Source organism: Mytilus galloprovincialis, chromosome 4 (assembly GCF_965363235.1).
Source record: "Mytilus galloprovincialis chromosome 4, xbMytGall1.hap1.1, whole genome shotgun sequence".
NCBI classification, from domain to species: domain Eukaryota; kingdom Metazoa; phylum Mollusca; class Bivalvia; order Mytilida; family Mytilidae; genus Mytilus; species Mytilus galloprovincialis.
This window is the reverse complement of record NC_134841.1, coordinates 103,877,580-104,008,827: the sequence shown is the minus strand read 5'-3', so window position 1 is coordinate 104,008,827 and position 131,248 is coordinate 103,877,580. Positions and strand designations below refer to the sequence as shown.

The window sequence follows — 131,248 nt, the reverse complement described above, 5'->3', positions numbered from 1 at the left end:
TACTGCGAACGCGAGAAAAGCAATCGAGTTGAGATGACCAATGGTAATCTGTTTATTGCTATTTTACCTATGACGGCGTTGTCAATTTCATGTCAATTTCATTAGCAACGCCACGGGCCTCCTTAGTTTCTAGCGATAATTTTCCAACTCAAGCATGATGTGAAAAATTATCACAAAAAAAGATCATAGGAAAAATGCACAAAATAGCGATAATAGGTCTTTACTTTCGTAGAAAATATATTCAGCTAAATCGATGTATGAATAAGACACTCAAAATACTTTAAGGTCAAGGAACAGTAAATGGGCTATGTCGCAGATTTTGCTAAAAATTTGCATACAACCTTGGCTCGTTGAACTACAACTAAAAATCGAAAAAATAATACACTTATCTCTTTTATTATCAGAAAAATTGCAGATTGATTTCTTTTAATATGGGTGAATATTTGTATATATAGAAAGCACATAAAATCGAAGAAAATTCTTCTAAAATTTGTCTTAAAATCGCCAAATCTCTAATTCCACTCCATAGATTTTTCTTAAAAAACTATATATTGTTGACACATACATTTCTGTTTTAAAGATATAAAATAATCATAGGGTCACTGACTTCGTTTTTTGTCTAATAATCAATTTGTTACATTGTTGGTAGTGAAAAACGTCAAAAATCAACGTTTTACGGCCTGCAACGCGATAACCTTACGATTATTTCGACGTTTTGTTGGATTTTTTCACAAAGAACGTAACTTTTAATGAAGTATACCGAAATAACGAAGTCGGTGACCCTATCTTTATTTTGCATCATTATAACGAAAATTTATATATCAACAACATATAGTTTTTCTAAGAAAAATCTATGGAGTAGAATTAGAGATTTGGCGATTTTAAGACAAATTTTAGAAGGGTTTTCGCCGATTTTATGTGCTTTCTATACAAATGTTCACCTATTTTGTAAGAATTCAATCAGTAATATTTCAAATGATAATTGAGATAAATGCATTATTTTTTCGATTTTCAGTTGAAGTTCTTTGAGCCAGAGTTGTATGCCAAAATTTACTGAAATCTGTGACATAGCCCATTTACTGTAACTTGACCTCAATACTTGTCCTTAGATGATAGTGAAGCAGTTCTTCTCATATATGTTATGATGGTATGATACTGAACCCCTAACGGGAAGGAGTGTGCCTGATGTTCATATGATGAAATCATAATCTTTCAGTCAGTTTACTTGAAGTCTGGAGCTGGCATGTCAGTTAACTGCTAGTAGTCTGTTGTTATTTATGTACTAATGTCATTTTGTTTATTTTCTTTGGTTACATCTTCTGACATCAGACTCGGACTTCTCTTGAATTGAATTTGAATGTGCGATTTGTTATGCGTTTACTTTTCTACATTGGCTAGAGGTATAGGGTGAGGGTTGAGATCTCACAAACATGTTTAACCCCGCTGCATTTTTGCGCCTGTCCCAAGTCAGGAGCCTCTGGCCTTTGCTAGTCTTGTATTATTTTAATTTTAGTTTCTTGTGTACAAATTGGAAATTAGTATGGCGTTCATTATCACTGAACTAGTATATATTTGTTTAGGGACCAGCTGAAGGACGACTCCGGGTGCGGGAATTTCTCGCTACATTGAAGACCTGTTGGTGACCTTCTGCTGTTGTTTTTTTCTACGGTCGGGTTGTTGTCTCTTTGACACATTCCCCATTTCCATTCTCAATTTTATTTATATTATATATAAATATATGTATTGATATTTTCAAAACAAGGATTTACCCAAGGGATAGTTTTACCTCCGTCTACGATCATTTGATGCCAACAGTTGTTTTCTTGCTTTCCATTTGAGACCATCATACAGAGAGGAACTGAGTATGCGAGAAATCTTCTAAAAACTATTCATGAATCACCCGTCATACCAAAAAGGATTCAATCAAAATTAAGGTGTTTGACATAAAGGATAATAAAACTGAGAATGGAAACGGGGAATTTGTCAAAGAGACAACCACCCGACCATGGAACAAACAACAACAGACGGTCCCTTATAGGTCTTCAATGCAGCGAGAAAACCCGCACCCGGAGGCATCCTTTAACTGGCCCCTAAACAAATATATATATATATATAATAGTTCAGTGACTTGATCAGACTATATCGTTGGTATCTGCAGATCTAAGACCGCTGGAACACGTTTTTTTTTTAATTCATCCTTGACTTTTCAATGTTCGGATTTGAGAGTTCCTGGTGGAGATTAATGTAAAAAAAAAGCGATTCGGACGCATGGAGTTTATAACGCGTTGTTTTAATATGGAAGTACAATAAGTTTAAACAATGCACTCTTAAGACGTTCCCATTCGGAAATTTATGATTTGCTTGACATATCACAGTGTCATAATTGATAAATAACAAAAAGAAAAAAAAACTAATTTATATGGTCCGAGGCGCTATTCGGGAATTATCTTCACGAGAACTCTGATAGCCAAATATGTCAAGGTCAGGGATGTAAAATACCCGAAACATGTGAAACGCTCTATGACCAAAAATGACCATAAGAAATAGCTGAATCTATTCGAGATAAGTTCTGCCTCAGGGATTTGGAACCTTGGGTCTCTCATATTTTCTCTACTGTACTGATTTGCACCTGACCTTTTAATTTATCTTTGTCATTGATAATAATGTGAACTATTATTCGTCCAGTCTGAAACAGTTTTAAGCCATTCTCGATCTGTACTCGGCCTATTTGTTCAGTTTACACCACACTCGACAAAAGGTCTGAACGACCAGTCATAACCATACTTTACCAAATAATCTTTACATGTTTTAAAATTTTTCAACTGTTAAAATAAATTAACTTTTTACTGATATGACAACAGCCACAATATAATAAAGATATATATAAACACACATTTTTACATCCTTTCATGAGTCTCAGATCTTGTATAGTAATTTAATTATATTCATTTAAAAGTTTTAGAGTTTTGTTAGAAAGATTTTGTTTACCTAAAACCACACGTCTACTGAGGGTAATAAAACCGTTTTCATTTTATTCTTGTTTGACATGTGTTTTTTTAAACTAAGTTTTCCTGTATTGAATCATTTTTTGATGCTGGAATTTGAAGAGAAACACAGTGTTCATTTAAAAAAAACCCATCTGAATGTGATAAGAAGGTCAATCTAACAGCTTAATTTGATTCCTTCTGAACTATCAGTTTTCAATATAATGGACTTTGATGTGACTGTCATACAAGTGAGAGGTTTGTCAAGCTTTTAAACCAGGTTCAATCCACCATTTTCTATGTAAGAAAATGCCTGTACCAAGTTAGGAATATGACAGTTGTTATCACCCGGTCGTTTGATGAGTTTCTGGTTTTGATTTTGTCATTTGTATAGGGACAGTCCGATTTGAATTTTCCTCGGGGTTCTGTATTTTTGTGATTTTACTTTTTAGCATAATGTCATGTTTTGTAGTCACACATTATATTATGATTTAGGTTCTAGCCTCCTCCAAAATCGTGTCAAATCACTGGTCATTTTCAGGGATTTTATATAATCACTATTAATTTTGGCGATTCTACGTTATGACTGTAACATATATATATACACTGCTTGTTTATTTGTATGTGCAATATATCATTATGTACTTACCTAACGAGGGTCTCAAATGAGATTAAAACTCATTAAGTTACTGTTTTTAAATAAAGGATATTATTTATATAAATTTCAGCAAGAGGTTTTAATAGCAGCTAAAAATAGTTTTTGTGATAACCCCTCTCAATAAGAAATAAAGATATACGTGGGTTGGAAAGGGGGCCGTTTTTGCCTCATAAAAGTTGCCAACTCTATTATAACCTTAACTGACATTCAGTACCTATAGTTATATTGATATTTAAGATCGAATGACTTATATTTATATACAATATTTAACTAAATTAAGACATCACCTAAGCTTTTAAATGAATTGATTTAATGCTTTGATATAATTATTTATCATTAACAATGTAAGATTTGGTAAATTCTACCACAAATAAATATACGGACATTTATCAAACGTCAATGCATCATAACATAGCATGCTATTAAAAAGAGGTTCATTTTTATATAAAATCATTTTTTGGCAAATATCCACGTGTTAATCTGAAGATCCCCAGTTATTCATATATATTCATTATATAATAAAACTTCATTCATGTAACAATATGTAATACAGGAAAACACTTGAGACGAGGTTACATGTCCTCAACCAAGGTAAATAAGTTTATACATCCTTTCATATAGTCTGAGAACTAAAGGACAAGGAAATATTTACTTTCATAATATATATATAGATCATCTAGTTAATACAGTTTGTTTTTATGTTTTGTGATGTTGTGTCACATGCTATAAACGTAGATGACATTAAAGATTTGAAATGAATTGTAATAGGAATAATCAATACCTTTCACTTTCACTTTTAAATTTTTGGAAAGCATTAAAAAACATGTCATGCATGTGATAGCAACATCTGTTGACAACCATAATATTGTGGTGGGAAAATGTTCTCCATGTATTTAGAGAGGTAATTATCATTAACTTAATATAAAAAAGATTGAACAAAAAAATCGAACTGCTGGTAATTTCAAAAAGGAGGAAGCCATAAACCCTGAAAACAAATCCTATACTTTTTCAGTATATTACACGCATCGTTAAAAATATAATGGAATTTGATGCGACTGTAATACAAGTGAAAGGTTTAGCGCTATAAAACCAGGTTCAATCCACCATTTTCTACATCAAAAATGCCTGTACCATGTCAGGAATAGGAATATGACAGTTGTTATATATTCATATGCTGTGTTTGAGCTTTTGATTTTGCCATTTGGTTGGGCCTTATATCTAAAATTTTACTATGAGGGTCGGTTGAAAACAAAACTTTAGAATAAAAGGGATGATTTTAGCTTTGCAGTTGTGACCTTTGCTTCATTTTGGAACCAAGAGTTTCAATAGTGAGCTCGAGGTTACAATAATCACTTACGGATTTTACGGACGACATGACGATTTGGTTGACCGTTATGGAATATCCATTATACAGATGATATCGGATACTTTCCTTATATTGTAACAACAATCCCGTCCACGTTCACGAATGTGACCTACTGAATAAGACTATTTTAATACCGGCTATGTAATAACATGAGCAATACGACGGATGCCACATCTAATGCAGGATTTGCTTGCCCTTAAGCTTCCTGGAATCAACCCCAGTTTTTGGTGGGATTCGTGTTGTTGTTGTACCCCTATTTGTGACATTTTGTTCATGCATCGTTGTCAATATAATGGAATTTGATTCGACTGTAATACAACTGAGAGGTTTAGCGCTATAAAACCAGTTCAATCCATCATTTTCTACATTTGAAAATGCCTGTACCCGGTCAGGAATATGACAATTATTGTCCATTCGTTTGATGAGTTTTGTCATTTGATTATGCCTTGATTAGGGACTTTCCGTTTTAAAACTTTCCACTGATTTCAGTATTTTTGTGATTTTACTTTTTTTTTTATATATATATTTAAAAAAAAAACCATACACTCATATATTAAATGTATATTTTTAAACAATATACATATAATATATGAGTGTATGTTTTTTTTTCAGTTTGTCACATACATGTTTTTTTTTTATCTGTTTATAATATGAACTTAAATATTATTTATCTATTAGTATACTAATATTGATAGTGTAATGCACATTGCTGGAAAAAAACCTACAAAGAAACGTTGATTCTATCATAAAATATGCTAATAAATTAATCGACAGGACATACATTTTAATTTTAGAACATTGATTTACAAAATGTTAACAGAGGCCCTGCTGTCATCTTTCCTTTGATAAATCAATAAAATATTTTGAACATAATGAAATAAAATGTAAAATTAAAAAAATTAAAAAGCAGAAGACATTGAAAAATCCCACATCCAATCTTTAAAAATAATTCAATAGAAATTACTTTCACTTTCACTTTCAATATTTTGGAAATAATTTTTCTAAAGCATGTAAATACCCACTTCTGATGACAATTGACAAAGTTGTGTTTTGGTGAATAGAGGTTATTCAAAAATTTTAAACTTGGCAATGTGCGTGCTGAGTTTGGCACACACGCATAGTATATAATTCCTCGTATAATTCTGCAGTTAACATGTCGACAGGTGAGAGCACATGCACTGGTTTCTATCTGGGAACAGTATAAGTTCCTGTTTTTATTTATTGGGGGCACATTGGAGTCGTTTATCCATATAGTCAAACTGTTTATCCCTCGAGGTTTATCCATATATATACATGATGACTTGGATCATACCACATCTTCTTATATATATACATAAACTCAGTTTGGCATTGTACAAGATTATGTCTAGTCATGCACGTATTGTTCAATATATTCTGTATGAAATCCAAGCTATTAAAGGGCCGTATGAAGCCCGCCATTGGGTGCCCTTGGGCTTGTTCTGCAGTTGTTGTTTATTTGACACATACCCCATTGCCGTTTCCATTCTCAATTTTATTATTATGCTGACATTATTTTTTCACAGATTATTAAAGTGTAATGTGGGGGCCGTATAACTTTATTCACACTGTAGGATTTTGATATGAGTTTGTCGGACAATGGGTTCACTTTTTACACGATCATAGGTACTGGGGACAGGATATTTGTTTTGCCCTCCCCCTTTTTTCTCTCTCAAAAATTCGTTATTTTTTCGTTTCTTCTATTTACAACTATTTTCGAGTTTTTCTGAATTATAAGAACAAACATACATTAGAAATACCTTGTATTTGCTATTTACTATCAATTCCAAGTATACTATCCACAGCGGTTACTGCTATAATATATTAAGAGTGCCAGTGACCATTGTCACAGTGAGGATAATAAACTTGGAGTTGATAGTAGATAGTAAATACAAGTTATTTCTATAAAAAAAATAAGAATGGAAATAGGGAATGTGTCCAACAGACAACAACCCGACCAAAAATTAAAAATAAAAGTGTAAGACAAGGGTAATATCTTTACGGATCAATATCATTCAAGTTTTTATAGATATCTGCATAAAGAGATTTATACATCCATATAAATTCTTCACAAAATTGAATTGCAGAAATTGAGAACCAGTGACAATTAATGAATGGTAGGCCTAACAAAAGAACGAAGACTAAAAAGTCGTCTGTTAATGTACCCAAGAAACGACGGTTACATGACAGTTTTGTTAATGAGTTGAAGGAGGTGACAGACAGGGACAACAAAACATCTTTGGAAAGGGAGGAGAAAGAACCACCTACAATGGCACACCCCAATAAGGAGGATCCTTCCAAAGGTTCCGGTAAACAAATATTTAAATATATCAGTAAAACGTATGATTAAACTTTTAAAAGTAAGATGTGGTATATATACAAACTGACTTCAACTATTCCCCAGAGACCAAACAATGCAGACGTAAGCAACTAATTTGTCATCCTGCAGCCTCTGACAATGAGCAAAATACATACTGCAAGCTGCTAATAAAAAGGGCCAGACTTTATAAAAATTAGGCTACATTGAAAAACAACAGATTAATACAGATAAATAAAATATGATTGACAGCGGCAGAGTTTTGGACATATTGTAATCATAAAAAAGATGCGGTATGATTGCCAATTAGACAACTCTTCACAAGAAACCAAATCACACAGAAGTTAACAGAAGTTACTACCACAGTCTCAGAAATTTTTTTTCCTATATACCTTAATATAACATGTTATATTAAGGTATATAGGGGAAAAAATTCTGAGACAAGTGCCTGTGATTACTACAGGTCATCGTACGAGCTACACCAATGGAAAGAAACCCATTTCACATAGTCAGCTATAAAAGGTCCAAACATGAAAAAGGTAAAACAATTAAAAAAAAAACTAATGGCCTAATTTATGTGAAAAAATATAATAATGAACAATAAACAAATGTGTAACACAGCAAGCCAACACATGACAACCACTGAATTACAGACTCCTGACTTGAGACAGGCACATACATACAGAATGTGGCGGGTTTATCATGCCAGCGGGATCCAAACAATCCCCTGACCTGGATTAACTCATCAGATGGATACAAATAGAATTACATCTAACAAAAACACAGAGTGGACATGGATGGGTACTTGTACATCCTAACAACAAAAGGCCACTAAGTACAGATCGGACAATACCCACAGTACTTACAGCTAGACAAAAGTCAATAACAACTAATAACAAAATCATGCATCTAAGACTAAATTATCAATCAGTACACATTCAACATCGAATGGATTTAGTGGAAGTCTTGTATCAAAAGCCTGAGTGATTAGATCTATCATGATTACAAATCTGGTGGTCCAAGTAAAAACTTGATGGCCCCGTCTTAGCAGTTCCTTTTTTTTTCTATCAGGCTTGTAAAAATGGAAAATCACAAAAAAAACGAACTCAGAGGAGAATCCAATCTGAAAGTCCATAATCACATGGCAAAATCAAATCACAAAACACATCAAACACGAATGGACAAGAACTGTCATATTCCTGACTTGGTTCAGGCATTTTCAAATGTAGAAAATGGTGGATTAAACCTGGTTTTAAAGCGCTAAACCTTTCACTTTGATGACAGTCTCATCAAATTACATTATATTTATTGTTAAATATCAAATATTGATATACTAGTACATCATGTACATTGTGATCAGGAGCTCACTAAATACCAGATAGCATAAAATAAAGAATAAAACCCTCAGTTGTAAGAATCAAAGTTGGTGGAGCTATCTATAAATGATTTGATGTCTAATGTTTTGATGATTAATGTTTTGATGTCTTATGTTTTGATGTCTTATGTATTGATGATTAATGTTTTGATGTCTCATGGTTTGATGTCTAATGCTTTGATGTCTAATGTTTTGATGTCTAATGTTTTGATGTCTTGTGTTTTGATGTCTCATGGTTTGATGTCTAATGCTTTGATGTCTAATGTTTTGATGTCTAATGTTTTGATGTCTTGTGTTTTGATGTCTCATGGTTTGATGTCTAATGCTTTGATGTCTAATGTTTTGATGTCTAATGTTTTGATGATTAATGTTTTGATGTCTTATGTTTTGATGTCTTATGTTTTGATGTCTTATGTTTTGATGATTAATGTTTTGATGTCTAATGTTTTGATGTCTCATGGTTTGATGTCTAATGCTTTGATGTCTAATGTTTTGGTGTCTTATGTTTTGATGTCTAATGTTTGATGTCTCATGTTTTGATGTCTTATGTTTTGGTGTCTCATGTTTTGATGTCTAATGTTTTGATGTCTCATGTTTTGATGTCTTATGATTTGATGTCTAATGATTTGATGTCTAATGTTTTGATGTCTTGTGTTATGATGTCTAATGTTTTGGTGTCTCATGTTTTGATGTCTAATGTTTTGATGTCTTATGTTTTGATGTCTAATGTTTTGGTGTCTCATGTTTTGATGTCTAATGTTTTGTCTAATGTTTTGATGTCTAATGTTTTGTCTAATGTTTTGGTGTCTAATGTTTTGATGTCTAATGTTTTGATATGTCTAATGTTTTGATGTCTAATGTTTTGATGATTAATGTTTTCATGTCTTATGTTTTGATGTCTAATGTTTTGATGTCTTATGTTTTGATGTCTAATGTTTTGATGTCTAATGATTTGATGTCTTGTGTTTTGATGTCTAATGTTTTGGTGTCTCATGTTTTGATGTCTTATGATTTGATGTCTAATGATTTGATGTCTAATGTTTTGATGTCTTGTGTTTTGATGTCTAATGTTTTGGTGTCTCATGTTTTGATGTCTAATGTTTTGATGTCTTATGTTTTGATGTCTAATGTTTTGATGTCTTATGTTTTGATGTCTAATGTTTTGATGTCTAATGTTTTGATGTCTAATGCTTTGATGTCTTATGTTTTGATGTCTAATGTTTTGATGTCTCATATTTTGATGTCTTACGTTTTGATGTCTAATGCTTTGATGTCTAATGGTTTGATGTCTAATGTTTTGATGTCTCATGTTTTAATGTCTAATGCTTTGATGTCTGATGCTTTGATGTCTAATGTTTTGATGTCTCATATTTTGATGTCTCATGTTTTGATGTCTTATGTTTTGATGTCTTATGATTTGATGATTAATGTTTTGATGTCTCATATTTTGATGGCTTATGTTTTGATGTCTCATGTTTTGATGTCTAATGTTTTGGTGTGTAATGCTTTGATGTCTAATGTTTTGATGTCTAATGTTTTGTTGTCTCATGTTTTGATGTCTATTGTTTTGATGTCTCGTGATTTGATGTCTCATGTTTTGATGTCTAATGATTTGATGTCTCATGTTTTGATGTTCAATGATTTGATGTCTAATGTTTTGATGTCTAATGCTTTGATGTCTAATGTTTTGATGTCTAATGTTTTGATGTCTGATGTTTTGATGTCTAATGATTTGATGTCTAATGATTTGATGTCTTATGATTTTATGTCTAATGTTTTGATGTCTCATGTTTTGATGTCTAATGATTTGATGTCTATTGTTTTGATGTCTCGTGATTTGATGTCTCATGATTTGATGTCTAATGATTTGATGTCTAATGTTTTGATGTCTGATGTTTTGATGTCTAATGATTTGATGTCTAATGATTTGATGTCTTATGATTTTATGTCTAATGTTTTGATGTCTCATGTTTTGATGTCTAATGATTTGATGTCTATTGTTTTGATGTCTCATGTTTTGATGTCTAATGTTTTGTGATAAAACCAACAGTTCTGTCAGTTGTCTCGAACACTGGACAGTAACAAACTACAACCATTGAATTACAGACTCCTGACAGGATGGGGTGACAGGCACTTGAAGAATGGAGTACACAACCTTCACCTTATCTGGGTCAATGTTGTAATATTCAACACAACGTAAGAACAAACCGTGAAAATAGTTATAAAAAGACTTCATCAGATCGCAATAAACTACAGAAAATAAATTCCAAAATTATTTTTGTCTCGCACCGATGAAAAAACAAGATTTAGGCATGCTGTTCCTTGAATTGGAGGTAGTGGTGGCGATGTTAACAATGTATTAATAAGTTTGTGATTAGGTCAGTTTATGGTGAATAAGTAGTAGCAGGTCAATGATATTTGGTATGCAGTTGTATCAGCACTGGCACATCTAGTTTCTATGGATATTATTTTGTCAGACCCCTTAGTCATGACTTTGGAACTTAGTAAACATGTATTAGTTTTGGATAAGGTCAGTTTTAGGGGACCTATTATTTGTAGGTCAATGATATAAACTTTATCATTTACAAAATCATATTATATTTTTTTCTCTTCTAGGCAATACAAATGTGTTGTTTAAAAAAATCTATCATCAAATATTAAGACACTAAAGCTAACCATAACATTAATATAAGTTTTTTATTTAGATCCCCCCTTTGAAATTTGAAACTGAGAAAGTATTATAAATCTCCCAAATAACTTCCAGCAGGTGTTCTGATATATATCAGTATTCATAGTTCTGAATTTTGTCTCCATAATTGCGTTAAAACTTCTTGAAATAAGTGCAACACTCAATTTAAAGCCAATATAGCCTCACAATTAAGAGCTAAGGCTTCACTCAATATGATATTTTATTACACAATGTATTTTATAGTGTTTGTAAAATACCTTTTGTAAGACTGTAAGCCTTTCATCATTTATATTGTCTTAATTCTATTTTGTAAAATTGATGCAAAAGCGAGACATAGCAATTCTACATTTCGTCGTCGTAAGCGTCCACAAATAGTCATTCTGTAGTTTTAAAGTGTTTGCAATTATAATTACTTCATTAAAGGGGTACTAGGTGTCAAATTCATGTTTAAAGATTTGACACAAATTCTCATACTAGATTTATAACTAAGTAAAACATTTATTCAAATTTTAAAAAAGTCTATTGATGCGTTCACACGTAATTCAAATTCAATTTGCATTATCTAATTCAAAAAAATTTAATTCGACATTCGAACGTTTTACGTCCCAACGTCAACTCTAAAACGAATGATAATTTAATTCGAATTACAATTTAGAACGTGTCCACACCACATTTTAATTCGAAGTAAATCGAATTCACTAATTCGTATTGACGACAACGCATTTCTAATGCGAATTGGATAATGCGAATTAAACTTATTCGAGTTCCATTCGATTAAAAAAAATAGGAGCGTGTGAACGCGATTAGCGAATTCGATTCGCATTCGAGTTAAATGAACGTGTGAACAAATTAACAAGGCATGGCATCAATAATATGTAGCTTCGTTTCGTGTTTATTTTATTCTAGACGCCATCTAATTAACTATCGATAAACCTTACTGGAATTTTACCGAACTTGGATAGAAGCTTATATATATCGAAAAATAGTATCTATAGACGAAAATGTTTAATACTTTTTGCCCCATTTTTGTTGAGTCTGCGACTAACAGCAAAAGTATGCGAGACACCATGGGTTCCACAAAACCCTTACGATTTTTTGTCAAATGTGTCAATTTTTACATAAATCTCCAGACAGTGATCCCAAATGAGGTTTTATATACATGTAAAAAATTTGAAATATGGAATATATATTTTTTTTTTCAATTTCAGTGGGCTTCCAAAGGCACTATTTATATCTCCTTCTTTTTCATATTTCATTTACAGACCATGAAGATTCAGATGGTGAGACAACCTATGAAATGAATCGACCTACTTTACTTCGACAATTGCAGACTATTCTAGGGGAATATCCAGACGATGACGGAATATTACGTGTAAGACTTATATATATGAAGGCAGTTTGTACATGGATTATTTTCTATTCAATGGAATTAATCAATTTATAAAGTTAATATTCAATTTAGATATTGCAAGGAGAGAACTGTGAACGTATACTTTGTGCCTTTTTAAAAAAATCTAGTTAAGTAGTTATTTGATGGGCTTTCTATGTGTAATAATTTCTACAATATGTTTCTATGATATCAAACTACTAAATAAACTAAAAAAAGACATCATAGATAACAGGATTGAAATTTCCTATTTACGCCAGACGCGTGTTTCGTCTACATAAGTCTCATCAGTGACGCTAGAAAAAAATATGTTAAAAAGGCCAAATAAAGTACGAAGATGAAGAGCGTTGAGGACCGAAAATTCCTAAAGGTTTTGCCAAATACAGCTAAGGTAATCTATTCCTGAGGTAGAAAAGCCTTAGTACTAAGTGGTTTAAGCTAAAATTTGTAGAACTTTAATCATTGTAATATGTTAATCAGTAAATCGCTTTCCTGTTTGTTTGGTCTGCATGCATGCATATGTCTTTGAGTAAAATAACAAGAAGGATCTTTTTTTAAGTGGATTGCATCATAGTTGATACTTTGGAGAAGATGAATTTAGTGTAAAATTAAATTTTTGAGAAAACATATCTTCTAGGGTTTATCACTACATCTGATAGTTAGAACAACACTCTTCTCAATCTTTGATCTAGGCAATTTTATTCAATATATAAGTAATATATTATACTCAGATATTATAGATTACAAAATGAATCGATGATTGATAGAATAACCATCTTACTCACAAACTAACAATGAGTAGAACAGCCAATGGGTCTTTATCACAGTTAGAGAGAAAATCCCACACATAGAGGTTGGCTTCTGTTTGCCCCTATACTATATTGTATGGTATTTCATCGAAAATGGACCCAATGCACACATATAAATTCACCAAATTTAAAAAAAAAAAAGACACACACAAGACTCACACAAGCCAGATGTTCCCGAATTTGACTGGTGCAAAAATTCTATGTTTAATTTAAAGTTTACATTGAAAAATGGAAGCAATCTTTACCCTGCAGTGCTCAAAAGCTCTTTGATTTATTTTATTTACAGGAAATGGTTCAGAATGCAGAGGATGCTGGGGCTAATTGTATGAAAATCATGTACGACAGCAGAACTAGAGATCCCGGAGGAAATTCTAAAATTAAACAGTATTTTAGAGTAAATAAACATATCTGTAAAAATAAAAAATAATTTTTTTTAAACATTCTTCACCCAAATAGGTATAATATAAGTTTTTCCCAATAATTTTACATCTGCTGACCATTCATTGAAAAATCTCAAAATATTAGCTATCATTCCACTGTATGTAATTATAGATTATCGTTGACCATCTCAACGAGATTGATTTTCTTGCTTGAGCCGGTATGACGAAAGTGAGAAAAGCAATCGAGGTGAGATGACCAATGATAATCTGTTTATCGTTCATTTACCTATAACGACGTTGTCACTTCATGTCAATTTCATTAGCAACATCACGTGCCAGCCCCTTAGTTTCCAGGGATAATTTTCATATCACTCGACTTCGCTGAGAAAGGAAATTATAAGTCAGCAAGATCATAATTTCATAAAATAGCGATAAAATTTATTGCGAAATCAACATTTGATTGTTTGAGACTATCCCATGTGAAGTCGAACAAAACTTCATACCCCACCCCCTTATCGTCTGGAACTTCCTTGTGGCGACGCTACGCACAGTTAATGTACATAACATTATGAATGTTTATTTTCAAATAGCGAGAGTAAAAGAAAGGTAAACAAAAATTGTATGGGCAGTGGAATAAAACATTCATTTCCCGTGGCTTATGGGGATATGAAGATTTGTTCACTCTCGAAAAGTCACTCCGGCGATTCCCTTGTGTAATATGAATTTTTTCAGGTAAACAAATCTTCACATCTCTTTCAGGCACGGGAAATAAATGTAGTAAAATTTTCCACTATAAACCTTAGAATATGCACATATCAAGGACGGATACCCCACATCCAATGTTTTTCCTCTAACATAGACACAGGCTCTTTACAGCGTCTAGTTCTATGTTAGTATTGTATTAAAAATGATTTGTATTGTGTCCATGGGACATGCAGCTTAAAGTTGACATAAAATTGAGAATGGAAATGGAGAATGTGTCAACGAGACAACAACCCGACAAAACAGCAGGAAACAGCATGAGGCCACCAATTGGGTTTTAACACAACGAGAACACCCGTTTTCTGAATATGTTGATTAAAAGCTCATGTTATGTCTTTGTTTTCTCTTCCGACACTATAAATAAGACTCACTTATTTATTATTATAGTGGTTAGTACCTTTATTTGTTTCAAAAGTTATACAGATTTATTTTCATTTGTGGAAACAATACTGAAGACATAGTGGATAGCTGTAATTTGTTTGTAGACTCCTTTGTGTACAATGTGAACCTTTTGTTTGTAGACTCTTGGTATATATATTCGCAGAACTGTAATTGTTGTGAACCTTTTGTTTGTAGACTCCGGGTATATGTGTGTACAATGATGCCATGTTCTCAGATGATGACTGGAAGGGAATCATCAGCATTTATAACAGTGTGAAAGAGAAAGAAACTTTGAAAGTTGGTCGATTTGGTCTTGGATTCAAATCAGTATTTCATATGACAGGTATGTACACCCATGCCTCTTAGAGGAATGCAAATATTGCCTGTTCATCCTTTATCTGTTTGTCAGTTTAATGTTGGATATCTAAATACCGCATGACAAAATCTTTTGAATTTTTTCACAGGTCACCATAAAAAAACAGGTCAGCTTTGATTTTAATATATCATGCAAAAGTTAAGCCTCTTACATACCTTATAACTTTGGTGTTCTCAATGGAGTCATAATAAACACTATGCCATTGACCATTAAATACAGGTCGACTATAATTTAAAATGATGGTTTTGACATTTATTAAATATAGAATGAATAAAACAGCAGGAATGATCCTGATTAGTACTTCAAATAAATCAACTTTATAAAAAAAATGTCAATAATTAAACTCATTATCCTTATTGTCCTTGAATGACAGTTTTACTAATTATTCGGAGATGTTTTTGCTCCCTATGCCATCGCAGCAAGTTTGCCAACTACTTAAGAATGCATAGGTATAATTGTCCTTACCCAAAGAGCTGGTGTTTAGTATCATCTAAAAAAACAAATTGTACTGTTTGTTCATAAACATGTATTAAATACAATGCCAGTTATGTATTATTATTATGTGTTTGGTCCTAATAATTGTTTGAATAACTAGCTTTGGTGATTTAAATTTGAAAATAAAAGGTTTATTAAGCAAACTTAGAGCTTAAAATAAGTTAAAATAGTAAATGTACTGATTGAAAAACAAAAATGAAATTAATAATCACAGCATAATTCCGTTGATCTCAGACGTCTGTGATTTCTTGAATATGATATACACTTGGTGGTTTAGTATGGAATGAATATGCTCACTCATATAGAACCTCACAACATATGCATTTCATGTGACAGAGTTGTCCAATTATTTTAAAGTAATTCCCCCTTAGATGTGACTTTTTTCTCCTAATTGCCAGTGTTTAGAGAGCCTGTCGGATCAAGTAAGCTTTTTTCATAAAATACCATCTGATGTCTGTTAACTTTTACAAAAATCTTTTCTCCCTGAAACTTCTTGGCCTAATGGAACCAAAATCATCACTTGGGCATTAAAAGTATAAAAATGTCTTCAGCGGTCCTAGTCCTGCCTTCCAACCAAGGATCTGAAAATAGTGTCAACTTTTACGTAAGAAATTATCAGCAAAAAAAACCAAACAAGTATGTACAATTAAAGATTCACAGTAGCAGACTGAAACTTTTTTACTATGTGAGCGATACAGGGATAGGTTAGCTTCTTGTGTCAGATAAAATAAGAAATTGGTAAACTATGATTTGAATATACTAGTAAAATGAAAATAGGGTGTTCATGTCTCTTAAAGATTTCGTCTGACATTGACCTCATTATCAAGCATAAACATTTGTCATTTATATACTGTAATATTGAAGAAAAAAACATGGATTAATTATTTTGAATAAAATTCCTTTAAAGTTACATTTTGTGGACATTTAAAAGGTTTGAGTGACCCATTATTTATTTGATGTGCTATTTGGCCTTTCCAATACATAATGCTTGCTTCATTTATTCATAATCAGGAATGCAGAAAACAGGGTAGTTTGTCCACATTTGTGATAAATGATTAAATAGCATGATACGAGTAATAAGTTAGTAACTTTTCCCCTTTATTTATTTTGTAGACAGTCCTGTTATAATAAGTGGCAGCAAACTGTTGGTCATAGATCCGTTAAGATCAGTAGAAAAAGAAGAGGAATGTAGAGAGTTCAAACTGAAAGCTATAGGAAGAAAACATCAACCAGAAACAACACTTGCCTGTTTGATGAATAAGTTTGGCTTTGATACAGATGTTCTGAGAGAAGGCACTTATGAAGGAACAATATTCTGGTTCCCACTTCGTCAAAAAGAATCTAAACTGTCACCAACTATTTATTCAGTAGAAAAAGCACATAATCTGTTTAAATCCTTTATGAAAAAGTCAACGTATAACCTGCTGTTCCTGAAAAGTTTGGAGAAAATTGAAATTTATAATGAACATAATGATTGTCCCTACTTTCAACTTGCGATGACAGGAACTAATAAAAAAGAATTTAGTAAGGCAAGGAGAATTTTCAAAGATGATTTGAACAATCTCAAGAATGAGTTACCAAGGAAATCTATAATGTCACAGTATGAAGCTGTTATCAAGACTAATACCACAGAAGAACAAGCTGTTATCAAGACTAATACCACAGAAGAACAAGCTGTTATCAAGACTTATACCACAGAAGAACAAGCTGTTATCAAGACTAATACCACAGAAGAACACTATGCTGTAGTTAATATGTTAACTGGTGCAGACTACTTGTCCGAGCAGATGAACCATTTAGTTAGTGATTCAAGTCTTCATTATAGTCCATATACAGGAGTAGCTTATTGTATGAAGTCCAGTATGGGAGAGAAGCCACCAGGACATATATTTTGTTTCTTACCACTGCCTGTAACAGAAAAGAGTATGTCTGGCCTCCCTGTGCATGTTAATGGCTTCTTTGACCTTGAACACAACAGACGACACATTAAGGAGGCTGCTGCCAATAGCGAGTCAAAACAAACTGACCAATCGTTGATGTGGAATTCTGGTATGATTGGGGAGTTACTAGCAGATACCTACTACACCCTCATTGAGATGATGAAGACAAGGTGCATCAAAGGAAATAACTCTCAAGACATGGTTGATCAGGTGTATGATGCAATTCCAAATCCAGATGCTGTTGAGTCTAGCTGGAAATTGGTCTTAGAAGAATTACTTGAGAAGGTATTGCATAATGAAACTTTCTTTACCAGACAGAATGAAGGAAAATGGATAAAGTTTTCTGAAGCATTGTTCGGTGTATTTGACCCTGTAAAAAATATAAACCAGGAGACTAAGACAACTGTGAAGAAACTACTATTAGACTGTGATGAGAATTTAGTGGAGTTACCAGATCATATGATCACCATGCTGAAATATACAGGTCATGAACCACAGTCAGTTACACCACAAATAGTAAGGGAGAAACTGAAAAGTTTTGAGTGCTGGAAGACATATCCAAGAGAAGAAAAATTAAGGCTTTTGACCTTTGTTCTGGAAGACTGTAATTATGCAGATTTGAACAATTTAGAATTGTTACCGTTGAACAATCAAGAGTTTGTTCCCTTTAGTACAGGAACTGATGTATATGTGATCTGTGATGAGACAGCTAGTTTGTTTCCTGGCTTAGACGATCAAGTTATATCTAAAGGTTCAGTGACAGAATATTTATGGACTTGTTTATCCAAGATGGCAGAAAAGGGTAATCTTAATCAAAACTATTTTCTACCTATTAGTAATATAGCTTTAGGACTATGAGCCTGAACATATTCAAGCCACAAAGCTAAGCAGTTAAGATAATGATCCATACATCTTATTGGTATTTGCAACGTAACATCGTGTAGTACATGACTTATCACTATATCAAATGATGGATTTATCAAGAAAATAATCTCTGAACGTTAAGGTCATTTAAATAATGAAAATAAAATAAAAAATAAATCTGCATAAGAAGTTATCTAACTCATTCTGATTATTAGAAAACGAGTGCAGTAGTATGTTCTGTAAAATTGAACACGCTAACATAAGAGCATATAGATTACATGACACACTACTTGAACACTGTTCCTGAACTGAATCCTGAAACTTTATTTGATTTCCTATATAGAGCAATGACTTATCCTAGTACCTTTTCATCAAATAAAAGAAAACCAAATAGTGTCCGAGCAAAACCTCGAAAACGCTTTTACAAATTTAGATATGTTGTTTCTGTGACTTAATTAAATCAATTTCGATTTTCACAATTTTAGCTTTTATAGTTGTTGAGTTGTAGACCACCAAGTAGAGAACAGTGATGCTTAAATTGAATTTGGCCTTTTCTTTCGAACACTTCTTCATGCTCTTCAAGGGTCCAAATTTTCAAATATCATTTTCATGCAGGACAATCGAGTTTGTTGTCAATCTGACACCCTCTTGCGTGTTGTGTTGTTACATCCTGTTTAAGGTTGGGGAGATTAGTGCACTCAAAAACATGGTCTACCCTGTCCATGTTCCTTGAAAACACAACTCTTACAAAAACTGTGGTTACTGCAAAACACTACCTGATCATGTGATCAAAGGTTTATAATCCAAGTTCAATGTGTTAAAAGAGAGATAACACAATTTTGGTAATTTAATATACTAATAGTATATAGCTTGGCTGAGGATACCCTTTAATGAGTTCACTTAGAGTTACAGTTTTTAAATTTCCTTATGACTGTTAATTGTTTCTTTTCAGAGTTGTTTCAACTGAGATGTATAACAGATGAATGCTTGCCTGATGTTATTCAGAAAGTTTTTGACATCAATTTTACTAGAAATAAGAATGGCCGCTTTGTTCAATCATCACAAGCAAATCTTGGAATCAATTGGATTCAGAAAGTATGGAAAGAAATATCTAAACGAGAATATGATGATCTCTCAACGTTTGAAAGCATACCTGTAATAGTTGTTGGTCCAGATGAGATAGAAGACATCAACAATATTGCAACTGATGAGAGGCTAGTGTTAGAATATGTTAATTTGAGAGGAAGGTATATGCTATCTAAACTTGACAATCATGAACCATTGTCAGCAGCCTTGGAGAAGGTGGTTATACTAACTAAAGTAGAAGTTTTCCATCCAAACCAAATGATTAAATTTCCACATACAGATGTTATAGGAAAATATATTCAACTCCCAATTATAGATAATATATTGAATTGTTTCAAAATGGCTGCCTTATCAAGCAGATATCAGCAAATTGCCATTGAGATAAACGATCAATGTTCTGACCATGAAAAGAGAGAATTGGTACAGTTCCTTGCAAATCATTGTTCAGATATTCCAAGAGAAGCATACCAATTATTACAGAAATTAGATTTATTCTGTGAACATGACAATGTATCAGTCGCTCAGATGGTATCTTTAGAGGACAACACATACTTACTGAAAGACTTTATGTATCCTGAAGGTATGAGTTATCCCAGAAAATACTTGGAAAATGAACATGCAGAATTGGCTAATCTTCTTGGAGCGACTGGTGTAGAAGAAATTGAATGTGTTGACCAAACACTTGATTTAATGTTAGAAAACAGTATTAAGTATTCTGTTGAAGATTACACAGGATTGATGATATACCTACAGGATAGACCACCAAAGGTTTTGAACAGTGTCCTTGAGAAAGCAAAGTCTTTAAAATTCATGCCGTCAGGAGATGGAACTCTACACTCTGTAAATAACCTGTTCGATCCAACATCAAGCTTTCTTAAGAACTTATTTTATGATCAGGAAGGCTTGTTTCCAAATGAAAACTTTATACAAGAAAATGGACTGAATCAATTGTTTTTGCAAAACATGGGACTAAAAACTGAAGATGACATTTCTTCAGAAGATTTAGTCCAGGTGGCAACCAGTATACAAATACTTGCAAATGGTATGGATGAGAAAAAGTACATCAAAGCTGAAAGTTTAATTTCATATCTGAAGAGGTATGAAGAAAAGACATCAAGTAACAATACATTGCAAAGAATAAAGCTTATAAAATGGATTCCTATTGATTATGAAAAGCCTGACGACTATCCTGAAGGACTTAGATGGTATGGCAGTAAAACCTTCTGTTCACCTGATGAAGTTAAAAGCATGCAATTCAAAAACTTAGTTGGAACAGTTAGTCCATTGGTACGCTTAGATTTTTTCTCAAAACAGATTACTGCTTGTTATAAGTGGTGTGAACAACCAGAGGAAAATGATGTTATTGAACACTACAGAAATGTTATAAACTCATATGAGACCAGACAGAACTCTGAATATCTACATATAACCAAGCATATCATCGGTTACCTCTTTAAACTATGGGAAGCAGGTAGTTTAAATGATGAAACCACCAGAAAGCTAAATCAAATGAAATGTATTCCAACCAGCTGTCAAGGTTTCAAGTCTGCAAATATTGTTGTTCACAAGATTGCAAATAAACACATAAACTACATTCTAGAACCATACATCTTTGAACTAGCTAAAGATGTTGCAGATTTTAGTGAACTATTTCTTGAACTTGGAATAAAAAGAGAGGTAGATTTTGAGGTATTGGAGTCACTTCTACAGCAAATTTCTGAGAAGTATTTGTTAGAAGAAAAGACAGAAGGAGAGGGAAATGAACTTGAAAAAGACCAAACATTAACATATAACATATTGAAATCAATTGTCGCCATGGAGATAGACAAGTCAGAATTGACAGAGTTACTGGTCCCAATTCATTCAACTAGGGAAGTTTGTATTGTATTTGAAAAAGTAGAAAATTGTACTTATACATCTGGGAAAAGTCCATTTTCAACGGCATTATTTCTAGAGGATGACAATGATGACGATGATGATGACGATGAGGAAAAAATCATATATGTTCATCCATCTATCAATGAATTAGCATCATACCTTGGTGTAGCTTCTGTCACCAAGCGATTTATTTACACTCAGAATACAGGAGTGTTGGCATGGGGACAGGAGGAGAAATTAACAACAAGAATTTCTGGTCTACTAGATAGTTATACTGATGGTCTTGCAGTTCCTAAGGAGCTTGTACAAAATGCTGATGATGCGGGTGCCACCAAAGTATGCTTCCTTTATGACGAAAGAGAGAACCTAGAATGGAGAAATGGACTTTTTGATCAAGGAATGGCTGAATGTCAAGGACCTGCATTATGGGTGTATAATGATGCTATATTTGAAGAAAAGGACTTCAAAAATATCATAGAACTTGGTGGGAAAACAAAAATTTTGGATACAGAAAAGATTGGCAAATTTGGACTTGGGTTTTGTTCAGTATACAATATTACTGATGTTCCAAGCTTTGTGAGCAAGAACACATTAGTAATTTTGGACCCTCATTTACATCACCTTGGTGAAGCTGCCATTGGAACAAATCCTGGTTTGAGAGTACCACTAACTAAAAGTTATAGAAAAAACTTGCCTAACCAGTTCAAGCCATACAATGATATTTTTGGATGCAACCTGGAGCCAAACAACAAAGATGACTATAACAAGACTTTGTTTCGTTTACCTTTGAGAACACAGAAACAGGCATCAGAAAGTGAGATAAAAGATCTGCAGTATACAAAGAGAGAAGTTGTGGAGCTCTTGCAAAAGTTTTTAGAATCAGTAGCAAATTTACTTTTGTTTACTCAGAATGTCAAAGAAATATGTGTTTACCATCTGAACTCAAAAAGCCAAAATCCGAATAAAGAGAAGAAATTGATGTTCCGGGCATGGAAAGAAAACACAGGAAAATCACACGAGGAAAATGAATTCAACATTCTGAAGAAAGTTTCATCTGCAATGAAAGTTGAACAACCAAGTGAAATAAAATTTCCAATACAAATAATAGACATTGGCATTGAGGTTTCCAGTGAGGCACAAGAAATTTCCAAGGAATTTCATACTTCAAGAGACATTACTTCATGGATAATTTCATGGGGCACAGGAAATAAAACGTTTGAGCTTGCCGACAAATTAAAACAACAGGGTGCTATTCCAGTGGGAAGTGTTGCTGTACCAATAAGACGGGATGGAGGCAAATTGATATCTTTTATGGATATGAACGATCTCCCAAAAGGATTCTATTCTAAGAGTAGAATGTTCTGCTTTTTGCCCTTGCCAGTAGAAGCACAGGTACCAGTACACCTCAACGGATGTTTTATGGTAGAACAAGACAGAAAGAGTATTACTAGATACAACCAAGATGACAAAACCAACGATACTAGTTACTGGAACGATGCAATGTTAGATGATGTTATACAAAGTGCCTACATTAATTTATTAGCTTCAGTAGCATGCAGATCAAATGACCCAATCGTTGAAACTGATTATTGGAAAGTTTGGCCAAGAATTACTCCAATGATGAATCCGGACATGGTTTTACTGGCCCAGTCATTTTACAGAAGTATTATAATGAAAGATGATATTGTGTTTTACAGAAGAAAAACTGGAACTGGCTCAGGAGTTAAATGTTCCCTTAGTCAGGCAGTTATCCTAGACCCAGAATTCAGACATTCGCGAGAAAATGGCCAAATAGCATTTGATTGCTTGTTGGAATTCTATCAGGACAGCTGTATTATCATAGATATGCCTTTGGACATTTATATAAACTTTGGTGAAATTCCTGGTGTAGATATAAACAAACTGAAAAGCAGAATCATTTCCAAGACTGACTTCTATAACAAATATTTCTTTCCTAACTTGAAAAAAGATTATTGGCAGCAATTACACAGAAGAAAAGAACGTGACAGATTAGTAATTGGAGCAATAGAGGATAAAGAAATGCACGATCTTGTAAAAAGATATGAGTGTATTCCGGTGCGAATGTCAAATAGGCTCAGAAAGCCTTGTGAATTAGTTTTGGAAAAGGGACCAGTCAGTGCTATGTTTACTGTAGAGGATGAAGTGTTTCCTGATGCCTCAGTAGAATGCTACACTTCGATACTTATCAATATGGGAATGATGGAAGATAAAATTCCATCACCTTTATTGAAGGAGAGGGCTAGAACAGTTGTAACTTTATGTAAGGAAACTGCCTTGGCTCGATCAACCGCAATTGTGAAATATTTAAATACGAACATGCACTTACATTCTGATGCAACAGATAATCTGAAAAACATCCCCTTTTTACCAGTTTTGAAAAATCTTGATGGATGGCCACTTCCTTGGAAAGCAGATGATTTAGAACCAGAAGAATATCTCTTTCCACCTTCTCAGTTATTTTCATCTGACGACAAGTTTGTTATTGGATCAGTTGGGTATGTGTTAGATCAACCTGTAGGTGATGTTGAGCAAGTTGTCATGGAGAGCATTGGAATTAAAACTGTTCTCATTGAAAACGTTGTTGAACAGATCAATGTTCTTGCAAATTCAAACTTGCATTCTTCTGTTGGATTGGAGGAAACATGTGAAGCGTTGTACAAAAGACTAAATAATCATTTACTGTATGATTCAAAAAATCTGATGGTTGTCAATAGTTTGAAAGGCTTTCAACAAAAGAGAATTGTCAAAGTAGAGTCTGATATGGTGGAACCTATAAGAGTGGCGTTAAATCTGATAGGATCATGTTCCCCTTTCTTGTATCAGATGCCGAGAAACTTAAAACAGTACACACGTCTATGGGAATATGTTGGGATACCACATTGCTTTGATGAAAATACTTTTATTGGAATGTTGAAAGAACATCTTAAATTAAAAGGCGAAGGGCAAATAACACCAGAGGAGACTCAGGGTATAATGTATATACTCAAAAACTTATCTGCATATCATCCTGCTGGACCAAATGGAATGCCAGAAGAAAAAAAGAAAGTGATAGTCATCCCTGACCAGAACCGTATTTTGCGTTCAATGTGTGATGTGTGTTATGATGACCCAGATTTTTACTACGAAGATGACGATGTTTACATAGTTCATGAAGAGGTTACACAGCAAATTATCAAAGGTCTTGGAATCATGTCAAAACGCCATTTGTATCTATCAAGGTATTCAGATTCCATACCTTTTGGACAAAAGGAGAAACTTGTCGTAAGACTTAAAGGTATTATAGATGCATACCCAAAGGACCATTCCGTCTTAAATGAACTGCTACAAAATGCAGATGATGCCAAAGCAACAGAAATACATTTTGTATTTGACCAGAGACAACTCGGAACTAAGGATATATTTGATAAGAAGTGGACACCTGTTCAAGGTCCAGCATTGTGTGTGTTTAACAATGCCTGCTTCACAGCGAAAGACTTGCAAGGTAACTTAGATTATCAATTAATGGCACAGCAAATTATTAATATGAGTGTATTACAAGTAAAACGCACCAAAGGTATAGCACTTCTTATGCATTTCTTTATCCTACTGTCAAGTGACATTCAACATTAAGATTAATCAAACATTTTGCAAAGTAATTTCTCCTTAAAGGGCACTGAGTTTATAAACAATTTATGTTCGATTTACTTAATATACACAAATGATAATTGCTTGTCAAAAAGCATTAGAAAATCCTTAATATATATCCAAACAAAGAATTCCGTCTTTTTCGTCCAATATCATCAAAAAGTCAAACACGATTTGTTAACCTTTGATACAGATGAACGGATTTATTTATATGTAAACTTTTATCTGGCTTTATATCAAAAGCTGTAATAGAGCACAAATGTTCAGCAAAATGTGATCTACAAATAAGTCAGTAAATGTTAATGTCTAATGAATCCTTAAAAGAATAAGATATACAGAAAATTCAACATAGTAGAAATCACTAATTGACCACTTTTGGGAGTATTTTCCGTTGAAAGATAATGTTTACACAATGTCATGTTTGACTTTTGCTTGCAGTTTTGCAGCAACTGTAATAGAAACATAGAAATTAACGTAAAGTGAAAACGAAATTAGAACTACAAATAAGTAACACATTAATCTGTCTATGAATATATAGTTAGTTAAAAACATATCTGTTTTGCATTGGTCTTTATTAAAGAGCAAATTCAAAGGTTTTCATAGATGTCAGGTTAGCAGAATATGCTCTTGTTTTGTACTAGACGTTATATTTTTATTACAGGTATTCAAGACTTAGGAGAGGGAAGTAAATCTGAAGATCCTTCTAAAACTGGACAATTTGGAGTAGGGTTCAATGCTGTATATCATTTGACTGATGTACCCTCCTTCTTAAGTCGTGGACAGGACACTCCAGATGGTGGAACATTCTGTGTATTTGATCCACATTGTTCATACCTAAATGTTGCCCAACCTGACAGTCCTGGAATGAGACTTAAACTTGACAGATTTCAGTCAAAGTATGGAGACGTCTACAAAGGGTATTTACAGGATGTAGTCAAAGCTAATACTGGGACATGGTTTCGTCTACCTCTTCGTACTCTTGAAATGGCAAGAAAGTCTGAAATTAGCTCGAAATCATTTTCGGAGAGGGATATGAACACTTTATTAGAAAAAATGAAGTCGCAAATGAAGACAAGTCTATTGTTCCTGTCGAACATTAAAAAGATCAGCATTTCTTACATTAAAGAAAACTGCACTGAGCTGTCAGATACGTTTAGTGTTTGCTTGTCTGTGTCAGATTCAGACATTGAAAATGTCAAAGAATTTTCATCTTATGTAAAAACAGAATCAAAAATGATCAAGTCAAAAGACAAAACATTAAACCAGATAAGCCTAAAGGAAGTAAGATATACAGCAACTGTAGAGGACAATAAAAAAAAATCTGACACCTGGCTTATTGTCCAAGCCTTTGGGTTCAAAGAAGGAGATGCAGTAGCTGAATCTATTTTGACAGCTGCTTCGAGTGGAGAGTTAGGATTCTTACCAAGAGGGGGTACAGCAATGAAAGTTGGAAAGAAAATTGAAGATAATCAAAGAGGGTTACCGTTGACATACATTCCAGAAAGTCAGGATGGGAATGCTTTCTGCTTTTTGCCATTGCCTATTAGAACAGGGCTTCCAGTTCATATAAATGGTCATTTTTCTGTTCATGCAAATAGGAATGGACTTTTCGGAGGTACTTCCGCCACACATATAGATGACAATAGAACCAAATGGAACAATTTGCTACTACGGCAAAATGTGGCATTTTCTTATGCAAGCTGCTTAGAATATTCAAAAGAAGTTCTTCCAAACCTGTTGAATAATTTCAAAAACATTGATATATTGAAAATTTTCTTTACCAGTTTCCCCGACCACGATAATGTCACAGGAACCTATTGGAAAGAGCTTGTAAATTGTATTTATGAAGACATACACAAAAGAGCATTACATATATTTCCAATATACCCAAAGTTCACAAATTCTGAACAGAAGATGTCCTTGTGTAACCTACCAGGAGAACTTGAGCAAGACGAAATAGACTGGATTCCTTTAGAGACAGAAGGTCATACATTTAGAGCTTGTTTTGATAATTTGGCCTCTTTTTATCAACTAGATGAACAGGATTACAAATCAAAAAACGTTCTTCAAAAGCAGGAAATTGAAGTCAGACAGATCTTAGTGGATTCAGGAATGAAGTTGATATGCATACCACTATGGATTTTTAGAAGTATTTGTAAAGCATTTCCAGATGAAAAGTTGTCCAGTGGAAATTCTGTATCTGATTTGAAGTGTGCAGTTGCAGATGCTTTAACATGTGAACATGCAGATACATCATCAGGACTAGTAGTCACCTTTTACAGGTCATGGAACACTGGAAACATAGATAAATGTAGGATCAGTAGTGTAAACATTCCACTCAAAGAATCTATATTTAAGTCAGTGGAAAGACTTTCATTTTTCCTTCAGTTTTGTTTGAAGTTGGGAATTGAATGTTCAGAGTTTGAAGGACTTCCATTGATGGTAAACAACTCTGAACAGTTGGTTTGTTTTTCACCCAACACAACTATCATGTCAGAGTTCTGTAACTTGCTCCCTTCATCGAGCTCCATGTTTGTTCATAATAGGTTGGTAGTTATTTTATGCAAATTTAAACAGTTCTTTAAGTGTCTTGATGTAGAAAACTTTTGTTCAGAGCTTCTTCATTCAGTAGATCAACAGTATTACCAGCAACATGGGCCTTTGCCATGGGATAGCTCACAGACATCTCTCCCAAATGATGCATGGATGGTTATGTTTTGGGATTTTTTGAAGACCATACCTTCAATATCAGAGCTTAGTAACTGGTGTCTTTTCCCGGTATTATGGTATCAAGAAAAGCTAGCTCTTATTTCTTTCAATTTAGCATATACAGTTGTAAATTATAACAGCTTTGGTCAGCAGTTGATAGAAGACATGAACATTGTTTCAGTACTGAAAAAGCTGTCAATACCAAGTTTGTCATCATACAACAAATTTTCAAAACATGCCGGTGAAATTGTAGCATCTAAACAGCAACCAGACAAACTTGCTAAGTGTTTAGTGTTCCACAAAAATGTTTTTACTAATGCTCAGTTAGATCAGAATGAATGTAATAGACTTGTTACTTACTTAGCTACAAATGTTAGCAAGATTGGATCAATTGTCAGAGATAATCTCAAACAGCTGACGATATTTACATCAATTTTTGGCGAAATAGTGAGTGTTGAAGGCTTTCGTGTTTTGGTTGTTGACATTGATTATAGCAACATTGTACTTGATGGTTTGGCAGAACTATCAAATCATTCTAACACTCTTCTATTGAAGCACAATGCCTTACATGTAGAAATGTATAGAGTCCTAAAGTTTAGGGTTTGTGAGATACTACAGGATGAGCACAAATTAATAGAGTTTTACAGGATGTTTGTTCTGCCAAATTTTGAAATTTTGCCAAGGAATTTACATCTTTCACATTTGAGTTTTATCAGCGATAAACTTATTAGAAATGATAATCTTATGGAAGCTTTGAGAAATTTGCATTTTATTCCAACCACAAATAGTGATATTCTGAAGAAGGCATGTGAATACTTTAGTCCACATCACAAAGTCTTTTCAAGTCTTTGCAAGCCATCCGAATTGCCACCACACCCATTTAACAGCTTATCATGGAAAAGATTTATGGAATTTGCTGGAATGAAACTAGAATTGACTAAAGTACAATTCTTAGAATTTGCATGCCATATACAGAATCAAGGTCCAACAGAATTATCTGAAAGTCAGTCAGTTGAACTTGTTAAACATTTGTTTTCTCAGCAGAAGCTTGCCAAGGATATGGAGTTCCTGAGAAGAATAAGAGAAATTCAGTTTATCAAGGCATTTGTAGTGCCATTTTATTGTTCTACAATAAGCCCTCAGCTTTCAGCCAACAAACTTATAGCTTTCAGTGGATCTCTTCCTAATAGGCACTTCAGACTTGCTTGGACAATGCAAAACATTTTGCCTCTTTATGCAAGCCCACCAAACTCTGTATTATTAGAAGGTTTGCTGATCCAAAAAGAACCGGAGATAAATACTTTTATTTCACATGTTCACAAGGTGTGTTATTCACTTCAGAAAAGATTGCAAAGTGACAAAACAATGTTCGTCAAAGATTTAATGACCAGCATTTATGATTATATCGAGGCTTTACCAATAAAAACAATAGAACAGATGAAACCACAGCTTGCAGAAACTCCTTTTATACACATTGTGGAACACGACACATTTATGAAAGTTAGAAATGTAATCTTAAAGGAGGGAAAAAACTCTGAAATACCCCCATATTTGCTTGTAGGATCTGAAACCTACGGGAAATATTTTCCAATATTCAGAACACTTGGGGGTAAAGACCATGCAGATTTGGACCATTACTTTCGAGTTCTATCTAGTATCAGAGAGGAAGCAGGTGAGAAAACACTAGTTGCAAGAGAATTGGAATGTACAGAATCCGCTGTTCGTGGTGTTCTTTCAGTGCTTCATCGTCTACCTAATACACCACAAGTTGAAGAATCTGTGTTCTATCTGTTAAGTAGCGAAGATAAACTTTTCCCATCTTGTGAACTTGTTTATGTTGATAGACCTTGGCCATTTCAAAACCGACTTAAAAATCAACGTAAGATTAAGTTTCTTAAACAAATGGATCTTTTCAAAGATATTGGATTAAATGTAGACCGTTGCCTGTCATTGCTTCCAGCTTCCATGCAGCTAAAATGGTTAAGCTCAGTTGTTAGAGAAGAACTTCTCACAGATCAAAACACTGTTCCGTGGGAAGTTGCTGAAACATTACAATCTTTTCTCACCAGTGAATTATTTGTATATGCTATAAAAAGGCTAGTAAAAACAAAGAACAAAACCAAAAGTAAAAAAGACATTGAAGACCTTTTAGAGAAAGTATCCTCAAGTGTAACATCAGTTAGAATTGTTACCCTCCAAGATGTTAAAACAGTTTTAGTCTACAGAAACGAACAAATAGCATCAAGTGTCGAAGACAGAATAGTTTATCATAAGAGGGCTGAAAATATTGTGTATGTGGAAAAATCTAAGTTGGAAATGAGTGCATGGCTTAAAAAAATACTACGTCATGTTGTAAAAGTAATAGTAAGATTGTGTATGGATCAAGTAGAATCAGACAAATTACAAACTGTTTTGTTGCATTATGATAACAATTTTGAAGAGATGGAACAATTGTTAGATGATTTTCAAGCTGTTGCATTAGATTTCAAGCCTGTAAATACATCATGGATTCCATTACCTGGTACCCCTGTTCCACTTGATTGTCTTGATTCATTAGTACAGGACCTGGTTAAATTCTCACCTGGAGATTATGCTGTTCATGAAATATTCGACAATATAGACGATGATGTAGATAGTAAGGACATAGCCAGAATGTACATTTATGTAAAAATTATAGAACAGTTAATGGATGGCCAATTCCCATTGTATAAAGTTGATGTTGGAGAAGGACAAACTAAAGAAGTTTATTCATACTTACTTTATCAGATAGAAAGAAAGAAGAATCTAGAGACGGGATTAGAACTTCATACAGATGGGCATGCAGGGTACAATATTGGGACTAAGGATAAAATAAAACAACAGATCGAGGAGACACTTGTTGATGCATGGAGATTAGGACAAGACAAGTTTAAAAAGGTCTACAGACGATTACTTCTTCAATGGCATCCAGATAAAAATGAAGATTCCGAATTTTGTTGTGAGATAACAAAACATATAATTGATTTTGCAAAACGTTTGAATTCCGACGAGATGGACATTTCAATCATTCCACAATACAGGGAAAGAAGAGGCAATTCATCTGGGGGAAATTGGCAAGCATATAATGATACTTGGAACGATCATGTAAGTAAGGCTAGAGCAGCAGCACATGCACCCACAAGAGAACCACATGAACCCACAAGAGAGCAGTGCTATACATTTGACGTAAACGGATTTGCGGATAGGGTACGACACAGACACAGTCACAGTCAAAGAAATGCTAGCAATACTAATTATCATTACACTGGACACCATCCTAGTAATAGTAATGAATATCACCCAGATCCACAACCTCAGATGGGAAGAGTTTGGTTGAAACAGGCAAAGAACGATATTGCTACTGCTAGATTACTACTGAACACAGCAACAGAACAGTCATTTAACTGGGTGTGCGTGATTAGCCAGCAGGTAAATATTGCTGTATTCATTCCTTTTGGCAACTATGATGATATTTGGACAGTTGTGGAATTTAGTAGTATCCTTCTAGTTAGTTGGTGCTACTCTTGGAATACGTTTTTGGCACTTGTATAGAGTGGTTTAATTTCTTAGACACCAATATCGTTTTCAACATAAGTTAAAAAATGATATTCCCGCAAAGTTTCTTTGAGTTTAATTCTGAATTAGTTCAATACACACCAAAACCGAAAACTGTTACATAAACCCTCTCTTTGATAATTTGTGGTATATTTGAAAATTTGTACTTCACAACAACATATTTATTTTAAGATTATTTGGCCTAATTTGAGATATCTATTCTCATGACTTGCACTTATATCTTGTGATTTGATAACTTTATTGTCAATTAATTCATTCAGATAAAGAATGTATAATGTTGGACTTTTCCGTGTTAAATATTTTGAGATGTCTACTATATTTGAATTATAGCTAGACAATTCCTTCATTAGCCAGCTGTGCTTCAAGAGGGACGAAAGATACCAAAGGGACAGTCAAACTCATAAATCTAAAACAAACTGACAACGCCATGGCTAAAAATGAAAAAGACAACCAGAAAAACAATAGTACACATGACACAACTTAGAAAACTAAAGAATAAAACAACACGAACCCCACCAAAAACTAGGGGTGATCTCAGGTGCTCCGGAAGGGTAAGCAGATCCTGCTCCACATGTGGCACCCGTCGTGTTGCTTATGTGATTACAAATCCGGTAAATAGTCTAATTCGGTAGGTCACATTCATGAAAGGGAAGGGGATTGTAGTTACGACGTAAGGAACATATCCGATATCATTTGTGAAACGGTTATTCCATAACGGTCAACCAACTCGTGATGGCGTCCGTAAAATTTACGAAGGGATGATTTCAACTTCACCATTTGGAACTCTTGGTTTAATAGCTTCCTTGTGAGCAGTAACCCTCTATCAAGAAAATCGTGATAGGAAATGCAAGCACGGGAATGTCGTATCAATTGGGAGATATATACCCCGTATGCAGGTGCTGCTGGAATGTTGCTACTTAGAAATGGAAAGTTCACAATTGGAAAGCTGAAATCATCTCTTTTGTCGTAAAGTTTTGTTTTAAACCGACCCTCATTGTCAATTTCTAGATGACACAACTTTTACCAAAAATACTGTATTTTGATTCTAGTAGGAGTTCGTTTAATTATTGAAGTATGTGTATTAATAAAATTATCATATTCTAGGCAGCAGAAAAAGCTTTAAAGGCAATCCATGTATGTGAAGATGCTAAACGAGTCAGCAACTACCATTCTTTGATAACATCAGTTTGTTTGAAAAATCCAACATTGAAGCAAGCTGCTGAGGAGTTAGAGCGATGTATTGGGGACTACTCTAAAATGAGATATCCAAGACCTGTGTTTTATCCAAATACACCATCAGATTTGTACAGTCATGAAGATGCTACAGAAACAATAAAATGGGCAGAAATTATTGTCAGCACAGTTGATGATATGATGTAACTAGTTTAAATATTGTTTTGCTTTTATGTATAATAATGCTTGACCTTTTTATGAATGTATATCTTGTTTTAGCTCTCCCACCTGTTTATTTTGTATTTGGGTATAACTTGATGTTTGGAGACAAATCTGATGATTCCATTTAACAAAAACTTTGATAATTCACTGAAATAACAAATCTTATTTGTAGGAATGATAAATACTTATTTTGTTTGGATTATACGATCATTGTTTTAATTCGGTTGCATGTAAGAGGGCTGCCAAGCTTAGTGTATTTGATAAATGTTGTTTTCAAACATTGTAGGACGCAACCTTACTTTTGTTTTTCTTAGAGAAATGGACATAACATGATTAATATCCATTTCCAAAATCATAGATTTGCTTATTATATAATTATGAGCACATAAATAAGACAAATTTACAAGACCAGTTTAATAGTTATCCTGAATAGTCTTATATATATTTCCTTTCAAAATTTGCCTCCAATGATGTACTCATATATAGCTGATATGTGTGATTTCTCCTTACTCAGACTGAATCCGCTATATTTGTACTTTTTTTAAGTTTTGGAAAAACTGAAATGTTCATTTTTAATAACTAGATGTTTATAGAAAATATCAAGATGTTTAATGAAAGACATTAGAGTTAAGAGTTTTTGTGATAAAATATTATCATGATGGCAGGCTTAATTATTATTAATTATTATTAATTCATTCATAATTGACATATTTTCCATGTATGAAGTTAATAGTTGTTCTACCAAATAATTGATAATGATTGACAATTGTTTAGAAAAAGTGTTTTATTTTTTTATTGAGAGAACAATTTAATTATTATAATTTAGTATCATAAATATATTTTTGTGCTACTTTGAATGAAATAAGATTGATTACAACATAAGTATTACAAAATGTCTGAAATCCCAATGTGGATTGGTGGTTAAGCCTCTTGTTAATGATTATGTTAATGTGTGATGTTTGTTGTTTTTTTACATTATGTATTTTATATTTTGTATTTGTTTATATTTACTGATATTGTAGTTTTCACAATTGTTTATCAATGTCATTTGTCTGTGACAATGTACTTTATAAAGGAGAATGTCCACAAAGGGGTAACATTGCCTACTTTAGAGCCTATTATGTACTTTATGTACTTGTTTTAGTAGGCGTAACAGGACTTGAAATAGATCCATGAAAGTACTTAATGTGACTATTTTTAATCATTTATGATAAAGTTAAAATTCGTATCATATTAAAGTGAACCTTTGTTTATCAATGTGATAGTAGAACTAGAGTTCGTTTGTTTTGATGACATGTTTTTCCTATTTTTTGGTTCAAAGATGAACATTTTAAAAGGCCCTTTGTATTATCCTCCATTTTTTGTTTTAAATTTAAAATTAACTTAGCTGAGCTCAAGTATTTCTTTCTTTTTTTAATAAAATTAAGATATTAACTTAAAGTTGTTCAAATAGATATATCACAAATTAAACCACCATAATAAACATGTGATCAATATTTTATCCTTTAATTAAATTTATAGTTAGTTACAGAATATTGGTATTTTTTACACTTTGGTTTTGAGTTTAGAATTAAAAAAATGTTTTCCCATACGTCTTATGTAGATTATTGTTATCCAGTGACAACTATTTCATGTATATACAGGAGGAGTACAATTAAGCAATATCTGATTTGGTGTGATGTTAAATGTGACTCGGTTAGAACTGAAGTTAAGTTAAGCAACACTTTATGGTGTCTTGTACTGAAAAAATCAACATAACTTTAATGACATATGAGAGAACTGGTTCCCAGAACTTCGATTTTTGTATTATACGAAATTATAAGTCATATAAAGGCAACATTAGTGTACCGCTGTTCAAAAGTCATACATCGATTGTGAGAAAACAACCTGCTTACAACTAAAACTGAGGGAAAAACATCAAAATATAAAAGGAAAACAACGAACTAACAGAACACTGAAGTGCAACAAAACAACAAAGGTCAATGAAACATACATAAAACTACATTTTAGATGACAACTGCCATATCAAAAAGTGTTCTAAAAGATCAATCATTCAGCTTTAATTTTATATCAATATGACCTAAATATTCTACATATTTTGAAAAAGAGGGACGAAAGATACCAGAGGGACAGTCAAACTCTTAGATTGAAAATAAACTGACAACGCCATGGCTAAAAATAAAAAGACAAACAGACAAATAATAGTACAGAAAACATGACAAGAGTGCACACACTGAAATGTCTCGCCTTTTTTACTAATCATTGATATTATGTTGATAGTCATAAACATAAAGCTTTATTACAACCGTCACATATAAACTAAACATAAACCAAGAAAAGAAAACATTGACCTTTGAACCAAGAAAACGAGGTCAAGGTCAGATGAACCATGCCAGGCAGACATGTACAGCTAACAATTCTTCCATACAACAAATATAGTTGATCTATTACTTATAGTTTAAGAAAAACAGACCAAACCACATAAAAAACTTAACACTGAGCAATGAACCGTGAAAATGAGGTCAAGGTCAAATAAAACCTGCACGACTGACATGTAGATCATAAAATATTTCCATACACCAATATTGTTGACCTATTGCATTTAGTATTAGAAAAAAAGACCAAAACTCAAAAACTTAACTTTGACCACTGAACCATGAAAATGAGATCAAGGTCAGATGACACCTGTCAGCTAGACATGTACACCTTACAAACATTCCATACACCAAATATAGTTGACAAATAAAACCTGCACGACTAACATATAGGTCATAAAATATTCCCATACACCAAATATAGTTGACCTATTGCATATAGTATTAGAAAAAAAGACCAAAATACAAAAACTCAACTATAACCACTGAACCATGAAAATGAGGTCAAGGTCAGATGACACCTGTCAGTTGGACATGTACACCTTACAGTGCATCCATACAACTTATATACTAGACATATTGCTTATAGAATCTTAGATATGGACTTGACCACCAAAACTTCACCTTGTTCACTGATCCATGAAATGAGGTCGAGGTCAAGTGAAAACTGTCTGACAGGCATTAGGACCTTGCAAGGTACGCACATACCAAATATAATTATCCTATTACTTATAATAAGAGAGAATTTAACATTACAAAAAATCTTTTTTTTCAAGTGGTCACTGAAACAATAAAATAAGGTCAAGGACATTGGACATGCGACTGACGGAAACTTTGTAAGATGAGGCATCCATATACAAAGTATGAAGCATCCAGGTCATCCATTTTCTAAAATATAAAGCTTTTAAGAAGTGATCTAACAACGCCGCCGCCGCCGCCGGATCACTATCCCTATGTCGAGCTTTCTGCGACAACAGTCGCAGGCTCGGGAAAAACAAAAGACAAAGCAACACAAACCCCACCAAAAACTAGGGGTGATCTCTGGTGCTCTGGAATGGTAAGCAGATCCTGCTTCACATGTGGCACCCGTCGTGCTGCTTATTTTATTACATATTCGGTAAAAAGTCTAATTCGGTAGGTTACAATCGTGAAAATGGAAGGGTATTGTAGTTACAACATAAGTAACATATTCCATATCATCTGAGAAAGGGTCATTCTATAACGGTCATCCAATACGTAATGGCATCCGTAAAATTTGCGAAGGGATGATTTCAGCTTCACCAATTGGAACTTTTGGTTTAATAGCTTCCTTGTGAGCAGCAATTCTCCATCAAGAAAATGATTATAGGAAATGCAAGCGCGGGAATATCGTATCAATTGGGAGATATATATGCAAGTGCTGCTGGAATGTTGCTACTTAGAAATGGCAGGTTCACAATTGAGAAGCTGAAATCATCACTTTTGTCGTAAAGTTTTGTTTTCAACCGACCCTCATTGTCAATTTCTAGATCAAAGTCAAGATATGAGGTCGACTTAACTGTATCTGTAGTATCCTTTATCTCTAGTTCGATGGGATAGATTCGTTCAACATTGTCACCAAATTTTGTATTATTTAGTGAGTGAATAACATCTATATAGCGGAACGTAAAGTTAAATGATATTGCTTACTTCTTATCTTTCACCTAAGAAGTTCCTGTATGAAGTCAGCCTCATAATAATAAAGAAACAAGTGGGCAAGAAGAGGGCCATAAATGGTTCCCATTGGAATTCCGACAGTCTGTTGAAAAACACGTCCTCCAAACGTAAATAATATGTTGCCAATCAAGAATCTTGAATCTTGATAATGTCAGTTTCAGAGAATTTTTGTTTGAATCAGAGTGAATCTTAACAAAGTAGGATGTATCCCTACCCCAGGTAATTTTTTTAGTTCGGAATGGGGAATACTTGTGTAAAGTGTAGGAAAAAGTCAAATGTTTAATACTATTGCAAGATGAGAGAGTGTTAGATTGAACGTACCCTAAAAGATCTTTGGATTTTTTTTAGTATCCACATCTCATTCACACCACCTCTAGAATAGGCAGTTTCACAATAACTTTGGAGCCAGGCTTTGATTGTTGATAAAATAGATGTTAATAATTTAGAAAGTTTGTCTGTAAAAGTTACTACATTAATTGCTTGATAAACGAATTAGGTATAGACAATTCACTTGGAACCTCAACATATACCCTCACGACACTTACCAAAGAGGAAATCCTGGATAATCATAGGTCTGTTCTTTTTTCCTTTGGTATTTCAACCAAAGATGAAGAACTGGATCTTCCATCACTGTATTGGATACCTAAACTACATAAGTGTCCTTACAAACAACGGTATATTGCTGGGTCTTCCAAGTGCTCCACGAATCCTCTTTCTAAATTATTAACATCTATTTTATCAGCAATCAAAGACAAGCTTCAAAGTTATTGTGAAACTGCCTATTCTAGAGGTGGCGTGAATCAGATGTGGATACTTAAAAATTCCAAAGATCTTTTAGAGTACATACAATCTAACTCTCTTTCATTTGACTTTTCTACTCTTTATACAAGTATTCCACATTCCAAACTAAAAGACAAATTGAAAGAGTTGGTATTACTTTGCTTCATAAAAAGGAATGGCCAACGTAGATACAAGTATCTTGTCTTGGGGAGGGATAAATCATACTTTGTAAAGAATCACTCTGATTCAAACAAAAAATTCTCTGAAACCGATATTATCAAGATGCTTGATTTCTTGATTGACAACATATTTGTAAAGTTCGGAGGACGTGTTCTTCAACAGACTGTCGGCATCCCAATGGGAACAAACTGTGCCCCTCTACTTGCCGACTTGTTTCTTTATTATTATGAGTCTGACTTCATGCAGGAACTGCTTAGGAAGAAAGATAAGAAGTTAGCAATATCCTTTAACTCTACTTTCCGCTATATAGATGACGTTCTTTCACTAAACAATTCAAAATTTGGTGACTATCGCATCTATCCCATCGAATTGGAGATAAAGGATACTACAGATACAGTTAAGTCGGCTTCATATCTTGACTTACATCTAGAAATTGACAATGAGGGTCGGTTGAAAACAAAACTTTACGACAAAAGAGATGATTTCAGCTTTCCAATTGTGAACTTTCCATTTCTAAGTAGCAACATTCCAGCAGCACCTGCATACGGGGTATATATCTCCCAATTGATACGATATTCCCGTGCTTGCATTTCCTATCATGATTTTCTTGATAGAGGGTTACTGCTCACAAGGAAGCTATTAAACCAAGAGTTCCAAATGGTGAAGTTGAAATCATCCCTTCGTAAATTTTACGGACGCCATCACGAGTTGGTTGACCGTTATAGAATAACCGTTTCACAAATGATATCGGATATGTTCCATACGTCGTAACTACAATCCCCTTCCCTTTCATTAATGTGACCTACCGAATTAGACTATTTACCAGATTTGTAATCACATAAGCAACACGACGGGTGCCACATGTGGAGCAGGATCTGCTTACCCTTCCGGAGCACCTGAGATCACCCCTAGTTTTTTGGTGGGGTTCGTGTTGTTTATTCTTTAGTTTTCTATGTTGTGTCATGTGTACTATTGTTTTTCTGTTTGTCTTTTTCATTTTTAGCCATGGCGTTGTCAGTTTGTTTTAGATTTATGAGTTTGACTGTCCCTTTGGTATCTTTCGTCCCTCTTTTACACCCATGCGTAGGAATTATTTTGTGTTAAATGTGTACTACTTTCTGTGTTAAACCTGAAGGATGTATTGTGAATTAGATTAAGTTGCTTACGTTCTTGTCTTTTGGTGTTTGGTGGATATTAGCAATTACTGAACATGGTGATTGATTTATTTTCATGGGTACCAGTTAATATTGTAGTGATTAATTGTACGTTGTTGAACATTTAAATTTGTGATTCATCAGTACCAATGAAATCCATGCAAATTGGTAATCCAGGAATAATAATGAGTTCAGAGTTCATACTTGGAGTGCTGGATATTTTCATTTACAACAGATAACCTACAGAGTCTTCTGAATCTAGTTATAGAGTAGGTGATTTAATAAGATGACTGTGATGAAAGTTTTTAAAAGACACATATTTTCTAACTTTCTCTAATAAAACACAATCAAAGTGCTGGATAGCACCTGTGGAAAGTTTGCAACTGTAGATTGTAATATTTCAAATAGATAGTGTGTAGATTGCATGGTTACCTTTTTTTCCTACTTAAAAAAGAAAAAACTTTATCAAGAAATAATTGTAACAGGATGCTGCTACGAAGTCTCCCAAACAAAGCTCTCAAAATTAGTCATTCCCACGGGTCGCCTGACATTAAGCAAAGTCCAATACAAATTGGTCCGGTCTAGTAAAGTGATATTCATGATTTGGGGGTGGGGATCTAGACAGTTTACAAGTTCTCAAACAGGCAGGAGGTAGGGTAAGAGTGGCCCTAGGGGACTAGCCTTTTATTTCATCTGATTTGTTTTATTATTCCGTACAAGAATATATGTTGTTTCAGTGTGGGGATTTCAACAGTTTTCAAGTTTTCGAAAAGGGGGTGGATCTTGACTGTTTACAAGTTCTCAAAACAGGATGGGGTGGGGTTACACCGAGGGACTTAATTATATTTCACTTTATTCGTTTTATTGTCCAATACAAGAATATTTATGATTAAGGGTTGGGGATCTCAACCGTTTACAAGTTCTCAAACATGAGGGGTTGGGGATGACTCAGAGGTACTCCCACTATATTTCATTGGTTTTGTTTTGTTGCCCCATAAAATAGAATATATATGGTTTAGGGGTGATCATCTCGACCGTATAAGTTTTCCAAAAAAAGTTGGTTGGGTCACCCCTGTGGACTTCTTCTATATTTCATTTTGATTTATTTTATTTTCTCATACAAAAATATATATGGTTTGTGGGTGTGGATCTCAGCCGTTTACAAGTTCTCAAACAACAAGGGGATGGGAGTGACCCCTAGGGACTCGCCTTCTTTTGAATTTGATTTGTTTTATTGTCCAGTACAAGAATATATATGGTTAAGGGGAGGGGATCTTGACCATTTCCAAGTTGTCAAACAACAGGGGGTGGGGCTGACCCAAAGGGACTCCCACTTTATTTCATTGAATTTGTTTTGTTGCCCTATACAAAAATAGATATGGTTTAGGGGTGGGGATCTCGACCGTTTACAAGTTCTCAGACATGAGGGGGTGGGGCTGACCCAAAGGGACTCCCACTTTATTTCATTTGATTTGTTTTGTTGCCCTATACAAAAATATATATGGTTTAGGGGTGGGGATCTCAATCGTTTACAAGTTCTCAGACATGAGGGGGTGGGGCTGACCCAAAGGGACTCCCACTTTATTTCATTGAATTTGTTTTGTTGCCCTATACAAAAATATATATGGTTTAGGGCTGGGGATCTCGACCTTTTACAAGTTCTCAGACATGAGGGGGTGGGGCTGACCCAAAGGGACTCCCACTTTATTTCATTGAATTTGTTTTGTTGCCCTATACAAAAATATATATGGTTTAGGGGTGGGGATCTAGACAGTTTCTAAGTTCCCAGACATGAGGGGTTGGGGCTGACCCAAAGGGACACCCACTTTATTTCATTTGATTTGTTTTGTTGCCACATACAAAAATACATATGGTTTATGGGTGGGGTGACTGACCCCTCTGGAGTTCCTCTATATTTCATTTGATTTATTTCATTGTCCCATACAATAATATATATGGTATATTGGTTGAAGTCTCAACTGTTAATAAGTTCTCAAAAAACCAGGGGGTGAGAGTGACCCCAGGGGACTCGCCTTTTATTTCATCTGATTTGTTTTATTGTAACATATAAAGAACATATAATGTTTAGGAGTGGGGATCTGACTGTTTTTAAGTATTCAAACATGAGGGGTTAGGTGGGGTGACACCATGGACTCAACCTAAATTTAATTAATTTGATTTGTTTTATGGTCCTGTGATCATTACTGAAAACCATGTGTGTCTGTCACTTACTGTTTTCTTCAAGTTTATAATTTATTATTGTTATTGAAAATTAAAAAAAAAATCCCTTAGGGTTCTTTAGTAAATTCCTCCCTTCTGTTGGCCCCTCAAAATACAACTAAATAGACCCCAAGGAGAAAAATAATAAGAAATGAGCAAAAACTTTGTTTAGGAGTCTTAATAGCAATTAGTATAATTACGATTTTTGTTATAGTCCGATTTCTTATGCCGAATATGTAAAAGGCCGAGTTTATTATAGTCCGAGTTTGTTGTGGGCCGAGATCAGATGAGATACCATGATACTTCCGATACTCTCGGGCTTTTACATATTGAATAGAAATTTGTAAAAATCGTAGTATAAAGCGACGAAAAATGTTCATTCATGAAATATTTTAAACACGCTATTAATTTTCTCTTCAACCGGAGGAAGGTAGGAAACCTTTGAAACCGGGATTGTAGTACTCCCGTTTGGAGGCACACATATATAGATCTGACTCATGTCTGAAGAATACCGATAAAATCATAACGTAGAAACTGCTGTCTCGTGTGTGTATTGATTTTACTTTCCGCGTAGCGCAGATCCGCGAAGTAGTTTTTGTTCGTCTTTCAAATGAAGTTGAATTATTTGATTTATCGATGAAAATTCAGTGCATTTTTTATTCAAGCTGTATGCTATTAAAATAGAAGAGCTCAAAATTTCAAAAGCATTTCTATTATTAGTTTTCAAACACCAGTACTACATTATCTAGAAGTAGGACACACTTCCTAAAGTAAGTTAGGCTGTCTCTTTTCCGGTTAGGCCGATGCCTTAAGAAAGTTTATTGCTATAGCAAGCTATAGCAAACTTTCCAAAAACAACCAGCAAAATTTCTATTTAATTGTTAATACTTTATTAAAAATATCATAATAAACATAAGTAGTGTAAATATATTTAATGAGTGATAACATAAACTATGGACGGATACAAATCACAACATTTACACATCAGGACAGACCATAATTGTAAAAATAACTGTTTAAACTGCTAAGGATTTGTGAAATGCCTTGTTAATTTTAATTAATAAAAGTTTAGATATGAAAAACTGGAGGCATAAATATACCAATTAAATATGTAGATTCATATATATTATAGGCCAAAGATTTAGTTTTACATCTGTAATCAAATTATGTCTTGCAATGAAATAATATTGTCAATAAACACTAGTCAATGCAGAGTAAAAAAGATAATTATCGATGCAATAATTGAAGATTACAAGTTTTGAAAATGATGGCAAGGTAGTTACAGAATCTTACTGCTGGACTTAACTTCAAATAAAGGAACATTTGCAAAATAAATCAATTGAATGAAGCAAAATATGAAACAAGGAAAAAGTTATTGCAAAAAACACCAAATTTTAGAAAATCAGTAAAATTAGGTATAAAAATATGTTCATGGTAAAAAGGCATATTTTTCTCCATTGTAAAATAGTCTTATTATGTCTCCTCTTTGTGCATATTCTATCTTAAGTAAATACACAACATACTCCCTGGGTGACATTAAAAATAACTAATAGACAACAAAAAGTACTTTTGGCATGTGAGATGTATATACGGAAGACCATTGTTTGATTTTTATTTCTGTTGAATATTCTTTATTAACCATGAAAGCTAATGATAAAGTGGTTGTGTGTATTGTATCTATAGTTAGAACTTATACCAGTATTATCAACTATCATCGTATGAAGGTTATGCCTAGTGTAGCATGTATAAGACTGTAAAAGATAAAAAAAATTGTCAAATGTCAACATGGAAACGTATGTTAACAGAAAGTGTTGACACAGGTTTCAGCTCTTACACAAAAACACATAAATCATATTCCTATAAATCTACAATTAATTAGAACTATGGTATATCAGTTTAAAAATTTTGGGAAACCTTTTCCCATGGATCACCATGGCTAAATAGCATCCTAATATGACAAATACAGTGAAATTAAAAACCTCTTTATCTTTCCGTTTTATCTCACTTAAACCCCTTTTTCAAATAAGTATTCAGGCTATGTTTAATCTGATTGAAAATATCATGTGAGGAATAACAAACGGAAATTTAGGAAAAATTAGTGACAAAAAAGTTTAAATCTTTTTTCCCTCTTTTTTTTTAATCATTACAAATTCCACTTAAAATTAAGAGAAATCTTGCTATTCTATATAAAATTCATGTGTGATATACAATATTCATTCAGATTTATTTAAATGAATATCTCCTGATGAACATTTAAATACTTGAAATGAATATGGACACAAAAGTTCACTTTGAACATTTCTTTTTTGTAAAGATTTCTGGTTAATTTTTATTCTATTTTCTCAAGACAAAAGTGAAATCTAGTTTAAGTAGAACAAAATAAACCTGCAAAACATCTGCTAACATGCGTTATTGCATGTGTCACTCATGTTTTGCATACAAAAGAAGCTATCAAGAAAAGTGATAACTGTTTAAATAAGAAATAATTGTTTATGTATTAAGTTGATGGTTAAATGCATAGAAATATTACCTGTATCAAAATTTATCATAATTTTAATTTCACTTTCTGATTAAATATCTTCAATAACAATGAAAACAGAATTGACCACTTATAACAAGTAAGGTTATTAAACAGATAATTGGCCTCTATTGTAATTTTTGGCTATTTTTACTGATTCATAATAAAACATGTTAATAAGAAGACCTGTAAAAAATATGAACACATCATCTTTTTTCTATTGCAGCTCGAGTCAAATAAAGGAAACCCACAAAAAATGCACTGAATACTACAATTTAAAGCTGAACATCAATTTTAACAATCTGGTGATGAAGTGATAATGCCTTTTGTGGATGTAAGTGAAAGCACCTAATGGTATATTACAAATGACCATCAGATTCAATATGTTTCTACAATTTTGTGAGACAGACTAAGAAAATGGCAAGATGCAAAGCATGTTTGTTTTCATGGGTTTCTTCTCTAAAATAAAAAGTGCTAGCAATACAGAAAGAATTATGCATCAAGCTAGCAACTATAGAAGAATAGTACAACAGATGTGTGTGTAGTGCAGAAAAACAGCTACTTTTTACTGAGATAAGTCTTGGTAATTCTGACTCATTTCACACTACTATCAGTTACATTTATTGCAAAAAAACCAGAGAAATTCAATTAATAAGTATGCAGATTTTTGTTTGCCTAAACAATATCAGATTGCATTGTGCAGTATCTTAAAAACTTTTTTAATATGATTTCCATCCAAAAAACTAGCTAATCATTACAATTTATATCTATCCTACCTACATGCATATATTCTACCCTTTTTTATCTGTGCTCCACCACATAGAAATCCTAATTATAAAAAATATAAGTTATTCATTTTGTATAAAATTTACCTCCCTCCAGTATGACGAGGAACATTCTGTTTGTTCAAGTAGATCTCAGTATCAATCAAACAATAAAGAAATCTGTATTGCACTTCATTGAATTATACCATATGATTGGTATATTATCTTGTAGTAAGCACTTCATTGAATTATACCACAATTGGTATATTATCTTGTAGTAAGTCCTGTATTCAGATTCAGCACATATAAGTTGTGCATTTATACTGAATTCATTACAATTATGAATTCTCTGCTATAATTTATTACTATAATGATTTCTTTGTTACAATTATAAGTACATCTAAATTGAAAGGATTTTTTTTTTAATTGTAGCCAAATTTACTCAATTAAATATATTATCTGATCACGAATTGTAAATTGTTAAAAAATGACTTCATTTGAGAAATGTTTTTTCTTGTGAATTAAACGGAAAGTATGTTTTGGCATAATTCTGATTTTTATGTGGCTCGGCTCATTTGCTAATTAGTCTATTATTACTGAGGTATTGTATTGCGATAAATACTGATATACATATATTATTATTGGGAGTTATATTTTGATTAGGGTATATAGATTGTCAAATAAATATATGGCACCTATCCTACTGATTACAAGTTATACCACTCATTTGTAAGTAGACTTAATAAATAACAGGATACATAAGGAAAATTTTCAAAATATAAAAAATGATTTTGTTTTCCTATCACAGATAAATAAACTCTATTTTTGGTAACTCCTGATTGTATTGACAGGACTGTCTATATCTAAGCTTTACTGTTGTGTTTAAACTTTCAATAAAAGCATTGCCAGATGTAAATATTACATTTATTACATCTTTTCCCTTTTTTCAATGGAGAGTAATTTGCATGTGCGTATATGTATACATATCTAAAAACAATGAGTAAAAGAAAAGCCAAAAAATATGAGTAAATGCTTAAACAGCTAAATAACTAATAAATATGCAGATAAAAATAGATAAAATAGTGAATAAATAAATCATATCACATTCTTTGTAAAATCACAGTGTAAGAACAGAAGCACTTCACCCCAAGTTATAGCATAATTCATAACTGCTATATTCAAATGTCCTATATGTGAGTTTTTAATGGAGGAAGACTTTTGCAGAGATATTCATCTTTTTGTACAAAAAATAAGCATTTTGACAACCTTGGTTCAGACACCCAACAATTTAACCCAGTTAAACAAATCACACAAACTTTGCTCAAACTTCACTCTATTTTGTAGATGATTATTGCAAATTCTGAGTGTACAACATTTTGAAAACCTTGGATCAATCAGCCAACAATTCCATACAGTGAAAAAAATAACTTCATGTTATATTGTAGATGATTATTGCAAGTTTGATTAATTTGTGTTGAGTAGTCAGAGGGACACATAGGGATACAATGTAATAATAAAACAGACAATAACAGACAACAGAAGACAACTAACGATCTCTATGTTACCACTCTGCTACACACACAAACTGCATTACCATTGAGAAATATAGTCTTAAGTTATAAGTAAGCAAACTGAGTAGATGGGGGTATCTCTCAACCTGTCTTATTCACATGAGAGAGAACAAAAAATAAGTTGTTCACTATTGTAATTAGGGTGAAATGCTTCCTATTTTTGACATGGACTACCAATGTCATGTAATTATATAATGATCACAGACAATATCTATTGTGAAAACAAATTTAACAGACATGATTCCTTGTGACGGAGAGATGAATATATATCTTCTAAACTTACAGACAATATGATTACTGAAACAATGAAAAATATTGACATGTACCATATTAAAACAGATCTGCACCAATTAGTAATGTATTCAAATGTATGATTTAGTATCTAAATGAAAAATGTTCTCTTTAAATGCATACTTTGCTAAAGTAATCAGTGAATTTAACAAAACCATAAAAGGGTGTTTTTTTTCCCTCCAATTTCTCTTCTTTCTTATATAAACCTTCCACCATGCATGAAAAATAATATGTTAAGTAATTTTTGGCACTTAATGTAAATGAAAAACCTGATCCTCATTGACAAAACTAGTACAGGTAATGCTGTAATTTTTGCATGATATTTTTAGTAATAACATTTAAGATTTAAGTTTTCCTGGGCGTTGATTTCATAGTAGGATTGGGTGGTGATGATTCACTGTTTATTGCAATGGTGCTGTTGAAGGACATGTCACTACATACAGAATTGTCTGGTGAAGTCTCAAAGGTAACTCGGGGGCTAGCCAGACTCTTTAATGACTCGTCTAGGTAATTCCCTGAAGCCAACATGGCCTGTGCTTGTGTCTGTGATCGGGCAATGATTTCATTAATGGCTTCCATTCTGGATTTGTATCGTCTAGAAAAACAAGAGGTGAGAAATGCTTGTAAATTCAACCAAATATTATATTACAGATTGTATTCATGTAGCATGAACATCTCCAAAAAGTTCCATCAAATATAACTGATTTCCAACTTTTATAAAAAAAATTTATTTGAATCCGATTCGATCTGAATTCTAAATTTGCTGTGAAGAAAAAATCATCACATAGATTCAAAAAACATAAGATCTTGAAAAAAAGAGTAAAAGATAATTGATGACATTTACTTGTCTGAAGCTGAATTATTGCGTTTCCTCATTGCCTGGCACTGTTGTCTGAGCCTCACACAGTCCTCCTCTAAACTCTGCAATGAAGAGGCTGTGATCTTGTGTAGAGCTCTTTCGGTCTGTAGCTCTGTGTTCAGGTCATGGATATGTTTTTTGTACCGCTGTGCCACCTTTGCGTCCTGATCTTTACTGTCACTGGTCTTTTGTGACTCTAAATGCATTGACATCTGTTGACTCATCTCATGTATCATCTTGTTCATGTCATGCCTGAAATGTCAAATGTACAATTAAGTAAAACTCTTTAAAAGATGTCAATTTTCAAACATGCATATCATTAGTTACAGTGTGCAATTGTCCTTATACGAGATTTTTATTGGGTTAATAAAGCCAAACCCGATATGAATTTTATTGACAAGATAAATTGCGTATTAGGACACTTGCAAACTGTGTAACAAATTTATCCTGATTTAATTATATTACATATTATTATATACAAATTCAATTATTAGGACATAAAAACCAAATTTATTTAGATATTTAATCTAAAACTGTGAAAAATAAAAAAAATAAAGACTATAAAACTCAAAAAAAAAAGGGATGTAATTCTAATAGACGAAATAAAAAATTGTACTGAAATTTATTACAACAATATCAGCCAATCAAATTACGAGAAATAACTCAAAAGGGGGATATAAATAAATATTTCCTTTAATAGCTTTTTAAAAATACTACAAAATAATTTGGCATTTTTTTCTTTACTGCTCATCAAATCTATATAAGTACAGCAGTCATGATGATATTTAAGGAGGTTCAACATGTTAAATGAATTATATTATAAATATTACCATGCCGACTTCTCTGCCTCTCCAGACTCCTCGGCTTTCTTAGTCAAGAAGTTCCTCACTCGTTTTAGTTCATCTTCTTGATCGTCCAATCTAAATAACACAAAATATATCATATAAAAACAATTTACAGCGGATTCCATTGAGTGTGTAGCCAAAGGTAATATCTTTGGTTAGCTTGCTTGTTAGCTGAACCGTGAGGTCTTTATAAGGTAAGGTATTCTACCCTCCTTTCAAAGTAGCATAGTCCAACAGAAGACAGATTGGTTTTCTGTCGGACTAGTCTATTCTTAAAGTAGGGTAATTTACCTAACCTAACAATGACTTCACGGTTCAGCTAACAATCAAGCTAACCAAATATATTACCTGTGGCTTCACACTCAATGGAATCTGCTGTAAATGACAATAAAGTATGCTTCTTTTCAAAAGCTCTTTTCTGGATTTACCAGATAAGGACTCAAAGGCCAAATAAACTTTTTTTAACAAGTGTTTGTTATAAATAGGTGATCAAGATCTGATCTACCTTTTGTCAAAACACAAGTCAATCCCCTGAATTGTTTGATAGGAATAATATAATTCCACTACAATCTTTGGCTCATTGGTATTGTGAAAGGGCAAACCTTTGGAATACACATAGTAGGTACAGATAACAAAGAATTTAACACAGAAAAAAACTTATTGCACCTGAACATTACATGAAAACTATATAATATGAAGACAAGGCAAGAAAGTCATGAGGAGGTAATAAACAATGACTTACTTCTTTTGTAATTTAGATTGGAGTTCTTCTTCTGTTTTTCTTGCCTCATCTGAATGTTTTAATTTAAAGGACAATTCCTTCACTTGTTCTTGTAGCTGTAACATATCTTCTTGTAACTGGAAATAAATAATAACATATACAGTAAAAATAGGCTTTAAAATGAATCAATCAAATTAAACTCCATTAACTTACTAACATATAACAATCAATAAAACATGAATATTATGCTGAAGAACACTTTGGAATGTAACTGCAACATCAACAATACATGGCTGGTTCTTTATTATATGAATACTTCACAGTATGCTGTACACAACATTACTGTTGTAAATACTTTTTTCATGTTTAGCCTCTTACATTTAGCTCACTATTTGTTTTTTTTCAAATGTCATGGTTATTCACTTAAGTTTACGTTTTCATAAAAAAAAGATGCCCAAATTTATATTTTAGTGGCAATTTATATTCACTATATTTTTGCTTTACCAAAACTCATGAAAATACAAATCAAAAATAAAAGATCCCAACCTTGAGATTTTCTTTGTTCTTGATTTGAACTATCTCACGAGATTTCTCCAGGTCAGTAAACAGCTGTGTATTCTGTTGTGACACCTTGTTCCTGTCTGATTCTATCAACTCCCTAAATAGGTACAAACATATATAATATAGGATATAATAAAAACACACAAATTAATAAATGTAAAATGATGAAGACACAATGTTTTCTCTTGTTATAATATAGAGCAGGGTACACAAATTCAATCAGAAATCTGATAGCTGGGTAAAACAGTAGGTTTTCAATTACTATCAATTCTAACATTTTTAAATACATTTAGAGAAAAACTTGCTATTTTCGAGATACTTATCTCCTAGGTTAAGATTGTAACTCCTTTAACAGCAACAGCAAATTAAAGGTAATTTATAGATACACATTAAACCTAAAAATGTCAATTCATTTTACCTAAAATAAATGAACAGGTACAATAGGATGGACATAGATATTACTTGTATAATCCTCGTTTTACAATCAATCACAAAGAAGATTTGTAATTCCTATAATATATTCTGGTATCTATACAGTACATCTTTCCAATATTGCCTATCTATACTTACATCTGTTGTGACAAATCTTTGGCAGATTTCTTAAGTTTAGAATTCATCTGAACCTTCTGAGTTTCTAGTATCTGTTTTAACTTGCCAACCTCATTCTGAAAATAGAGAGAGGTAATGTCATAAGGACATCATACATATGTACTCTCAATCAGAAATTAAATTTAACTAGTCTTGGGCTATTTCTGGAAAGTTCTTGCATTATTTCAAGGATTTTTAAGTCTGCTTATAATATAAAATAGAAGATGTGGTATGATTGCCAATGAGAAAACTCTCTCCACAAGAGACCTAGAAGCCTATATTGCTTCATTGAACATCTAAATTTGTGGTAACTCATATTATGTATACCATGACATCAATTGTTCAGTGGTTGTTTGTTGGTGTAGTTCACATGTTTCTTGTTTCTTATATAGATTAGCCCGCTGGTTTTTCTGTTTTATAGTCATGTTGGTGCCTTTATAGCTTGCTGTTAACCCTTTTAACGCTATGCACGGCATATGCCGCAATGACACATGCCGTCCGCCACTGCTATTCGCGGCATATGACGCGATGACAACGGATTTTTCATAAGGACTCTTAAACCATTCGGTTTTCATTCGGGTCCTCTCTAATTTTTCCTTGTATGAATAGAGGATATGCAAGGTCTCATTTGCGCTTGAAATCCCGGCAATAAAATCATGCAGTAGAAGGAAAATTGAAGGAAAATAAAAACAAATATTTTGACAAATGCAAATGGCGGAAATCGGAAACGAAGCTGTAAATATGGAAATATTTCAGCATTTCTATGGCGAAACTGACGACGAGGATTAGTTAAAAGGTGTCTTGCTATCTCAATGTGTTTATTACATTCAATTCGTGTGAGAAATATGATTTGATCGATCATTACGAGACGTAGAAAAAGGGGGGAAAACGGAGGTTGACTTAAAATTTTGAGGACGGAGCCACTGATTTGTGCCATGATTACATAATACGTTGTGTATGGTGCAATACGCTACGGAATCGAGCAATTGGTGTCTTCTTTATTATATGGCAGATAAAAAAACAAATAGATGAAGACTAAAAGTAGTTTTTATTCAAAATTCAACACAAATGTAATAAATTACACCTTTTACCTGTTAATTACCTGAAAATGCAGGTAACCTGATAAAAATTTTAAATAACTGCCTAACATTACAGTTCATACTCTCCTGAGCATTTTTCATGCAATAACTTTTTCTGTATCTCTTATAATAAAAAAGATACAGCAGTCTGAAAAGGAATATACTGTTCTAATGAATGAACACAAAAAAATGCAGCAGCAGCAGCCATTTTTCTATTTTTTTGTGTAGCGTTGAAAGGGTTAAGTGTAAGCAAGGGCTCAACATTGATGGCCTTATTTTCACCTACGGATCTGACTGTTCGCTTTTTTTATATAACTTGTGACTTCGATGGAGAGTTGTCTTATTGGCACTCATTCCACATCTTCTCTTTTAAACATTACAATGTGTATTCCATGAATAATAATAAATCCTTAGTAGCTCATTTGGTGCAATATAGCATATAATTATTTTCAATGCCAAAATAGACCAGTCATGTACTCTATATGACGATCAGTGGACCTTACTGCATACCTGTAGTACATCCACCTTTTCTTGTTTAGCTCTGGCATTAGATTCCTGACCATAGGCTGTAGCCTCATACTCCTGACTAGCTTCTATGGCAGCCTTTAACTTTTCTTTATCTAACTTTTGTTCCCTCTCAAGTTTACTGACTGTTGACAATGCTTGATTCAGTTTTTCTTCTGTCAGGAACTGGCATAAAAGATGTTGATACAATTTTATAAAACCGACAAACCAAACATCTTGTTCCAAATGAACATATTAGAAGAAGTAATGATGTTCAGACAAAATAAAGTGGTTTAAGCCTCAAAAGTATTTTATCTATATCAATTGTCAGAAAAATAAAGCTTATATTTGAAAGGACCTACTTTATTACTTAATGGAGAATGACTGTTTTTCAAAATAATATCAATTAAATTTATGAAAGATATTGCATTACACTGGAATAGTAAAATAAAATTTCTATTAAAACATGTGAATCAATAGACATATAACAGTAACTATGAAAACAAATAGTTACTGGCTGAAAAGCACATAAATCAAAAACTTGATGGATGAATGTATTTTACCAGTATATGTTTTCAACTTGCATTGAATTTTGAAAATTTCATATTTTAGGTGGTTATAGTACTAAACCAGAGGCTCTAAAGAGCCTGTGTAGCTCACCTTGGTCTATGTGAATATTAAACAAAGCACGCAGATGGATTCATGACAAAACTGTGTTTTGGTGATGGTGATGTGTTTGTACATCTTACTTTACTGAACATTCTTGCTGCTTACAATTATCTCTATCTATAATGAACTTGGCCCAGTAGTTTCAGTGGAAAATGTTAGTAAAAATTTACAAATTTTATGAAAATTGTTAAAAATTGACTATAAAGGACAATAACTCCTTAGGGGGTCAATTGGCCATTTCGGTCATGTTGACTTATTTTTAGGTCCTACTTTGCTGTATATTATTGCTGTTTACAGTTTATCTCTATCTATAATAATATTCAAGATAATAACAAAAAACGGCAAAATTTCCTAAAAATTACCAATTCAGGGGCAGCAACCTAACAAAGGGTTGTCCGATCAATCTGAAAATTTCAGAGCAGATAGATCTTGACCTGATAAACAATTAAACCCCAGTCAGATTTGCTCTAAATGCTTTGGTCTTTGCATTATCAGCCAAAAACTGCATTTTACCCCTATGTTCTATTTTTAGCTGTGGCGGCCATCTTGGTTGGATGGCCGGGTCACCGGACACATTTTTTAAACTAGATACCCCAATGATAATTTTGCTTAAGTTTGGTTTAATTTGGCTTAGTAGTTTCAGAGGAGACGATTTTTGTAAAAGTTAACAACAACGGACGCAAAGTGATGAGAAAAGCTCACTTGGCCATTTGGACCAGGTGAGTTAAAAAGATATTACGGAATAACTTTTACTTTATTTTTAATTTAAACATAATTACTCTGTCTTTTCTGCTGTCATGTAGTTGACCTTCCAGGGTATCAGCTCTCTGTTCAGCCACTTTCCTTGACGTTGATGTATCATGAAGTTGCTCTCTTGTTTCCTCCACCGTTCTCTGAAGCAGTCTGCATTCTATCTGAAGTTTGTCCCTCGAGGTGACCGCTGAGGAAAGACTGGATTGTAATGACTGGATCTGTGACTGAGTCTGTAAAAACAATGTGAAACTCTTTTTTTATAATTCATATATCTTTTTATAACATGTGAATATTTCATACTTACTTTATGTGATATATTTGGATAATTTTTTCAAACTGTGCAAGACTCAAATCTTAATTCCTCTAAACTTTCAATCTCACATCTATAGTAATATTGTAAAAATCCTACTTAGCAAAATACTATTATGAAAATATTTCAATTGAATTTTATTCAGGATTTATTTCCTCTAATGTTAATATATAATTGACCTATTTAAGCCTTTAACATGCATTATGCTGATTACCTGTGAGAGATTATCTTTCAGGTAGAATTTCTCTCCCTTATTAGAACTTTTCATGTCAGCAATAGTTTACCTGTGAGAGATTATCTTTCAGGTAGAATTCCCCCCCTCATTAGCACTTTTCATGTCAGCAATAGTTTACCTGTGAGAGATTATCTTTCAGGTAGAATTTTCCCCCTCATTAGCACTTTTCATGTCAGCAATAGATTACCTGTGAAAGATTATCTTTCAGGTAGAATTTTCCCCCCTCATTAGCACTCTTCATGTCAGCAATAGTTTACCTGTGAGAGATTATCTTTCAGGTAGAATTTTCCCCCCTCATTAGCACTTTTCATGTCAGCAATAGTTTACCTGTGAGAGATTATCTTTCAGGTAGAATTTTTCCCCCTCATTAGCACTCTTCATGTCAGCAATAGTTTACCTGTGAGAGATTATCTTTCAGGTAGAATTTTCCCCCCTCATTAGCACTTTTCATGTCAGCAATAGTTTACCTGTGAGAGATTATCTTTCAAGTAGAATTTTCCCCCTCATTAGCACTTTTCATGTCAGCAATAGATTACCTGTGAAAGATTATCTTTCAGGTAGAATTTTCCCCCCTCATTAGCACTCTTCATGTCAGCAATAGTTTACCTGTGAGAGATTATCTTTCAGGTAGAATTTTCCCCCCTCATTAGCACTTTTCATGTCAGCAATAGTTTACCTGTGAGAGATTATCTTTCAGGTAGAATTTCCCCCCCTCATTAGCACTCTTCATGTCAGCAATAGTTTACCTGTGAGAGATTATCTTTCAGGTAGAATTTCCCCCTCATTAGCACTTTTCATGTCAGCAATAGTTTACCTGTGAGAGATTATCTTTCAGGTAGAATTTCTCTCCCTTATTAGCACTCTTCATGTCAGCAATAGTTTACCTGTAAGAGATTATCTTTCAGGTAGAATTTTCCCCCCTCATTAGCACTCTTCATGTCAGCAATAGTTTACCTGTGAGAGATTATCTTTCAGGTAGAATTCCCCCCCCCCCCTCATTAGCACTTTTCATGTCAGCAATAGTTTACCTGTGAGAGATTATCTTTCAGGTAGAATTTTCCCCCCTCATTAGCACTCTTCATGTCAGCAATAGTTTACCTGTGAGAGATTATCTTTCAGGTAGAATTTCCCCCCCTCATTAGAACTCTTCATGTCAGCAATAGTTTACCTGTGAGAGATTATCTTTCAGGTAGAATTTTCCCCCTCATTAGCACTTTTCATGTCAGCAATAGTTTACCTGTGAGAGATTATCTTTCAGGTAGAATTCCCCCCCCCCTCCCCCCTCATTAGCACTCTTCATGTCAGCAATAGTTTACCTGTGAGAGATTATCTTTCAGGTAGAATTTTCCCCCCTCATTAGCACTCTTCATGTCAGCAATAGTTTACCTGTGAGAGATTATCTTTCAGGTAGAATTTTCCCCCCTCATTAGCACTTTTCATGTCAGCAATAGTTTACCTGTGAGAGATTATCTTTCAGGTAGAATGTTTCCCCCTCATTAGCACTTTTTATGTCAGCTATAGTTTTCTTCAGTTCCTGTATCTGTACTGTAGATGATTCCTCCAGTCTGTATAGCTTATCTTCTACACCAGCCTTCTCTAGCTGTGTTCTAGACACATTTTCCTAAGAGAAGAGGCATGAAAATTGGAAACATTGTTCTTTTATAATAACATTGAAATACTATATATACCTAAATTTAAACAGTTCTTCTATTTTGGAGGCTAGGGAGATAGGCTTATATAGGGTGAAAAAGGGGACCATTCAGAATTAAACCAAATTTGCTTTATTTCACAGATTTTAAAGAAATTAACTCAAATAAGAAGTTTTATAAATATATAATGAAGATTGATAGAATCCTGGGCCTTAAATATGATGACTCAGCATAAATTCACAGTTTACAGTATGCATAGTTTACTTAAAGTCCTGGATACCAAATTAAATCATAATATTTGCATATTTGTAAGTTAAATTGTTAAGAAGTGTTTATATTTACTCTTCGCAGTCTTGAAACTCATAGAGCCTTCCTGAATATTATTTATGGGGTATTTGTGTCCTTTCGATAACCCAAAAGTAAGCCGCAACACCTAAATCTGCATTTTTGTCACCACGGCATAATAAATACAAGCTAGAAAAACAAAAATATCTCAAGAAAACTTACAATAGTGTGTTCTATCCTGAATATGTACTAAATATTCCAAATTGCTAGAAGCAGCAGAATGATTTAGGAAATTTGAGGCCCCAGGGGCAAAAGACATTGAAAATTGCCTACCCCCTGGGTCATAAAACAAATAATTTAACTTGTAAATGCTATGACTTTATGATTTTAAAGTTCTTGATATAGAAAACAATAACTATGCTTGGAAGTTATGCAAAAATCAGATGTTAGCAGTCATCTATACAACATTTTAAGTGAATTTATATCTCAGACTGGTATCTGCATACATACAACTATTGCAAATATGGCTTTGTTTGAACACTTCTATTATATATAGTAGCTAAATTGTGTCAGATATATGGTAACAGATGATACTGTTGTGACAAGAATTCTAAATTGACCATTTGAGGCAGAAAATGTGTTCTTTAATTGACAAATAGGCATACAGTAAGATGTGGACTGGAGATAGAGGTTGGATTGGATACTTTATATAATCTTGAATGTTGTAATGATTGATTGCTAAACATTACATTTCTGATATTCTGATATGCTTTCAATATGTTATCAAAAGTTTTTAACAGGTTCTAGGCATTTTTTATCAGAAAATATGCAAATAGAGTAAGCTGTCAATAATTAAAGTCTTGTTTTCAAATTCTTTAAAAAATTGAAACAGGGGAGGGAGTATAAAATGTATAGTAAAGAAAAACTTAGAGTATACACAGTGATTTCTTTAAGACTTTAATTCTGATAAATGAGTATTAATGTGAGAAAAACTGATTTTAGAGAGTTTTCTATTTGAATAAATGTCTGTATAGGTTGCACTTTGTAAATACAGCTGTTTCTCAAAACACGCCTCTTTTGGGGAGTAAGAGAATATTCATAGAAAATTAATTTTGTTTACATACTGGTTCCCAGTTATGCTCTCTGTGTTCCATATCACAGAGACAGAACTTGGGAATGTTACCAGTAAATAAACACGTGCATATTGTTTACATTGAAATCTGTGGTAACCTTTCATTCGAGGTAGGGGTAGTTAAGAAAATTAGTGTAAGTTTAAACTCTGAGAAGTTCAGGGCATATAAACATTGAAAATATGCCGCACAGCCCTATATTTTGACCTTTGAAAAAAATTGTGGTGCATATGAACTTTCAATTCTAGGATAAGATTTTTTTCAAAACATCATAGTAAAAGTGGTACAGTTTTAGCCGTAAAAGGAGTTCCTATGGGAAATTGCATTGTCAATATTTACAGAAATGCAACCTATATAAGAGAACAACATAATTTATGTGATCCAACACCAGTAATTAATGTCAGAAATCATTTCACGATTCAGAGGGAAAATCAGTCATGTGATCCAACACCAGTAATTAATGTCAGAAATCATTTCACGATTCAGAGGGAAAATCAGTCATGTGATCCAACACCAGTAATTAATGTCAGAAATCATTTCACGATTCAGAGGGAAAATCGGTCATTAGTTTCTTTATCGTGTATACCTCACCAATATACATCTGTTCATAACAAATTTAGGCTGGTCAAGGCGTATGGTCAATGTTTTTCTAAAGACAATAGTATTTCGATATTATCTTACTCAAGTCTTATTTTGAGGATTAAATTTAGACCTTCCTTGTCCTACTCATTTGTATCAAATGTAACATCTAATTTTATCCGTATCATGTCACAAAATTTATTGGATAGACTTGATTACATTCTGTATATATATTTCAGACAAGAAATAAATGTGATTGTTGTTCAATAATGTTGTAGATATACCTGATGTCGAGACAATGATTCCTGAAGTTGTTGTATCTCCTTCTTATGACTGTCCAGTAAAATCTTCATATCATGAACGGCCATTTGTGATCTCTCATGTTCAGTTTCAAGCTCTTTCTTTTTCCTACATAGAAAAGCATCATTATATACACTGTTAATATTTGCATTGATTTTATTATTGCCATAGTAGGGACTTTTAAAATAAGTATTGTAAATATATAAACTGGGTTTTTGAATATTTATAAAATTATTTGTATTCAGTATTTACAGGAATTGCAATAATTATCTCCCTTTTTTTGGGCATTATAAAAGCAGACACTAGTTTCTCAATTAACAGTATTCACTTTAACAGTCAAAATTTAGAAGACATAACAAGAAATCAGTAATTAAAATTTCCAGCCTTAAAATGCATGGTTTAAGTTAAAAATTTCATATCAATATTCAGAAAGTTCATAATATATACTTTCTGCTTTGCCCGGTTGTCTATAACATGACATTACACTTTCAGTTGACTTTGAGTCTAATAATAATCAGTAATAAATTGAAAGTATTGCATCAAGTCTTTTTATATTTAAACAAAACATATTATCCTGATCTACATGATTACCCTACCTGGTGGCTTCTTCTAATTCTTGTAGAGATCTTCCAAAGGTAGATAACTCTGATTCTTTGTTCTTCATTTCAGAACTCAATGTTGTAACTTGTTCCCTATAGGAAACATTACATTGTATTGTATAAGCAAATCTTAAGCAAAAACTCTGTCCAATGAAAATTGTTTGAGTAGTAAAATTATTCAACAAAGTGTTATTCTTCTTTTTACTGCACCTGAGATTATATGGAAAGGATTATAGAACTAGAGGCTCTCAAGAGCCTGTGTCGCTCACCTGTTAATGTGTTTACAGATGTTGGCCATCTTCGTTGGTAGGCGGGGTCATTAGACACCTTTTTTTTTTAAAAAAGATACCCTAGTATTATGATTGTGGCCAAGTTTGGTTAAATTTGGCCAAGTAGTTTTAGAAATGATTTTTATACAAGTTACAAAAATGACGAAAAGTTGTTCAATATTGACTATAAAGGGAAATAACTCCTTAAGGGGTCCTCTAACAATTTTGATCGTGCTGACTTATTTGTAGATCTTACTTTGCTGAACATTATTGCTGTTTACAGTTTATCTCTATCTATAATAGTATTCAAGATAATAACCAAAAACTGCAAAATTTCCTTAAAATCACCAATTTTAGGGCAGCAACCCGACAACAGGTTGTCCGATTCAATTGAAAATTTGTGAGGGGATATATCTTATTCTGATGGACATTAAAATCTTGAAAGATTTGCCCTAAATGTCTTAGTTTCAAAGATATAAAGCAAAAACTGCATTTTACCACTATGTTCTAATTTTAGCCATGTCAGCCATTTTGTTTGGTAGGCTGGGTCATCGGACACATTTTATAAACTGTAAACCACAATGATAATTGTGGCCAAGTTTGGTTAAATTTGGCAAAGTAGTTTCAGAGAAGAAGATTTTTAGAAAAGTAACAAAAAATGACGAAAAGTTGTTTAAAATTTACTATAAAGGGCAAAAACTCCTTAAGGGGTTGACTGACCATTTTGGTCATGTTGACTTATTTGTAGGTCTTACTTTGCTGAACATTATTGCTGTTTACAGTTTATCTCTATCTATAATAGTATTCAAGATAATAACCAAAAACTGCAAAATTTCCTTAAAATAACCATTTCACAGGCAGCAACCCAACAACAAGTTATCCGATTCGTCTGAAAATTTCAGGGCAGATAGATCTTGACCTGATCAACAATTTTACCCCTGTCATGGCGGCCATCTTGGTAGGTTTGACGGGTCACGCCACACATTTTTTAAACTAGATACCCCAAGGATGATTGTGGCCAAGTTTGGTAGAATTTGGCCAAGTAGTTTCAGAGGAGAAGATTTTTGTAAAAATTTACGGACGACGGACGACGGACGCAGGACGACGGACGACAGACGCCAAGTGATGAGAAAAGCTCACTTGACCTTTCAGGTCAGGTGAGCTAAAAATAGGGTTATTGCATTAGAAGGCAATGAATAATACCTACCACTATTCATGTAATAACACTCCTATTGTATACCAAACCTTGGAACACTGCTCGTAACATATTTGTGTCACTGATGACATCTTTATTTCAAAGCTTTATTTGCACTAGTGCAATAGGATATATTATTTCATATTGGTATTATTTTAGTAGGTTTTTCTATATGAATTGGATTTTGAATAAAAAAAAGCATATTCACCTGAGAAAGTGTTATTCACCGCGCTAAACGTTACGCGCTTTTACATGCAACGTTATGGTAAAATGTTTCATGTAAAAAAAAAATTGGTATATGTTTGTCATTCTTCTCTCGGACTATGGAATAAAACAATTACTGTCTTTTGTTTGTCGGCCTCAGTGAATATCATTTTTTCAAAAGTCAATAAAACCGCATATTTATCTCATCAAAAGACGGTAATTGTTTATTATTGCATAGCAATATAATATTTCCCACAGAAAGTAACCAAAAGTTAGCGTGCAATAAATCTTCAAAATTCATGACATCATCAACCACAAAATCTTAGTTTAAACCAATTTTTACTTTCAAATATTATATTGCTATACAATAAAAGGGTTATTGCATGAATATTGGGGAATATTGTCCCTCGTAGAACATATATTGCACTTGCAAGCTCGTGCAATATAAAATTCTACTCAGGACAATATTCCCTAATATTCATGCAATAACCCTCTATTATTGCATAGCAATATAATATTTCCCTCAGAAAGTAACCAAAAGTTAGTGTGCAATAAATTCTAATATTGCACTAGTGCAATAAATCTTCAAAATTCATGACGTCATCAACGACAAAATTTTAGTTTAAACCAATTTTTACTTTTATATATTATATTGCTATACAATAAAAGGGTTATTGCATGAATATTGGGGGATATTGTCCCTCGTAGAACATATATTGCACTCGCAAGCTCGTGCAATATAAAATTCTTCTCGGGACAATATTCCCCAATATTCATGCAATAACCCTATATTATTACATGCTGACTTTGGTTTACGATCTGTATGAAATATATTGTTACTATACAATAAATATTCATATAGCATTATTCCACTACCATACAATCCAATTCATGTGGCTTTATTCCACAACCATACAATCCATGTGGCATTATTCCACATACAAACAGTGAACTTGTACACATTTTTGTTTAGGGATCAGCTGAAGAACCCCTCCAGGTGCAGGACTTTCTTGCTGTATTGAAGACCCATTGGTGGACTTAGGCTGTTTGCCGCTCTTTGGTCGGGTTGTTAGCTCTTTGACACCATTCCCAATTTTCCATTCTCAATTTTAGTCTATGTTTCTTGACCAGTGATTGAACTTGGACTACAACGGATTGCTTTGAAATTTATATCCTAAATAATACAATTATTGATAGACAACTCTTATTCCTACTTTTGTTTTCTCTAACGCGTGTGTATGTTTCTGTAGATGTAGTACTTACTTTGTGATATCTAATTCCCTCTCTGTTGATGTTTTCTCTAACTCATGTGTATGTTTCTGTAGATGTAGTACTTACTTTGTGATATCTAATTCCCTCTCTGTTGATGTTTTCTCTAACTCGTGTGTATGCCTCTGTAGATGAAGCTCTTTCTCCATGTCGGCCACGGTTATATCTAACTTGGTCTGCAGTTCAATAATCTTCTGGTCTTTTTCACTCATTCTTTTTATCATGTTCTCGTATTCTGAAATAATGAACATGCATATTGCATTGAAGAGTAGAAAAAAAATCCAAATATAAATCTTCACTATTTTGTACAACTTGAATCTTTACTAATTTAATTAATTCAAGCAAATCAAAAAAATCGCCAAATAAAATTGCCTTTAATGGGCTAGTACGGACTAAATGCGTACAGTTTCTGAACCTTGAAGAAAGTTTTTATCTTAAAAATACATGAAGAATTATAGATTATCTATGATTCTGAAAATAAGAGGGAGTTTGTCACCTACAATGGAATTCTTTGAAAGCAACTAAATTGTAATAAAGAGAATTGATTTAACTTTACCATGGTACATGACTCCTTTGTCTTGTTTGGCATCCTTCAGTGATTCTTGACTGGAAGTCAGCTGTTTCTGACAGGCATCTAATTCTGACTGTATATCCCGTAATTCCTGTCTTAGATTCTTATTCTCTGATGAGTAGATCTGGCAGTCATTCTGTAAAGATATAAATCAAAATTTATATCTAAATTTATATCTATATTTCAGCAATAATTGATCACATATATACCATTACTACACAAATAACCATGATTGATTACCACACTCGCACTATCATTTTCCATGTTCAATAGCTCATATGGTAATAAGATAGCATCCCATGCCAAACTTTGTGTATACCTTGAACAATTTCATGCATTGACTATTGTTTCGTTTGGACCAATTGAAACAATTCTATATGTTTTAGTATGTTATAAATCAAATTTGAGAGTTTGAGTCAATTCAGTGGATATGAATGTGGCAGTTATTGCTCTCTTCACAATAAATTTTATAAATAAATATACTATTTAGTCATTAACATTCCATTGTAACTTATGAAAACTATAAATAGATTCACAAAATGTTATTTTCCACATAAGTAAGACTAATTACTTATCTTATACATTAGTAGACAAGTGCAGGTTTTATGTGCTAAGTACAAATACTACAGTGCAGCTATAACTATCAAACAAACTCACACCAACATTAAAACAAACACAATAATTAGTGAAACACATGCAATAAACATATTAGTGAACTAATTTAACATTAGTGCAAACAAAACATCTATCACTGCAACAAACAACATGTGCACATCTATATTAAGCCATTACGTTTAACTTTTCTTTGAGCTGTTTTTCCGTATTAAGATTATTTAACACATGGTCGTGCTCACGCTGGAGCAGATCCAGTTTGTGGTTCAATGATGTCACTTCCTGGTGGCTCTCATCATACTGAAAATATTACGTTACACAATACACTTTTCATAATTTCAAATATGTTTAGGAAAATTCATTGTGTTGCCACTGAGGGTCACAGGCTTACTTTCTTTGTAAAAATACATAAGGTCTTATGGCCAGAAACTAAAATACATATATATTTTAAACTACCTAGTCATTATCAATAAGAACAAAAAAAGAAAAGAAAAGGAGTTTCCCTATCCCATTTACAACTTATGTATTGTATCTTAACTAAAAAAATGTCAACAGGATAAATGGAATTTCAATTTTGTAGTTTGTATGATTTACTCCCATGATTTCTAATTTCTTAAGATGCAGTATTGAGAGAAACGTAATTATTTTACCATTTTCTTCTCCATTTCTAGTTTAGTTTCCAGGGATGAGTTGATAGTAGACAGTTTCCTCTGGTCGTTAGTCAGAGTCTCTATTCTGTACCGTAGTTGTACGTTCTCATACTCATTATCTTGTAATGCCTTCCTCACCTGCTCTGAACTCTTCTCAAGAACAGAAATTGTCGCATCCTTCTTACTGAACTCACTTTTTTCAATCTATTATAATAAAAGTGAAATTTAAAAGAATCATAAATGTGGTACAATCAGAGTGATAGCATGATTAATCGGAGCAGTTATTGGAATTCCAATCTTTTTTTACAACTAGGAAAACTTTTCTATGATATAATTACTGGCAACAAGTTCTACCAACAATATTAGAAGAGGAAAATTTCACTGACATTAATTATTGTCATTTAATAATTTTTAGGAATAGACAAATATATGTGGGATAAATTATTGCCATTTCTGGAAAATCTGCATTAAAAATTTCACTGACATTGTCCCTTACTGTATACATAGATTATTTTGTGCACTTATAATTGCAATTTTTGAAGAATAGACAAAAATGATAAATTATTACGATTTCAGGAAAATCTGCATTTATAGGTATATGTATCTGATATTAGAATGTGTGATGTTATGATTATCTGATATTAGAATGTGTGATGTTATGATTATCTGATATTAGAATGTGTGATGTTATGATTATCTGATATTAGAATGTGTGATGTTATGATTATCACTAAAAGCCTGTATCATTGACATTAATATACAGCTAGCAATAATTTCTGAATTTACAGTAAGAATTTTAAAAGGCAGATTTTAACATTTCCATCCAACAATTAATTACCTCTGTTTGCTTGACTACTTGTAACTGTGCTGTTCTTTCTAAATTCTGCTCTAATTGTGCCAACTCATTCTGTTGCTTTACTCTTTCCCCTGACAGATACTCGTTCAACTGTCTTGATTCAACTCCTTCTTTTATCTGAAATATTTAAATAATAAAACATATCTAATATATCCCTTCTCATTTGATTTTTAAAATATAAGTGATGTCTAAATTATATATGTTACCTTAAGAATGAATTGATTAGTCATACAAGCAATGTTTACCTTAAGAATGAGTTGGTTAGTCATACGAGCAATGTTTACCTTAAGAATGAGTTGGTTAGTCATACGAGCAATGTCTTCTCTATTACTTTGGTTATCACTGTGTAGTAGTTCTACAACGTACCTTAAGAATGAGTTGGTTAGTCATACGAGCAATGTTTACCTTAAGAATGAGTTGGTTAGTCATACGAGCAATGTCTTCTCTATTACTTTGGTTATCACTGTGTAGTAGTTCTACAACGTACCTTAAGAATGAGTTGATTAGTCATACGAGCAATGTTTACCTTAAGAATGAGTTGGTTAGTCATACGAGCAATGTTTACCTTAAGAATGAGTTGGTTAGTCATACGAGCAATGTCTTCTCTATTACTTTGGTTATCACTGTGTAGTAGTTCTACAACGTACCTTAAGAATGAGTTGATTAGTCATACGAGCAATGTTTACCTTAAGAATGAGTTGGTTAGTCATACGAGCAATGTTTACCTTAAGAATGAGTTGGTTAGTCATACGAGCAATGTCTTCTCTATTACTTTGGTTATCACTGTGTAGTAGTTCTACAACGTACCTTAAGAATGAGTTGATTAGTCATACGAGCAATGTTTACCTTAAGAATGAGTTGGTTAGTCATACGAGCAATGTTTACCTTAAGAATGAGTTGGTTAGTCATACGAGCAATGTCTTCTCTATTACTTTGGTTATCACTGTGTAGTAGTTCTACAACGTACCTTAAGAATGAGTTGATTAGTCATACGAGCAATGTTTACCTTAAGAATGAGTTGGTTAGTCATACGAGCAATGTCTTCTCTATTACTTTGGTTATCACTGTGTAGTAGTTCTACAACGTACCTTAAGAATGAGTTGGTTAGTCATACGAGCAATGTTTACCTTAAGAATGAGTTAGTTAGTCATACGAGCAATGTCTTCTCTATTACTTTGGTTATCACTGTGTAGTAGTTCTACAACATACCTTAAGAATGAGTCGGTTAGTCATACGAGCAATGTTTACCTTAAGAATGAGTTGGTTAGTCATACGAGCAATGTTTACCTTAAGAATGAGTTGGTTAGTCATACGGGCAATGTCTTCTCTATTACTTTGGTTATCACTGTGCAGTAGTTCTATTCTTCTCTGTAAAAACTCTAGGTCCATTTGTTGACGACTAAGAAAAATTACGTAAAGATGATGTTTTAACAGGTATTGGTTCTAATCAAGATTTAATTATTTGCAAGTGTGCTTTTGATAGAAAGCATCAAAATCTGAAATAGAACATTACACAAAATTTAAGGCATTCTGTTACATTACTTGCCATGAATATGAATGTCAGTTTATATTTCTTCTACACATTGTAAACAACATCACATATGAATTGCATTTGGAATAATCAATCTTCAGATTTTGAGTCTTTAAGGCAGACATGTTTCTCCTACAAATGATGAGCCAGCTATGATTTTTAAATCTTGAATAACATGAACAATTAAACTAGTTATCCATAGATTTTTATTTTTAGTAGGTGGAGTGAGGAAAGTGTGTATTTTGTTCCACTTCACACACCTATTCCCATTAAATCAGTATTAATTGGTACAGTGGATTGAGGAAAGTGTGTATTTTGTTCAACTTCACACACCTAATCCCATTAATCAGTATTAACTGGTACTGTGGATTGAGGAAAGTGTGTATTTTGTTCCACTTCACACACCTATTCCCATTAAATCAGTATTAATTGGTACTGTGGATTGAGGAAAGTGTGTATTTTGTTCCACTTCACACACCTATTCCCATTAAATCAGTATTAATTGGTACTGTGGAAGTGGATTGAGGAAAGTGTGTATTTTGTTCCACTTCACACACCTTTTTCCATTAAATCAGTATTAATTGGTACTGTGGATTGAGGAAAGTGTGTATTTTGTTCCACTTCACACACCTATTCCCATTAAATCAGTATTAATTGGTACTGTGGATTGAGGAAAGTGTGTATTTTGTTCCACTTCACACACCTATTCCCATTAAATCAGTATTAATTGGTACTGTGGATTGAGGAAAGTGTGTATTTTGTTCCACTTCACACACCTATTCCCATTAAATCAGTATTAATTGGTACAGTCGATTGAGGAAAGTGTGTATTTTGTTCCAATTCACACACCTATTCCCATTAAATCAGTATTAATTGGTACTGTGGATTGATGAAAGTGTGTATTTTGTTCCACTTCACACACCTATTCCCATTAAATCAGTATTAATTGGTACAGTGGATTGAGGAAAGTGTGTATTTTGTTCCACTTCACACACCTATTCCCATTAAATCAGTATTAATTGGTACTGTGGAAGTGGATTGAGGAAAGTGTGTATTTTGTTCCACTTCACACACCTATTCCCATTAAATCAGTATTAATTGGTACTGTGGATTGAGGAAAGTGTGTATTTTGTTCCACTTCACACACCTTTTTCCATTAAATCAGTATTAACTGGTACTGTGGATTGAGGAAAGTGTGTATTTTGTTCCACTTCACACACCTATTCCCATTAAATCAGTATTAACTGGTACTGTGGATTGAGGAAAGTGTGTATTTTGTTCCACTTCACACACCTATTCCCATTAAATCAGTATTAATTGGTACTGTGGAAGTGGATTGAGGAAAGTGTGTATTTTGTTCCACTTCACACACCTATTCCCATTAAATCAGTATTTAATTGGAAGTGGATTGAGGAAAGTGTGTATTTTGTTCCACTTCACACACCTATTCCCATTAAAACAGTATTAATTGGTACTGTGGATTGAGGAAAGTGTGTATTTTGTTCCACTTCACACACCTATTCCCATTAAATCAGTATTAATTGGTACTGTGGATTGAGGAAAGTGTGTATTTTGTTCCACTTCACACACCTATTCCCATTAAATCAGTATTAATTGGTACTGTGGAAGTGGATTGAGGAAAGTGTGTATTTTGTTCAACTTCACACACCTAATCCCATTAATCAGTATTAATTGGTACTGTGGATTCATTTATTTTCGTGGGTACGGATTTTCATGGATTGAGGAAAACTAGTATTTTCTGGGATATATTTAATGTCCCTGTTTTTTGCACAGACTGCAATCATTCCTTTTTATTATAAAACTAGTAATTTGTTGAATATATAAATTCATGCATGATTCCGCTGCAATCAAGAAATCCACAAAAGTTGGCATCCAATGAATATTAATGAGTCAACAGTATCTTATAATAATGAGTAATAAGATATTTTCTAGACCTAAAAACAATTTGTATCCATACCTTGCCTTGGTTTGGAATATTTCTAACTCTTTATCCTTAGATTCCAGTAATGACCGGAGGGTTCCCAGTTCTTCTGCCATCTATAATAAGAGAAACAATTCAGGAATACTTTCAACCTTATATAATATATATAACTAAAAAATATGTTATAATAAAAATATGAGAAGATGTCCATCTCAGATACTAAATGACATAGAAATTGACAACAATAAATCACTGTACAGTATTTTTAAGTTAAAGGAAAAACTAAATCAGCTACCATTTTGTTGACATCTTTTTAGCAAATAAAAATTGCCGGGGAATTCAATATATTTTAACCAATCTAATGTTTGAACTAATCCTGAGAATATTCTTTAGAATTGAGGAAAAACCAAATATGCTTCAATCTTTTGGAGAAATTGTGTCCATTAAATGCTGTTCGTTATCAAAAACAGAATGCTTCTAGAGATAAGTGAAATTCTCTAATTGAAATCAAAAACAATTTTTACTTCATTGATCTCTGGAAGATTGTTGTCTCATTACTAATGATATCCTATCTGATTATTATAAACAACTGCACATAAAGGCATATGTATATTGTAGTTTTTACCTGGCTAAACTCTGCTGGTATATTTTCGTACTGGTTTCCAAAATTGCCATGCTGTTTTCTAGCCTCAATCTCCAATGTTTCTACCAGTTCTTGTAGTTTGTTTTCTAGTTTTACAATATCCTCTTCAGACTGGGCTTTCTCTTGTATCAAGGCATCATGTTCTTCTGCTATCTCCTGGTTAAATACAATGTGTTAATGTTATATCAAATGTCATAACTAATTTTTTTTTCTCAAATATCAAGGAATACTAATTGGTCTTTTTCATGAGACAACTTAAATCAATTGTGTATTATTCATTTTTCTGTTATTTATAATTATCCTCTTTAATATGCATGAAATATTTGCTTATTTGATTTTGAATATTTTTTGAATATTTTTTGAATATTAGGAAATTTTATCAAAACACTTTAAAGAGTGTGTGACTCATTGTGTAAACAGATGGATGAACAGGGGAACTCTTCGTCTTTTGAAAAATGTCCTTGGGATGACAGCATATACATTTTTTAAAAAAGCACTTTTTTAGCTTAATTTCATAGCTAAAATATAACTTAAGAATGCATAGTACAGAAAAACTAGTGATAAAGATCCTCTTTATATATTAAGCATAAACCCCTCTCTTGTTCTACTAATCCAGTAATAACTATGCATATTGAACACTAATTCAAAGGTCATCACTTTTATAAGGTCAGTTTTCAATAGTCAGGAGAATGACCTTTTTCTGAAGGTTGCTTTTTTTACTATTCAAAACTCCTAAATATCTGATAAAATTTGACAACAGTGAACCATACCTCAAGATGTTGTTCTAGCTCCCCTTTCTCTGACGAAAGCTGTAACAGCTCTGCCTTCTGATTGGTCAATTCTTCCTGTATTTGTTGTAGTTCTGATGCCATTTCCAGCATTTCTTCCTCAGTTGTTTTTATCTTGGAATATGCCTCCTGAAATCATGTGATAACACAAGTTTATATATATAAAGGTCAAAAATAGATTCTCTACAAGGTTGAATTTCTTTTTGAATGGATTAGATCTAGGAAAATATCAGAAAGAGGCGTGAATTTTATATCCTGCTGTGAATATATCATTATTTTCACAAAAATAAAATATCTCATATTGTAGAAATAGATGTTTTATTTGTAAGAAGACTAAGTGATTCTCAAACTTGCAGAAATGGGACATAAATGAGTAAACAATTATCAGATAAAATATCTATATATCAAATGAGGAAGAGATGTATCAGTGTTCGAGTCAGGATTTGAAAAGGGCAAGGTGCTAGTCAGAAAAAGGGCAATTTTACGTGTGAATGTCATTGAAAAAAGGGCAATTTTACGCGTGAATGTCATTGAAAAAAAGGACAATTTTACATGTAAATTTATATCATTGAAAAGAGAGCAATTATTTAAGCCTCATAATTAATTAGCACATAATTTTTATTATGCATTATTGAAAAATCAAATTTCAGTTGTGTAATTTTATTATTTTGGTTCATTTTTTTTATAGTTCATAAATCTATAGTCAACATGCTGATGCCCTCTTCAGGAACTATTGCCTAACATTGTATATTAAGCTGTCTTGTTGTTGCTGTCAACACCAGCAGTCTGTCCAAAATCATGTTTACACATTGGGAATTCTTCATTGCTCTTGATAGATCAGTTAATGGAAGTAAAAATGCAAAATATAATTTTCAAAATATTTGTTTTTGAAGTGTATTCAAGTGATAATAATTTAATTTTGGATGTAACGCGTCTTCTGATTGGCTGACGTTATTTTGTTATGAGCCCATAGACATAATTTAGTCATGTGACCGTGACATCATCAACGTTTTTTCATGGTTTTCTACGGTTTAAAATGGAATTTAGAATTAAATTATAAGAAATGACTGTAATATTTTTTCTGTCTATTCGAAATAACATAAAAAATGTGGTGCACACTGTTAAATAACTCGCTACGCGCGTTATTCAGTGTGCACCACATTTTTTATGTTATTTCTTCATAGACAGAAAAAATATTACAGTCATTCCTTAAATAATTTAAATTAATATTCTAATGTGCATTTGCATTCAATTTGTTTTATATTTAATCTTTTTACGAAAAGAAACATAAATTTAAGTAATATATTTAAAACAGGTGATAAATAAGGGTAAGTAATCAAATTTTTTGTCAAACTTTTTGTAATTCACACAAATTATTTATGACCTAAATCTAAGGTAACTGGTGTTCATTAACAATGTGTTTGACACCAAAGCCGTCAAGTAAAGCCATACACTTAATGGGTCACTTAATTTGACAGCTTGCACAGGTAGCTGAACTTCCTGTTCATGGAACAATTATGATTTTACCGGTATTTTAAAGGCAGAAAAATGCTTATTTTTCGGTGATCAAAATGGCAGGGTGCCTGAGGAACAACAGAAAAAAGGCACGGGTGTCAATAAAAAAGGGCGGGCGCTGCGCCCTGTTCAAACGTTGTAGCTAGAACACTGTGTATACTAACCAGCAGTTCTGACTTGATCTTATCTCTCTCCAATTCTGTTACTGCAGTTTCAGGAACCATAACTCCTCCAGTGGTTTCATTATGTAATGACAACTTTCTCTCTAACTGTTGTATTTTATCAATTTGCTGACTAAGTTCAACTTCTTGAATCTTAATCTGAAATGAAATACAAATACAGTTAACTCTCGTTGTCTCGAACTCGGTTGACTCGAAATTTCGGATGAGTCGAAGTTTTCACGTGGTCCCGAACTTCGTTTCATATAAATGCATGTAATTCGACTCCTGATGAGTCGAAATTGGATGAGTCGAAATTTCGGTTGAGTCGAACGAAATTTACGATCCCAAGGTTAACAAAAGCATTAAAAAATCATTATTTATCTCGAACTAGTACACATATGTCAAAACATGACCTCCGGCATTTAAATGGGTTGAAGAGTTAATCTGACAATACACGTGTAATTAAATTTCCAGTCACTGACTACTGTATTGATTTATGACATGCTATTTCCACGAGTGTTTACCTAAGATTATCTTTTATAGAATTTTTATAAATAATTAGTGATGCATTGTTTATGTTCATGAAAAAGTAGTTAAAATGTTTACAAAACAATTAATTGTGATTTACACTAATGAGCTTGGGTGTGTATAAAGTAAGGATTATGACTTCCGTTGATGATCACCTAAAAACTACTCAATCGGCGTCTTTAATCTTGTTGTATTTTCTTTTGGAAAGAAAGAGTGAGATAAAACAAAATGAAGAGGAATCTAAATTTTCTAAAGTCTCTTGTATCCGAGAATAAACAATTTTGTCAACTATAAACGACCTGAATAACGGAACTATCGATTGGAAATTACTCTCTCGGATAAAAGCCATAGGAAAATGTTGTAACCGAAACAGCTGAAAAAGTAAAAATAATGTTATTATAATAATGAAAGACATTGACATACAAGTACATCGATCTGATACCAGAATATCGATCCCCTTCCAATATTCAACCGGATTTATTTTAGCTTTACCAAGCTAAGCAAGAGTTGTGTCCCTTGTTCTGTCAAACTTCCGGTTTTCGTTTGAGTCGAACTATGTGTATCTCGAAATATTTCTCTGGTCCGGCTGACTTCGAGATAACGAGAGTCGACTGTATATACATTGTGTATACATCTATTGCATTGGTGGTAATGAATTACATAGATTTCCCAGTGTAATAAAAACTGATAATTTCACATGTGATGTCATACAACAATGTTAGTTAACTCATGGGCTACTTGCATTCATGAATTAATGGGTGTTTCAGGGATCTCCATGGATGAAAATTGAACGATGGAGGAAATTTCACCATCATAAACTGTATCTACGCCGTACAGTTTAGCGCGATCGAAAGTATTTCATCCCTCAACATAAGGATAGGTGAACATGCTAATTCATTGCTTATTTAAATTATATTTATTTGAATTTTCATTATAAATACTATATAGAAGTATATATATTTTCAATAATTGCCGTTTGTAACCCTTCAAAGGCCAAGCCCTCATGCCCCCTCCCTTTCCCTTAGTCGAGAATGACCAATAGCTATCAGAAAAGTCCCCATGTAGTTTTCTTGCTATTTTTGGTAATTGTTATGGGGGTTAAAAATCATGTGGAGCTTATTTTTCACGGACAATGTCAAATTCAGAAGTCATGAACCCATTACCGGTATGGCTGGTTTGCAGCAACGACAAAACGAGTCGTACGGGTTATGTAAAAGGTTAAAAAGATTTGTAAAGCAAACGTTGTCAAATGAAAAGATTTTTAATGACTTTATCTAGCAAATCGATGCTATGCAACATGCATCTTTCCAGTCTGAAAGAAACCGGAAACACGGATGTATCAATTTGATTGTAAACTACGAAATGAATTCGGAATTACGATACGATATTTCTTTACAGGAAATATTAAAAGTTTTTACTTTTTAACTTTTAAGAGGCAATGCCAGAGAAAACCAGGCAGAAGTTAGAAATTTTGTTCAACAACCTTTTTGAGATAAATGTGTTTTTGTATTGTATCCACCTTGTTTTGTTGGGAAATGACATTTTTAAAAGTCATATTAGGTTATTATGTATAAAAAAATGAATTTGATTTTTCAGTAAATTTAACTGCTTATATAGGGAAATTGGGGTATTAATTTCTCAACAAAAACAGCCTACAATATAACAATTGATATATATTCTAAAAGATGACCATGAATACAGCAGGAAATGATAATAACATATCTGGTATCTGTTGATATGTAAATGTTCTAATGCAGTAAACTGTCAGGAAACAGCAGTTTATTTTCGACTTTTTGGTGTTTAGACATACCAAAAGTGATGCTCTTCAATTTAAAAACCGATAAAGGTTGTAATCAGCTGGTAATGTTTTGACAGTAAAATGAACTTCTGTTGAATGTTTTTATACATAATTGAACATTTTGATAAGATTTAATAAAACTACATAATTTTGTGGTGTTGGGAAACTTATTTCCCTCACCAGGAGATTGTTGCATACATGTACGGGTGATCACTTCAAGACAGAGTCAGAGGCAGTTATGAGGATTATTTATAAGACTGAAATTATTGTATTATTTGCTGGAAATGTGGAATATGAGGAATTTGAAGCCATCTGTGAGTAGTTTTTGATGATTCAGCTGGACAAATGCTGGAAATCATACAGTTTTCTCCCACCTTAAAACAGTACATGGTATATCATGGACACCAAAAGCAAAGAAAGATCTAAATGCCATAATTTTGGGCATCTTGAAAACTGGAAAGGCGGATCACTTTGAAGCAGATGATAGTTATAGTGTATAAAAGAATTCTTTGCGACAGTTATACCAGTTGGAACAGGTAATAGTTTAAATTATGGAAGTTTAAAATTACTTCTCGGATAAATCATGTGGCCTGTTCAATAATTTTAATAAATCCCCCCTCTCCCCCATATTTTTAGTTACAATGTGAAATTATTCTCTACAAATATATGATCTGTACTGAAAGCAATTTTATACAATTTTATTCATCATGTTCAAACATTATTTGAATAGGATAATAACTTAAAATAAAAAAAAATAAAACTATCAGACTCAAAAGTTACAAAAAAAAAGAAGATTTGGTTATGATCATGATGATTGCCAATGAGAAAATCACATGTGCAACTATCCTCCATATACACAACAGACCATACATGTCGGTCACCTTATTTATTATGCTTATCATTAATATGTACATGTCAGTAATGTATGTTCATGTGCCAAAATGAATGTACATGTAAGCAAAATGCAACTACAAATGAATACATTTGCATGTACATGTAGAATAGATAAATGTATAAAAAGATGTGGTATGAGTGTCAATGATACAACTCTCCATCCAAGTCACAATTTATAAAAGTAAAGACAATCCTACAGTTATCAGGATAGTCATATACATGTATATGTTTATGTCAGATATACATGTAAACAGTAAGCTTAATTAGTTAAAAATCAGGAACGTCAAATTTAACTTTTCTGTAATTTTGATTGCTACATATACAGTGTACCTATATTTTATGACATATGAAAGACACACATATATTGAAAAGTGGTTATCATGCTTGCATATATATTTATTTATCAAAATAAAACTTGTATATCAAATCTTAAGATAATTAGATTCTTAATCCACTATTTAGATGGGATCTTTTGGGAAGGCAATGCCTTTGTTTCATAAATTTGTTGTTTATTGTCCTTCGTGTCCTTAGAAATTAAATCTAGACATATGATTTATACATGATACAATTGCAAGGATTTCAAACTTTTAACATTTAGTTCAAAACTGAAAAAAAAATTAAAAAAATAGCTCATTTTGAGATCTTGTCCTTATAATTTAGATACATTTGTACATGTACATGTGTGATCCTGAAGCGCATAGCATATAAGGTTAATTTGACTCAAATACATCAAGTAAACTTGTTTAGTAATAAGTTAATCACAATTTACCTTTCTGCTTTAAAGTGTTCATTTAGATCATTTCATACATTAACCTGTCCATTTAAAAATAGAATTAATCATACTAAAAGTCTAGTAACTTTGAATGTTTTAATGTAGTAAGATGCTAACAGCTCATTATATATTTTCCACTGGTTCTTAAGATAACTAATTTGATTTTAAATACAATTTTCCAAATTCAATTCAAAGAATACATGTAATTGATCACCTTATAATCTGTTATTTCTTCAAACAGATAAAAGATACATCAGATGACAGACTTACATATAGAGGAGCCTATAGCTATAATTAGAGAAATTGATCAACTTGATTTTGAAGTTAACCTACTGCATTAATATGAAAATTCAAAAGTGAGTACCAGTATCGCTTAAACATGTTAAAGTACATTTTATACATGTTTATCTTTTATAGATTCTTTATTTAGATAAAGTACCCTATGAGATAAAGTACAATGTATGTGAAATCTTAAATCCTGTAAATATACTAGACATTACATCAGTACATAATGTAAATCAGAATAAGAATGCATAACAAATGAATTGTTAAACATTTTAAGATGACCAGATATGCAAGGAGGGTTTTAATCTCTCACTACAAATGTATATGAAGTTCTGAATGTGAAATCTTCTAAAAAAATTATATTCAACTTCAAATATGTACTTGAATACATGTATATGATATTAAAACTCATCTTATTTAATATAATTAATTTAAAACATTTTCAAGCAAAAAACTGATGTATAAATGTATACATATGTAGCTTGACTATTCCTTCATTTTTTTCAGGTGACTGAGCTTAAAGAAAAACACACATGAAACTGTAACCAGTTTGGGAGACTCAAAGTGACCAACAAAACATTTCAATACCTATTAAGTTTTTTAGCTCACCTAGCCAAACTAGCCAAGTGAGCTTTTCTTATCACTTGGCGTCCGTCGTCGTCCGTCGTCTGTAAACTTTTACAAAAATCTTCTCCTCTGAAACTACTGCGCCAAATTTAACCAAACTAAGCCACAATCATCATTGGGGTATCTAGTTTAAAAATTGTGTCCGATGACCCGGCATATCAACCAAGATGGCCGCCACGGCTAAAAATAGAACATAGGGGGTAAAATGCAGTTTTTGGCTTATAACTCAAAAACCAAAGCATTTAGAGCAAATCTGACATGGGGTAAAATTGTTTATCAGGTCAAAATTTACCTGCCCTCAAAAAGATCAATGTAAGATAAAAAAACTTAATTCAAATAGTTTGGGGGTGGTGGTTGAACTGCAGCAATATTTGGTTATCCGACTTTGATTTTTACATGTATCCATATGGGTTAATCAATTTTCCCCTAATTAAGTTAAGAGGGGGGGGGGGTCAGTGTAAAAACTATGTGAATTAAGTTTTTTATCCTTCATTGAATTTTTGATGTCGTTCCTAAGGAGTTATTGCCTTTTTTAGTCAATTTTTAACAATTTTCGTAAAATTTGTAAATTTTCACTAACATTCTCCTCTGAAGCTATTGGGCCAAGTTCATTATAGATAAAGATAATTGTAAGCAGCAAGAATGTTTAGAAAAGTAAGATCTACAAACACATCCCCATCACCAAAACACAATTTTGTCATAAATCCATCTGTGTCCTTTGTTTAATATTCACATAGACCAAGGTGAGCGACACAGGCTCTTTGGAGCCTCTAGTTATGTATATGTTCGACTTTTGGTAATATTTTGGAAGTTACTTCAGTAATTGAGAGACCTCAATGTTGAAAATGACAATTTTGATAGAGGACAATTTTAAGAATATCAATTTAGTTGTTTATGGATCTTTATTTTTTATTACTGGGTGTCTGAAAGAATATTTCAAATTTTTTTGAAACTATTTAGATATTTATCATGTTTCATGTGTTTATAGGCAAATATTTATACATGTCATTTATGTTAAGCAAGGGTTTTTATGAATTTCTAAAAAGATGTATATGTGTTGATAAAATAAGTTCCAAATTATTACAGAGTAACAGAAAATGGGATCAATTTATATTAAAACAAATCTGTTAAAAGGAAATGATAAGTCAAAAAATGTATTTTTTTTTTAAATAATTGTGTTAACATTTCTGTGCTATTTAGAAATATGTACACAAAAAAACAAACTTTAATATAAGTATCAATGTAGTATGCCCTTGTTATTTTTTGTTTTGTGCAGTACATGCATTTGAATCTTGATCAAAATTTATGGATTGAATTAATAAACAGAATAAACTAATTGTTATGTTAACACTGTAGCTAAGTATATGTCACATTTAATCAGGCCAAGTTATCCGTCTTATTAACAAAGGAGATTTGATATGATTGCCAATTTCACGGCTACATGTACCTATCATAGTTCTCTTTAGGCCATAATCATTGTGACGTATGGTAAAAATTCTCTGTTGTCATATTCTGACTTTTATACAAACCAAGTGATGAAGATAAACGGTGCTTCTATTTCCAAAGGTTTTGAAGAAACTGCTATGGAACACAATAAAAATCAGAAGATGTAGTATAACAGTGGCCGATCCAGAAATTTTCATAAGAGGGGGCCCACCGACTGACCTAAGGGGGGCCCGCTCCAGTGATTCCCTTTATAAGCCCCCCTGCCCCCAACTAAATACGCCTCTACATAATTGTAATCAGACAACTCTCCATTAAGAGACCATACAATGTAAAAGTTTATAGTAATAGGTACAGCCTTCAATAAAGAACTAAACCACTCTGCATATCATATTTATATACGTGCATGTACTAATGTATTCATGTGGTGTCCGTCCTTGATTTGAAATCCTCCCCCCCCCCCCCCCCCAAAAAAAAATATATATAAATGGACAAGATCCATGGTCATGATGGTCATGCCAGTTGGGAGTTAAGAATATATAAGGTTGAGAAATGATGATCTAATCATTTATCTTTTTCGACCGCAAACAATTTTCGGGAATGTATAATGGTATGATGACATTGGTTTCCGGACAATAACTTAAGTATAAATTAATGGATTTCTATGAAATTTTGTTATAAGGTTCACATGGTTCAATACCCCAAAAGGAAGGTTTGGATAAATTTGGGGATGATGGTCCTTGGAACAAAACAGATTGTCTTGAGGTGCTGCACACATGTTCCTAATATCAAAAGATTTTGTCAAAGGGCAAACAGATCATGCTACCGACACAAAATTGTAAACAAAAGTCATCTTTTTACTTTGAGGTCAAAGGTCAAAGTACAGCAAAAATTGTATTGTAGGTATCTGTGGCATTGACTTATGATCTAATTGCCAATTCGATGAGAATTGTCTTGCATCTTCCAACTAAGTACTTTCATGGTGAAAATTTGTACAAAAAAGGCCTACAGGAAATGAATAGTGTACATTTTATGGTTGCTATGCCTATGGCAACCAAAGGAACAAAGTGGCGACAAGACTACAACTTTTTTTCTTTAATTTTTTTCATCAAAACTATCACTAAAACATAATAAATACAATAAAGATGCAAAAGTTTATGGTATTTTGCAACTTAATCCATGTAATACCATGTTGGTTTGCCAAAGCACAATTTTCTCAATATTACAATTTTCCTTATTTTTTGCATTTTTTTACTGAATTGCTTGAAAAAGAGTAAAAAAGATACCAAAAATTGTACTTTCATTGTTTTTTAAACCAACTTAGTACTAGACTTCCATATCAGTAGTTAAGTCATAAGTGTTGTTTTCCTCTGGTGATGGATAATTGAAAACAGTCAAAAAACGGCTTTTCTCAAATTTTCTCAATTTCCCTATTTTAGCATTTTTTTTACATTATTTCTTGAATAAAATCAAAAAGATACCAAAAATTTTATTCTCATTATTTTTTACACCAACATAGTACTAGACTTCCATATAGATAGTTAAGTCATAAAGGCTGTTTTTCTCCAATGATGGATCATTGAAAACGGTTAGAAACTGGCGATTCCCAATTTTCCTTATTTTAGCATCTTTTTACCTTATTTTTTGAAAAAAATCAAAAAGATACCAAAAATTTTATTTTCATTATTTTTTACACCAACATAGTTCTAAACTTCCATATAGGTAGTTTAATCATAAGGGCTGTTTTTCTCCAATGATGGATCATTGAAAACGATTAAAAACTGGCATTTCTCAATTTTCTCAATTTTCCTTATTTTAGCATTTTTTTACCTTATTTTTTGAAAAAAATCAAAAAGATACCAAAAATTTTATTTTCATTATTTTTTACACCAACATAGTACTAGACTTCCATATAGGTAGTTTAGTCATAATTGCTGTTTTTCTCCTATGATTGATCATTGAAAACGGTTAGAAACTGGCTTTTCCCCCATACATTTCAATGAAAATTCGCAGTTTGAGCGCTTATATTGAATTTCATAAAAAAAAGTCAAATTCACAAAAAATAAAAAAAAAATTATATATTCCCAGTCAGTATGTTATACTGAAAGGGTAAAATATATTTTTGACCAAATTATTTTTTTTTAGTTGAACAGTCCTGCCTGGTGCTCTCTGACATTGCCTCTTAAAGTAATTCTATATTATCGTTACAATACAGCAGTACTCGAGTTATTTACGTCTCATTTTATACTTCTTAAAAAGGGGGATGCTGATTGCGGAAGTCAAAATAAAAGCACGTGTTCGACTTGTTAAACTTTGTTACTGGATTATTAATTTATTTATTCAATCTGAATTATCAAAGCATTTGCGAAAACTTAGTTAAATAATTCGACAAATGAATCTTCAGATAATATTCTCCTGTCTGGTTGGTTGATCTACCTGTACAAGCTCAGGTACAAGTGATTAGTGATCTTAATCCGGATATCCCTCAGGGGCCTAAGGCGTTAGAACTGTATTGGATTATACTATAAAAAAGCCTGAGGGTTATGCAATTACATGCATTTAATTATAATTGCTAAAAAAATGGCATCAGGCTATAAAAACGCTTACAGTTTTAACGATGGCGGAAGACAATTAAACAGGCCATGGAGATCCCTGTGTTTGGTCACTTAATAAATATTTTTTTCTATTTGAATTTTTCAATTGTTATTGTATAAATATAAACAATTTGCCATTACAAAGATAACATAGAGTGGGGTGATGGATGACAGTTACAAAGTGAGCATAACAAATCACACTGGATATTCATTTCATACACCAAATAAAGTTGACCTATTGTCAGAGTTACTGACTTGACCAACAGAACTTTACCATGGTCACTGATCCATAAAATGAGATCAAGGTCAAACGAAACCTGGAAGACTGAGACATGTAGACCATTCGGTGATTCTATAATCAGACTCTTAATGACTATGTGAAAATTGCATGATTGCATTGACAAGATGAAATCAACTGCAGTTCAAAAATATTCCAAATAAACAAAAACACAACTTCACATTTACAAAAAAAGTAAAATCACAAAAATACTGAACTCACAGGAAAATCAATTCGGAAAGTCCATAATCACATGGCAAAATCAAATAACAAAACGCATCAAAAACGAATGGACAAGAACTGTCATATTCCTGACTTGGTACAGGCATTTTCAAATGTAGAAACTTTTAGTCCTATAAAGTATTTGAGTACCTTTCCTTCCTTTTTCTTGAGATCTGCATTCACAGAGTCAAGAGTGTTCTTTAAAATTTTATACTGTGACAACTGTTCCTTTTCTGTTTCAGAGATCGCATCGATAATTCTACCTCTCTCCTCAAATTCTTGCTGCATACCTTCAACCTGAAATATATACCAGTATACCTATACTTTATAGTCATGTGTAACCGGAGAGCACGAATTTCATTACAAAATTGCTTGTCTCCACCGGGACTTGAACCCAGCAATTTTGTAATAAAATTCGTGCTCTCCGGTTACATTGGCGCCCAACAATAATACCCCACGGTTATAATCCTGGTACCTTTGATAACTATTTACACCACTGGGTCGATGCCACTGCTGGTGGACGTTTCGTCCCCGAGGGTATCACCAGCCCAGTAGTCAACACTTCGGTGTTGACATGAATATCAATAATGTGGTCATTTTTATAAATTTCCTGTTTCCCAAACTTTAAATTTTTGAAAAAACTAAGGATTTTCTTATTCCAGGCAAAGATTACCTTCGCCGTATTTGGCACAACTTTTTGGAATTTTGGATCCTGAATGCTCTTCAACTTTGTACTTGTTTGGCTTTATAAATATTTTGATATGAGCGTCACTGATGAGTCTTATGTAGACGAAACGCGCGTCTGGCGTACAAAATTATAATCCTGGTACCTTTGATAACTATTTACACCACTGGGTCGATGCCACTGCTGGTGGACGTTTCGTCCCCGAGGGTATCACCAGCCCAGTAGTCAACACTTCGGTGTTGACATGAATATCAATAATGTGGTCATTTTTATAAATTTCCTGTTTCCCAAACTTTAAATTTTTGAAAAAACTAAGGATTTTCTTATTCCAGGCAAAGATTACCTTCGCCGTATTTGGCACAACTTTTTGGAATTTTGGATCCTGAATGCTCTTCAACTTTGTACTTGTTTGGCTTTATAAATATTTTGATATGAGCGTCACTGATGAGTCTTATGTAGACGAAACGCGCGTCTGGCGTACAAAATTATAATCCTGGTACCTTTGATTACTATTTACACCACTGGGTCGATGCCACTGCTGGTGGACGTTTCGTCCCCGAGGGTATCACCAGCCCAGTAGTCAACACTTCGGTGTTGACATGAATATCAATAATGTGGTCATTTTTATAAATTTCCTGTTTCCCAAACTTTAAATTTTTGAAAAAACTAAGGATTTTCTTATTCCAGGCAAAGATTACCTTCGCCGTATTTGGCACAACTTTTTGGAATTTTGGATCCTGAATGCTCTTCAACTTTGTACTTGTTTGGCTTTATAAATATTTTGATATGAGCGTCACTGATGAGTCTTATGTAGACGAAACGCGCGTCTGGCGTACAAAATTATAATCCTGGTACCTTTGATAACTATTTACACCACTGGGTCGATGCCACTGCTGGTGGACGTTTCGTCCCCGAGGGTATCACCAGCCCAGTAGTCAACACTTCGGTGTTGACATGAATATCAATAATGTGGTCATTTTTATAAATTTCCTGTTTCCCAAACTTTAAATTTTTGAAAAAACTAAGGATTTTCTTATTCCAGGCAAAGATTACCTTCGCCGTATTTGGCACAACTTTTTGGAATTTTGGATCCTGAATGCTCTTCAACTTTGTACTTGTTTGGCTTTATAAATATTTTGATATGAGCGTCACTGATGAGTCTTATGTAGACGAAACGCGCGTCTGGCGTACAAAATTATAATCCTGGTACCTTTGATTACTATTTACACCACTGGGTCGATGCCACTGCTGGTGGACGTTTCGTCCCCGAGGGTATCACCAGCCCAGTAGTCAACACTTCGGTGTTGACATGAATATCAATAATGTGGTCATTTTTATAAATTTCCTGTTTCCCAAACTTTAAATTTTTGAAAAAACTAAGGATTTTCTTATTCCAGGCAAAGATTACCTTCGCCGTATTTGGCACAACTTTTTGGAATTTTGGATCCTGAATGCTCTTCAACTTTGTACTTGTTTGGCTTTATAAATATTTTGATATGAGCGTCACTGATGAGTCTTATGTAGACGAAACGCGCGTCTGGCATACAAAATTATAATCCTGGTACCTTTGATAACTAATTAGAAGAATTACCTAGCCAGGTTAAAATATAAATATAAAAAAGATGAGAATATCATCATTATAGAGTATAATGACTCTTGAGGTGGGGGGGAGTGTGACGGGATTGCTTCCCTTAGAAAAACTTAGTAGATACTTAGTCAGCCGTAAGCGGTTGAGCTAAGGAAGTACTTCTTTAGCTCAGTCGGTATACGCGCTGCCTTGTAACACAGAGGTACCAGGTTCGAGTCCCGGTGGAGACAAGCAATTTTGTAATGAAATTCGTGCTCTCCAGTTACACATGTTATATTACAACTTATACCAGTGTTCCCAAAACACAAATACTTTATTTCGTAATATACATGTGTAGACTTATTGTTTTGTTTTATATCTATTCATACATATTGGCAATTGCTAAAAAGGCATGATATGTCCAATTCAATGGTCTCTCCAATATAGTTAAAACTAGAGGTACTGAGGGTAAAGCTAACAAAATGCTAACCCAACCCTTGCCAAGTCCATGAATTACTAAAGGAAATACCAAAAACTATTCATAAAAACAAAAAGGGAGGTACTTATTAGCATTACATGGTTAAAATTGTGAGAAGGATTCAATAAATTGTAATAAGTTGTTTAGGAGGAGTTGTAGATACAGAATGGGTTCCCCCAAATAAAGCAATGGCAAATTCCAAGCTTTGGTAAGGGAAACAACCTTAAAAACTAATTAGAACAAAAAATAAACAAAAATGCATAATAAAGTAAAAATCTTGTCAAATATCCTTTAAATCATGATTAACATCATAAAGGAATGAGAAGTGGATACAAATGATGTTCAGATATAACAATGCAAAATTGAATTACTCCTAGAGTAAACCCCATAGATCATTCAAGTGAAGAAACGAAAAAGAAGGTGTAAATCTGCTTAATGTGAGTATTAAATTATGTCGAGCAGTTAAGGAGCAGTTCTAGAATTACAATAGCAGGATGGAAAAACGAGCATGTAAACTGCCCTTAAAGTCATGCATTAAGACTTAGACCTTTACTTCTACTAGTATATTTTGTATAGTCCATGCTTAAAATAACATAATCCTATGAATGATTTGGAAAGGATTTTAAAGATTTAATTTTTCACATTTAAGTCCTACATTTTAAGTACAGTCTCGCCCCCTTTTTCAGAATGTGACCTACCGAATTGAGACTTATTACCGAGTTTGTACTAACATGAGAAACATGACTGGTGCCACATGTGGAGCAGGATCTGCTCACCCTTATGGAGATCCAGAGATCACTAAGTTTTTGGTGAGGTTCGTGTTGCTTAGTCTTTAGTTTTCTATGTTGTGTGTTGTGTACTATTGTTTGTCTGTTGGTCTTTTTCTTTTTTAGCCATGGCCTTGTCAGTTTCGAGTTATGATTTTGAAATGTCAACCTCTGGTATTTTTCACCTCTCTTTTGCTTACTCTTCAATGTAAACTTAATTAGATTATATTACATAAAAGAGGAAATAAAATGTATACCTGTCCCTCCAAATCATTACACTGTAGTTGTTCCTGGTAAAGATCTTGTCTTGTTTGTTGTAGTGCACTGTCTAGTTTCTCTATTTCTTCTGTCATCTTCTCAATCTGTCTGCTCTTATCCTCAAGTTCTTCTTTCACAGAGAATGACATCTAAAAAATAAAGAGAAAAATTAGTTCTTTGTTCATACAGAATGTCGTCTAAAAAATAAAGAGAAAAAATAGTTCTTTGTTCAGAGAATGACATCTAAAAAATAAAGAGAAAAATTAGTTCTTTGTTCACAGAGAATGTCGTCTAAAAAATAAAGAGAAAAATTAGTTCTTTGTTCACAGAGAATGTCGTCTAAAAAAATAAAGAGAAAAATTAGTTCTTTGTTCACAGAGAATGTCGTCTAAAAAATAATGAGAAAAATTAGTTCTTTGTTCACAGAGAATGTCGTCTAAAAAATAACGAGAAAAATTAGTTCTTTGTTCACAGAGAATGTCGTCTAAAAAATAACGAGAAAAATTAGTTCTTTGTTCACAGAGAATGTCGTCTAAAAAATAACGAGAAAAATTAGTTCTTTGTTCACAGAGAATGTCGTCTAAAAAATAGGGAAAACTTTGTTTTCAATAACTTCCTAGAACTGTCTAAGTGATTTCAATGTTATATTGTTTTGTATTTCTGACCTTTTTGATTTAAACTGAATTTCTATTGTCAATATTTAAACTGAATTTCTATTGTCAATATTTAAACTGAATTTCTATTGTCAATATTTAAACTGAATTTCTATTGTCAATATTTAAACTGAATTTCTATTGTCAATATTTAAACTGAATTTCTATTGTCAATATTAAAACATGTATAACATTTGATTCCAGTCAACAAACCATAGTTCCAAATGAGACAATTCATTCATCATTTCCTCAGGTAATAATAACCCTTTTGCAGGATCCTAACCGATTGACTATTTTTTTCATAATGAACATGTGGTTTGCTTGATGTCAGTTCTCTGTTGGTCAAAATTTTATTATAAATGGTTTTAAAGTAAAAACAAAAGCTTCCAAGAGAAAATAAAATCACAATGACTATATTTCCATCGTTCACTGGAACCAATATTTCAATTTTCATTGATCTTCATTTATTGTTTGGATCAACATTTGTAATTCTACATGTTTAATTAATTCTTTAATTCTTTTCCAGAGACCACTGCTGTTCCTGAAATAATTGTTCCTGTAACTTGACTTTTTACCTTAGTGTCAGCAATTCCTGTAATTTCTTTTTGTTTAGTCTTGACAGAAGTGAGATCTAACTTGGTTATGTCTAACTCCATCTCCAAAGACCGGTTCTCAGCTAACAATCTATTGTATTTGTCATTCATTAGTCCAAGCTCCGCCTGTTTACTGTTCACCTGTGAAGAGAAGAAAGTTTACTTAACTTACTACGGAACACATATATAAAACTTAAAAAAGAAGATTATCGCCCCTGTAATGGATGCGCCCATGATATTTTTATAAGAGTTAGTTTTTGAGGCATTTATACTGTTGAGAGGGGCAGAGACACATATGTATGTGTTAGATATGTTTATGTGCAGTTAATGCAGTGCGTGTAAAAACAATACAGTACAAAAAACGATATAATTTACGATTTTCAATGATATTCCCAATCGCTATGATGCCAATGTTACATGTACACTATCGTGTCTATTGAAAGTGTTTTTGTAATTTACGCTTGACTTTTTTGACTACTTGATATGAATTATAGAATTCACATCACTTTGAGAAACGAACCATATATATCTAGACTAAACTCCGGTGTCGTACATAGATGAACAATACTGTATACATGTAGTAGCAACTGTTTACATGTAGTTTCAAGTGTGTGAAAATATTTGAAAGTAAGCAACCTAATATAGCATCTTTTCATACAATTTAAAGAATATCTAAATTACATATTAATATTAATATGGCATCAGCTGACTTTAAAGAGCTCAAAAGCCTCATAGTGGGAGTTGATAAAAAAGTAAGTGACTTTTCACAACAACTTAAAAAAGTTGAACATAATTTAACAGGCATGATCAATGAAGTGAAAACTGACGTTAATGTACTGAAAACAAAATACGATGAATCTCAGGTAGAAATAACCACTTTGAGACGAGACTTCACAGAGTTGGAACAGGGTGTTGCAGGTATGGATCTGCAAATACAAGCAATTGAAGGTGAAAAATTACAAAAACAAAAATATGAGCTTCAAACCCAGATGAATGAGTTAAAGGATCAGGTTACATTGCTTGAAAAGCACGAAAGAAAATATAATGTTATGATTTATGGTATTGATGACAGTAATGCAGACGAGAATATCTATTCTGTTACTCGTCAGTTGTTTAGCGAAAATTTAAAAATTGAACAGAGAAAAGCAAATGCCATTCCAATTGCTAATGCTCACCGCGTACCAACAAGGGGTAGTGGACCCAAACCAATTATTGTTCGATTAATCCACTATGGAGATAAACAACTCATTATGTCCAGTGCCCACAATTTAAAAGGTAGTCAAATTCGTATTCTAGATGATCTACCCGTATCCATGAAAGAGGAAAGATTCCTTCTGTCTCACGTAGCCTACAAAATACGCAAAAAAGAAAAATTGCAAACACGTATTCGAGATGTCGGGGCACATATGACACTTGAAACCCGTAAAAATAGAGGGGAACCATGGAGCACAAGAGAATGATCAGCGATACAAAACAATATACCTTTTTCTAATAATTTACATGTCTTTATACAAAATTTTACTTGTAAAACAATAAGCCATTGCCATAGTTATTTGTTTAAATACATACATGTACATGACTGTATAACCTTTTTCTTCATCATATTTTCACAGATACCATTAATAAATTGATACCAAATTGTAAGTATAGAACAGGGAATTTCATTCCAGCTTTATAATCTATTTATGCAAATACTTAATTTTTGGTTTGTGTTTTTTTTGTTTTTTTGTTTTATTTGTTATTTGCTTTTTATTACTTTAGTTTTGCTTGTTCTCTATGCTTTCTTGCATGATTATCTGCAATATATTGGCAGACACATATCAATGTAAATGCTAATTCTGATTTATATATACATATACTCATTTTCCAATTTGCTGAGTTAAAATTTTTGCCTTTATTATTCATTTATATGTTTATTCTCTGCTGCTTATACATGCATAGTTATTTATAATTTTGCTATTGCTAGTTATTTACTTTTATTCTGAACTGCTATAATGTGCTTAATGCTGTGGTTGCTATATGCTTTACTTTATTTTATCAAATACAGACTGACACAAATGAGTTGAAGTTAGAATATGTAAAGTACAGACCACTTTTAAAGTGATGTTTATTTCAAATTTAAGAATGAGACGCTTGTTTAAAATTATCTTTCCTTGGTTGTGTTTATGGTACACGTACATTATAATGAAATGACTTTACTGTAGTAAGTTTTACACAATCTTTGCTGAAACTTACTCATTAATAAGATATGCATACACACACTCAGAATGTGCAGTCTGTGTTTGACTGTTTTTGTTTTCAAGATATATTGATTATGCGTTAATTTGATTTACACTGTGATACAAAAGTTTTGCTACATATATATAGTGACACTCAATTTGAAGTCAGTCAGAGTTTTTAATTTTTTGAAATCATCTCTCAACTACGCACTGTTCTTTTAAGCAAGAAATATTAATATTTAGATAAATCTTATATATTTACAACTGCACCTCATAATATCATAAAGAATATTGATCTTTAATGGTACAAATGTATCAGAGATATATTGAGTATAAAACATCTCTGCCTTCTTAAATAGACATAGGATTATATAAATCTGTGTATTTGACTTGGGAGTTTTAATACATAAATACAAAGGACAAACATAGAAATTCCAATATCAACATGTAGTCAATTGAACAACTCTGACAGTCTTGAAATATTGTACATAATAGGCTTATTTAGAATGCATCTAATAGTTCATTTAACTAAAACTGTTTTTCAAAATGAATGAACGCGTTATAAAGACAACATCTTATGATAAAAATATTGACAAATCTGACTGGATCAGATTTGAAGGCAGAACAATGGACATTTGTATACTTGTGCTTCTTGTGTGATCTTTTCTTTTTTGCCATAACCACATATAATGGAAAAGTATCTGTGTGTGTTCGAAAGAATGACAGTAAGAAAATTAAATGTAATATGAAATTATAGGAATGAAATAATCTTTCAAAATATGTACATAACATGAACTATACAGATATTCACTGTTGGGTGCTCAAATTAAATTTCCATCTGAATCCAATGTATTTATTGAAATTTCTTCTGAGTTATCTCCCATAGACCATTTAGAGTGACTATCCTATACAACAACAGTGAATGTCTCAGAGTGCAAATTTAGTATTTGATTTTAATGTTGGACTTTGTCTTGCTATTGTATTTTATGTTTTCTTATATATGTATTTATTGTAAATTACAAATATGTCTTAAGGTTTCACAGATCTGGAAAAACTATACAGTTTTAAAGGAAAAGAACTTTAAAAGTCCCTTGATTTCACAAATTTCATGGTATATTTATGTATACTCACTAATCATTAGAGTTATAAATATTGATAAAGCTAAACGCATGCATGAAGGGTGATATTCTTAAAATAATTTCTTATAATTGTCAAGGTCTGTATACAAAGGAGAAACGGAGAGATGTTTTGAACTATTTAAAGTCGAAGAATTTTAATGTATATTGTCTTCAGGACACACATTTTACAGAACAAGATGAATTAAATATTAAAAATCAGTGGAAGGGAGAATGCCTTTTCAATTCATTTACATCCAATCAGAGAGGGGTGGCCATCTTTTTTAATGAAAACTTTGATCTTCAAATTCACAAAGTTAAAAAAGATGAGGGTGGAAATCTTCTTGGATTGGACATTACAATTGAAGAACAAAGAATTACTTTAGTAAATATTTATGGGCCAAATGTAGACACTCCTTGCTTTTATCAAAAGGTGGCTGACATTATTGAGGAATTTGATAACCAATCTTGTATTCTTTGTGGAGATTTTAACCTCATTCAAAGTTTTAATCTTGATACCCATAATTATGTTAATATCAACAACCCAAAGTCTAGGGAAAAAGTATTACAGCTAATGGAAGACTTTAATCTAGTTGATCCATTTAGAGAATTATACCCCAATCTGAAAAGATTTACTTGGAGGAAAAAAAAACCCTTTAAACAATCTCGTTTAGATTTTTTTCTGATTTCTGATAATATTTTTCACTTTGTTAATGATGTTAAAATTGATAATAGTTACAGGTCTGATCATTCACCTGTGGTCTTTTCTTTCAAGATTAATGAATTTATAAAAGGCAGAGGCCTTTGGAAGTTTAATAATTCTCTTCTTCATGATACTGACTATGTTAAAGAGATAAAAAACCTCATAAATATAGTAAAAGAACAATATGCCGTCAAGATATATAGAGATGAAAATTTACAAAATATTGACAACTCTGAAATTGAATTTACTGTTGATGACCAGTTATTTTTAGAAACTCTACTCACAGAAATACGTGGCAAAACTATTTCATATGCCTCTTATAAAAAAAAGGCGGGTATAAAAATTGAAAATGAAATTATTTCAAAATTAAAACAATTAGAAGAAAATGCTCTAACAGTAGAAAATCTGGAAGAGATTGATCAGAAAAAAGCAGAACTTAAAATGTATAGACAAAAGAAGGTTCAGGGACAATATGTTAGGTCAAGAAGTCAGTGGATTGAAGAAGGAGAAAAACCTACTAATTTTTTTTTAAATCTAGAGACTAGAAATTATATTAATAAGACTATTCAAAAACTTACTTTAGAAAATGGTGTTATAGTGGAGGAACAAAAAGAAATCTTAAATCAGACAAAGGTGTTTTATGAAAAACTTTATAGAAAACAAGATTGTTTAAAAAAGGTTGATTTAACACGGGAATGTTGTTATGACGAGATACCAAAGCTTAGTGAGGATGAAAAGCAATTATTGGAGGGAAATATTAATTTTTCTGAATTAACTGCAGCATTAAAGAGGATGAAAAATAACAAAAGTCCTGGATCTGATGGTTACACTGCAGAATTTTTTAAATTTTTTTGGATTGATATTGGTAAATTTGTCCTTAGATCTATAAATTTTGGGTATGGGAAGGGCCAAATGTCTGTCACCCAGAGGCAGGGAGTGATTACATGTATTCCAAAAGATGGTAAACCAAAACAATTTCTTAAAAATTGGAGACCTATTACTTTACTTAATTCTACATATAAATTGGCATCAAGCTGTATAGCAGAGAGAATAAAATCTGTTTTGTCAAAATTAATAAGCTCGGATCAAACTGGTTTTGTTCCAGGTAGATATATAGGCGAAAATTGTCGATTGATATATGATATTCTACATTTTACTGAAGAAAATAATATTCCAGGAATTCTCCTGCTGATTGATTTTGAGAAGGCATTTGATTCCATATCTTGGTCATTTCTTTATGATACATTAAGATATTTTAATTTTGGTGAATCTGTTATATCCTGGGTTAAAACCTTCTATAACAATATAACAGCTGCGGTGACACAAAACTGCTGTCTGTCAGAATTCTTCACTATAGAGAGAGGCTGTAGACAGGGAGATCCTTTATCCCCTTATATTTTCTTGCTATGTGCAGAAATATTAGGCATTTTGGTAAGAAATAGTAAGGAGATAAAGGGTATTACTATAGATGATACAGAGTTTGTACTTTCTCAATATGCAGATGATACATCCTTGATATTAGATGGCTCGCCAGAATCGCTCGATGCATCTCTTCGTGTTCTCCAATTGTATGCTGAAATCTCGGGACTTAAGATAAATATAGAAAAAACAAGTGTTATTTGGATAGGTAGCAAAAAACATAGTCAGGATCAAATTTGTGTAAAGTGGGGATTGAAATGGGGCTCCAGTACATTTAAACTACTTGGAATTACTTTTTCAGTCGACCTAGATAGAATGATTAATTTAAATTATAGGCCAGTTTTATATAATATAGACAACACTTTGAAAAAATGGTCAAAACAGTATCTCACCCCCTTTGGAAAGATTACCATTTTAAAAACTTTGGTCATAGCTAAATTAAATCATCTGTTTCTATCTATCCCTAGTCCAGATGAGAATATGTTACTTAATTTAACAAATAAAATGTATGCTTTTATCTGGGATAATAAACCAGATAAGGTCAAGCGAGATCTTTTATGTCAAGATTATTATAAGGGTGGTTTAAAAATGCTAAATTTAAAAGCATTTATACAGGGACTAAAACTTACATGGGTGAGACGTTTGTATAATTCGAATTCAAAGTGGGTGAGATTAGTCTCTATTGTGGAGCAAATAAATTTTATTGAAATAAGTTATATTGGGCCTATTAAAAGGTCATCAAATAAATTTTGGCAAGAAGTTTTTGATGCTTGGAAAACCCTTAATCAAATTAGAAAACCAAGATGTATTGATGAAATTCTATCTTATTCTTTATGGGAGGTAGAAAACTTTAAAATTGGTGGTTCAAGAGTCTACTATAAAAACTGGGCAAATGCGGGAATTTGGACAGTGCAAGATTTGTTAGATGACCAGGGCAAAGTTATGTCATTTCAAAATTTCCAACTATTATATCAATTTAGGCCAAATATTTTACATTATTATGGAATAGCACACTCGCTTAATGAGTGGTTAAACACGATAAATATTGAAGTAAACGAGAGAAAAATTCATGCAATAATACCTTTTAACATAAGTATCTTTTTTGAATCAAAAAAAGGTTCAAAAGACATGTACAACATATTGAATGAAAAATATATTACATTTGCTGCAAAGGAAAAATGGGAGAACCATCTTAATATGACTGGTATTAACTGGAAAAAAATACACACTTCGTGTACAAAATATAGTAAAAGCACTAAGCTTAGCTGGTTCCAATATAGAATTATCCATAGAATTTTGGGAACGAATTCACTACTTTACAAGATGAAAATAAATAGTAACAACATGTGTACATTTTGTAAAGAAGGACCAGAGACCATAGAACATTTATTTTGGAGCTGTCCGATGGTCGCCAGTCTCTGGCATGCACTAAACATTTGGATTTTTGAAATGACAAATATTGAACTGCCTTTGAATATTATGATTATTTTATTTGGTATCTTAGAAAATGTTAAATTGAATTTTGTTAAAAATAAGATTATTCTTTTTTCAAAATACTACATCTACCGAACAAAACTACAAGAAGTTTTGCCAAATTTAAATGCTTTAAAAAACTATTTAAAGGAACACTTGAATTTAGAAAAATACATTTCATTTAAAAACCTCTCTGTAGAGGAATATAACAAATACTGGAGTCCCTGGGCCCCTATCATAGAATAAATAATAAATGTTAAAATTTGATTGAAACACCACTTATGCATATCGCAAGAACAAGTAAGACTTCAATGTTATAAGATTTTTATTTATTTTCAAGCTACTATTGCACCACCATATATATTCAATTGTTGTTTTATTATATAATACTTATTTTGTGTTAAAATGCCATTCTGTACACCTTTGTTCATACATGTTGTGCTGGTCTATTTGTTACAATAAAGAAAATTCATTAAAAAAAAAAATAAAACTTAAAAAATTTGTAAGAGAACCCAGTGTCTCACCTACTTTTGCTGTTAATTGTAGGCTCAACAAAAATGAAAACAAAATCAATCAAGATATTCCCCTTAATACTATCTTTTGATTGTAAGAAGTTTCTGTCCAAGTTCGGTAAAAATCCAGGATAGTTTATGAATCTAATAAATGTTTTAAAAACTTTAAGTGCAGACTGTATGAAATATTAACAGGAACAAATACAAAGTCTTTTTTTAAGTAAAATACAAATAAACAGGTTAAAAATTTTAGCAAAATTTCATTCTAGATACTAGCTTTTGATCATAAACAAGCTTACTGGCAGAAAACTAAGTTCATTTATAAGTAAAATACGGAAAAACAAGCTTCTGTCAAATTTTGGTACAAATCCCGGATAGTTTAAGAAAGCTATTAAAATTTTAAAAACTTTAACCACAGAGTGAATGTAATGTTTCCCGGCAGAAAAACTAACTCCATTTTTTAATTTGATAGATGCTTTTTGTGTTTTTTGTACATGTTTGTTTGTCTTGAGATTGTAACACAGTGATGACTGCTGTTACCATATTTTTACTATTTTACTGATTGTGCCTGTTTTGTTCACGCATCATTGTAAAAACAACGGAATTTGATGTGACTGTCATACAAGTGAGAGGTTTAGAGATATAAAACCAGGTTCAATCCACCATTTTGTACATTTGAAAATGCCTGTACCAAGTCAGGAATATGACAGTTGTTGTCCATTTGTTTGATGTGTTTTATCTTTTGATTTTTCCATTTGATAAGGGACTTTCCGCTTTGAATTTTTTCTTAGAGTTCAGTATTTTTGTGATTTTACTTTCATAAGTAAAATACAGAAAAACAGGATTATTTTTTTTACAAAATTTACTTCCAGATACTATCTTATGATCATCAACAAGCTTCTGTCCAAGTTTGGTACAAATCCAGAATAGTTTAAGATAGTTATTTACTTTTCAAAAACTTTTATCCACAGAGTGAATATTTGTGGCCGCCGATGCTGACGGAATGTAGAATCGCTATGTCTTGCTTTTTCGACTAAAGTCGAATGCACGACAAAAAGTATAGCAAGTTTTAAAGCATTGATATTATGTTTCATGTATTATTTATAATACACAAGAGAAGTCATTAGGACTAAATAGACATCATTTAGTAACAATCATTTTCCTATCACCAATGAGCTATGATGTTTAACATCTCATACCTGTGCAGTGAGTTTATCAATTTTTTGTTGCTTTCTTTCCTCTCCATTATCTAGGTCCATTTTACTGTTAGCTAGCTCCAGTTCACTCTCCACATCCCTCAGGGTTTTCTCTCTAGCCTCCATCTGAACTTTCAGAGTAGTTATCTCCCCTTCTGACCTTTGATTTGACCTTGTTAATGATTGCACTTTACTTTCTAACTCCTGGATCTGAACAACCTGAGATTGTTTCTCACCTGAATATTAGAAGAAAAAGATCAGAATGTGATTATAACATACTTTTCCTCAAATAAAACAGACGGCTTTCTTGTCTTAAAGATAAATAAAAACTTCCAGACAGAGAACCAAGACATTGTTCAGTATTTTCTTTAAATTATTTGTAATTCAAAAACACATAATAAAATATTGTTTTTTGAAATCCACAAATTTTTATTTCCTTTAAATTCCTTTTTTTTTAATTTGACAGTATCATATATCTATACTTTCTATTTTTAGCAGTGTTGTTTATGATCATAGAACCTTTTTTTTTATGTAAACAGAGGTTTTTGTCAGTTTTCTTCATTAATACTATCTTATAAACTTACTGTCTTTTCCATCAAGAGACTGCATAGAGCCAGCAGAAAGAGCTGGTATCTTATAAACTTACTGTCTTTTCCATCAAGAGACTGCATAGAGCCAGCAGAAAGAGCTGGTATCTTATAAACTTACTGTCTTTTCCATCAAGAGACTGCATAGAGCCAGCAGAAAGAGCTGGTATCTTATAAACTTACTGTCCTTTCCATCAAGAGACTGCATAGAGCCAGCATAAAGAGCTGGTATCTTATAAACTTACTGTCTTTTCCATCAAGAGACTGCATAGTGCCAGCAGAAAGAGCTGGTATCTTATAAACTTACTGTCCTTTCCATCAAGAGACTGCATAGAGCCAGCAGAAAGAGCTGGTATCTTATTAACTTACTGTCTTTTCCATCAAGAGACTGCATAGAGCCAGCAGAAAGAGCTGGTATCTTATAAACTTACTGTCTTTTCCATCAAGAGACTGTATAGAACCAGCAGAAAGAGCTGGTATCTTATAAACTTACTGTCTTTTCCATCAACAGACTGTATAGAACCAGCAGAAAGAGCTGGTATCTTATAAACTTACTGTATTTTCCATCAAGAGACTGCATAGAGCCAGCAGAAAGAGCTGGTATCTTATAAACTTCCATCAACAGACTGTATAGAACAAGCAGAAAGAGCTGGTATCTTATAAACTTACTGTCTTTTCCATCAAGACACTGCATAGAGCCAGCAGAAAGAGCTGGTATCTTATAAACTTACTGTCTTTTCCATCAAGAGACTGCATAGAGCCAGCAGAAAGAGCTGGTATCTTATAAACTTACTGTCTTTTCCATCAAGAGACTGCATAGAACCAGCAGAAAGAGCTGGTATCTTATAAACTTACTGTCTTTTCCATCAAGAGACTGCATAGAACCAGCAGAAAGAGCTGGTATCTTATAAACTTACTGTCTTTTCCATCAAGAGACTGTATAGAACAAGCAGAAAGAGCTGGGTACCGTTTCACAAAGCCTTCGTAAGTCTACGTGTCATCGTAAGTCCATCGTAAATAAATCGTAGGATTTACAGCCGTTTCACAAAGCCGTCGTAAGTTAAGATGATCTTAAATAATGCGTAAATCCTGGCGTAACTTACTACAGCTATACCCAGTCGTAACTCCATCGTAGTTTTTCTACGAAAATGAATAAATCCATCTAACATTATTGCAGCGTTCTTTATTCTTGGTCAAGATGCCTCAAATGTTAGGAGACGAAGAAGAATCTTCAATATTATAGAATACACTTTAATTAAAGTCTTTCTTCGTTTGTTTATTTGTATATGCAAGCAACTTACTTAATGCAAATATTTTAAATCATTGTTTACTCATCTTATTCCTACCGGCGTACGTCTTAACAATTTGATAAATAGGCTTTCTATCACGTCCGCGTTCTGAAATCTATTTATAATTATATCACTACAGGCACAGTGGTAATCGATAAAACGTTTAAAGAAGGATGTTTTATTCCCATTTTTAAAGTTATGAGTACAATATAAATCTGAAATCAGTGTTTCACAGTCAAACCAGATAATAATATTTTTTTTGTTATTTCGGCCAAAAAAGAAATGTATTTTAATTAGAATATCGAAATAAATATCTGACTGTAATTAGTTTCGTGGTTAATGGAATTTATTGCAACTATTTAGATATGTTACTGTATGCCTTTCTAGTGACTATTTTTGGATCGAATTTAATGTAGATCATATATACCAAAACTAATAGGGAGAGGGGTAAGCTGCAGATCAATAAGACTTTTTATCGCTATGTTGTGCATTTTTCTTTTGATCTTTTTTTGTGATAATTTTCATATCATGCTTCTCGCTTGAGATGGAAACATTTTCGCTAGAAACTAAGGAGGCCACGTGGCGTTGCTAACGAAATTGACATAGGTAAAATAGCGATAAATAGACAATAATAGTGCATTGACTTGACATATCAACGATATAAGGATGAGGCTTAGAAACGGGGAAATGCGAGGCTGTGCCGAGCATTTTCCCCGTTTCGGGCCAAATCCTTATATTGTTGATATGTCAAGTCAATGAACTATTATTGTTTCTATACTGCAATCTAAAAAAAACATTTTCAATTGTTGTTTATTGTGTTAATGTTATTTATTTGATTTAAATATTGGGAAAAATCCCCCTTTTAAAAGGCCTCATATCACACAGACGGAGAAATAAAAAAACACGATGAAATGTACATCATTACCGCAATCAATGATGAACGAATTCGTTGCAGACTAAAATATCAACAATAAGCATAAAACATAATGATTTATAGGTTGCAAACAAAAAAAAATTAATAAGTGAAATATGGTTTCCCAAAAATTGCAAAAGAAACAAGTTTGAGTCGTTAAACGCATCGTTGTTTACATTGGAAACAAGAACAGGTTGAAGAGGTCGTATGAATAATTAAATATAATTTCGACAATTTCTATTTAAATATTCATGAGGAAAAGTGATATCAGGTCAGTGACTGTATATGGCATAGAAATATACAGTCAACGCATTTTGACTGCTCAAATAGAACGAGTGCAGTATAAACAGATTATCATTGGTCATCTCAACTCGATTGCTTTTCTCACTTTCGCTGTACCAGCTCAAGCGAGAAAATCAATCTCATTGAGATGATCAACGATAATCTATAAGTGTAGATGCGGCATGTCTTCAAAAATTAATACAGTAGAAAATAAAATTGGAAGGGGGAGGGGAAGTTAAAGATTGAAAAGTGAAGCATTTTTTTCTGTTTACCTTCCTTTTTTTTTTTTAGAGACATTGCCACATGCACCTGTTTCTACCAATGGGAAGGTCGACTATCAATATGTAATATATATATGGATTGTCGACCTTCCCATTGATAGATCGAAACAAGTGCCTGTGCACATCTCTCCTTGGTCCATCTTCTTTTAAGCATAGTATTTAGGGAAAGAAAGACATTTTTCTATACACAATAGCCGTTTTAGCTATACAAAACTTTTGGAAATGTAGGTTATACGTTAATAAGACATCAATCAAATGACAAAGACAAACTAAGGACATCCAGAAGGCAACATAGTATAGTATAGTTTTCAACAATATAGATAGATGTCTATGTTCCAGACCATATGAGTATTTGTACCGTACGCGTATGGTCCACACCGTATGCATACTTTTTCAAAATACGCATACGTCGGACTCAGTGTTCGCCAGAATTTAAGAAGTTGGTCAAGTTTTAACACAAATAAATATATTACAGATCAACATGACATAAATCTCGAATTGATATAAAAAGTTCAATTGTAATTGGAGTAAAAACTTATTGTTTTGACTATTTTAATAGGTCACGTTAATTTAATCTGGTAAGCTCCTGTATTTAGCATGAAATTCAATATTGCTCACTGAATTGAAGACATCATATGGGTGAAAAGTTTAAGAATATTTAGGAACTTTTCTAGAAAAAACGTCAAAACAGCTGTTTCCTTGTGGGACAACAGGTCAATTTCTAGTTTTAATATAAAAATAAAATTTGATAGAAACGATACAAAAAAATAACATTAAATCGCAATTCTCCAAATAATGTAACAATTGAGGAAAAAAATGAAGAAGCCTAAATGTAAAAAATGTTAATAATTTAAAGGGAAATTCCGCGATTTTTTACTTATCATCTAATTATGTTCATCTTAACATAAAAAACACATTTGCAAAGTTTTAAATTTATATTCCTTCTAATAACGGAGAAAATCAAGTATTTGTTACTTTTTTGGTTGAATTCTCGAGTGGGTCGTGACGTTTTAGCCCGATTTGTTGAATTCTGGGAAAAAATAAAATCTGTTTAACTCTTATAGCTTATCGACAATATACGTAATTAAAAGCGCACAGCTGACGAATGGTCGTAGTTATTAACCACAATATAAGAATGAACGAAAATGAATATGCATATACCGTTTTGTATTGATTGAATTAAACTCCTATAAAATTATCTCTAGTAAATGTTTTCGAATAAATTTCAATAATTATTGTTGAGTTTTTTTTTATAAAATATTTATTGAACATTTTTACTGATATTGAACTGAAAATATTTCAGTTCTATTTTACCGTTATTGTTTTGATAATCATTTCAATGCAACTAATGTGTGAGCAGAGTGTGTATATCATTTTGTAAAGGTCACTGTATATTTCTCGGCAGGAGGTCAATTCGTTTACCTTGTAGCTATTTAGCCGCAGGTGTGAGTTCAAGCGTACACAGGTATGAATGTTGTTATTTGGAAAGGATAAACAGAAAGGATTAGAAAGAGTATGCTGTATTTAATACAATAAGATTTAATACACGATGAGATTAAAGATACAATAATTAAATTGTGTAAATTAATTGAAAATTCAATTCAGATTCATAATTCCGAAAGTGTATAAAAATAAAAGGAAACAATTTTGGATTACTTTCTTAGCGGCAATTGGCGTAAAGATTCAAATATGAAGTAAAAAATAGTAGTTTTAATCTTTAATAAAAACTAAATGCAATATTTCCCAATTTGATATACCATTGCACATCTGTTTGATATCATTGACTTTACCGGAATTTCTTAACTTTTATTCAAATCTGGCTGTGTTTAATGCTCATAAAACTATCGCAATTTTAAAGTTTTTAATTCTTTTTATCATATGCTTCAACGATGGAGAAAATCACAGATACATATATTGATTCTTTTACGTAGTTCCCAAATAGAAGTTCAAAGAGTGAAAAGTTCACGGACGTCGGACCCCAAATTTAGTACATTAGATATGAAATCTTCCTGTCATATGCCTCAACAGAGAAGGAAACATTTAAATTTTGACGAAACGACAAAAAAATAATTTAAAAAATATACATAATGAACTGTTTGGAAAAGTCAACTTTTTTTAAAGTAACTTTCTAAATTATGTTTGAAACTTTTAAAAAATGCATTCATTTAATAATTTGGTTGGTTTTTTTTTTTGGTTTTTTTTTTTTTTATTATTTTACAAAAAATACTTTCCAGTATCCAAATAATTGTTTTGTACACTACGTTGTGTTGATTTTCAGTGAAAACGTATAGCATTGAGGATCATTGAGGTGTATTATCCGGAATTTCTCGAGTATCACCGGAATGCCATGCGATAACGTTACGGAAAGGCATGTGATAAACTTTTCATATCAGCCCGCTAAGCACCAATTCGAAAAATATGGAATTTACGTAAATTTAATGCTATTATACAGTAAAAATCATATGTTATTTAGTCTAAACATATGATAACATTTAATATAACCCCTTTAACCCGAACTCCTGCGTCGTAAAATTACATGCTTTGCATATTCTTTAGCTTTTATATACTTAGTAGGCAACCCTTTTTTTTTGGTTGGTTGTAGCATAATATTCTCATGCAACGACTTTTAAAAGAGACCACCAAAACTCTCTTTGTGGATACTCTTATAGTATTAAGAATCCTATCCCGCTAATAGGCGCTTGAATATCAGATATTTATTTGAAATAACCCAAGATATATGAGGTTTACAGAATAGAGAATAATGCCCCTCCCCCCCCCCAAAAAAAAAGAAAAGAAAGAGAGAATATAAAGTAAAATTGATTAACAAAATAACTAAACTCTGCGTGTTCAATGATTTTAGCCATGCAAATTATGTTCATTAATAAGCATCTGTATTTTCGTCCACTATTGCAGACTTAGTTATAACCTTACATCCTTCTCCTACATTGTGTCAATAATTATTACAACAATGAAATTTCGTGAAAGAGTTCCGACAAAAATAACCATTGACAACAAAAAGCTCTGTACAGCTGAAACAAATATACAACATATAATTCTCGATTTTTGGAACGAAGCATGCACAAAGAACAGAAACCGTTGAAGAGCTATCGGACCAAACAGAATCTAATAAATAGCCAAATCATGCAGACGAAGAACAACTTTGTCTAATGGAGTTGAAACCTTAGTTTCTTTATAATTTCAAAATTTATGGATAATTTTAAGGGAGTTGCAGAATCCAAAACCGTACGTCTCTTTCGCCGGAATGATTCCAATTTAAAAAACAACAACAAAAAAACAATATATTTTATAGATGGAAGACAAATGCTCGAAAACGGATGACATTGTTTTTGATTTTTTGGGTGTTGGGGAAAACCTATTTTTCTTTCACTACGAATAAAAGTTAAATACATTTTAAAATCCTCCAAAACGACTTTATTGATACGCATTTTTTTCTATATTGGGCTATCAATAATAAAATCTAACCTGTTCTGGTGATAAAAAAAGTATTATTTGTTAATGCTGAAAAGATAAGAATGGCTAAAAGAATTACAGAACAAAGAAATGCACCCCCCCCCCCCCCCCCCCCCCCCTCGTAGCCACTAATCTAGACCCTCACTGTGTCGGATAGTTTCCGGTGTCATATGGTATTTTGAACCCCATGGTAAAATGACCCCGGGGTCAAAATACCGCTATGGTAAATTGAACCCCCCCATGGTAAATTGAACCCCCCCTGTATGGAAAATTGAACCCCCATGGTAAATTGAACCCCCTGTTTTTTTAATTCTAGATGATTAATAAAACATTTAACATTATATAAAAGCTAATCAAATATTAAAAATCATTAATACAAGAAGGGGAGGTCAATTTTCAATGATTGGTTAAAAGAAAAATATTTGCTTGGTATAAGTGCTCTCAAGTCTTAACCAACAAAATTTCAATCAAAAAACTTCTGAAAGCATTATAACTAGACCATGTAGCTTGGACACTTTAATTTTTTGAAATTTGTAATATTTATATAGAATGGTAGACTTAAGTTTTGATTCTCCATGGTAAAAAAAGGGGGAGGGGGTCAAATTACCATGGCTCAGTTAATCTAAAAAGTAAAATTTTCAAAACATCTTTTCAAGCTACTAAAATAAATACAAACTTCTTATTGGAGTATAATAAATATGGAAAGGAGCTAGATATTTTAGCATTAAAGGTCTTTAGATGTATAGTAGGGGGCTCAATATACCATGGTAGGGGGGTCAAAATAACATGCCATGGCAAAGTAAAATTTTCAAAATATCTTTTCCAGCATATTTAATACATACAAACTACGTATTGGAGTATAATAACTATGTAAAGAAGCTAGAATAGATTGAGTTTTTGAAATTCAAGGTCTATAGTAGGGGGTTCAATATACCGCAGGGGGGTCAAAATACCATGGCTAAGTAAAATTTTCAAAATATCTTTTCCAGCATATTTAATACATACAAACTATTTATTTGGGTATTATAACTATGTTAAGGAGTTAGAATAGCTAGAATTTTTGAAATTCAAGGCCTATAGTAGGGGGTTCAATATACCGCAGGGGGGTCAAAATACCATGGCTATTAAAGTAAAATTTTCAAAATATCTTTTCCAGTATGTTAAATACATACAAACTACTTATTGGAGTATTATAACTATGTAAAGGAGTTAGAATAGATTGAATTTTTGAAATTCAAGGTCTTGAGTAGGGGGTTCAATATACCGCAGGGGGGTCAAAATACCATGGCGAAGTAAAATTTTCAAAATATCTTTTCCAGTATGTTTAATTCATACAAACTACTTATTGGAGTATTACAACTATGTTAAGGAGTTAGAATAGCTAGAATTTTTGAAATTCAAGGTCTTGAGTAGGGGGTTCAATATACCGCAGGGGGTCAAAATACCATGGCGAAGTAAAATTTTCAAAATATCTTTTCCAGTATGTTTAATACATACAAACTACTTATTGGGTTATTATAACTATGTTAAGGAGTTAGAATAGATTGAATTTTTGAAATTCAAGGTCTTGAGTAGGGGGTTCAATATACCGCAGGGGGGTCAAAATACCATGGCTAAGAAAATTTTTCAAAAATATCTTTTCCAGTATGTTTAATACATACAAACTACTTATTTGGGTATTATAACTATGTTAAGGAGTTAAAATAGCTAGAATTCTTGAAATTCAAGGTCTATAGTAGGGGGTTCAATATACCGCAGGGGGGTCAAAATACCATGGCAAAGTAAAATTTTCAAAATATCTTTTCCAGTATGTTTAATACATACAAACTACTTATTGGAGTATTATGACTATGTTAAGGAGCTAGAATAGATTGAATTTTTGAAATTCAAGGTCTATAGTAGTGGGTTCAATATACCGCAGGGGGGGTCAAAATACCATGGCTAAGTAAAATTTTCAAAATATCTTTTCCAGTATGTTAAATACATACAAACTACTTATTGGAGTATTATAACTATGTAAAGGAGTTAGAATAGATTGAATTTTTGAAATTCAAGGTCTTGAGTAGGGGGTTCAATATACCGCAGGGGGGTCAAAATACCATGGCGAAGTAAAATTTTCAAAATATCTTTTCCAGTATGTTTAATACATACAAACTACTTATTGGAGTATTATAACTATGTTAAGGAGTTAGAATAGATTGAATTTTTGAAATTCAAGGTCTTGAGTAGGGGGTTCAATATACGGCAGGGGGGTCAAAATACCATGGCTAAGTAAAATTTTCAAAATATCTTTTCCAGTATGTAAAATACATGCAAACTACTTATTGGAGTATTATAACTATGTAAAGGAGTTAGAATAGATTGAATTTTTGAAATTCAAGGTCTTGAGTAGGGGGTTCAATATACCGCAGGGGGGTCAAAATACGATGGCGAAGTAAAATTTTCAAAATATCTTTTCCAGTATGTTTAATACATACAAACTACTTATTGGAGTATTATAACTATGTTAAGGAGTTAGAATAGATTGAAATTCAAGGTCTTGAGTAGGGGGTTCAATATACGGAAGGGGGGTCAAAATACCATGGCTAAGTAAAATTTTCAAAATATCTTTTCCAGTATGTTTAATACATACAAACTACTTATTTGGGTATTATAACTATGTTAAGGAGTTAAAATAGCCAGAATTCTTGAAATTCAAGGTCTATAGTAGGGGGTTCAATATACCGCAGGGGGGTCAAAATACCATGGCTAAGTAAAATTTTCAAAATATCTTTTCCAGTATGTTAAATACATACAAACTACTTATTTGGGTATTATAACTATGTTAAGGAGTTAGAATAGCTAGAATTTTTTTAATTCAAGGTCTATAGTAGGGGGTTCAATATACCGCAGGGGGGTCAAAATACCATGGCTAAGTAAAATTTTCAAAATATCTTTTCCAGTATGTTAAATACATACAAACTACTTATTGGAGTATTATAACTATGTAAAGGAGTTAGAATAGATAGATATACTATAGACCTTGAATTTCAAAAATTCAATCTATTCTAGCTCCTTAACATAGTTATAATAATCCAATAAGTAGTTTGTATGTATTAAATATGCTGGAAAAGATATTTTAAAAATTTTACTTTGCCATGGTATTTTGACCCCCCTGCTGTATATTGAACCCCCTACTATAGACCTTGAATTTCAAAAATTCTAGCTATTCTAACTCCTTAATGTAGTTATAATAATCCAATAAGTAGTTTGTATGTATTAGATATGCTGGAAAATATATTTTGAAAATTTTACTTTGCCATGGTATTTTGACCCCCCTGCGGTATATTGAACCCCCTACTATAGACCTTGAATTTCAAAAATTCAATCTATTCTAGCTCCTTAACATAGTTATAATAATCCAATAAGTAGTTTGTATGTATTAGATATGCTGGAAAAGATATTTTAAAAATTTTACTTTGCCATGGTATTTTGACCCCCCTGCTGTATATTGAACCCCCTACTATAGACCTTGAATTTCAAAAATTCTAGCTATTCTAACTCCTTAATGTAGTTATAATAATCCAATAAGTAGTTTGTATGTATTAGATATGCTGGAAAAGATATTTTGAAAATTTTACTTTGCCATAGTATTTTGACCCCCCTGCGGTATATTGAACCCCCTTCTATAGACCTTGAATTTCAAAAACTCAATCTATTCTAGCTTCTTTACATAGTTATTATACTCCAATACGTAGTTTGTATGTATTTGATATGCTGGAAAAGATATTTTGAAAATTTTACTTTGCCATGGTATTTTGACCCCCCTGCGGTATATTGAACCCCCCCCCTACTATAGACCTTGAATTTCAAAAATTCAATCTATTCTAGCTCCTTAACATAGTTATAATAATCCAATAAGTAGTTTGTATGTATTAGATATGCTGGAAAATATATTTTGAAAATTTTACTTTGCCATGGTATTTTGACCCCCCTGCGGTATATTGAACCCCCTACTATAGACCTTGAATTTCAAAAATTCAATCTATTCTAGCTCTTTAACATAGTTATAATAATCCAATAAGTAGTTTGTATGTATTAGATATGCTGGAAAAGATATTTTAAAAATTTTACTTTGCCATGGTATTTTGACCCCCCTGCGGTATATTGAACCCCCTACTATAGACCTTGAATTTCAAAAATTCAATCTATTCTAACTCCTTAACATAGTTATAATAACCCAATAAGTAGTTTGTATGTATTAAATATGCTGGAAAATATATTTTGAAAATTTTACTTTGCCATAGTATTTTGACCCCCGTGCGGTATATTGAACCCCCTACTATAGACCTTGAATTTCAAAAATTCAATCTATTCTAGCTCCTTAACATAGTTATAATAATCCAATAAGTAGTTTGTATGTATTAAATATGCTGGAAAAGATATTTTAAAAATTTTACTTTGCCATGGTATTTTGACCCCCCTGCTGTATATTGAACCCCCTACTATAGACCTTGAATTTCAAAAATTCTAGCTATTCTAACTCCTTAATGTAGTTATAATAATCCAATAAGTAGTTTGTATGTATTAGATATGCTGGAAAAGATATTTTGAAAATTTTACTTTGCCATGGTATTTTGACCCCCCTGCGGTATATTGAACCCCCTTCTATAGACCTTGAATTTCAAAAACTCAATCTATTCTAGCTTCTTTACATAGTTATTATACTCCAATACGTAGTTTGTATGTATTTAATATGCTGGAAAAGATATTTTGAAAATTTTACTTTGCCATGGTATTTTGACCCCCCTGCGGTATATTGAACCCCCTACTATAGACCTTGAATTTCAAAAATTCAATCTATTCTAACTCCTTAACATAGTTATAATAACCCAATAAGTAGTTTGTATGTATTAAATATGCTGGAAAATATATTTTGAAAATTTTACTTTGCCATGGTATTTTGACCCCCCTGCGGTATATTGAACCCCCTACTATAGACCTTGAATTTCAAAAATTCAATCTATTCTAGCTCCTTAACATAGTTATAATAATCCAATAAGTAGTTTGTATGTATTAGATATGCTGGAAAATATATTTTGAAAATTTTACTTTGCCATGGTATTTTGACCCCCCTGCGGTATATTGAACCCCCTACTATAGACCTTGAATTTGAAAAATTCAATCTATTCTAGCTCCTTAACATAGTTATAATAATCCAATAAGTAGTTTGTATGTATTAGATATGCTGGAAAATATATTTTGAAAATTTTACTTTGCCATGGTATTTTGACCCCCCTGCGGTATATTGAACCCCCTACTATAGACCTTGAATTTCAAAAATTCAATCTATTCTAGCTCCTTAACATAGTTAGAATAATCCAATAAGTAGTTTGTATGTATTAGATATGCTGGAAAATATATTTTGAAAATTTTACTTTGCCATGGTATTTTGACCCCCCTGCGGTATATTGAACCCCCTACTATAGACCTTGAATTTCAAAAATTCAATCTATTCTAACTCCTTAACATAGTTATAATAACCCAATAAGTAGTTTGTATGTATTAAATATGCTGGAAAAGATATTTTGAAAATTTTACTTTGCCATGGTATTTTGACCCCCCTGCGGTATATTGAACCCCCTTCTATAGACCTTGAATTTCAAAAACTCAATCTATTCTAGCTTCTTTACATAGTTATTATACTCCAATACGTAGTTTGTATGTATTTAATATGCTGGAAAAGATATTTTGAAAATTTTACTTAGCCATGGTATTTTGACCCCCCTGCGGTATATTGAACCCCCTACTATAGACCTTGATTTTCAAAAATTTTAGCTATTCTAACTCCTTAACATAGTTATAATACCCCAATAAGTAGTTTGTATGTATTAAATATGCTGGAAAATATATTTTGAAAATTTTACTTAGCCATGGTATTTTGACCCCCCTGCGGTATATTGAACCCCCTACTATAGACCTTGAATTTCAAAAATTCAATCTATTCTAGCTCCTTAACATAGTTATAATAATCCAATAAGTAGTTTGTATGTATTAGATATGCTGGAAAATATATTTTGAAAATTTTACTTAGCCATGGTATTTTGACCCCCCTGCGGTATATTGAACCCCCTACTATAGCCCTTGAATTTCAAAAATTCAATCTATTCTAGCTCCTTAACATAGTTATAATAATCCAATAAGTAGTTTGTATGTATTAGATATGCTGGAAAAGATATTTTAAAAATTTTACTTTGCCATGGTATTTTGACCCCCCTGCGGTATATTGAACCCCCTACTATAGACCTTGAATTTCAAAAATTCTAGCTATTCTAACTCCTTAATGTAGTTATAATAATCCAATAAGTAGTTTGTATGTATTAGATATGCTGGAAAAGATATTTTGAAAATTTTACTTTGCCATGGTATTTTGACCCCCCTGCAGTATATTGAACCCCCTTCTATAGACCTTGAATTTCAAAAACTCAATCTATTCTAGCTTCTTTACATAGTTATTATACTCCAATACGTAGTTTGTATGTATTTAATATGCTGGAAAAGATATTTTGAAAATTTTACTTAGCCATGGTATTTTGACCCCCCTGCGGTATATTGAACCCCCTACTATAGACCTTGATTTTCAAAAATTTTAGCTATTCTAACTCCTTAACATAGTTATAATACCCCAAAAAGTAGTTTGTATGTATTAAATATGCTGGAAAATATATTTTGAAAATTTTACTTAGCCATGGTATTTTGACCCCCCTGCGGTATATTGAACCCCCTACCATAGACCTCAAATTAAAAAAAATTATAGCCAATAATTTGTAAATTAAATTATCTGCAATATTATTTATCAAAAACAGAGGGGTTCAATATACCGCAGGGGGGTTCAAAATACCATATGTGAAAAATGACCCCGGGGTCAAAATACCATGCGGTATAATGACCCCGGGGTCATTTTACCGCATGGTAATTTGACCCCGGGTTCAATTTTTAGGGGGTTCAAAATACCATATGACACCGGTTTAACATATTTGACTGTTTTTGTCTCCAAAAAGAATATTGGTACACAGTATTGTTAATATATGTATTTTAAATTACTGACAAGGTGAACACAAAGAAAAATATTGCTTGACTCACGGCAAAGTTTGCTATGTATTCTAACCAAATTAAAATCGTAAAAAATGCATTTGTGTTTAAACCATTAAATAATGAAAAAGAACCTCACTAAAAATATGGCCAAATAAACAATTAAACTTCAGACATTTCTGCATCTTATGGTATCTATTTTATAAAAATCACTCATAGACTTACTTGGTAATGTTTTTTTGAAAAATACTGATTTTAGTTGAAATGATAGGACATTTTTTGAGTGGGAACTCACTTTTGTCCTATGACTGTAAGCGTCATATATCTTGAATTAATATTGAAAACGGACTAAAATTCTTTAATTGTATTAATTTTGATATAAAAATATCACCATAATTCGCCATCCATATTAATTATTTTTAAAAATGTTTATTTGGCATGCCATACTCGATAAAAGTGCGGACGTGAAAGAAAGCACTCTTCTCGGTTTACGACACACTTACGATGATACACACGACGTAACTTGCGATCAACTTAGTAGTTCTTTACGATGCCTTTGTGAAACACACGTAACGGGAACGTAGAACCACACGTAAACCGATCGTAAACTGATACGATGATCGTAAGTTAAGAAGACTTTGTGAAACGGTGGCCAGGTATCTTATAAACTTACTGTCCTTTCCATCAAGAGACTGCATAGAGCCAGCAGAAAGAGCTGGTAAATTTTTATAAACTTACTGTCCTTTCCATCAAGAGACTGTATAGAGCCAGCAGAAAGAGCTGGTATCTTATAAACTTACTGTCCTTTCCATCAAGAGACTGCATAGAGCCAGCAGAAAGAGCTGGTATCTTATAAACTTACTGTCCTTTCCATCAAGAGACTGCATAGAGCCAGCAGAAAGAGCTGGTAAATTTTTGCGTAAAATTTCATTTTCACTTCTTGTTGCCTCTAACAAATCTTCTGCTGTTTTTAATTTGGCAAAGGCCTCATGTCTCTCCTTTACTAAACTGGTCAGTTGTCTGAAAAAACAAAAGGTACGGATATTAACTCACAAATATATCAGTTGTAAATAAATCCCAATATATTAGTAAATCAATAAACCACAATGTTATTTTTTGTTAATTTAAATGACCCCACATAATTGGTCATTTCAGAATCTTGTAATTTCCTTTCTTATTGTACTGATCTTACTACATGTTATGACATTGATTACAATATCTTATACAGTTCCATTTTGTTTATAGGAATTTTTTAAATACATGCCAAATTGATCAAATCGTAGTAATTGTAACTAGCTGTGTATACCCTCTTTAAATAAAAAATTTATCATTATTATTATTATCATTATTATTGTATGAGTAAAATACCCTGACCCTTTAATCCTAAAGGCTAAAAATTTCTAGGCTAATATACATACTTTGCCAAATACATGTAGACTTATAATTCAACTGGTACCCTTATTTTTAAAATCGTTTATACACTTGTGTTCATAATTAAATAACAACATATTTCTGTACATAATAATCTAATTTATGACATTACACAGGGACTCAATGTTACCAATTGAATGAAATATCACATTGGATTGAGGTTTTATAAGAGAATACTCACTCTTTGTATGTTGTTTCAAATGTTATTTTTTCTGATTTGGAATCTTCACTTTTTTCTTCTGCCTGCTTTAACTTTAGCTCATACTGATGTTTAATGTCTCTCAAATTCTGTAAATCATAACAAATTAAATCAAGACACTAAAATTAAATAACATGCATTTGAACTCATTCATTCTAAACATACAATTTAGAAAGAAAGTTACACTACAGCTTCACCACAATTAAACAGATTTCAATAAATAAATTGGAGCCTCTCAATTCCGTACATGTATATGTTGTCTTCAAACTTAGAAGTACTAATGAAATGAAGAAACGGTATGGGGTTTGTACAATGCAAAAAACAAAACTATAAGAATATTAAAAATTGTTAAATTAAACAAGTGAAAGTGTGAGCTACTGCTCACTGATGATACCCCCGTCCAAATATTTCAGTAAACAGTAAGTTGTTGAGTGATGAGTCTGAAAACCCATCACATAGTATAGCTAACTTATATAAACCCTCAAACCAAATTTCAGAAATCCTTGTATTGTAGTTCCTGAGAAAGATGCCTCAAAAATCTTCAACTCGGCTATCATGTGTAAAATTATAATAATACAAGTGATCGGTAAACAGGAAGTTGTTGAATGATGAATCTGAAAACACATCACAAGGTATAGTTGACTTATATACACCCTGAATCTATAAGAAGATAGCTACATCTATTACATGACATAATATTAAAAAGACGACATCTAAATCAATCACCTTAAGTCCTTCTGTGACATCATTGTCTCTCAGGTTTAAATCCTGGAGCATCAACTCTAGGTGACGTAACTGATTGTATGCCTGCTCTCGTGTTGTCCATAAATGGCAAATCATATCTATTTCAGATTTTACCCCAGCTTGTTGTTCAAGTTGTGAAGCTATGTGCTTAAAGTCATGATTCTGTGGTGTGAAGAAAAGCAACTGATAGCAAAGATAGCGTGATATCAGCATAGGGTGTAAAAGTTATTCTAATTCTATTAGCAAATTATCAGGATTACAATTTATAACCAATAAAAAACAGTGAAAAAGCAGTAGTTTGTATGTGAGAACAATAAAAATGGGTAATATAAATATAATGAGATATATATATAAAATAGTGATTTACTTAATACAAAATTATGGAGCTGTTATTTATATATGAAGAATTAATATGTATAAATGTGTAAAATATCAGCCGCCAGCCACCATGTGAACCTGTTTGGCAAGTGAGGTTTAAAATATATAAAAAAACATAAATCACCTAAGCTTGAATACTATATACTTCTGTTCACTTAACTAGGAATCCTGTTCCAAGTTAAAATATGCATATCATATTACTCATAACCTTTAGTATAGAGACTAACCTTGGCAGACTCATGTCCTTGACTAGAATGTGTACTATATGGTATATCTTATTTGTGTGAGGTCATTGACTTGTAACCTTTAGTTTATAATGACTAACCTTGGCAGACTCATGTCCTTGACTAGAATGTGTACTATATGGTATATCTTATTTGTGTGAGGTCATTGACTTGTAACCTTTAGTTTATAATGACTAACCTTGGCAGACTCATGTCCTTGACTAGAATGTGTACTATATGGTATATCTTATTTGTGTGAGGTCATTGACTTGTAACCTTTAGTTTATAATGACTAACCTTGGCAGACTCATGTCTTTGACTAGAATGTGTACTATATGGTATATCATATTTGTGTGAGGTCAATGAAGTTTCATCAAATGGTACTTGTAACCTCAGCTTCTCATTTTCATTCTTCACGTCTTTAGTTTTCTGTTCCAGATTACAGTTTTTATCCTTCTCTCTCTGTAACTGTCTGCTTAATTCTTTTTCTGTGGCCTATTTACAAAACACATGCATGATGTTATTAAACCTTACTCAATATGCAATACATTCTACTTTTGTTTTTGTTTTTTATTTTGTTTCTAAATAACAAATGTTTTAACAAAATCTGTTACATCAGGATTATTTTTAACAGTTTTCAGGAAAAGGCAAACAACGAAATCCTCTCATTTCATCCATTTACACCTTGTTTTCAAATTAAATTCTAGGAAATTAAACTGATCTTCAATAATTAATATTTCTGGAGGTGAACTTTGATTAAGATGAACTACCATTTTATTTATTGTGAAGAAGAGAAATATTGCACTACACAAGTAAGATGTTGTATCTCTGACCTGTAGTCTAGCATTCTCTGTCAACAGTTTATCTTCCACAGCTGATAGGTTATTAGCTCTGTCTGATCTCTCTTGGTGAAGTCTCTCTTCTGTTACTCGAAGCCTCTTTTCTAATGATTTTATCTGATTTAAAAAAAGAGAAAGTTTAATTAAAATCAGCTGGCTGTATACACCCCCTCCCCCTCACCAAACATTAATCTGGTCAACAATAACGGTAACATTATCATTAAAACTCTTTAAAAGATTCGAAGATCTTAACATAATAACATTGCCAATATGGAAAATCAATCTATAAATATCAATCCCCAAATCTTACCTGCTTATCTACAACAGTATTTCCTCCCCCACTCATATCGACCTGATGTTGTAGGAGATTCTTCATCTCAGTTAACTTGATTACTTGTTGGCTTGTCTCCCTTGACCTAGTCTCTTCTTCATGTAGATGGCGCTCACTCTGTTCTAGTAGTGACTTCACTTTGATCACTTCATCCTAGCAAGAAAAATAGGGAATTAAGCTCACAAGGCAGTCTATCTGAACCAATAATTGTTCAGTCATGTTTGTGCATCTGTTGGATTTTTTGTAGATTGTTGGCAGGGAAGAGGGGAAAGCTGAGGGGGGTTTGTGGTTAGTGTGGTGTGATCTGTTGTCAGATATTTTTGGTATTTCTTACTATCCTTTTATATGTTATTGAAAATTTCTGAACTTCGCCTTTGCATTAGAAATTTTAACTCATCTCAAAATCATTTTTGTGTATCTAATTTCTATAAACAGAATACTGTTGATTTTCTCTAATAAATCAAAATGTATGGTGATACTAAAATATATGTTTCTTAAATAATATTATTTTTTTCTAATATACATAATCCATGAAAAGTTCATATAACATCCTATAATTATTCTAGAGATACATTACAAACCTTCAGAGAGGCAACCTCCATCTTATAAGCTTCCAATGTTTTATTCTTATCATTATTTTGTCTGGCCATTTCTACCACACCATTAGCTGTTTGTAGTTGTGTCTCTAAGTACATCACCTGGGAGTATAAAACACATTCCTTTACATGTATTTCCTCATTTTTTTAATTATAAAACATTTTTTTTTTCAATGTTTTTGCTTTATCAAATCAAAATATTAACCTTTCACAAATATCCTATAGGTCCATCTCAATGTACAAAAGTATTTCTATTTTACTATTAGAATTTAAAGAAACTTGGTATAAAGATTTTAACAAATCATTAGTTTAATGACAACCCATGTTAAAATAAGCATAGATAGATATAGGAAGATGTGGTGTGAGTGCCAATGAGACAATTCTCCATCCAAATAACAAATTATAAAAGTTAACCATTATAGGTCTATGTAAGGCCTTCAACACAGAGCATTGGCTAACACCAAACAATAAGCTATAAAGGGCCCCAAAATTACTAGTGTAAAACCATTCAAACGGGAAAACCAACGGTCTAACCTATATAAAAAACGAGAAAATAGAGCATGGCATAAACAAATTATTTCTTAAATGAATTAATTGTTTTATATTGAGAAATTATTTCACTTTTTTCAGACCATTTGTTTGTAACAATTTGTTTACCTCTGACTTCAACTGTTCATTTTCATGAACAAGGGAGGTAACTTTTGACTGTAAATGGTCGGTGTCTTGTGCCATCTGAGATTTACTTTTCCTTTGTACTTCTGAGACTTCCTCATTAACGGACTGCTGTAGTGATTCATACTCAGATTTCGTCTCATTAAGCTCCTCCTCTAAATCGCTGATCTTTCCTACAAAAAAATAAATAATAAATGAGAAAACCACTCAATGCATACTAGTTGTACTGTATACATATGGAAATTTCATTCTCATGAATTTCAAGTGAATTGAAATTTTTGTAAATCTTGTGTCAAGTTTATGTGAATTTCACCTCAAATGAGCTTAAATGTAAAACTCATTTGAAATCAGTTAATGTGAACTCACATGTGAAATCAGTCAATATTGACATGAATTTTAAAAATTAAGTTATTCAAATAAAATCTAAGTTTTTAAATTTAAAAGTTTCATGTGAGATTCTCAATTTGCATGAAAATGTTCATGTGAGTTTGATGTTTAAGCTTGTTTGATAAGAATTTAAAGCGTGATTCATGTGAAATTCATGTAAGCAATATTTGCCTGTGTTAGTGTAACATTTTCATTGGCATGGATTCTTTATAAACTTTTGATCTTCATCATACTAAAGAGATCTCAGCAGTTTGTTAATCCTAAACATAGTGCAGTCTTATTTTTTGGAACTGATTTGAAGCAAATATTTACACATCAGAGGCTTAAATTACATATTGTATTGAAAATCTAATTTTAACACTTAAACAATTCCATCAAGGAAATACTGACAGCATATAATTCATTACCTGCAGCTCGGTTGTATTTATCTTTAAACAATTTATTTTCCGTTGTCAGCGTAGATATTTCCAATTGTAACTTCCTGTTCTGGCTTTCCATAAGTTCCTACAACACAAAGTGAAAAACAAACAGTTTTTTTTTTATATGACAGTCTTAATATGATACTTTATAATAAGAATTATTTTATGACATTCATTATTGCAATTGCTGTACAATGCTTTTAAATGAAAGATTAATTATTGCAATTGTAGAAAAGGCTTAATACAAATAATTGTATAAAAATTTGTAAGGGTTCGGTGGAACCCAGTGTCTCGCCTACTTTTGCTGTCAATCACGCACTCAACAAAAATGATGAAAAAAATCAATAAATTAATTCTCTGATACTATCTTTAGATTGTCAGAAGCTTCTGTCCAAGTTTGGTAAAATTCCAGGCTAGTTTAAGAATCTTAAAAATGTTTTAAAAACTTTAACTGCAGACTGTATGTAATGTTAACTGGAAGAAAAACTAAGTCCATTTATAAGAAAATACGGGAAAAATGGAATTTTATTTTTACAAAATTTACTTCTGGTTACTATCTTCTGATCATAAACAAGCTTCTGGCCAAGTTTTGTACAATTCCAGGATAGTTTGAGAAAGTTATTAAAATTTTAAAAACTTTAACCACAGAGTGAATGTAATGGTTCCTGGCAGAAAAACTAAGTCCACTTATAAGTAAAATACGGAAAAAATGGAATTTTATTTTTACAAAATTTACTCCTGGATACAATCTTATGAACATATACAAGCTTCTGTCCAAGTTTGGTATAAATCCAGGATGTTTCAAGAAAGTTATTAAAATTTCAAAAACTTTAACCAGAGTGAATATTTGTGGACGCCGCTGACGACACCGACAAAGACGACAATGACACTGAAGCCGACGTAATGTAGGATCACTATGTCTCGCTTTTTCGACTAAAGTCGAAGGCTCGACAAAAATGAAATTTAAATGTAAGTTTTTTTTGTAGTGATCATATCTTTTGGCATTATTTGCATTTCTAGAAACATTGCCATTATTTCTAAATTCAAGGTGTGGATGTTCATCCTAAAGTAAAATGAAGGTTAGAGATTATCTGATCAGTTAAGATGATGCATGCATTTTCCAGCTGATTTTTATAATTTGATCTTATGTTGTGCTGTTACATTACTGTCCCAGGTTAGCGTTTACACTCATGCTTAACCCCACCACATTCTTTGTGCCTGTCCAAAGTAAGGAGCTTACATGTTGATTTTCTTTATTCATTAATTTTCTTTATTCATTAATTTTCTTTTTCAAATTGTTTTACATTTTGTCATAATTATTTCAGATCTCTGAAAAAATGGATATTTAGACGAATCACAATAAAATTTTAACCAACTTGGGGCTAACAGAGGCTGAAAATGACCGTCTGACGCCTGAGGGTAAAAGGCATTCCTACCCTCTTGTATTTTATAAAACATATTCTTATTTTTTGTTCTTGATTTTTGCAATATGTTTTTTATTTACATATCATTTCTTACCTTTTCCATGAAGAAACTCCTAGAATCAGGTGCACTACTGGTAGGACTCTGTGGCAATGCTCTCTTTTTCTGTGTACCCGTACTGTAGTGAACCTTAAAATAGAACATCACACCATAAATAAATGTGGAACTTTGAGGACAACAATTAAGTTAAAATGTCTATACTACATAGTGAAAATCTTTTAAACCTCAATAAAAACCTACTTTAAAGACTGGACATAATAGTTGGCAATACACACCACTATGGCACAACACAAAAATATAATATATATATACATCATGTATAATCTAGAACTATGGGAAATCAAATAATGAACATCAATTAAATATTATATATTTTCAATATAATGAATGATTAAACAATCAATAGCATTGACTGGGTATTGTTATTGAGCGAGCACATGCACTTGTAGAGTATATATACAAATGTATTTTTCATCGAGGTAAATCTGAAATGAACAAAAGCATTACATGTTACTCAAAAATTCCTGATATAACCATAACAGTGTTCAAAAAAATTCATGCACATTACGTATTTGTTTTAAAGGAACGAATAACAATCAAAAATGAACAGAAAATAAATAATGTACAAACTGTACTAACAAATAATATACAAACAAAAAACACAATGAATTGAAAAAAAAACAATCACAAAATTCACCTGACAAGAAGTATTCATGGTATTATTATTAGAGCAGTTTTAGAATTGAAGATAAATACTTTTGCCACTAAATATGTAAAAGGATGTGTAATAGGATGTGATGCTAGCATAAAATTTCTAAATCTAAAAGAAATCTTATAAGAACAAAATAATTCTTGCCAGCTTTTAAACTAAATATAATAAACAAACAGAAAGAGTTCCAACATTGCCCACCTCTTGGTTTGGGTGATCATCACTGGTGAAGGAGTGAAGTGCATTGGAATATAAATCTGACAGCGAGTTAAGTGCTGACTGTGACGGTGTGCCCGTGTCGGAGTTCAGGAATCGCTGCATCAGATCTGGATAAGAAGAATACATGGACCAGAACAGCTGGTTGATGGAAGCAGTATCATCTACGGGTTTGTACATTGGTATTACGCTTTCTTCTGATGATTTACCACTGCTTGTGCTTTCTTCCGTGAAACTGTTACTTCCAAATGTTAGATAGCTGGGATTAAATGTTGACAAAGATTCTCTGTACCTTAATGAGTCCAAGCTCAATGGATATGAAGATGAGATATCTGACTCTTTCGGGAAAAGATGCTTGTTTTGAACTTTTCCATTATATTTTTGTACTTCATTATATTGTATATCATCCATCACTATAGCATCTGTTGTTTCACCAGAACTGGTGTCTACTGGAACCATGGCACCACCAGAGGATGAAGAGGAACTAAGGAGAGGTTCTGTACCCTTGATGTTATAAGCACCATCAGTATCTTGATCTATTAAACTAGGATGAGAAGAGAAATCACAAAATGATCCAAAAAATTCAGGTTCACTTCTATGTCTCTTGTTAGGATACCCCTCTTCACTTGGCTGTTTGGAGAAATAGGCTGTGATGTCACTGTGTATATGTGATAAAATGGCTTCTCTTTCCCGCTGACTTCTTTTTTCATCTTTAGATTTGTCATTCTCAGTGATGCTTGATGTTTCTGTATCTAATCCACTATCGTTCAAACTCTTGTTGACATCATACTGTGAATTTGAGAGTCGATTTGGTGCAGAAGCAATTCTATGGAAGTGAAGTAATCTTTCGCTGTCATCTTCCGTTGGAGCTGACATCATCGTGTCAGATTGAACCATCTGATCCTTATTTATAGCCTGACCCGAATTTCTAGGTCTATCAACTAACCTTTTATTACTCTGATTTGCTGTCTCAGAAGGTTCTTCTTGTTGAAAACTAGTTTTAGAATCTCCATATCCAAGTTTTTTGGCTATGATGGAAGGTGTAGTACTAGAAAATGATCCGTAACGTGTGCTTTCTGGTGCCCTGTTCCCATAGTTTCCCTGTCTCACCATTTCAAACAACTCTGAAATAGTTGGTGATCCATAATGAGTGCTTTCTGGTGCCCTGCTACCATGGTTGCCCTGTCTTACCCCTTCAAACAATTCTGAAATAGTTGGTGATCTACATTCTGTCTGTTCCAAACTTCTCTTGCCATTTCTGTTTACCTCAGTTCCTGATGCCATCCTTTCTTCATCCTGTTGATACTGACTTAGACCAATTAATTTTGATGGTGTAGTATAATCCAAAGTACCATAACCAGGCTGGTCTTTTCTACATGCTCTATCTTCTCTTTTTTCAACCTTCACTAGGAGTTTAGATGGTGTTGTATAGCTCAAGTCAGAGTGTAAAGATTTTCTTCCATCATGATATCTGAATTCTCTCTCCTTCCTTCTCTCCCTATCTTCCCTTTTCTCTACTTTTTCTAACAGTTTTGAAGGAGTAGTATATAAAATCTGTCCTTTATCATCAATCTCCTCCTTGATGTTTTTGGTGACTAATTTAGAAGGAGCTGTGTTATCTAACACACTAGGTAAAGTTTGTCTCTTTTCTCTCACTTGACCTTCATCCAGTACTGTTGATGGAGTCTGGTCAATCATAGGTCTATTATCTGCACTTTCCTCTGCATGCTCAGCATTCATACTGGATGGAGTTCTATAGTCCAAAACACCATATCCAGGAAATTCTTCTTTCTTTCTCCTTTTTTCCCTCAATTCAACTTTTTCCATTAGTATTGACGGTGTAGTGTGTAATAAATCCTTATGACTTCTTGTCTTATTTTGTTCTGCAGCTAGTTTGGCTTTTGTTTCGTACTCCAGTAAACTATACCCAGAGCCAGAGGACATTTCTCTTCTCTCTCTCTTTCTAATGTTTTCAAGTAATTCTGATGGAGTAGTATATAAAAGTGGTTGTTCCTCAGTCTTCTTTTCTTTGTACGGTTCTGTAACTAGTTTTGATGGTGTTCTGTACTCCAATACTCCATAACCTGGAAATATTTCTCTGTTGGCTCTCTTTTCTCTAGTTTCAACTTTCTCTAGCAACTTTGATGATGTTGGATACAGATCACTTTCAACCTTTTCCTTCTGTTTTGTCCCTAGTTTTGATGGCGTTGTATAATCTAAAACTCCATAGCCTGGAAATTTGTCCTTTTTCTCTCTTCTTTCTCTTGTTTCAATCTTTTCCAGTAATTTAGATGGAGTGGTAGCGATATTTCTGTTTACTTTTGATGATTCCTGTTTTCCAGACGGCTCTGAATTATCTAGACTGTATCCCAGTTGACCATCAGGAGCAGATAATACCCTATGTAGTGACCCTTTATAATTTTCCTCACAGGAAGCACCTGTTACAGTTGTTAAATTGGGACTGTTCATCTGTTCTGGTTTCTTTGGTCTTTCAGCCAGTCTTTTATTACTTGGTTTTGGTGTCAGATCTGCTAGTTCTAAGTGAATACTTATACTGGAATCTCCATACCCTGAGTTCTCCTCCATATTAATATACATCTCACTGGAAAGGGTGTCTGAAGCAGAACCCTCGGAACTACTGGTTCTCTCTGTCAAACAGAAACAACACCATGTAATACTTCTAGTTTAAAATATACTATCTTTGCTTCAAAGTAAATTCACTGTATGATTGATCACGAAAGACATATTATTATGTTTTCTTCTTAATGCATGTGTCAGGGCTTAAAAATAAAACCAATCAATGAATTTGGGGCTTTTTTTATCTTTGTTTCTCTATAAATGATTTATCTCAACTTTTGTCTACTATTATATTATATTTTTTATAAAATGGAATTCCTTTGACCACATTTGTCAAGTTGACTCCTGTCACAGGCATAAAAGGGAGGTCATAATACATTTTGTACCTCCAGATGTACATTAATACACAAAAATATATGTTTATTCATTTTACAATCATACTTGTCATTTATATGCAAATGGGAGACATTTTTTTTCATTCTATATAAATATTTGTATGTTAGTAAAAAAATTGACAAATAGTAGATAAACGGTAGAGCATAATCATTGTTTTGTTCATGCATCATTGTCAATTTTATGGAATTGAGCTATTGATTTTGCCATTTGATTAAGGACTTTCCTTTTTGAATTTTCCTCACAATTCAGTATTTTTGTGATTTTACTTTTCATAGAGATACAAAGATAATTACTCATAAGTCAAAAGACGGTTACTATTATGCACAATATGCACAATCTAAGAAGAAAAGTGTCAACTTTACCTAAAAAGTAGACCTTACCTTGTTCCTGTGGAACATTGAATTCTTAATAAGTAGACCTCACCTTGTTCCTGTTGAACTTAGATTCTCAATAAGTAGACCTTGGCTTGTTCCTATGGAACATTGAATTCTTATTAAATAGACGTTACCTTGTTCCTGTTGAACATTGAATTCTAGCAGTTCAGATGGAGTTATATTATCCAAAGTTTCAGGGGATGACTGTCTTCTGACTTCCCTTGTTTCGACCTGGTTCAGAAGTTCTGTTGAAGTAGGGTGCCCATTATGCTCTGTCACAGACTGTTCTTTTCTTTCTATCATACCCAACTGGGAAGCAGCGGTATATTCCATTTCACCATATCCTGGGAATTTCCCCTTTTTCTCCCTTCTTTCACGAATTTCAACTTTTTCCAGTAGTTTAGAAGGTGTAGTGTAACTCAAATTAGATGCAGCAGCTGCTGCCTGTCTTTCCATTCCAAGCCTAGAAGGTGTAGTATAACTTGAAGTGGACTCTTGTTTTTCCATTCCCAGCTTGGAAGGGGTAGAATATTCTATTTCCCCATACCCTGGAAATTTGTCTTTGCTCCTTCGAACTTCCCGAATTTCTACTTTCTCCAGTAATTCAGAAGGTGTAATATAACTGAAAATTGAGTCACGTTTTTCCATTCCCAGTTTGGAAGGTGTGGTATATTCTATTTCACCATACCCTGGAAACTTCTCCTTACTACTTCTGGCTCTGCCTTCCCGGATTTCAACTTTCTCAAGTAATTTAGAAGGAGTAGTATAACTTAAAGTAGAGTCTTGTTTTTCCATTCCCAGCTTGGATGGGGTTGTATATTCTATTTCGCCATACCCTGGAAATTTCTCTTTACTTCTTCTACCTTCATGGATTTCTACTTTCTCCAGTAATTTGGAAGGAGTTGTATAACTGAAAATAGAGTCTTGTCTTTCCATACCAACCATAGATGGTGTGGCATAACTCAAAGTAGACTCATATTTTTCAATTTCCTGATCAGACAGCGTTGTATAACTCATAGCCGACTCATATTTTTCAACTTCCAGCTCAGAAGGTGAAGTATTACTCAAAGTAGAGTCTTGTTTTTCCATTCCTAGCTTGGAAGCTTGAGTGGTACTCAGAGTAGAGTTCTGTTTTTCCATTCCTAGCTTGGAAGCTTGAGTGTTACTCAGAGTAGAGTCTTGTTTTTCCATTCCCAGCTTGGATGGGGTTGTATATTCTATTTCGCCATACCCTGGAAATTTCTCTTTACTTCTTCTACCTTCATGGATTTCTACTTTCTCCAGTAATTTTGAAGGAGTTGTATAACTCAATCTTGATCCTGATATGTTTGTACCATGACCTGTCACATCCACATGAACTTCTCCTATTCTACTCCCCTTTTCTCCATCGTGATGAACGATTTGTCTCCCTTCTCCTGACTCTTCCCTCTTCTCCAGAGGATTGGATGATGGAATGTACGTCAATGGTGAAGGGACTACTGGAGTATATTTCTGCTTACGACTTTCTATAAAGTCCACTTTACTTCTAACTGATCCTGTATCATTTGTTCTAACTGATTCTTGACCATCGTCCATATTTTCTTCAACAGTTTTATGTTCAGAATCTTCCTTTTCTTCTTCATCAGCCTCTCTCTGGTCTGTCACATGACTTCCTGTCATTCTAGATTCCTCCTCCTGAACCTTCAACACCTCCAAAAAGTCCACTACAGATGTAAAGTCATGATGGGGATCATATCCTACATGACTGTCATGTGATCTATACTTTCTTTTCTCTCTATATCTAACTGGTTGTCTACCTTTGGGTTCTGAGTAGCTCCTTGGTAAAATGTCATTTCTCTCGCTACCGCCTGTTTGTTTTTGCATGTTGTCAGTATAAGGACTTGGTTCAATTCTCAAGTGATCTGATGAAATCTTATGAATAGACAATTTATCAACAGCATCTTTCTGAAATTCTTCTGAAACTTTGACTTCCTTTACAGCCTCTTCCTGTCCAATGGTGTCATGTTCTTTATGTTTTGACTCAACAGTTTCCTTGAACATTTTCTCCTGACATTGAACCACTTTTATCTGTGAGGGAACAGGTTCATGATGGGGACTAGACTGGTGATCCTTTCCTTTCACAAAGTCAACTGTTTCCTTTTTGTTTAATAAATCCTGCTCATTTTCTTGACTTGTGTGTTTGAGTTTTCTTTTAAGCAGTTCTGATGGTTTGGTAAAATACTGTCTAACACTATCGACAGTCTTCAAAGGATTAAGTTCTGTTTCTTGCAGTTTACCTGATGAAGCTCTCCTCAACATGGGCTGATCAAGGTTGCTGCTCTTACTCTTGGTATGTTCAGATATTGATCTCCTTTCCCTGCCAGGGATTAATTCAGTTGATGCATTTTCCGATCCCAGGCTAGCTTCACTGACCTGACTGGAAGCTGTGTGGTACATTGTTTTATCATCAGATTGGTGTGTTTCTTCCATGTTTTGCTCACTATTTTGATCTTGCAAGTTGTCAGCTAGGTCAAAGTTGAAAACCTTCTTATCTTGTGGAATAGGTGAAGATGAAAACAATGGTTCAGAACCAATGAATGAGAAATCACTAGAGACATCTACTGGATCAACTGTACTTTCTCTTCTGGTCAATTCAGGTGGCTGTTCATAGTATACAACAAATTATGATATTTTTCAAAGCTTTTAACCCATACAATAATATCAATTTATGTTATTTTGCCTGCATCAATGTTAAAAAAAAAATATATTTCATATTGTGTCCATCAATAATATTTCATTTACTCTAGATCTGTTTCTAATCAAAATTATGTTTAAAAGTTTCAAGTACAAATATAAACAAATTAAGGCCAATGTACACATACCATGAAAAAATGAAGATGATGGAAAAGAAATGTCAATGAGATGGCAACAATTGAAATACCTAATGCAGATGAATATACTGTTAACGATGATTGACAAGTGCTCAGACCATATTTATAGCTCTGTAACAACAATAAGTTCAACAAAAACTATTTAAGATATCTACACTCATTTGTTTTTCTGATTGCTCATGTTTCAGAAGTAAAGGGTTTTGTACTAATCAAATTGTCGGTAACAATTATTGATGTTCAATTATCTTGGCGACAATCTTACCTTTAACCCACCAGAAGCTGACATGTCAGGCATGGAACCATAATGGTCACTCTTTTGTATCCCTGATGATGGCTTAGTTTTAGAAATATCAGGTTCTGAAATTACAAATAGGAACCTTATGTCATGTCTTTATGAAATTATGGCATGGATGTTCTTTCTGCATATATATGCTAGACTTCAACTCAAATGTAATGGTAAAACAATAAAAGGGTAGTTACACAGAAGCCAAAATTTCATGTCTCTGAGGATTTACCAGGTCACAGTTGACACGATATCGTACCTGATGGTGCCTGACTATTCTTGTTGTAGATTCATTTTTTTTAAGTTGTTTTAGATTTTACAGCATTGCTTTATATATATATACACTGACTGACAGTATATATCTTTAATTGTGACCGTGATAATGTGTTTGGGTCATTGTTTTCTTTTTTAAATGTCAATAAAGAATACAAGTTTGCAGAAATTTTCTGTTGTCTGCTTCAAATCTAAAATTGTTGGTTTAAACCCCCAATTTTTTTTTCTAGAACAGTAACAAGAGTTGTGTTATTAAGAGAGCAATCATACATTGTCTCCATATATAACTGATATTTGTACTAGGCTGGAAACAAAATAAAAGGAACAGAGACTCATATTCTACCTGTTTCTATGCCTTGTACAAATAAATGTTGTACTTGAGACATGTATACTTGTCATTTATATATCAAGCAATTACATAAATTTTCTCCTACAAACAATTTTCTGTCTCCATGGCATTAGACAAGTGCAGTTGATTTGAAATGTCTTAGTAACATGAACATGTACCTGTAGAAGAATATTGAGGCTTCTGTTCACTCATTGTTCTTCTTTTTAATGACGGCTCCCCTTAAAATAAAAATACATTGTATATGCAAAACTGTTTAAGACAAAATCAGTAAATTATTAAATAGGTAAAATTGATAAAAAAAAATGTGCAGGTAGATATGTCATGTATGTAATACCAGTAACTGAGTAACTGGTTTTAATCTTGACCATTGACCCTGCATTCTTAGCACAGAAAGGCTGGTGCATTTATGTCTATTTGCCATAACAGATCGTTTTAAGACAATGTATTTTCATAAAATGTTCACTTTGCAAAATTACACCCTCAAGGTACTACATAAATATAAAATAATGTGGAAGGTGTCTCTATGGGACACAGATGTTGACCCCGCTTGCATATCATATAAAGTTATAAAGGGACATAACTGAAGAATGGTAAAAGTGATGCTTATCAAATTTGTACTTGATCTGAGTTTTGTGAAAATAAGTAATCTGATGTACAGTAGTTGTTGTTTGTTTATGTAATTTATATGTGTTTCTCGTTTCTCGTTTTTTAAAATTTTATATAGATTAGACCGTTGGTTTTCCCGTTTGCATGGTTTTACACTAGTAATTTTGGGGCCCTTTATAGCTTGTTGTTCGGTGTGAGCCAAGGCTCCATGTTGAAGGCCGTACATTGACCTATAATGGCAGCTGTATAATGGTTTACTTATTTTTAAATTGTTATTTGGATGGAGAGTTGTCTCATTGGCACTCACACCACATCTTCCTATATCTATTGTGTATAAGTTTCATTAACTTTCATTGAGGCAATTTTAAGTTAGAGAACGGAAAGGGGCATAACTATCAACAATAAAAGTGACGCCCCCAAAAATAAATTCAAAGCTGATCTGTAGTTTGTGATCATTGTGTACTAACTCAAGTTAGAGAAATAATTAAGAAATAATTCATGGGGATGGAATATATCGAGATTTTACCACGGGTTGGCCCTTTATGACAAATATTTTACCCTGAGCAATAGCAACCTGTGGTAAAATTACAATACATTCAAGCCCCCATGAATTATTTCGATTCTAATAGGACAAAAATGGCTATTGTTTTGGATCAAAGCGCTCTAGGTGGAGGCAAATATTTGCCGTTCCCATAGATAAACACACTATTAAATTGGTGTAAACGAACGGAGCAAACTAAATTAGTGACATGCTTAAAGTTTTTACAATAACGTATTTAGATAGTTTTGGGTGAATTTAGATTATAATTTACTTATAATGTCTTATATGTTTTAAAAAAAGCGGCTTATACCACATTTAGCATCGTTTGTTTACGTTTCTTTGTTGTGATGATTTTGTTTTGGCAAGTGTGTATTTTCCCGTAAAATGCTCAAAGTCATATTCTTATGTCATCGTTCAATGACGTCAGGTATCTCATTCATAAAAAAGCATATGACGTGGGAGTACGATTGGAACATCCTGACAATATATTCTTATTTTACCATGGGTGTATACTCAAAGCGTTTGAAGGACGTCATGTTAGAATTCAGCAATATTTTTCAGTTGTAAAGGGGCATAACTCAAGAACAGTTGTAAAAGCGACATCATCAAAATTCAAACTTGATCTGCATTTAGTGCTAATAAGCATTGTGTATAAGTTTCATTTGGTTGAGGTAAACGTAAAGTTAGAGAACGGAAACCAACTTTTGTTAACGGGGCCCTTTATAGCTGACTATGCGGTATTGGCTTTGCTCATTGTTGAAGGCAGTACGGTGACCTATAGTTGTTAATGTTAAGGTCATGTTGGTCTCTTGTGGACAGTTGTCTCATTGGCAATCATACCACATCTTCTTTTTTATATTTGGGACGAACAAACATACGTATGGATGTTCAGAAGGACAAGAGTAAAACTTAATGCCCTCTCCTCTGCAGGGACATAAAAACATAACATACAGTGATTACCTATACAATATACATGTTACTAAGGAAAACATGGTCATTTTCGTATCATATCCATGTTGGCTAACAGTTACTACATTTTTAGTGCAACATATCCACATGTTTATTCAGTTATTGCCTGCATAAGTGTATAAATTACCATGAATGTCTTCTTCTTTCTCTGGTATACTGTAAAGTCTGAATGTTCCAGGGGAGGAATCTCTATGTGATGACTGTGACGGACATTCTTTCTGTGTATTTATTTGTCTAGGGGGTAGTTGTGGCTTTTGATTGGCTAGTTTAGGTCTTGGTAGCTGTCTTGGAATCAATGGAGGTGGGCGGCGATTTTTTAAGTATGATGTGACTCCACTGAAAGAAGAGGGTCTCTGATTACCTTTTTTGCTCTTCAGGGGCAAAATTCTGAAATATAAAATGTAAAGTTAAAAATTTCTAGAACAAAAAATTCACCAATTTCTTCTAACCATGCAGGGCCATAAATCACAACTATGTTGATCTTTGTAACAAAAGTAACCCAGGATTTATGAGCTGCAGATCTGTAGCACTTAGGTCCTTATGGAGTTATGATATATTTTTACTATTTGCGACCCATAGGAACTATAGCTCTTATTGTATTATGAATAACATTTTGATGCAATTCTCTCTTCACACTGTTAAATCCTTAGCCGAGCAGTGTGTAAAATGTAATTCATAATACATTTTACACATAATGTACTATAATTATTAACTATTGTTTTGCTTGAGAATTTTGTCAATCAAAATAATTATCAAATACCATAACTGTTAACTCATATATACACACACACATATATACATGATATATATAATTAATATATATTTTTTTGTGTAAATGTATTTAATATATTACCCTGTATCCATGTTTTCAGGTAAATCTTCTTCACAATAATCAAAGTAATAAACATTAGAACCCATCTTTTATTTGACTATAATCTAGGAATTCAAACACTTCCAGTACAAATAATAAACATTAGAACCCATCTTTTATTTGACTATAATCTAGGAATTCAAACACTTCCAGTACAAATAATTCCAAACAGCTGAAATAAGCTTTGTCATTCACTTTGCCTTTAGATACATGTTTATAAATTTTTGTAACATTTTATTCCAATGCACTGTTGATACCGGTAGTCGGAAAAGTTCACAGAATTCATGCACTGAATCAACAGGTCAGACATTTTTCAGTTTGGAAATGAAATATTATAATCCTTTTTAATTAAGGTCAAATATATATATTTAAAGTCACTTTAGGTTATCCATTTGAGTATGAAATGTTATGGACCATTTAACCGTTAAAGTGAAACTAAGTTCAAAATACCTTTAAAAATCAATGAATTGCAATGCTCATATTTTAATGTTTATTATGAAATTAAGACCATAAATTGTGAGTTTCTAATTAGATATAAGTAAGACCTAGACAGTAACCAGACAAATTCATTATAACAGATTTTCATTAAATTCTGATTCTACATTAGAAAGCTTAACCTTTAAAAGTTTTAATCTGGAAATTTAAAGAGGATAAAATCATTAAGTATGAAAATTGATTAGTTATAGGAAATTATGTCTTGACAACTTTTTAAATGTTTCAACTACTTTGCCTACATAACAGTTCACAATATGTTCAATGACCTACAGTCATATATCCATGATATATGTGTCTAGAGATAACTCCAATACAAACTCAGTTTACATACAATTAAAATATTTTTTTAAAAATCCATAAACAAAACAAAAAAATCACATATTCTATATAATTTTTCAATCTTAAAATATTAAAGATTTTGAGTGATGCTGACTGTTATAAAAAGGTAAGTGAACCTTTACAATTATCCATTAATTTTATAAAGAAACCTTTGTGATTTATACCATGAAACAAGAACTGAAGTACATGTAGGCTAGCATAACAAAGTCTTAAAACCCATGCAGGTAGTATTATGGGTTGACCAATAAGCTTAAAAGCTTAACTCCTAATGAAATTTAATCTGTGTTATTAAAAATAATTGTTACAAAGTGTAAAATAGATTAAGGTTCAACATTAAAATTCAGCTTTTAAAATAAATGTGCAAACATGATTCGTAAAATAGACATTGACCATGTTGACAAAGACGAATTGTGTTCATGAGCATGTGAATAGATACATTGTATCTCTAGGAATGTCACAAAATTAAAAGTGTTTAATAACAGTGATGTGATATAAAAAAAATCTGTGTTTGAAATGATATTGTATGTACATGTATATGTGTTCTATTTCAAATGAGGATAAATATATATATATATATATATTCAATTTCAAATCAGGTTTTGTATTATTATTTTTTTTCAAATAAAGAATGGTGTACATGTATATGGTATCCAGATAATAATGCCTTATTATGGTTGTCAAATATTTATTATTAAAAAAAATATTCTGATGAGATGTTCATCTTTTGATTAGTAAACAATGTCATGTCTGTTCTTCAAATAAAACATGTGAAGGAGATGAACTTGATATCATAATTCAATTTGAAATATCTGTTGTATTTTGAATAATGTTAGAGAAAAACATGGACAAATTTGAGATACATGTACATATTGTAGTTGCTCTCACTGAAGTTCAATATATCTTTAACAAAAAAGTGTCTTTTAATATCAAACACAATACAGTTACAAGGGAGGTAATAATGTCTCTATTACAAAATATCTATTTTACTTGACATCATAATGCGTCATATATTTATGTGGAAAATATGTACATGATGTATTTGACCACAAATTTTTATCAACAGCTTAAAAAGAAGGTGGGTTTTTATTTAACATGTTTACATTACTTTTGGAATAATTATGCATAGCTCGAATAATTCAGCGCCCTCTTTCCACTACTTTTCTCAAGAAAATGGAGTGATGGTAATCATGGTAATATAAGACTGGATTAATCAGGTTAAATTATGTAGGAAGATTGTAAAAGGTTCCACTGTGGCACCTTCTATTACTGTTGTAATGGTGAGTGCCACACACTGTGGCACCTTCTATTACTGTTTAAGGGTAATGTTGAGTGCCACACACTGTGGCACCTTCTATTACTGTTTAAGGGTAATGTTGAGTGCCACACACTGTGGCACCTTCTATTACTGTTTAAGGGTAATGTTGAGTGCCACAAACTACATGTACTTTCATTCATCCATAAAACGTAAAAAAATATAATCTGAGTGCTGAAGGTCACAGGTTCTATTCTGACTCTGAAGTTAAAAAATGTCAATCCATGTACATCAGAAGGGTGATTATCACCCTCCCACACACCTCTCTGGTTCCCAGACCAGTTTTAAACTCTGATGGCCTCCATTGGTTAAAGTTGCATTTAACTTTGACCTCAAAATCTGGAGAGCTACAGGGCTATCTCTTTGGTTTATCTTTTCAAGCTGAGCATACATGTACTAGTGGTTCTTCCTTAGTTCTTCAATAAGAGACTTTTCCAAGTGTTCTAGTACCCCCTTTGAGTTGGGTTGGGGATTGTCCTAATACATTTAAATGTTAGTGACACATCACCTTTCATCCCAATAGTTAACATGGATTCCACTGAACCCTTGCAGATCTTAGGGTGTTCCCAATAAGGGAGGGATTAGATGGGGGTCGGAGGGGTCATGATCCTGAAATCCCAGGGTTAAAAACATGAAATCCTGAGGTCACAAATTTATAGAAATTTAAATCTGACACCCCAAAATTCGAAGAAAAAAATTCTGGATCCTAAAAGAATCAATCCCAAAATCCAGAGCTTAAAAACACCCAATCCTGACGTCTCGAAAAAAGGTCCTGCCCCCTCCCCCTTTATACATTCATCACATTAAAATTTATAAAACAAAATAACTATGTACCATGTGTACTTACTTATTGACCAAAAAACACCAAACTGTGAAGTTATTGTTTACTCTGAATCCTTCAAAGAAGATAATATCTAATATTCTTACCTCTCAGACATTTGCAACTACAATTGCATCTCATAGCTAATATTAGAGCAGACTTGTAAACCAATATTTAAAATGGAATTGTAAAGAACAAGTTAGAAATTCTAGGTAATCTGTTGAATATGAAACATGCAACAATCTCTAAAGTTCCTTTATTACATGGCAAAGAAATCGATTACCTGATACATCCACAAACATTTCATCAAAATCAAATAAAGTATTCATCAACAATCATAAAATATTCATGTTCCATCTGGTTCTATAATTTTTTTTGATAGGTCGCATGTGAAATGTTATGCAAAGGGTACTAATTTGGTTGACTGTCAATATATGTTATATTAAACAGAAACTCATGACTTTAGTAAGGTCTTACATGATAAAGGTGACCGTTTATCAGGAAATTGTCATATAAATACGACTTTGGAAGTCCGAGTGTTCGTCCATGTTGAATCATGTAAACAAAAAAATAATGTTAACGTAAATCGATGAATTTACGACATCTGTCTTCATAAACAATATGGAAAACAAATGTTAACGAAACATTGTTGTAACATTTACTTAAAACCCTTTGATAAGAACTTTCAAAAAATTTAAAAACAAAAGTGAAACAACCAATTTGGCTAATTTGACACGGTTTTACGACTACTGAAAGATAAAAGTACATGTGACCCTAACTACCTGAGCCATATACATCTTCGCTACCCAAGATTTCACCCAAGGGTTCAGTGATGATCCACTCCTGTTCTCGAGAGTGGAGCGTAACCTTTGGCTAGCGAAGATGAGTCATATATATATATATTGCTGGAATCAGGATATAGACATTATGGGTCCGTGTAACACTTATCAATTCAGAGTTTTAAAATGTTTTGAAACTTTAGATTTTTGAATTTGGATCAAAGTTTTAAAATATCAAAATTTTAAATTGTGTAAAAAGTTTTGAAATTTTTAAATTTTAACCAAATAATTAAAATATTAAAATTCTAAATATCGTTTTTAAATTTGATAGTTTAGAAATTTGATCAAACTTTTAAAATACTGAACTGAACCTGCAATTTTGATTATTTCACTTTTTGAAAGTTTGATATTTTAAATTTTTGATTAAAATATCAAAAATAGAAAAGGGGCGAAAAGAGGGAAACATATAAACACGGCACCTACTTAAACCGGCATCAAAAAGGCCAGAGGCTCCTGAATTGGGACAGATGCAGGCCCACAAATGCGACTGGGTTAATCATGTTTCGTGAGGTCACAACCCTCCTCCTCGAATTGATTTTCCTCTGAGTTCAGTATTCAGTTTGTGATTTTACTTTTTCCTCTACCTCTAGAAAATGTAGAATGAACTAACATTCACAGTTAAACACACTTTAAAAGAAATCCAAGTCCAATGTCAGAATAGGAAACAAAAGAAACTAATCAAAATGACAATGATAATAAATTAACAAAGGACTAACATATATACATGTATATAAAGCCAATTCCAGACCTCAATTAAACTAATTGAAAGATAATGTCCTCATCAAATGAATAACAAACACAAATCCTCCCTGGTGTATTTATTGCTATCATTCATGGAATATTTGTCACTGACAACCAAAAATCGATAATTCAAAATAGGTTCTTTACATACAAATTTCAAAGAAACTTAGGATTCAGCTGGCTCGGGAAAAGTAGCCCTTATAGCTGGATTTTGGTATGTTTAATAAATATAGGAAGATGTGGTATGCGTGCCAATGAGACACTCGACATCCAAATAACAATTTATATAAGTAAACCATTATAGGTTAAGGTAAGCCCTTCAACACGGAGCGTTGGCTCACACCGAACAGCAAGCTATTAAGGGCCCCAAAAATTACTAGTGTAAATCAACGGGAAAACCAACGGTCTTATCTATATCAAAACGAGAAACGAGAAACACGTATGAACTACATCAACAGAAGACAAT

The 131,248-nt window shown here is 32.7% G+C and overlaps 2 protein-coding genes and 1 long non-coding RNA gene across 3 annotated transcripts; 2 read left to right on the top strand and 1 right to left on the bottom strand.

The window, feature by feature from the left end:
• The first annotated feature begins 4,419 nt into the window (after positions 1-4,419).
• LOC143073714 (sacsin-like) lies at positions 4,420-34,697 on the top strand. Its single transcript, XM_076249476.1, has 9 exons — positions 4,420-4,543; positions 7,114-7,335; positions 12,670-12,779; positions 13,890-13,997; positions 15,322-15,469; positions 17,111-18,739; positions 19,754-25,267; positions 26,072-31,566; positions 32,818-34,697. Exons 2-9 carry the CDS (start codon positions 7,137-7,139, stop codon positions 33,091-33,093), a joined length of 13,479 nt encoding a protein of 4,492 aa, XP_076105591.1. The 5' UTR covers positions 4,420-4,543; positions 7,114-7,136; the 3' UTR covers positions 33,094-34,697.
• A 7,672-nt stretch (positions 34,698-42,369) lies between these two features.
• On the bottom strand, positions 42,370-126,506 carry LOC143073710 (uncharacterized). The gene is made up of 41 exons (XM_076249473.1): positions 126,219-126,506; positions 125,493-125,752; positions 123,408-123,467; positions 122,607-122,701; positions 119,609-122,114; positions 116,113-118,775; positions 115,239-115,331; positions 113,709-113,805; positions 112,900-113,087; positions 112,228-112,344; positions 111,626-111,799; positions 111,310-111,432; positions 110,774-110,971; positions 109,857-110,036; positions 109,113-109,219; positions 108,363-108,520; positions 93,610-93,842; positions 84,952-85,110; positions 83,723-83,872; positions 80,119-80,265; positions 70,532-70,687; positions 68,835-68,981; positions 68,047-68,220; positions 67,458-67,537; positions 65,236-65,347; positions 63,931-64,065; positions 63,093-63,296; positions 62,623-62,742; positions 61,816-61,966; positions 61,329-61,494; positions 58,320-58,415; positions 57,708-57,831; positions 55,237-55,401; positions 53,262-53,465; positions 51,820-51,999; positions 50,213-50,307; positions 49,628-49,739; positions 49,103-49,218; positions 48,346-48,435; positions 47,501-47,767; positions 42,370-47,251 (listed from the first exon to the last, which is right to left on the bottom strand). The coding sequence occupies exons 1-41, from the start codon at positions 126,281-126,283 to the stop codon at positions 47,002-47,004; spliced, it is 10,917 nt and encodes a 3,638-aa protein (XP_076105588.1). The 5' UTR covers positions 126,284-126,506; the 3' UTR covers positions 42,370-47,001.
• Positions 73,127-75,601, top strand: LOC143073711 (uncharacterized). The gene is made up of 3 exons (XR_012977574.1): positions 73,127-73,390; positions 74,762-74,876; positions 75,313-75,601. It is a non-coding gene; the product is annotated as an uncharacterized LOC143073711 (long non-coding RNA).
• Positions 126,507-131,248: the final 4,742 nt, after the last annotated feature.

What these genes read in the sequence shown, in the direction of transcription:
- LOC143073714 (XM_076249476.1), top strand. Translation starts at nt 7,137, where the DNA reads ATGAATGGTAGGCCTAACAAAAGAACGAAGACTAAAAAGTCGTCTGTT. An exon ending in GGATCCTTCCAAAGGTTCCG is followed by an intron (nt 7,336 to 12,669) that starts GTAAACAAATAT and finishes TTTCATTTACAG; the next exon opens with ACCATGAAGATTCAGATGGT. An exon ending in TGTGCGTGATTAGCCAGCAG is followed by an intron (nt 31,567 to 32,817) that starts GTAAATATTGCT and finishes ATCATATTCTAG; the next exon opens with GCAGCAGAAAAAGCTTTAAA.
- LOC143073710 (XM_076249473.1), bottom strand. Translation starts at nt 126,283, where the DNA reads ATGGGTTCTAATGTTTATTACTTTGATTATTGTGAAGAAGATTTACCT. An exon ending in ATGAACAGTTGAAGTCAGAG is followed by an intron (nt 112,345 to 112,899) that starts GTAAACAAATTG and finishes TTATACTCCCAG; the next exon opens with GTGATGTACTTAGAGACACA. An exon ending in CTAACCAACTCATTCTTAAG is followed by an intron (nt 64,066 to 65,235) that starts GTAAACATTGCT and finishes TAAATATTTCAG; the next exon opens with ATAAAAGAAGGAGTTGAATC.